The sequence below is a fragment of the Lepisma saccharinum genome, chromosome 11 (genome assembly GCF_977018435.1).
Source record: "Lepisma saccharinum chromosome 11, izLepSacc3.1, whole genome shotgun sequence".
Taxonomy (NCBI): domain Eukaryota; kingdom Metazoa; phylum Arthropoda; class Insecta; order Zygentoma; family Lepismatidae; genus Lepisma; species Lepisma saccharinum.
This window is the reverse complement of record NC_139239.1, coordinates 76662814-76806992: the sequence shown is the minus strand read 5'-3', so window position 1 is coordinate 76806992 and position 144179 is coordinate 76662814. Positions and strand designations below refer to the sequence as shown.

At 37.7% G+C, this 144179-nt stretch overlaps 3 protein-coding genes across 6 annotated transcripts in view; 2 read left to right on the top strand and 1 right to left on the bottom strand.

The window, feature by feature from the left end:
• The window catches only part of Cad86C (Cadherin 86C), a 201122-nt gene extending 197097 nt beyond the window's left edge, over positions 1-4025 (top strand). For both annotated transcript variants that reach the window (XM_083131444.1, XM_083131443.1), the window contains exon 20: positions 1-4025. This exon is cut by the window's left edge and continues 3085 nt beyond it. In XM_083131444.1, the coding sequence (XP_082987570.1) occupies positions 1-304 (304 nt within the window). In that variant the 3' untranslated portion in view covers positions 305-4025.
• An 8006-nt stretch (positions 4026-12031) lies between these two features.
• Positions 12032-44097, bottom strand: LOC145994935 (uncharacterized). The gene is made up of 2 exons (XM_083131445.1): positions 43931-44097; positions 12032-14754 (listed from the first exon to the last, which is right to left on the bottom strand). The coding sequence occupies exon 2, from the start codon at positions 14493-14495 to the stop codon at positions 12153-12155; it is 2343 nt and encodes a 780-aa protein (XP_082987571.1). The 5' UTR covers positions 14496-14754; positions 43931-44097; the 3' UTR covers positions 12032-12152.
• An 18203-nt stretch (positions 44098-62300) lies between these two features.
• LOC145994933 (polycystin-2-like) lies at positions 62301-136198 on the top strand. Of its 3 annotated transcripts, none has more exons than XM_083131441.1 (15): positions 62301-62969; positions 70825-70938; positions 82951-83078; positions 85861-85989; positions 91680-91810; positions 103759-103983; positions 104943-105171; positions 113999-114229; positions 116157-116246; positions 120624-120776; positions 122032-122267; positions 123198-123328; positions 125875-125950; positions 128869-128984; positions 135655-136198. In XM_083131441.1, exons 1-15 carry the CDS (start codon positions 62744-62746, stop codon positions 135669-135671), a joined length of 2232 nt encoding a protein of 743 aa, XP_082987567.1. In that variant the 5' UTR covers positions 62301-62743; the 3' UTR covers positions 135672-136198. The 3 variants fall into 3 exon arrangements, with proteins under 3 accessions (XP_082987567.1, XP_082987566.1, XP_082987568.1); XM_083131440.1 differs by lacking the exon at positions 104943-105171 and adding an exon at positions 108870-109098 and having other exon boundaries at positions 62304-62969; positions 135655-136196; XM_083131442.1 differs by lacking the exons at positions 91680-91810; positions 104943-105171 and adding exons at positions 90871-90995; positions 108870-109098 and having other exon boundaries at positions 62304-62969; positions 135655-136196.
• The last annotated feature ends 7981 nt before the right edge of the window (positions 136199-144179 follow it).

The following is a 144179-nucleotide window of genomic DNA, read 5'->3' as shown; positions in this document are numbered from 1 at the left end:
TGAACACAGAAAACGGTCAAACTCAGTGGCATCATCTGATAAAAAAAACTCCGATTTAAGGACGGAGATTAATAATCGGACAACCACAGAGGTAGATCACCTCTCACGAGCTGGTGTTTCTGGTGTTGTAGGTACTAGGGTGTTTGATGATGACTTGGATTCAGGAATTGCAATGTCGCAGGTAGCAGCTGGAGGGAAGAAGAGGAAGAATCAACTTTTGGAGAAGAAGAGCATTTTTACAATAGCCTATGATGACATGCAGACGAAACAGTTACGTTCCGATAGCACAACGCCACCATACTGACATAGTCCCCATAGGTTGTGCTGGTTGGAAACTTAAATTTCACTCAAAAGGTGACAAATTTTCACTAATGGCATGTAGAAATGCTCCAGGTTTCTTCAAACGAATGGCTTGTAAAATAATAGGAATGCATGGGAAGCAGAGAAAATCTTGCATTTTTTGACCATACATGCAGAGCAAGTCGGTACTTGGAACCTCCTCTTTCCTTGGTAAAGGTGAAAATTACCAAAATCTATTGTGACTCTGTACAGGTTACAACTTCTGTCCAACATTATACTATCATTGATTGAAGGATCATTATCATTGAACTAAAGAGTAGGCAAGGCTTAGCATTAAGAGGCCAGGGGCAAAAAGGGGCAAAAAGTGGAGCAACTGACCCCCATTCCCCCATAATCGTTGCCACTGGAGAATATTATTTGGTAACTATTCTACTGGGTAATTACATCAGACTTCATAACCCTCTAATAAGCCACATTTATATTTATTTTTTTGTTCGATTTTTTTATATGTTGAAGGGTATATTTTTATTTGAATTGTAGGTTCACCTTACAGGTCAAGTTCATGGGCATACTCAGGATTGCTTTCAGGGAGATAAAAACAAAGTATTTTTCAGAGGGAGGATAAAGGAGGCATATTTTCCCCCATAATAGTATTGCCTCCTCAAACATTCCTTCAGCTTGAATAGTTAAGTTCAATTTATGCACAGATAGGCTAGTCGGGACTGGACCTACGGTTAAAAGTGGTGGTCTGAACCTCTGTGCAATGTGCCTCCACTGTGTATCGAACCCGGGACCACTTGATTACAACATTACCACCACCCCCTCCTTCAGTTTGAAGTTAGCATGTTCTTGCAATTAATTAACAGATATTACTGTAACTGAAATGAAATTATATGTGTGGAATATGTTAGATTGACATTTATTTTCTATGGGGAGCCGTGGCTCTCCTTGTTCTCTCTTCCATGTCTATAATGTTATGAAAACAAACATGTAAATGATTTGTTAAGAATAGGATTAAGTGCCTGCATGGTTAGCAGAGCAAATCATTGTTGAGTTCAAATACACATATTGGCATGGATGTTTCAGTGTATTCTATAATTTATTTCATTAATTCATCAGACAAAAACGTAAGCAAATGCTGACAAAGTTAGAAGCTGAAATTAGCATTGTAAATTTTAGTCTATTGATAGCATTCTAAACAGGCATTTGCGAAGATATCATTTTAAGTATTCCATAAACCAAATATCCCTTACTTTATAATGGTTTCTTAGATCGATGTAAAAGTAATTATGAACTAACCTTTTGCATCCATAGCAAGAATATTACTTTCTGATTAATGTACAAAGTACCTTTAGTGCATTATTTATAACAAATGTGTGCTTCCGTTTTCCATTCAGAAACATTTGCTTGATTGATGTCATAAATTCTTGTGCGAATTATGAGGATAAAAGGGCTTTTTAATCTAAGATGAGGATTGCCATTAATTAAGCATAAATAGGCAAGTTATATATAGTACATAACATCAGTGCCGCCAACTTTAAATAATACAGGAAGTATTAAGGATTTTATGGAAAGAAAATCCTCGACCATCTTGTAATTGCCATCACTAATGATAATGTAAGTGGATTTCTCATAGTCCATTATCATGTGTATAACATGTAAGTCCATCAGTTCAGGTGCAATGACTGACAATGCTAGTTATTCTGCAATGTACATATGATTTGATAATTTTGATTTTTTGAAAGCCGAAATGTATTACTACGAAATGCTAAGCACAAATTATTTCTTTATTACTGGCAACATTTCAGCATTTTTTTTTTTAGGTATAGAGTGGACATGAGTAGTGTGTTGGTTGTCTATTTCTATTTGAATGTGCCATTGTTACAGTTGTTGTTATACAGAGAGTATTGTTTTAATGTTATATACTGTAACCATTATTTATTACACTTATCGCCGTGAAAGACCTTTGGTAAGAGCTGAGGCGTTGCCAGCAATATAGAATTAAATTGTGCTTGAAATTTCATTTCAAAGTATGTGTGTCAGTGTTTTCAAGAACTACAGACATTGAGAATTCATTATACATGTGCACTTGATTTTCATTTACATACATTGTTTAATCAAATACATATGTGTGTGGGTGTGTGTCTGTTTGTATGTATTTATATGTGTGTGCACACACACATACATACACACACAAACACACACACACACATAGTCAACTCCGATTGTAATGAACTCTTACGGATTCAAGTGATTGGCACACCACACCCAAGATTCACTAACTATTACTAGTGTCGATCAATATGACCTTATCCAAAAAGAACACTTTAGGTTGAACTTCTTCATGTTCACTTTTCAAAACTTTAAGGTAACTGACAAGCACAGCCCAAACAGTTGTCTCTTGCCTTGAACACATGTTTCATCATCGCCATGCACCCCCCCCCCCAAAAAAAATAAAGAAAAATCGGACACAATACCTATTCTTCACGTCTTTAAGTTAATATGAGAAGGTTTGTTTGAAGTACCGTGTACTTATGATGCTAACAAAAATAATTTTTCATGGATATTTCAATTTTAGATTCACACGAAATTTATAATGCATGTATATTTGGGTTGAGACTAGTTACTTATGTTGACTACAGCCGAATGTTCACTACATCCAGAGTTTACTGTGTATATGAATTTGTGTGTGTTGTTTTTCAAACATTGAGGTTATTTTTGAAACATGTTTTTACCTTTTATTTTTCCAAAATGAATGGAATGTAGTATTGTTGTACCATAGATATTTCTTTATTGCTGTCTGATATTGTACATTTTGAAGAATTTGAATGTGGCAAAACTATCTGGATATATCGATATTTCTACGTGAAAAAATAGCATTAACGTTGAAGATAAAATGTCTTAATCCGTCCCTACACATTTTTGTGTGTTTTGATTGAATATGGAAGAAAAAGACGGTGTAGAAAGATTAGATTAAGCACAGTTACAAAATAAGTGTAAGAGTGTTCCTATTTGAAGACTCAACTGTAATATATTGTGAATATGTAATATGTAGAGACTGTAGTGCGTATGAATGATTTTGTCATCGTTTCATAAATTTGTATAAATAGGTCAACAGTTTTTACACGAGGGGTCAAGATATCAATGAATAGCATCTGTAGGTTACAAATTATTCCATACCTAAAAATCTGTCTTAAGTGTAAATAATGCAGAAGAATTTTTTTATAACTTTGAAGAAAGCAGGACTAAAATGTTCAGTTGTTGTTAATTTCATTTGGTGGGATTCAATATTATGTTATCTCTTGGGAGGATAAGAAAAATGTGAACCATAGACTCACAACGGAGATACCTGAGTACTATTGACAATTGATATATATGGGTGTTAATTGCCTTGAATGATTTGTGTTCTACCTTAAGAACACCCTCTTTTATTCAATCTTATCCTTTCTGCCGAATGTCTATATTTTAATTTCTAATATGTAATTAAAATTGCTGTCATGTGAGTTGTTATACTAATCTTGGAATTGTTTCAAAGACACTCATATCTCCTTCATATTGAGATGTGCTGTATCATTGTAATTGATTCATGACGTTTATGTATATTATATGAATTTTTGTAATACATTTTGTGTACAACATATTTGTATTGAGAAGTTGTTTTCTTTTTTAAAACTTTCATGTTGATAAGAAGCATGATGATTGACAAAATTGCATTACATATGTATCCCTAGTACAAGTCTCCTTTTTCTCTTAAGATGCTAATTGTTTTAATTTACAAGTTACATTGTAGTCAATGTTATAACTAGACCTCAGATATTAGGTTTTTAATCTATTTTTTTCCTTTGCAGGTAAATAAGAAATAACAAATTATGTCAGCGTTTCATTAAAAAATGCAACAACTGATGAAGGAAGTTTTATAATTCCTAAAATAACCTATTTTACTTGTCAGAACCTATTGTAGGTTTCTGCACCTAAATGAAACCTTCTTTTTTAGGTCTTTCTATATCTTTAAGGTTTTAGAGGATTTTTATGTCACACAGAGGTATTTGTTCAGCTTGGTGACGAAAAAATTCAATGACTAACTTGTGTGAAACATACTCTGTCATTTTTCCATCCACCAAGTTGATGTTTTTCAAAGCTCAAAACAAAGCAAAATGTCTGGTGCCTAAGTGCCTACACACAGTGGCGTGCCGAGGATTTTCGAAGAGTGGAGGGTTAGTACGTACACATTTTTTTGTAGTCAGTCCCAATTTTGCCATCTTTTTCTGCCTTTGATGTTTATATTTTTAATGGATAATTGGTCAAAGGGGAAGGATATGATCTCCTCCAACTCTCCGTTGGGCATGCCACTGCAGCTTGCAAAGTAACGTTTCAGCATTGAAATTTGCACCACTGACTATGTTTCTGTTGATAGATCACGTTCAGCACATTGAATGATCCTCACAGATAAAAGGAGGAGTTTGTGTGTGGATAATGTGAAGAAGATTGTAATATACAGCGTGTCCCGCTTATACGTATAATAAAAGAAAAAATCGCAACTTTTTTACTTACCAATATGTTTTGTCCAATCTTTGTACAAAAATGTAACAACTCAGTTTTTTTTTGTTTTTTTTTATTTTTACAAATTAAGAAAACTAGCGCACTTCCACATGTGTACCGTTAGTGGCATGGCAAATATCAAACCGGTTGTCAGCCTCAAACCACACATTTTGAACCATGTGCGGGGGGTAATGTTGGTTATGGCAACCACAATTCTTTCCCACAAGTCTTGCAAATCTCTAACCGGTGTACAGTAAACTTTGCCTTAACATACCCCCACAAAAAAAAAAATCACACATAGTGAGGTCTGGTGACCGTGGAGATCATTCAATAAAATTCGAACCTCTTCCTATCCATTTTTCATTGAAATGCTCGTCCAGGAAGTCTCTAACGAGATTTGAGAAATGACATGGTGCTCCATCTTGTTGCAGGATGGCCCCAGGTGGAAATTGGGGTACGACGAAAAGCTGTAACATTTCCAGGTAATTGTTGTAATTCACTGTTCCCTCAGCGAAGAAGGGGGGGACTGATGATTTTGGTCTTCATCACACCTCACCACACGTTCAATTTCGGAGAACCTTGTTCTCTCACATGAACCTCGTGAGGATTTTCGGAACCCCATATCCTACAATTGTGTCGGTTAACATGACTGCTAACATGGAAGGTGGCCTCATCCGAAAAGCAAACACTGTCCAAGAATAAATCGTCCTGATCAATTTTCCTAAGCATTTCGTTAGCAAATTGAACCCTGACAGGCTTGTTGTTTTATGCATTGATGAAGTTGAATTTTGTATGCATGAAGGCACAGTCTCTTGTGGAGTACCCTGTATATCATAGATTTAGGATTTTGCACTTGCCTGCTAGCTTGGCGTATGGATTTCCTCGGACTCTGGCTTCATGAGGCATGAACACGCTCCACGTTCTCAGCAGACACTTTCCTTCTTGAATGCTTGCCTCTTATCGGCAACCAAGAACCGGTTTCGCGTAACTGAAATGTACGATGGAACTTCCTCTTTAGTACCCAAACCATAATGTGCACGAAATCGTCTCTGCACAAGTGTCACAGGCTTCACTTCAGACAATATTAAAACACAAAACCCCTTTTCTTGTGGCGACCACATGACGAATGGCTACTGAGAAACTGATAATATCAGTTTTCAAGACATTCTTGCTACTGCGCATGCGCAACTACCACTGAATGTGTTGCTAAAAAGAAATTCTGAGTTTATTCTTTAAAATAAAATAACAATCACATCATTCTGACAGTTTGTTTGGAAGTTATGAATTTTTCTTTTATTATACGTATAAGCAGGACACACTGTATTTTGGAGGACATAATAATTAATATTTCGTATCAACAAGTAACTTTTGCTAACAGCACAAGTATTAGTATCACAATAGTTTGTGGATAATTTTGAAAATGATGAATAGAAATGAGAATTTGGTTACAAAACAAATATTTGGTGGTTATATATATACCTATGATAATTTCTTATGGTTCCTTTGAAACTTTGTTTTTAACAATTGTACCTAATCAGTATTTTTTTAATAATGTTGAAATCCAGGAATTTTAAGTTTTTTGAACCTACTTCAGAATTTTTGAGTTTAATATTTTAGGACCTATTTTAGGATATTTAGGACTTATTTTAGGATTTTTAAAGCCCATTTTAGGAACCTAAAAGCACACTTTTTAGATTCTAAAAATCAGAGGTCTAGTTATAACAACAGATCCCATAAACCAACATTGATAGACACTCGATTGATTTCACTTCAGCCACACTTAAAAGTGTACAGAAATTATGGAACATCCAGTACATTATAATCAAAAATGTAATAACATGCTCAAATACATGGGTTAACCTCAAAGTTTGGGTAGGCTTCTCCTCTATCAACAATTACAATTCATTTGTATCAGTGGCGAAGCATGACATTTTTACGTAGTCATCGCAAGACTTGTCAAACGTCAGGGTTAATCTTTCCAACCTGGATGGGGGGCAAAATATTTCTCATCAGTAAACGAAAAAAATATTCTAAGCTTTCGATAGCTGACGTCACTCTCACTTCTACCCTGAAGATGAGAGTGACATTAGCTCTCGAAAGCTTGGAATCTTCTCCACAACTCACCTGGTCGATAACCCGAGAGAGACCTTTCATCAAAGGAGAAAATGTCTTCAGTAAAAATATTGTTTGAAAGCATTGCCAAAAGTGCACAAATCCATACGCTGTGCAGACCTGCCCGGTACATTTCAGTTGTCATCAAATATTAGAAAGAAAGTCAATTATTGGCTCCCTGTACTGTTTAACTGTGATAACTAAGCATGATTTATAACACTACCTGGGTTGTGAAAAGGATGGGATGGTTTTCTTTAAACATTATTGTGTGGCAAAGTATGAATACATGGTATTTCATTCATTCACTGGGACAGCACTAAATCTATACTTTTTCTACTTATTGACAATTTTTACATGAACAAATAACCCGTCAGATATACAAGCGGTACTCACATCAGTAAAACCAATAAACCCTCCTCCTTATGCAAATCTCAAAACAGTTGACAATTCAGACCTACTGTTAACATTAGATGGTTCGTCTAACATAATTGATAGTCTGATTTTTCAGTTTATTAAAAAAGAAATCACTCGCATCACTAATTGCATGTATTAGATCATTGCGTTGCTTGCTTTACAATTATGGAAATAGCACTCTGAAAAATGTTAATCCTGATGACATCAGAGAAACCCTGCCGTAAACATGGGAGCTGAAAAAAAAAAAGGCCTTTTATAACCAGACCTTCAAGCGGTTGTTGGGTGTCTTCCGAGCAGGTAGAGATTCGCACATTTTCTGCGATGATCTGGGCCAGCAAACACAGTTGTCCTCAATAGGAAACGTAGCGCGAGTGTTGGCCACAGGGAATGGTACTGGGTTCTTATTCCGATGCGTGAAACTTAGCGAATCCCTTGCATATTTTTAGCCGTTTCATCTTGTCGCTTGACTTATTTCGCACAAATATGAGAATATTCTGACATATTTTTTACTACTTCTCTAAAATATTTAAAATGCAGTATTTTTATTATTTTGCTAAGTCATCGCCGTATCTGCCGATGACCGGATGTCTCGCCTCTGATTTGTATCTACCTGAATCGCTATCTAATATGTTATAGCGAAAATACAAAGAATTAATCTAAAATGTTGATTATAATGAATGGAAATAGTATTAGCATAGTTTGTTTGATGATTTCTGCATTAACCCCCCTGACAAATACTATCACTAGAGAGAACCTAACTGCCAGAATTTGGAGCCTGTATCCTTGTACTGCAGGTCCTTGAGTTGCTGTGTGTTCCCGTGCAACCGAGTAATCTCTAGTACAAATTTACAGTATCCATGTGGAAATCGGAAGTGTGGGCATCGCTAACAGTAACAGAAAGTAGCATGGCATGTCTTAAATGGTCCATCTGCTTCCTTCATACATGTAACACATTCCAAAATGCAGAGCGCCCACTGGAGCAGAAATGTCATTGAGAAAAATACATGAAATCACGTGTAAGCTTGCCCAATGAGGGTGGAGCAAAGGAGTGGGTGGGCTTTCACATTGCAAGTACTATTCTTAATGATGCCTTTGTCGCGTCTATCTCTTCAGCCCCAGCGAACCCCTCAGCAGAAGATAGTGTTCGCAGCATAGTCCAGTAATGTTTCTCGTGCATACCCATTTCACCATTGATGAACCTTGCTTTGGAGGAATTGATTGATTGAGTTGGTGTTTTAAGTCTACTTTATGCACAGTAAGGTTAATCGGAACTGGACCTATAGCTTAAAGTGGGATCCGAACCACTATGTGCCTCCACCAGGTATCGAACCCAGGACCCCTTGATTACAAGGTGATGATGCTTGCACCATTTGGAGGAAGGAATCCTGGTCACTGCATTATGATATTTTCCAAAGCAGTTATTAATTTTTGTTTGGTTAGGCCTAGTTAGGTTTTCTGCTATTAGTAATATTTACATTTTTGTTAGATTAGGCATATTCCGGGGCAGTAGCATATGCAGGATTTTATCAACGGGGGGGGGGGGGGGGTTATTTCTGAAATTTTCTCTAAATTCACACTACCATTGTTTTATTATACTTTAATTAAATAATAATACTCATAATTAATTAATAATACTTATAATTGATTAATTAGTTGAATTACTTCTAATAATACTACTAATACCACTACTACTATTAAGTAGTAGAGATCTACATACATGAAGTATTTATGAAAGCAATAGAACGAAATTACTTTCTAGTCATTCGATTTTTATCAAATTCTGGGAGCATTTTTTTTGTTTCTTTGTTACGAAATAATTTTCTGGTCAATGAGGTGAGACATTTTAAGTGTGAAGAAAATCCATAAAAACAAGAAAATATATTAAAATAAATTTAAATAATTAAAGTATGCAACTCATCCAAGGAGCTGCGGTGCTCTGGTCGGTAGAGCGTCTGACAACCATGCGGGAGATCTGGGTTCGATTCCGGGAATTGGTTGGAATTTTTCCGGCTTCTTCCCCGCATAAATGTCCCCGATAATTCACATTTAGATTGTCTCGCTGTTCTTACCAACAAAACATTTTGCAATAGTTAAGCTTATTGTAGAATGCATAATTTTCTAGTCTACAAGGTGACACATTTTAAAGAGAGACATTCAAACGTGCCGCGGTAAGCAATGGGGAGGTAGACTGGTGACTGTATTATTGTCTGCCTAGCCTTTGTCTATACATTAGCCGCTTACAATGAACTAAGAACTTTCTTTAGTTAATTCTCATTATTCACACAAAACAAATAGGTCTACATGTTCATTGAACACTGGCATACGAGGGGTGGCAGTCCCTACCGAAATTTTGAGAAAATCAGAATTTTCAAATAAAAATCTGTTAAGAACTTTAAACAATCAAAATATGTAAATGTAAAACCTCTTTTAAAGTGAGTCCCGATTACCATTTTTGTCTTTGAATACAATTTTAATAGACTGGATGGAAAGCTCCAAAAATACGAAATATTTTATTATGCATCCTGCCCTCCAAAACAAAAGTCATGTACTATCCACATTTACTATTCCAGCTCCTCCCGAAAAAAAAATCCTGCATACGCCAGTGTATTGAACATTGTTGCAACTGAGATACAAAACAACTCTTTTCTCTTTTAAATCATATTTGCCCTCATGTTTTATTTTCAAGAATTCGTGTTTATTTTCAAGGCATTCACTCTGAAAGACGCGTGTTTTTGGAATGTTGTGCTTTTTTTTCGTGCTGCATGGAAATAATAATTCAAATTATTATTATTATTAGTAGTAGTAGTAGTAGTAGTAATAGTAATAGTATTGTCGCAGATCCTTGACTGTGATAAATTGGCTATTTTGAATTTTTTCCACAGCATTTTTCATAATATTTCACAAGCTCAAGGGGGGGTTTAAACCCCGTAACCCCCTCTTGCATACGCCACTGTCCGGGGTGTCCCAAAAGTCTCCATACATAGGGAAATATGTAATTCATGTTTCTTTTGTTACAGGTGAACCAGGGAAATGCCATTATCGATTATTGGAATAGAGAAAGGTATTAAAATTTAATTGAAATATATATATTGATTGTAGGTCAGACAAAAACGATTATTTATGTTTCCCTTTAAAAGGTAACAATCCATGGCTCAATAGCCCCAGTAGACTCGAATCAACATCCCATAGCCCAAGCCCATAGACGGCTCAGCCATGATGCGGGAGGGGCACTTAAGTTCAATCCATTTAAATCTGTTGAATGTACGAGAGTTAAATGAAAGGCCAAAAGTCAATGTACCCGAAAGTATTAATTTTGTTATGTATTGAGAAATTTGTCCCACTGACTAATGAGTCTGGTGAAAGAATACTCATAGAAAGAAGTCCCTTGACTGATACAAACCTGTTGACAGGGACGTTTGAGCTACAGTTTCTCATGATTTCTCTACATAATCACATAATCTCTATAATCACCCCCCAGATCAATGCACTTATGCATCCTGTGCTAGGGCCTCCCCGATGGCGCAGTGGTAGCGTCGTCGCCTTGTAATCAAGGGGTCCCGGGTTCGATACCCGGTGGAGACACAAGTGGTTCGGATCCCACTTTAAACTGTAGGTCCAGTCCCGATTAGCCTCACTGTGCATAAAGTGGACTTAAAACACGAAATCACTCAAATCACGCATCCTGTGCTGCAATTTTTTTACAGTCATCTTGTAGAATGATTTGTCCCGAGTCTCGCACCACTGAATGACTGCCTTCATCCATCAAAGTATATTGAGAACTAAAAGTGGTAAATGTTGTAAGGGCCAAAAGTAAAAGTGTTGGGAAATCGCATCGTTCAGCACATCAGCCCGTACAAATGTTCACACTGGTGCCGTTTTACATGCCCTTTGAACTACTTAGAGGGCTACCAGTCACTTTTCACATTTACCGCATTATCAAGCATGGCACATTTCACATTTTAACGTGAAAAATGGTGTTTGAATCCTTGTTGCACTTAGTGTGTCTACCAATTTTAGTCTTCAATTTTTCATAGCAAGGTAAAGATGAAAATCTGATGGGGGCAGGTCGGGGGAATAAGGTGGATGGGGAAGTGTGGTAAATCCACACTCGACCAAAGTAGTCTGTGCAGTGAGGCCTTGCCAACAGAGGTACCGAATCACTGCCCTGTCGGCCACTCTCTTCCCTGACATTTCATTCATTTTCAACCTGACAAAAAAATAGAAGAAAACAAGTGAATTTCAGTGTGTCCTAAAACATAAACCTTACATCCTCCAAAATGTTAACTACCTAGCATCACTCCTTCATGTGATGCTCAAAACTTTTCACTCTCCCCTCGTAGTTTGAAGAATGTTTCTAAAAGCAGGTCTGCTTGAGTGCAAGAATTATTAATAATCATGGTCTTAAATTGGAAATGATTACATCCTTATCAGTCGTGCATAAATTTGTATGTTTACATGTAATACACAACTCAGCAAATGTTAATGGAAAAATGACTGTAACCATTGTGGCGGAACAGTCGTAGGCTGGACCTCACCCCTTAATAAATAAAAAAATTAAATCAATTGAATTGAAAAGGTATATCTTATGAAATTTTTATATTATCTCTCACATTTATTAAGTGCATATCTATCTTTGGCTACAATCGAATAAAAAGATATAGGCTTAATAAAATTTTATTGTTTTAGCAGTAACTGCGTACACATGTAAATAAGTTTACAGGATTCTTGTCAAAAACATTTGTATATACTTACTGCAGTGAAACTATTAAAGATAACTGATTTATTTTTTACAGTTTGCACAATCCTAAAAGTGCAATTAATTCTGGTGACCAGCTTTCAATGTCTTCTACAATTTCCTGTGATAACGCAGGAGGACTCGCACAAGCAAGCCTTCCTGCTCTCATGAGTCCCACGTTAAGATTATCATGCTGTATGGTAATGTCACGTTCTTGAAACCTGAAGAAGTTGAAAATGGCACAGTTGCAATTAATTGGGTTATCATTCAAGTCAAGAACAACTTGCGACTTTGATTCTTCAACCACAGTTATTTCCTTATCTTTCAAGATAACAGAACTCACTCGGTTGTGTCTGAGATCGACAGATATGTTGTATGGCTCGTACAGAAGGTCGAAGGAAGTTAGAACCTGAATTTGGTTATGGGCTAGCCCAAGGTAGGAGAGACTTCTGAACAACATCCTCCAACTTGGAAATATCTGTGTGAGGGAATTGTTAGATATATCTAAATGTTGCAGAAATCTGCAGCTTTCTATAGCAGTGTAGTATAAGGGTTCTGGAGGTTGTTTTGGAGTAGTGCTGAGGCGTGAATTAAAGGAAAGAAAATTGTTCGCGAGGTTCAGAGTTGTTAGGGCAGTGAGGGACTGAAATGCCTCTCGATTTATTTCAACAATAAAGTTATTGTCGAGATACAGATGCTTCAGCGATGGAAGTTTCTCCTTCGAGAATTTTTTTATCTTGGACAGTTTGTTGAAAGACAAGTCCAGTGTTTCCAGATAGAGCGTATTTGAGAAGGGTACATTTTCAACTGATTGTATTTCATTGAAACTCAAGTTGAAATTTTCAACTCTCCTCAGAGATGAGAAAATTGTTGGAATATCATGTAATTTATTGTGACTCAAGTCAAGATTCTCTAGGGTGCTTACCCCATTAAATGTAGCAGCATCTAGGAACTCTATTTCATTGTGGCTCAAGTCGAGCAGAACAAGGTATGACAGGTTTTGAAAGGTTTGAGGATGTATTTGTTTGAGCCTATTATAACTTGCACTGAGTTTTCTAAGGTTCTTGTGTTCACATAAATTTGCAGGTAAGCTTGAAAGTCTGTTGTGGTCCAAGTAAAGATACGTCAATCTCTTTGAATCTTCTAAGAAGATATCAGGAAGCTCCTGAATTTCATTCTGACTTAAATCAAAACTCCACAGGTTTTGAGCTCCTGTGAGAAAATCGTATGTTACACGCTCTATTCCACAATCTTTCATTCCAAGAACACCAATTTTAGAAACGTTTTTAAAAATAATATTACCTGCAATCTTCAACACTTTGTTGTAGGATATATCAAAGTTCGTAATGCGGGAGGGCAAAATGCCATCAGGAATAGAACGCAGTGAATTTTTCGACACATATATACTTTCTATTTGCTCGAGATCATCGAACATGTCATTTTCTAATGCCTGTAGATTGGTAGATGATAAGAGCAAATTACGTAAACTCTTTAGCGGCTGAAGTAGTTCCTTAGTAATATTTGTGAGGGTGTTGTTGCTCAACGCCAATGATGTAAGATTTGCTAGTGAACGAAAAACATTATTTGGTAGAGTCTGGAGTTGGTTTCTGTCAAGAGCTAATGTAGTAAGGCTCCCGAGTCCATAAAACAGGTCTGGATGAAGAGAAGTAATGCGATTCTGATATAGGTTGAGAGTTTTTAGTTTGGTCAATCTATGAAATATGGAGGCAGGTAAGTGAGTAAGTTGATTAAAAACTATATAGAGATTTTCTAAGGTCGTCGTATTGAAGAATAGATCTTCTCGAAGTTCTGTGATGTTAGAATCTGACAGATATAAGGTGTTCAAGGAGTTTGGGAAAATTCCGCTTGGCACATCTTGAATGTGTGTGTAATATATTCTCATGTCGCGCAAGTTATGTAAATTAGTAAAGGTTGTATCATTGAGATTTAACACAGCATTCTCATCTCCAGTAACATGCAAATATGTCAGGTTCATTGCTCCACCTGCAACCTCAAGAAAACCGTCTATAAAAGGTTTCACTTTTTGACATCCGTTTATATTAATATATGTAACTCTAGAAAGGTCTGCATCTGAATAGAATGCTTCAGGCAAACTATCATAAGAGCTGTTGTGACACACAATACTTAACCCAAAAGCAAAGCCATTACTACATACATTGATTGTCAAATCGCCAGGGCAATGAATTTTGAACAACTGAACACTTTTGAATACTGAGCAGTCTTGTGAACGGTCGTTGTTCAGTGACAGTTCAATAAGCGATGAATTGTGAGACAAGGATCCCTGAATGTGAATCAATTTCAAGATAGTAAGAATGACTGACCACTTCCATGCACACATGATGTAATAATGCATTCCAGTAATTGTCATGAACATTGTATGCGTGCCACAATAGTAACAATTATTCTTCAAGGGTCAAAATGATTTGTTCAATGAGTAAATATTATTTTCAATCTCAAACGAGTGGTATTTTTTGGTAGAAATTCATTTCTAGTCGGGAACTAATGAAAATATTTCCTCTGCACCTTTTGAAGTTGTGAAACATGGATACCATTTTGAGACTTCTCACATCAAGAAACCACACTAGTATTTCCTTCTTCCTCCCATGTTCTCCCTTGGAAGTGGAAGAGTAGCTCTGAAAGAAGACAGAAAATATAGGTATTCTTGCACATATTGCATTACTAGTAAACAAATAATGCATTGAGTCTCCCTGGTGACAAGAACATAAATTGTGATCAAGAGCTAGGCCATTGATGTAGAGTGGACTGAGGGATGGTTACATTTATGTGCCTCCTTGGCGTGGGCTGGAACTTTACTTCCGGTTTTCAATAGAATAACATTGATTTCAAATGTGTAAAAGCAGTGTCTTAAGAAAAGGCGACAATCATTGTGTGGCTTTTAGTTACAACATGAAGTTGTGAACAAATATTTTTTCTCGCATATCTATGCATAGTTTTCAGACAGATCTGCTACAGAAAAATCGGTGAATTCAGGCAGTAAAGCGAAAAGACTGGACACAAACACGAGGGACTCGATAGTCGACACTACACCACCAGAGTAATTCAAATACAAATATTTTACGTGTTTCGAAAATCATAATTGTCTAACGCACATGTGTTGACTATCTGTAAAAATTGAAACTGTTTATAATCATCCAGAATTCCAAAAATTATAGTTTTATATGATATGATTTATTTGCATCCAAGGACTACAATTTTGTACAAGTAGGTACATCTGTAGTATAGGACATGTCAAATAGAAATACATGATAATAAAGTTTGGTAATTTTAACATAAAAATACATTGAAATAAAGTTTGGTAATTTTAACATAGAAATACATAATAATAAATTCTGAAGCCAGAATCGCCACAATAAACTCCTTAATATCTTGGTTCATATTTGTGTGCTTATTAAAATAAATAGTGTGCTTTTGTGTGCTAACGATGTGCAAACGTTTGAGATATAATTTCATAATTTATTAATATGTGGCGATTCCCACTTGACGCACGTCAGAATGATACGAGAAACGGAAAGACTGAAACTGGAGCTATCCTCTAAAGACGAAATCAAAAACTTCTTGAAACAGACAAACTTGAACTGCTAAAAACGAAAAAAGGACAAAAAGGGGAAAATGTGTGGACAGAAGTAGTCAAGGGTAATGTTACCAAAAAAAAAACACTAATGAATTTGTGTACCAGCACAAACGGACAAAACTACAAGGTATCAAACCAATTTATACATCGAAATCCATATGAGGTACTATACAATGCAGAAGCTAACCCCTCAACAACAAAATCTGTCAACTTAACCGGGCCAAGCAAAAAAGAAAATGGTAAAGAAACTGGTAAACTCAAAAAGCAAAACAAATTTAACCCAAATAAACAGTTAAAAGGCAAGGTCTTAATTTTAGGCGATAGCCATAGTCGTGATATTGCATCAAAAATGTCAGAAAAATGCAATAATTACGAAATAACTGGATACACTAAACCAGGGGCTCCACTGAATGAAGTAGTGAAATCAGCGGCTTCCATGTGCAAAAACTACGGAAGCAAAGACTGTGTAATCATAATGGGTGGATCAAACGATGTCGCCAAAAACGAGGCAAAAAATGTGATACCAGTGCTAAAAAAGTGCCTCGAAAGTGTACAAAACACCAATGTCATTGTTACAGAAGTCCCACATAAGAATGATCTCATTCCAACCTCTTGTGTAAACATGGAAATTAAAAGGGTAAACTCAAAAATCTCGAAAGTGTGCAAATTCTTCCCCACAGTAAAAATGTTGAGTGTCAACGGCATTGGTAGAGAAGGGCATACTACGCATGGTCAGCATCTGAACAGAAGAGGCAAAGACGTTCTGTGTAATAAACTCTGCTTACTGCTGAACAATTCATCCCCACAAAACAGCAATGTTACCATAGTCCTCCCTGCACCTCGATCTATTGGAAAGGAGAAGGAAACAATCCTAGTGCAAGTGCTGAATAGTGAAAATCATCTCGAGAAGATAACTGAAAAGATGCAGTTGAAAGGGAAAAGGTAACAAACAATACTACCAAAAAGGTGAGTAAAGAATCTTTGTGTAATGTGCTCCACCGTGAAGATGAAGTGAGTGACAACCTACCAGAAAAAAATGAAACATATGAAATTGCGAATACAAGAGACGGAGCTCTAAGACTGTCAAGAAGGGAAAAACGTGTACCACAAAAATTTCATGAAGATTTTTTATTGTAGAACGAAGTGAGAAGAGTGATGAAAAAAAAAAGAAGGGAAAGGTACTCATGATAGAAAAGTAAATGCAAAAGAAAACACATTAAATATATTTCATCAAAACGTACAAGGCCTTACCAGAGCAAAAAAGCTTAATTTAGAAATATTTATGCAAAATGAATTATGTCACATTGATGTAATTTGTCTGACAGAACACTGACTGCGAAAAGATGATCTTAACTACATAAACTTTCCAAATTTTACCCTAGCAACCAGTTTCTGCAGAGAAAATAAAATCAGGGGTGGGTCATGCATATTCATAAAAGATAACATTAAGGCAAAAGGGAGCAAACAATTCAACTACCTGAATGAGGAAAAAGAATTTGAAAGTTCCATAGTTGAATTTCCACCACTTAGGCTAGTATTAATTTGTGTATACAGAACACCCGACAGTAATATCAACAACTTTACTAGGAAACTAGATGTAATATTAGATGCTTATTCCAAAAGAAAAATCAAATCCATACTAATAGGAGATTTTAACATTGATTTCCTGAGTCAAAAAATAGAATATGAGGTAGAAATATTCATGAAAGCTCACAATCTGACAGCAGTTGTGAGAGTACCCACACGAATCACATCAACTTCAAAAACAGCAATTGATCAGATTTTCTTAAACACCAACTTATTTGAATACAGTGTCAATACAATTAGTACTGGCTTTTCAGACCATGAGGCACAATGCATAAAAATTACTGCAGCACAAAACACAAACCAAACACACACACACCTTATAGACACATAAATACCACAAAAAGAGAATTTAATGAAGCTCTACACAATCTGCTCTACACACATTCACAGAAGCAATTAGAGAAATTTTGGATAAAAAAGAACACTGTGTAGGGCTCTTTCTAGATCTAACAAAAGCATTTGACACTGTCAACCACAAACTCTTGGTAAAAAAAAAAATGGACCAGTATGGGATCAGGGGAGTAGCAAAAGAATGGTTTAAATCATATTTAACGGACAGGAATCAGATAGTAGAAATAACTCACATCGATGAGGATAATAACAAGGAAAATTATCGATCAAAGAAACAACGTATTACATATGGTGTACCCCAAGGATCCATTTTAGGACCCTTACTTTTTTTAATTTACATCAATGACCTTCCACAAAACTGTAAAAATGCAAACACAACTCTCTTTGCTGAAGATACAACTGTTCTTATAGCAGGAACAAACACAGAACGGTTAAAACACAACGTAAAGAATACAATCACACACATCTCGGAGTGGATAGAAAAAATGGTCTTGTGGTAAACACTAAAAAACAAATGCAATTAGATTTCAAATCAACAGCTGTAGCACTGAAACTCCAGAAATTAACTTTCAAGATCAGGGCATAGAATATGTATCTAACATATTTCTTGGCGTACAACTGTCTGAAAATTTAAAGTGGGATCTACATATTGAAGCTACAGCAAACAAGGTTAGTGGGTTTTGTTATGCGATAAGAACAGTAAGAAATGTAGTAAATCTAGAAGCAGCAAAAACACTATACTGTGGCATCATTCACTCTGTATTACTGTACGGCACATTTTCTGGGGGAACATGAACAAAAGCATTACATTTTTCAGACTACAAAAAAGAGCTGTTAGAATTCTGGCCAATGCTCCAACAGATGCACCATGCAAACCATTATTTCAAGATTACAGATATTGCCAGTTCCATGCATATACCTATATGAAATCCTAACAGGCATGAAAATTTGTCAAAATACACACACAGCAAATAAGAACTACCACAACTACAACACCAGGGGAAAGAATGACTTAAATATGGAATTACACAATACCACATTCTACCAAAAAGGGGTAACATATAATGGTATACGCTTATTTAACATGCTACCAAATGCATTGAAAAACATAAAGTCATTGCCAGTATACAAGTTACATCTAAAAAGATTCCTAAAGGAACATTCTTTTTACAAAGTGCAAGAGTACATTGACACCGTAAGTGACAGGAATAACAACAATAATGTAACAAAGTAGAACTGCCCTATCATTATTTTTTTATTTTTCCTTTGCTGTTCGATTTAATTTATCTAGATGTAAGTATAGGTGACTATTTTAAGCTCAATTTATGTTTGTGTGTATATATATGTGTGTGTGTACATAATGTCATAGCAAATGAAGCGAACATTGAATATAGAAAACATATTTTTAGCCAATTTGTCTCAAGAAAATAACATTGAGCATGCATTTATTCTCTTTATATGATATCTTGTATCTCATACTATCTATTGTATTTTATATTATATTATGCCTATAATTTTATAGATGTATTCTAAATGTACATGTACAATGTGACAATTCCAAACTTTTGTAAAGTTGAATGGATGCTAATAAATCAATCAATCAATTTTTCAAAATGGATTTTCCCAGTGGCAAAAGGCAATTGAACGTTTCAGGGTTCACGAAAAATGTACACTTCATCGTTCGTCCATGACTGCTCTGGCAACTACGAAACAAGGAACCAATATGTCATCTCTTATCTCAACACATAAATTAGGAGATATGAAAAATGCACGCAAGGCGATTTTAAAGATGACAACATCCCTCCAATTTTTAAGTCAGCAAGGAATAGCAATTCGGGGTCACACCGATGAAGCATCAAATATTCATCAGTTGCTGCTGCTTAGAGCAGAAGATTCTCCTGAGTTGAAATCTTGGCTGCAGCGAACTACATATAAGTGGGTTTCTCACGATATATTGAATGCAATTGTCTCTATTATCCAGCGATGTAGATGAGGCTTCCGACATATCAGTGAGGAACAAATATCCATATGCTTCAGATTTGTCGATGAAAATCTGCAAGTTGAAGAAGTGTTTATGGGCTTCTATGAAGTAACTTCAACAAGTTCTAGGACATTGTTTGAAGTCGTCCAGGATGTCATAAGACGTTTATCTCTTGACATTAAATACTGTCGTGGTCAATGTTATGATGGCGTGAGTAATGTCAGTGAACATTTAACAGAATTACAAAGTAGGATTATTCAGTTGGAGCCGAGAGCTATATTTGTTCATTGTTCGGTGCATAATTTGAATTTGGTAGTGCAAGATGCGATGCAAAGTATCAGTTATGTGCGAGACTTTGTGGTGATTCTTCGTGAATTAATATAATTTGTAAGACATTCGCCAAAGAGGCTAGCAGTGTTTCAATCGCTACAAGAAGACAACGAAGATGGTGTTGTAAAAAACATTCCCAGACTGACTTTGCGACCATTCTGTCCCACAAGGTGGTGTGTGAGGGTAAAATCACTACAATCGTTGGAAAGTGATTATGACGTTCTCTTCAAATTTTTGGAAGATCTGTCAGAAGAAAAAAGTGAAGTCGGTGGGAAGGCTAGTGGATATTTTTCAAACTTACATCAATTCAGATTTCTTATTTTCCTGAAAATGTTAATTTCAGTTTTCGGCAGGATTAAACAACTTCATTCTTCTTTTCAGAAGAAATCATTGTCATACCGAGAAATCAAAACTTTGGTGGAAACTTTGTCTGCAAGTTTAGCTTCACAAACGGATATATTTTTTTGAGTTGTGGAATGAAACCATGAGAAAAGCGGAGGAATTGAACATTGATGAACCAGTTTTGCCTAGAAAATGGAAGATGCCAAAATGCTACGACGAAGGTAGTGATCCTCGTATGCATCGAACGCCGCAGGAAATGTACAGACAAATATTTTTTGAAATAATTGATGTGGCTGTGGATTCGCTAAATCGTAGATTTCAAACAAAGGTTTTGGAACTTATTTCACAACTTGCAGCTTTTGCTATCGCTCAAATTGGTGCTGATCGAATTCTGCAGTTCTATGGGATACTTTGATAAAGACAAGCTAACATTGCAAAGTGACATGTTTCTAGATGTGTGCCGAACGAACAAAGAAAAAGTGGCCAACTTGTCAGACATTACAAATATTTTAAGTAGAGAAAACAGTGGTCCCATGCGTGAAATGCTCACAGAATTTGTGAAGTTTGTACGAGTGATTTTAACTATACCTGTTACTTCTTGTACCTCTGAGCGGTCATTTTCAGCACTTAGACGATTGGAAACGTTTTTCCGGTCAACAATGACCCAAAAAAGATTGAATGATTTGGCAATTTTGCATGTTCATAAAGAAATGACTAAAAATATTGAATTACCAAAATTGCAAACAAATTCATAAGTGCAAATGACGTAAGAAGGAATGTGTTTTATATTGAAAGTTAACATGTCATGATCATTATTATTATTATTTGGTACATAAAGTTAGTCATTTTGTAGTTTCTGTTCACAACAAAATGCTTGCATAGTTCTTCTGCAATACAATTAAAATTATTTGTATTTATGAAGATTTTTTCATTTTAATTTGTATGAATGTGGTATTTTCTTTTAGTAACGTGTTGATAATATCATTGCCTGTTGCAATCATTGTACATTTAAGTTGTTTAAAGTATACAATACTTGATAATTACAGATCTAACCACCATTGATATGCAGCCACAGAAATTTTGGAAATGTCACACTTCGGATTATATCCCACATGGCTTTGCATTTGTTATCCGATGTTTGTATCCTTATGTCATTATGTCTGATTTTTGTGTCTCTTAATACTAATTGATATGTTTTCTTATACCTTTTGCAGTACGCTATAAAATTAGGGCCATTACTTACTTTACTTTCTGCATGAAGTAATTTTATTTTTCTGCTAGATATTTCTATTCCATTTGTTATTCAGGATTTTTCTTTATTTCTTATATTTACTTGTTTTACAGGAAAGCATTCATTGTGGAATAGGCAAATTTTTTTTAGGACGACATTGAATTTCTTATTTGTGCAGGGAAGTTGATAAATGGCACCTTACCTTTCTTCCCCTAGCTTCTGCATGAGTACATCAATTGTCTCCTTTGTGTATAGTCTTTTTTGTATTTTCTTTGTTGCTTTTAACTGTTATTTTTTTGTTTCTACACTCTAGTAAAAGAAATTGTGCTTCATGATCAGAATAATGTACACTTATATTTTTATGCTGGAACATTTTTGCTTCTCTGTGGATGATCATGTGGTCTATCAAAGAAACTGAGTTTGGTGTTATTCGTGTAGGTGAGCTGATAACTTGTTCGAGGCCATGTGTGTTTAGTGTTGTCACAAAGTGTACCTTACGCCCTGTGTCTTTTAGGAAGTTAATGTTCAGATCCCCACATATTATAATTTCTGATTCTAGTGTTTTTAGTTCATCCAAAAGCATTGTTAGTTTTTGTATAAAAGTTGCACAATCTCCATCCAACCAAGACTTTGAGGTCAAGGAGATATATTATGCTGAATTCAAACTGTTTTTCAATTGCTTCTACTCTTTTTGGGATAATTTTTTCACTCTTACACCTTGTTTAACAAATATGCTGGTACCTCCGTGCCTAATCATTGATCTACTGGAGAAGCTTATTAATTGATAATTGTAAATTTGTGCAAATTTGATTTCATCTTTTGAGAGGCAGTGCTCCGTAATGCATAGAACGTGTACCATTTCGGTTTCTTCTTTTATGAGAAGATCCAAATTTAGTGTTTTACCTGATATACCCTGAACATTTAAATGATATACATTTACACAGTTTCTATAATTATTGTCCTTTACATAGTAACTATCTCTTATTGGTGGATTTTTGTTCTCATTTACGTCACTTATATTATTTACCATAAAAAATCATCACTGTACTTTTTCGGCATACATTTCTTTCTGATTGCTACTCGGGGAGTTTTTTCCATCGGATTTTCACTGCACACTGCACATACAGGCCCGTAGCTAGAGGGGGGCAGGGGGGCAACTGCCCCCCCTGAGAGTCTGCTTTACCCCCCCCCCCTGTGAAAAATACAGAACACATTTCTACCTGGAATTCTCACTAATCTTTACAATTATATCCTGTATTACTCTAGCAACATAACAAAGACATTTATTGATTTTGTGATTTATGAAGGTGTGTGGGATTCCATATAATGTCGTATCAGGATTGGGGGGAAAATTCCCTTCCAGATTCAGACTTCGTGAAATGATTTTGCAATTTTCAAAGTCCAATTTTCTAGAACTGTTGTGACATTTTGAGTAGTCTTGTATTAAAGGTGCCTAATGTATTTGGATATTTTTCTTGGATGTGTTGCTATGAAGTTTGAACAGCATCTTTTTTTTTTTGTTTCGCCAGTCTACCTTTTGGTAATAGCGATTCATGTGATAGAGAGAAGGAGTGGACATTTGATTTTTGTTACTTAGCGTTGCTTTTCTGCCACATCTAGTTAATCGTGACAATGAGTGTTGACGTGAAATTATTTATGATGAGGCACTCACAAACAGTGCTGCAACCACAGGGGAGCAGGGGCATTGTCCCCCCAATCTTGGAAGGAAGTCCAATCTAGGGGGGGGGCAAACATTGAAGTAAAGAAACCTGACTAGCAGACTCTAAGAATAGCAGGACAAATGGATACTCAAGATGGAATTAGTTTTCAAGTGTTTCTTGCATTTTTCTTCCAGATGGATAAGGGCACTTGCAGGGGGTACAGAGGGGCAATTGCCCCCTCGAATTCAAATTTTATAAAAGTACATTTCGTAAAATGTTCTTGCTCACTTCGCTCGCATATGCAAATAAGATAAGCAACATAAGTGTGTGTTATGATATTCATTTCATAAAGGAAAAGTTAAGTCTTAACTCTGACTGTTTCCATGATATAGTTTCCATAGCATCTTATATATTGCTCTCAGAATTTTAAACGGCAGTAAAAATAAATGACATTTGCAACTGCAAAGCTATCAATGGGATTGCATACATTAAGGACAGAAGATGCCATATTTCGATTGCTTGTAACATCGAAAGAAGAATTAGACAAGCAAATAGTGACTGAGAAAACTTGCTTGTCTTGATGTCCTGTACAGGCTGTGAAAGTTGTCGGTGCTATCAGGCAGCACCCTATGAATATGGGTTCAAGAAAATGACAATTGATTGTGCCTGTAGCAGACGTTGTCTGTTAAAGTACCTCAGGCACAACCTAATTTTTTGACAAATAATTATGTCAACTCTTCTTCTATGGAGTGGACTGTCCTAATTTTATTCATATATCTTAAGCCATTCTGTGACTGGCAGAAATCAGTATCAGCATAGAAAAAAAAACCTGATATTTGGGGTTTGTAAGCTTCTGCACAAAAAGTGATGGCGATAAGCGGCCCAGAGACCTTGTGCCGCGGTAATAGGGGTACGGTGAAAGAGGCCCCTTATATCGTTCGGTTTCGTACCATAGTCATTAATTTTTTCATAATGTAAAGAGGATACATTTCCTTCTATAAAATTTATATAAAATATTAATGATGACACTGTAATCCAAGAAGTCATAGATCAATCAAGGGATTGCTATTTGCTTTTCGGGTGTCAAACACATGTATTTCACCTATAATTCACACAATATTTTGCAAAATGGTTAACGTAACCAGTAGGCAAACATTGTCTGTAATGATGCAAGAGTCTTTCATTTGAAGCAAATAGAATCCATGGTGGAGTAAGGGACCCATGTTTTAATGTATTAGCAAGTAGGCCTACAAAAAATGTATTACAAATTTTTACACAATTCATCAAAGTGTAGATAATATGTAACCATTATTATTTAATTAATTTGATTTTTCTTGCATAACACAACACAATGGTGTTGTTGGATTCTCGTTAGATTCCTTTGTGCATAAAAATCTTGCATAGAGGGAATCATTATGAAGCATGATTTATAAAGGGCTCCCTTAACCAGTTGTGCAGAGAGGCCCAAAGCTGTTGGTACATATTAATCGTTTATTAACATTATCGACCTGTAAATATCAAGTAGATACAGTCCCTATTAGCCTATTTGTGTTAAACTTTATATTCTTTGGCAATCTGGAAAGGTCATTATCGAAATATTGCTTTTTGATGTTGCTCGAAGTTTTTTTTTGTTCATTGGAGTTTCAAGATATCATTCCTTTTCTCTTACTTATCTCTTTTGGGGGAGGGACAAGTGCGTCTGTGTAACCTGCTATATCTGCCAATGCAACACAATATATTAAAAATGTGCCCCATCTAGGATTGACTTCCCCCCCCTACAAAGAATTCCTGGCTATGGGCCTGTGCAGGCACGTATCCAGGGGGCTCGAGCCCCCCCCGAAAGTTTTAGGTTTACACTAGATAAAATGAGTTTTTTTTTGTTTCTTGTGGTGTGAAATAAAATAATGTGACAATAATTTAAGGAAAGAAATAATTATGGAGGCAAGACGGAGAATGTTCCGTAACCCTGTTATTAATAATAGCACGTATCCAAGATGGGGCACAGGGGGCTCGACCCTATCCCCAGGAAATTTTTCACTTTACGTTAGATAAAATTAGGTTTTTGGCTTCTTAAATAATGTTAAAATAATGTAAGGAGAGAGATAATTATCGAGGCAAGACGGTGCATGTTTTATACCCCTGTTATTATTAATAGCACGTAGCCAAGGTGGGTATGAGGTGGCTCGAGCCCCCCCCTCAGGAAAGTTTTAAATTTGCACTAGATAAAATTAGATTTTTGGCGTCTTGAATAATGTGAAGATAATAAATTTATAAATCTGAGAGAAATAATTATCGAGACAAGACGGAGAGTGTTCTATAACCCTATTATTGTCAATAGCACGTATCCAAGGTGGGAATCAGGAGGCTTGAGCCCCCCTTCAGGATTTTTTTTCTGTTTACACTAGATAAAATTAGGATTTTGGCTTCTTGAATAATTTCATGATAATTTGGGAGAAATAATTATCGAGACAAGATGGAGAATGTTCTATAACCCTGTTATTGTTAATAGCACGTATCCAAGGTGGGGTTGATGTGGCTCGAGCCCCCCCCCCCCATGATTTTTTTTATTTTACACTAGATAAAATTAGGTTTTTGGCTTTTTGAATAATGTAACGATGATTTAACGAGATAGACAAGTATCGAGGCAAGACTGAGAATGTTCTATAACCCTGTTGTTGGTAATATTGCACGTACACTTTTCTTGCGCTTTCGGTGTTGACTCAGCGCACTTGAGGACTTGTAGAGACTTGTCAGCATTTGGATGCTGCACAACAAAGGTAGAGCCACACGTAGGGCGATTCGTTGTAATTTCTAATCTCTGGAAGGCGGGAGAGGGTACGTTCTTGAATGAGAGAAGGAGTCAATTACTGGCGATATTAACGATCGTTTTATCTGCGGAACGTTCTACAATATAATGAGTATATAAATACGCCGATTCAATTTTTTGATTGATCTGTACAAAGAATCGGTTAATGAGATTTCAGAGGTAAGTGTGACAATTCATACAGTCGATTGGTGATCAGATCAGTCAGCGTCCTCTGGTTGCTTTATAAGATATAGTGATTCGAAAATGAAGACATTGACGACAGCAGAACTTCCGGGGCCTCAGAGTAGTGCTAGCTCGGTTCGAGGGCCGAAGAGATCAAGGACTCTCTCTCTTTCACTCTCTCTCTCTCTCTCTCTCTCTCTCTCTCTCTCTCTCTCTAAAGTGAATATTTCATCAGTACCGGATATTAAAACAGAAATAAGCTGCATAGATCAACTGAAAATCAAAGTTTTGAGTGATGATTTAGTTTTGCCAGAACTAAATTTCGTATATGCAGTCTGAGAATTTCATGATATAAAAAAATACTTTTGTTTAAGCCTATTGGGTTCGAAACACATTCAAACACTTAACTACCATAAAGAGACAGCCGAAAATTTTATGAATGTCGAGAAGAGAAAGCAAGAAGATGTTGCATATGTAGACATTTTAGGCGGAAATTGCAGGCTCTACCAGGACCCACATCAGGGCTCTACCAACTGAGCCACCTAGTCATCCTTGACTTCAACCGATTTTTCGTTAAAATGTCTACATAGTACATGTCCTGTGTATATCAAATCATAAGGTGTTGCCTGCATAGTGAACAAGCACAAAAAATATAGGAGAGAGAAGAAAACTGAGGAGCATTATCACCGGTTGCGGATAATTTTTTTCTGTGGTCAACAAGAGCTACTACTTCAAGGTGACAATGACAGTGGCCTAATAAGGGAGATTTCAGACCGTGTCGCCTGAAGATTAGGTTTGTGCGGCCTTTTGTGTCGCTACGGTGTGAAACGTTGCTGTTGATTGGCCCATTCCAATCGACATGTATCGCGTGTCCCTTCGGTCTGAAACCTTCCTAAGTCTTGAAAATCCAAGTCACAAGGATGGAAAATTAGGGCCTTGTTAAGGTTAGGTGTGAAGGCAGGTAGACCACAGCACCCTAAAGGATCATATTCAAACCTGCAGGAAGAACGCATCTTACTTCAATCTCCAATACGATGATAAAAACTTCTGGTGAGTTCATTTTAAAAAATGTGTCCGAGATAAAGAGAGGCGTGCCCAGGATTTTCGGAAGGGAGAGGGGTTACGCATACTATTTTTGGTAGTCAGTCCTGATTTTGCCATTTTTTCCCTGTCTTTGACGTTCCTCTTCTTTTTTTTCTTTTTTTTAAAAAAAAAGGAATACTGGGTCAAATGGGGTTATTACCTCACCAACCCTCCCTTGGGCACGTCACTGGAGATAAATGAGTAAGCATTTGATCATACTGGGAGACGAAACATTAGATGTGCTGGGAACGGAAGGGTTTTCATTATGCATTAATTGTTTCGTGATCCACCTGTATTCGAGAAGACTTCCTTTGTTTCGTGCCGATATATAACAAGACAGCGAAAGCTGTGACAGGCATTTTTGAATACTTGTGAGTGCTAAGGCCTGAATCGGAACAATTTGGTGGGTTTCGGCTTTTATAAGAGCTGAAAAAATGGGAGGACAAGACACGTTAGTGGTGTTCAGGCTCGAATTAGAGAGAAATATTCGAGAGCTGTCTGCGTCCAGTTCGCAACCCACAATTTGAATCTCGCGTTGTCGAGTGGATTGTCCATCCCGTGCATGTGTAACAGCTTCGTAAAAACACTCAAAGATACCATAGATGTTTTTATACCTGATGAGAAGAAATGGACAAACACACATACTGAGATGGTTCCGGCACACATTATTAATGCATGGAAACAGAAGAGTCGAGTGGTAAAAAATGTTCCGATTTCACGTTCTGATTAAAATGATAGCCTTACAGTGGCAACGATTTAAGGGATAGTTGCTCCCCATTTTTTATTTTTCTGCTTCAAAATTATGGCCTCTTAATGTTAAGCTTTGGCTACCAAGAGAAAGTAAACTTTCCTTGCAACGCCCTCCGCACCACCCCCCCCCCTCGTTTTGGAACCCAATTGCCACCACTGGTCTTAAACATACAATTGTGAGGTTCTTACTATACCCCTTAAAAAATGGTGTTGAGCCCCCCCCGAAAGGAATTCCTGGATACGTGCCTGGGCCTGTGCACATCACAAATTTCAATACCCGTTTTTGCATTATGTTTATTCTTCTGGGCAGCATGTAATCAATGTAAACTTTATTAGTAAAACTTTTTACTAACTTCTAATGTCTTTTCTTGAACAACACTTGCAAATGTTAATAATAAAATACAATAACTGTGCATTTCAGTATTGTAACTGTTGTGCTGGATATGCACTCGAAGAGCATTAATAAATAAATAATAATAAATTTAGAATACAATTTATTTCATTAGTTTATTAATTATTTATTGTATAACATTTATAACAGTTGTAATTATTATTATTTCTGCTATTCTACTTTTATTACTGGTCTTTATCTCTCGCTGCGGGATGGCGTAGGTTCGAATCCGGCTCTGGTCGGAATTTATTCGGCCTACGTATAGGGCCGGTGGCAACCCACCATCGTGAGGAAATTGGGGAGCTCCGAGTGAGTGAGCGTAATCCGGTCGAGACGACCTATTATAACGGCTGGGGATACGTCGGGCCGACCCCCCGACTATTCCAATACTGGTTGAAGATCTCCACGCTTAGAGGTGACGAAGGAAAGTGTGGGAGGGAGACCGGCAGTCGGTAGGTAAGCCAAGGCCCTTCATGGGCTGTCGCGCTAAGGATTATTATATTATTATTATCCCCTACCAAAATTTCTGACGACGCTCTCTCTAAGCCAAATGATAAAATTAAAGGGGCTGTGTTTGACTACACAGTGTCGAAAATTATACATTTTACTGTTGTAAAATTGAAGTATTTCAATGTTTATAATTTATGTAACCTTCATTTCAACTGCAGAAGCCTTAACACGAACTGTTGGTAGAAGATCAACATTGTCTTGGAAAATACTGCTATTTTTCGTAAATCTTCATCCAAAGGATCCGGGAGATTGCCAATCATTTCTAGGTACCCTTGTTTCTCTATATATCACTCAAAAATTTCAAGTGATCCATTTTGTATCCGATCTTTTATAAGAAAATAAGCTCGGTGACGATCTGTATTCCGCTTGTTTCTATTGGAAAATGGACATTTCCACTATGACATGAAAAACGTTTTGAATCTATTCATTTTACTAATAATGACACCAAACTGAAATGTGCAAAATATCTCGGCGATATTTGTTTTGGTTCTCGAGATACACGCCTTCAAACACTGCTGAAATTCATCTCCTACGTCACAGATTTGAAAACGTCCTCTGCACAGGCTAGACAGGCCTGACGTCATCCTTTAGAAATGCGGGCGCAGTCTTACCTCCCGAAGCTGAAAAAACAGGGTCGTTGGCGGTCCCAACCGTGACGCTTCCGCTTATTACAGGATCTGAATTTGTGCGAGGGAAGTGAAAGTACCTTGTATTTCCTTTTTCTGTAGCTTGTGTGATAGTGGAGGTTTTTTCAACAACAGTAACACTTCAGGAAGATGCCGCGCAATTGTGCTGTTGCTTTGTGTCCGAACAACGCAAGAAATCAGTGGCGTACGCAAGGGGGGGGGGGTTACCGGGTTTAAACCCTTTGAGCTTTTGAAATATTATGGAAAATGCTGTAGAAAAAAATTAAAAATGGCTAATTTATCACAGTCAAAGATCTGCGACAGTAATAATAATAATAATAATAATAATAATAATAATAATAATAATAATGATAATAATAATAATTTGAATTATTATTCCCATGCAGCATGAAGAAAAACACAACATTCCAAACACAATCTAAGGGGCCGCAAAGTTCAATTTTGCAATTTTTTTTGCAAAAAGTTGCGCAGTGACTCTCGCGAGAATTATGAAAATTCCTTGCTTCGTCGCAGTGTGCCGACCTTATTGCAAACGTTCTTCCCGGTACTGATTTCGCATCCCCTTGTGAACTCTCAAGTGATGCTGAGTCTACATCCACATCATTAAATAATGTTGAAGAAGTGCTTTGTGAATCACCTAGAAGTGATAAATGTGTTGGAATGTCTATAAACTTACTTTTCAACGAAAACATAGACTCAGTGGAATTTAGCAACATGTATTCTCGCGCTTCATCATCATCCTGGGCGAGTTCCATAGGTAAAGGTAATGTAAATTCCCCCGTGCCATGAAGGCACACGTAGTGGTGTGGTGAGCCCCAAACATTCTCGATCTCGAACTATTTTGCATAAGGAAGGGGGGTGATGTGATCAGCACCATGCTCCGGCAGCCTTCATCCCCCAGGGTTGCTCTCAGGTACCTATTGCTATGAGGCTGGGTGCGGAGACAAGGCTGGATAAATTCCAACAAATTCCGGGAATCGAACCCGGATATCCCACGAAGTTGTCAGACTAGACCAGCGCGGCTCCTTCAATGAGTTTCATATTTCAATTATTTCAATAAATTTAATATATTTGCTTTTTTTATGGATTTTCTTCACACTTAAAATGTCTCACTTATCATATACAAATAACCGTTGACTAGACAATTATTTTGTAACAAAGAAACAGAAGAAATGTAATTTTGTTCTATTTCTTCCATAAATAGCAGCTGCATTAGTAGTAATTATTAGTAGTAATTAAACTAATTAATTATAAGAATGATTAATTAATTTATTATTATTATTATTAACTTAAGTATAATAAAACAATGGTAATGTGAATTTGTAGAAAGTTTTCGAAATAACACCCCCCCTTGATGAAATCCTGCGTACGCTACTGCAAGAAATACAGTAGGTTGATTGATTGATTGATCTGCATGATTTTACTTCGCTTTTTGTGTCACTTTTGGCTAATTTGCGAAGATGGGGATGAGTGATGACATGATGAAATTGATGAATGAACACTCACAAACATCCATGCCCAGGTCGGGATTCGAACCCGGCGTCGTAGAGCGATGTGCTAACCACTCCGCCACGGGAGCCGGCAAAAATACAATAGGTGTAAGCTATTTTTCGTTTCCAAAGGGTCCGATTACGTGCAAGATGTGGCTTTCAAAGTGTAAGAGATTAGATCCTGTTAACACCATAACAGCTGGATGCCGATTACGAACGAAACTTATAAAAGCAGAACTGCTGAGAATTACCTGTAGAGTAGACCGCAGCTTAATAAAAACGCTGTACCAAGTTTAAATTTGCCTGGTTGTGTGGTGAATTGTAGTGTGCAACAGCCAAATTACATAATTGATCGAAGTGGACGTGCCAATAAACGTCAGATTCGAAAGCGAGCAGTGGAAATACTTGAAGAGTTATCTTCTCGCAAAATAATTTGCATTGCACATAATTCAGAGACTTTGAGTACTGGAAATATACTCAATACACCCAATCTCGAACAAGATGGTGAGTTGGAAACTCTGAAAAAGAAATGAAAATGTGCTGAAGAACAAATAAAGAAACTGCAGACACTACAGGATGAAAGTGCTAAAAAAGTAAATAAAGTAAAGAAATAATGCAATCGTTTATTACATAAAGTGAAGAATTTACAAATTAGCAATAAAAGTTTGAGGCAACAGTTAGTAAGACTTCTCAAATCAAAGCAATCTGCTTTCAACGTGACTAAGAAAGTAAGAGAAATTCTTCGACGAGTTTTTTTAAAACCAAATCGAATGTCTTCTTAGTCACAAAAGCAGACCGAAACTGTTGTCGAGAAGTGATATTGTAAGTGCATTAGCACAAGAAAAGCTTACACCTACATGTATAAACCTATTGAAGATTTTTCAAATCGTTGAGCAAATGCAAAATGCATTTTGTTTATACAATCCTCCTGACGATTTAAGCAGAAAATGTTGAGTAATGGAAACAATGAGATCAATATTACTTTCCAGGTTTCCTATGATAAAGAAGGAAATTATACGTAGATCTCTTTGTCAAAACTCGGACATACATTCGTATCAGGCATTTAAATTCGAATATTAAACAAAATCGAAGTCAGGTCAAGAAAGGTACAAAAGGGTTGTTGTCTAATTAATGCCAACCTGTAGTCAGGCAGGACTGTCTTTGGAGGGGAAAGCTTGTGATCTAGTTTACATTTACATTAATGTATATTTGACTTTGAGAACACAAATGAGAAACATGTACTCAATATTTTACGTGTGTTGACGCTTCACGGGATATAAAAAATCATCTATCCAGGCTCTCAAATGAAGCGTGTACAGAGTGTGAAGTGAAATAACAATAATGTTTGGATTATTTATGTCTGCTACATGTGCGCAGTGTGTGTCCTTTTTGTCTATTTCCTGGCGTCTTGTTAATGCTTCTTTCATGGGGTAAGTATTTTAACTTTCCCGCTTTTCATTACATGTTAATTCTGTTAATTCTATTGATAGTTAACCTTCAGCGATACAGTTTACTAGATATAGTCTGCTCTATACATTTACACACCAGAACATTCATTCGATTTTTAAAACAAATTTCTTTTCAAAAACACGGAAGAAGTGTGAATTCCTATACTGGTGCTAGTCTGAGAGATGTCCAGTGGCTTACGTCATCCGTGGAGGTTCACGAATGGTTCCGAACTTTTCCGAACGCCAGACCACCTCCCTGCTTCTGCTCGTCCCGTAAACTAAAAAAAAAAAACAAGGAAAAAACCTTAGGACGAGAAGTCCCCGCGCAGCTTTCCCTTCTTCCCTCCACCTCGAGCCATAAGGAAGCATTGTTCACTCTCCCCCTCCCCTACCCGCGGGGGTACGGTGCACAGGAGCCGCGGGTCTGCGCAAGTTGTTTGCTCGTGGTTCCACCATAGGCCGTGCAAGCGACAGTCATTTCTTACTGTGTAAAACAAGTATCTTGTTATAACTTCCAGTGCAAAAATAATGTGTGCTCCATTTCTTGGGATCTGAATTATACCCTAACAGTATATAGCTCGACCACAAGGAAAAAAACATTCCGTCCAAAGCGCAACTTCCCTGCCGTTATCGGTGTTCGGGGCAGTGTTGCCAGGTCAGATTTGAAAAATTCGGGAGATTGTTCCTTGGGAAACCAGAAGGTCTGCTAGAAAATCCGATGATCTAATAGTAGCGGATGAACGACGTTCTTGGGGGCGGAGGGGTGGCATAGTCGTGCGCACTGGGGGGGGCAAGGGGAGTGGCGCGCATTGTTTACGGTGTAAACGTCACAGATACTTTTGTAACAATGGTGCTGAACCCAGCACCCTGTGTTTGGCGAAAATATACCTAAGATCTCCATTTCGGGAGTGAACATGTTTCAAACAAAAGAAAGTAAACCGCCCGAGGGAACCGACCAACATCTTTCATCTCTTCCGCATTTTCCGGTTAGAGGGTGCGTGGAAAACACCCTCAAATTTGCCCTTTCTCAGCACCGACACAAGGGGTTTGCGATGCCTCTATTATCGCGAGGAATTTTTATGACAGGAAATGGTAGAAAGTTGTGTTCACAGATGAAGCTAACGTGCCGCCTTTCGTTGTCGGCGATTTTCCACAATCTTTCAAGTCGAATGCTAACAATAACAAATCAATTTGCCTTCTGCTGGTGTTTGGTGTACAGCTATCGATAGGGGTGGGCACGCGTCCTGCACCATGAGAAAATGCATTACGTATGTGAAATATATTTGGTGAATTAGACAGCATGTCTTCCTCAATAATTCAAGATAGCAACGCTTATGCTAGGGTGCCACCCATCCTCCCCATCTGCTAGAAATACACTCACACACCCACAAACACATACATGTATAACATAATTTGCCCACGCTACGAAGTCAGTGTTTCTACCTCGTAAGGCAAGGACGTTTCACTGTGTTTGTGTCACATCATCCATTTCATCAATTTTTCATTCATCCATATTGTCGTACTTACGCGTAGAGACACAAAAGCGACGTAAAATAACTAAAATAGAAATAGAGTTTAGGGTGGGATAAAATTCAGCCATCTAAAAATAGTAATGTAGTAAAAGTAATAAAATAATGTCCTAGCACAATTCAGTAGCGTTTGACATAATTTCACAGTTCAAACAGCACTTTTCACGGCTGAGTGGAGTTCCACTCCACATCTCCCCTCCATGTTCAAGTAAGATGAGCAGGAAACGTGTTTTTAAGCTGGCCGTTGGAGGTTCCATAGCAATAGTTTATTAAGGAATTCTCCCGAGAAATCAATAGGCCAGGCAACGCTGACGTGAGCCAGCGCGAATGTTGCTTCCCCCTGCCCTTTCCCGCACCCACCGGCGAGATGTGCTTCTGCGCAGGTTTTTTTGCTTGTGGTTCCACTATAGCAGTATTTACCATAATTCAGCCACTCGGTAGAGCAGGGACGTTGTTAGGGAGGGGCACTGGCCCCCCGCAACGTTCACGTGGCCCCGGCAAACTGTTCTACATTTGCTGAAAATTTTACATTCATGACAAATATTGCGACTTTTTGTGATTTTTCTTCATTTAGCCTCCACCAGGGGTGTCAAAGGTTCAGGAACCAATAAATTCTAATGGGTTTTATTGGGTTCCGTTGGAGGACCGGAACCATTTTTCTCGCACAATTTACATTCAGTCCAAGGAGTGCATTGTTCCATTAAAAAAGGTTCCTGGACCGTATTAAATTCAGCCGCAATCAATCTTCCTGCACAGTATTTAAAATCAACCGGAAAAAGAATTCCTTCACAGGATTTAAATTCAGGAGGAAAAAAAAAGTTCCTGGACCGAATTGAGGCCTAGAACCCATTTACACCTATTTACACTGATCCGGAAAAAAATGTTCCTTGACCGTATTTAAATTCATCAGGAACTAAGGGTCCTGGACCGAATTTAAATTCATCTGGAAAAAATATTCCTGGACCGAATTGAAAACTTTACAGATGAAAAGGTTCTTTACGGTCCAGAACCCATTTACGCTTGCTGATTTTCTCTCCTGAACGGGAATTGAATTTATTTAAAATTCCTTGATCTTTAACAACCCTGGCCCAACAAATGCAGACGCTGTGGCTGCTGCTTAGGCGGGAAAGTTGACTACACATACAAATAGAATTAATCCGAAGTTACAAGGGTCATTCAAGGTTGACCAAGACTTTTATTTATAGACAGGAAATATACATACAAATGCATAGAAGCACCAAACTATGTCAGTTTTTCAAAAGTATTCCCCCTGAACATCCAGACACCGTTGCCGTCGTTATGGAAGTTCCTTGATGCCTTTGGCGTAGAAAGAAGTAGGTTGGTGTCGTAACCACTGCAGGACAGCGTTCTTGAGTTCCTCATCTGTCTGGAAGCGCGTCTCGCCCAAATGCTCTTTAACAGCACCAAACAAGTGGAAATCACTGGGGGCTACATCTGGGCTGTAAGGACTGCGGGGTAAAACCTCCCAGTGCAACTTGGCCAGTGTTGTTTGAGTCAAATGGGCCGTGTGTGCCCTGGCATTGTCATGGAGAAGAATGACATGTTTCGACAACATTCCAGGTCTTTTCTTCCGAACGGCCCCATGTACAGCACCGTGAAGCAGTGTTGAGTAATACTGGGCATTAATTGTGGCACCCTTCTCCAAAAAATCCACATGGATAACTTGCTCAACACCGATATTCACCGGAGTGACTGCAGTTAAGCGAACGTGTCCGTGCGGTTCATTTGCTACCAACTCCCGCCCTTCACTGAACTATTGACACCATTCGTAAACTCTTTCCCGTGACAGTGTTTGTTCACCATACTGTGCTTGCAGTCTACGTCAAATTTCAGCAGATTTCACCTTGTACTTCACGAGAAATTTCATTATACACCGCCGTTCCACAGCAACAGATACACTACATGCCGCCATCTTTGTTTACACTACTGCGCATGCGCCAAATGCATCACAAGGGATCATGGTTACTCGTAAGGAATCATGGTCTGTCCTGCTGAAGTAATGCAGCGCTACATTGATTAATTAATATTTTATGCACGAAAATCTTGGCCAACCTTGAACGACCTTTGTAGTATATAACGAATAATAGTTACTTACATAATAATATCATGAAATATGGAGAGCCAAATTACTTATCAAGCATTTTCTGTTATTTGCCTATCCTAGTGGGAGCGAAAATCTTTTGCCATTGGAGGTGAACTCTGTACCTGCAAATTCAATACGGCATTTTCTAATTTTCATTTCAATTTGGGCTGACAACTCGGTGATGGAGTGGTTAGCAGATTACGCTACGAAGCAGAGTGTCCGGGGTTCGAATTCCGGCCTGGGCTTGTGTCTTCTTTGTAATGGTCCTTTCATCAATTTAATCTTAACTGATTCTAATCTTCATGATTAGCCAAACAGTTTCAGAAAAGTGATGTAAAATGAACCAAGTCAATCAATCATTTCTATTTCGTTATTTTACGCCGTTTTTCTATCTCTTGGGTTAAATGCGACGATGAGATTGAATGATGAACCGAAGGAATAGCGATGCGAGAGACATGATGCAACCACACCTGTGAGAGGTCCGAACCTGGGACCTCTGGTTTCGTAGCGCGTTATGTTCATGCTTCGGGAGTGGAATCCTTTGAATGTATAACTATAAAAGTAGGGTGAAAGAAAGCAACATTGTACTATGCAAAAAAGCAATGTTTAGTTCCTCTAAAGAAAACTACAATTATTCAGTAACATTAATTTTGAATGACAAAGCCTGCGAAGCGTTTTTCCATTCGGTGACGCGAGGTCATCACATCGAGTCCCATCTGGTTTTGAGAGAGGCATTCGCTTACATATTGATTTCAAGTAGCTTCCCAATTGTCCTCACCATGTTGGGCCATCACAGAAATTTTGGAGTTCCTTCCAGGGATCAAACCTTGAACCTGTCTTACCAAAGACGAGACCGCAATAGTTTTAGCGCGCGGGATTTTTGTTATTTCTATTGCCATCATATAATCTGTTTCGCACGCACAAAGAAGATTACTTTTAAGAAATTAGATGTGTGCATAAAATTTCATATATATCGTCATCATTCTCCAATGTGTACAGTACGACGCCACAAAAGACTCGGGTATGTCCCATGGGATAGTGATTAACGGTGTCGCCTTGCACTAAAGGGAGCCGGATTCGATTCTGGTATAAACAATATACATGGGATGCCTATCTTGAACTCATTACACAAACATTTCATTTTCGCACCGTTGTCATACTTGTACACCTCATTTCAACACCCTTTTATATCTAAACCCACGGAAGAGGGTTTTCTCTACTTCTCAATTTTCTTCGAGCAAATTTACAAATCTAAGGAGTAACGACTAATGACATTGTTCTTGGTATCTCAAATCTGACATAAGATAAAATACATGGATTTTTAAAGACTGTCTAGATGCCATTAAGTTAATGTGTTCATTGTGCATTTAGATTCCCGAATAATGGCCGTGGATTTTGCGAGTCTATATTCGTAAATTTTAGGGAGCTACAGGAGAATATAATGCTCTCTTCCAACAAGATATATATATAAATCGCACAATTTTAAGTTTCCCCCCCCCTCCCGCCCAAACTGATCAACTTAGCTACGTCCCTGCGGTAGAGGGTTTTCATTAGGCTGACAAAGCAATACTGGTAACGTAACAGTCAATGGCTGAACACGTGAACAGCCTTGTTCATTGCCAATACATAGGTTCTGACTGGCAAACAATTATTGTTAGAAAAATGTCTGTTCTGGAATTACAATTATTTTTGTCATATTCTCTTCGCAATTTTTAAAATAACAATACATTTAGACAGGGCGAAATCACTGCAGATTGATGGGGGGAAGCAGCAGACAGTCACATACACTATATACCTAGGTATATATATATATATATATACACGCACACTCCCCCCACATACACATGTATATATAATGTCATTAAATATGTGTCAATTATTTAATAATGAAATTAAATTATAAAATATACAATATATTATATCGACAGTCCTTCATTCAAAATGTAATTGCAAATTGAAGATTTTAATGTAGTTACTACTGATGCTATGAACAATGATTTGCCTAAGGAGGGAGGGACAAAAATTAAGAGACATTAAGAGAAGATAATAGTTTCTTGTATAAAATCCACATATAAATGCTAATACGTGTTTTATTAATATATTTATATACTTCGCGGTTGCTAACGAAAGCCGATGAGAAATGGAGAAGAAATAGGGAACATGTCGGTCTTATTTCTGTGTTCTGGGGATAGCGGTGTTCAGTGTCCTTAGAGATGAGGCTCTTTGTTGTCAGTTCTTTTTGTACGTTTTCGATATTATTTCAGTCAAATATATTCGAATCCCAAATTAATTGTTTGTTTCTTGTTAAAACAAAAACTCTCCTCCCCGGAAGAAATTGGTGTGGGGAAATTTCAGGACAAAATCATTGGTGGGGGGAAATTCCCCGCCTCCCCTGGATTTCGCACCCTGCGTTTAGAACACTCGAGTTTACACTCCAATTTCTTAAATATAAGAGACGATAGGGTAATAAAAAATTTTTTTAAAAAAAAAGTACGCGGAGTTTTTAAATTTCCTGCAGTAAACTACAGTTTTCTTCAGTTCTCGTATATATATGACAAATTTATGTATTCATCCTACTTTTACGTCGCATTTGCGTCATATTGTTTAATGATTAGTATGTATCTTCTCTAATGTCACATTTCTTCCCACTTTTGGGTAATCGCGGCAATGACTACGAGCAGTATTCGAAGTCGGGGTGCAGGAGAAACTCCCCCCCCTACCACCAACACCAACCAGCACAATCTAAGTATCACCCAACCTGCCCACAAGATGAGACGAAACTTTGGTCTGTCCCGTCTCATTTCGAAACATTCGCTTTTCCCGTCTCCTTTTATGAGATGAGACGGGAAATGTCTCGTCTCGTGAGCAGCACTAACGTTAACAATAAAAGTATCCCCTAAGTCCTACTGTCCCCAAAAGCTCGAGCAACCCCCCCCCCTCCTCCACCAAACAACTTCCACTTCAATGAAAGGACATTCACGAAGGAACAGTCATGCCCAGCTCGAGAGTCAAACCTGGAACATGTGAGTTCCTCAGTTAAATCATGAATTTTGTGTATAATAATTACAACGCCAGTTCATTCCTGATAATTCTGAATCTGCAGTTTGGTTTGCATATACACGTATAAGCAAGATAATATCATGTTTTAGAAGGCTCGTAGCGTTGAAACGAGGAGTCAAACAAACAAACAAAAAAAATAATTAAGAAAAGTTGTTTCGTCTTTATAATCTCTATGCACTGTGAAAGTTTGTACGATAAGCCTTTGCATAAGTTGTCAATTCTATATTTTTCGAGACTTGAGACAATAACGAGAATTACCCTCCGAAACCGAGACGAGACTGTCAACGAGGCATTTACAAATAAACACGAGACAGATATTTACAACTCTCAACGAGAACAAAACCAAGACTGCCATGTCTCGTCTCGACAGAATCCCTAGTGATGAGGTTGTGAACCAATTAATTAATGCGTTCGGGGAGAGTTATGAGGCAGCTTTTTTTCGCAGTACAAAATATATATCAGTATATACATTATTTCCTTGTAATATTTACACATAAACTTAGCTTTGAAATGTACTGTGCAACTGATGTAATCTTCTCAGTGTATTTTCTCTTATCTGCACAAAAATATTTTATCATAATTTGCGTAACAGAATGAAACACAGACTGAAATTGCTTTATGGAAAATAAAGTAAAAATAGGCGTTAAAAGTAAAGTGAAGAATGTGAAAATTTTTATTTTGCACTACATGGTGTATGATAAATTTCGATAAATATAAGTTTAAAATATATTTTTGAAAATTTGGTCACTAACCAATTTTACAAGCAATAGTTTTCTCGTGACTTGATGAAAACACGCACGCAACAGAACTCTTTCGTTTATCTTTCACGTGAGCAGCAGGGATATTTAATAGAAGAATGACCATTATAAAGCATAGCTTTCCCTTTCATTATTTATCTCTACACAGATTTGCAAAACTGCTGTACACGTTGGCTCTCCGTGGACTACCTCCAGTAAACTGGTGGACGCTCGAAGCAGATGACAAACGAGCTCTCTCTGAATAGTGACGTATTAACATGGCAGGGCGTGTTTTTCAGCGCAACGTTAGGCTCGCAACTTTGGAAGTCTGGTTTTTACCTTAAACTGAATGCAGAGAAAAATTGCAGGGGTTATTTTCTTCAAGTGTAGTTTTTAAAATTGCTTTTAAAAAAATTGAGTGGAAATGTCCATTGCCCAAACCGGAAGTTCTTTCCCCGCCATCTATAATCGAATTTTCTGAGAGAGACCTTGGAGAGACCTTAGTTGTAATGTATAGTTGCGTATTTAGCTTCTTTCGTTTTTGGAATAAAAATTTCGATGCTTGTGAAATAGTATGAATTTCTACCACTTTTTAATTGTCAACTATCTGTGAAACTACGCGATGAATGAAAAAATGGTTTCTACAAAAGTTTCTTTTTAATATTTTTGTAAGAGGGATAATATATTAAACACAAAAAATACGTTTCTATTTAAAAAAAAATTGAGTGACCTTTAAAATATTCGCCTACTAAAATATACATAATTACATTCTCTTTCCCCCACAAAGTTTTTTATTTGAAACATTTCTTTCGACCCTGTATATAAATGTGTAAACTAAATACAGGATTTCTCAGTGAACGACTGAGAAAATTTGATACTACGTAGAGAACATCGTCCAGGTGATCAACTTTTCTTTTCAACTTTTTTGTTAGATGAGGCGTTGTTTTGGCGCTACAGGACCCGAACAGACATAGCCGTGAGCATGGGGGAAGGGGGGCGGGGGCAAGGAATGGCAATGGGGCTGTTCATTGGCAAACTTTCCGGTGGCGGCGCCACCCCTGTTGTGTCCCTAAATAATTTCGTTCGTCATTTGGTTGCCCTAAGCTTTACATTGGAGCACGATGGGATGGCTATTCAAACATTATTTTCAATGAAGGTAAGAATTTCTCGTGTAAATCGATAATAAAAATGGGTTTAGCAAAGCTTAAAGATTATGTAGCCAGTCGTAAGTTTCCGAAAATTACATTCCCCTGAACCTAAGAATTAATATATTAAAGCGCAACGGAATGGTTGCGAAAATGAGCTAAATATAGTACGTTTATGCACAAAGAACACTAAACTTGACGTCATTTGGGTCGTCTCTAGCTGCCATGAGTCGAAAATACAAAAATTTAATTTTTTACACTATGCTTTGCTTTTTTCTGGTTGCGAGCATGTGTATAATTCAACGGCGGGTAGGAATCGAAGAAACTCCCAAAATTATAAAGAAAAGATATATTAAGTGCGTAAACGCATGATATATATTATTATACACTATGACTGACGTTATGCCCTATCCGATAATTTAATATTAACGTATGTTTTCATTGTATTAAGCAGATCTTCTCCCCTTGTATTTTCGTCCATCTTTTTCTTGGTAACAACAATTTTAAAATTATAGTTCCTGTAAATTAATAAGATAGCCCTAGAGGTTGCGAGACATGAAACAGAAGAAAAAATATTTTTTTGTAATAAATATTCTTGACGATATATGTGTGCAAAATAGTCTTAGTGCTGACGCACCCACAATTTTAAATTCAAATTCAAAAATTCAAAAAAATTATATGTGTGAAATATATACTCTAAGGTTGACATTCATTTTCCAGGGGAGAGGTGGGGCCATTCTTGCCCCCCTTCCTCACGTCCATGCCCTTATAATTTCACATGGAAATTTAGTGTAGAGGAATCTTATAGCCGCTAATAAACGATATTATACTCTTAAAGTAAATTAAGTATTTTCAAGCCTACGAAAGTTCCAAGCAACTACGGGGGAGAAATGTGTAATATTTTCTACGTAATTGAACTAATACATCTAAAATTACCATTAGGGGATTTTCGGTGGGTCCGGGCACATGCTACAAACGCCCAAGTTTGTACCCACCAATACTGTAAAACAAACAGTGCGATGGAATGAGACTTTTATTTTTTCGACAGAAGTTTCATCAAGTTTCTTGCCAAGAACCGGCAACTTCATATAAATATCGGGGGTGGCAAGATTGCCAACAATTTTTACGTAATGTATGTACTTCTTGAGGAATTTGGGGAGGGGCAGAAAGTGCCTTGCCCCCCAAGTCGCCGCATATGTTTTACTCCCCGCTAACCAGAGGGTCTGTGCACACATGCGAACAGATATCATGTTTATATGCAGGCATGCACTACAGATTCATTGTTGACTGTGACATTACTTTTTTCTGCTACATAACATAACTTCAGCAGTCACTCTACTGAAACGGGATTATGCTAGCAGAGTAGCAGAAATTATTGTTTTGAACCCTTTCGAACAATTCATGCATTGTTGGACGGTATTTAAATGTATACCCTGTCCCACATATCTCTGGAGCAGGCGAACGGAAACAAGTCTCTGCGCAAGTAGTGACGCGAGACGGCTCCACCAACAGGTCCGTAGCCAGGATTTTTTTCGGAGGGTGCTCATCCTTTATCAGCACATGCGTCGCCAGAAATATTTGTAGAGGAGGCCGGCCACTGATAAAACTAGATTAGTATAATTATTAGCACGATTATAATTGTCATTTTACAATAATAACTATTATAGTTATTAAAAATATACCAATTTCAATCCCAATTTATTGAAGATATTATTTTTATTATAGTATAAATGGAGAGACATTGCTACTCGATCCACTGTATACTTTTACACATTCCGTTAAAAGAAGGATAAAAAAGTTAGGGCCAAATTTTACTCATGAAGTTTATATTCTGTGACCTCTCACAAAGAAAACTATACATTTTGAGAGCTGTGGATCCATTTATTCTTTGGGTTAAATGGTAGAATATAAAACTATAACCTGGTTCCTCTATTATACAATAAACTTTACTCGATTTAATGTTCAATCCTGCTAATTACCACTACACACTATTTAAATGAGATATTTGTAGAATTTCGAGAAGGCTTCATAGCTCTTCCCCTGGCTACGTGCCTGTCCACCAATGAACACGTGAGAGGGAATAGGATTGTGTGGAGGGGGGGGGGGGGCGACTGCTGTTACTGCCCTTCACAGCAGCGTGTAAAGCTAGAACTTCTCTTGTCTGCTGCCATTGAAATCAAATGGTGTACGGTCACTACAGGGAAACGTGCGGAACCGAAGCGCGGAATTTCCGTGCCAGAAGTCTGCAGGTTATCTTAAAAGTTATCGCCCACTGAGACGCCGGAAACGCCTTGCTCCAGATATATCTGAGACAGGGTATAATAAAAAACAAAATTATGAAAACTTTGTAAAAAAGAAACAAATTTTGTCCTGTTTCTTTAGCCTTTTAGAATCTTATTCAATATTTATGTTCCATATCGGAAGAGCAAGGTCTCGTGCGATGACACGTCGCACGCCCATACACTCAAATCATACCCCCCCCCCCCGCCCTTCCTTATGAAAAGCATGAGCATGCTACTGGTTTTAAGCTGGACCACAGCACGGTTCAAATGTTGTAATCAGTGGCGTGCCCAAGAGGGTTGGTGGAGGCCATAGCCCGCCTGGGTCATAACCCCGCCTTTGACTCAGTATTCTTAGAAAGAAAAGAACATCAAATGCAGAAAAGGATGGCAAAATAAGGGTCGATTACTATAAAGAAGTGCGTACCCCCTCCCCTCCCCGATTTTCGAAAATCCTGGGCACATCACAGACAAGCAACATTACAACTCATACAGGGAAATGCAGCAAAGGAACACCAATACAACTCTTACGTAACAACAAAAAGGTAAACATTGCAATGTAGCTACGTTACCTGCTTTGCATAATCCTGGTCAACGATGCAACGAAGCGTCCATTTACATCTACGTTACTGTAACTCTTCTAGTAAAAGGTTATTCACACAAGCCTTCTGCAGTAAACGACGCCTGGAACTATTATCAAAACAAGAAGACTAAAGGAAGTCGTGCTCGTTGCGGAAACTCGATCTTTTCAATAGGTCACGTGGTTGGAAAAGCCCGCAGGTGCCTCTGAACTGGACGATAACTTTCCAATGACCTTGACAACACTGTTGCTAACTTAGATATTTTGGAACCAGATATGGTCATTTTGAAATTTGCTTCTATAACGGTATGGCCCAAGGAGCTTTTAAGGAGCTCCATAAAAGAAGAGCTATCGCCTTTTCATTAGTCTCATCATATTTTCTATAGCTTTACTTTAGATAGTTTATGTTGTTGTTGTTTTTTGGTTATTTTTTGTTATTATGTTCCAAATTCCAATGTAAAATGGCTGGTGCTGTCTCTCGAATCTTGTTAAGAAAAATAGAATATTGACACACATGAGGGGAATTCATAACTTTATAGTTCAAGGTTAACATATAAAACATAAATTGTAGCCTATATATATTTAGTCCGAAACACAATAGCTCACAGTCTTACCATTATTATTTTTTTGGATTCGCAATTATTCCCTTTGGTTCTTATTCCAGTGTTGTAGTTTACAGTTATTTATTCCTTTTCGCGATTTTTTAGATATCCGGTTTGTGGCAACACTGCTCGATAGCTGCAGGAAATTGCTGCAAAAGCGGATACTTTTAAGAGTAATATACTCGAAAAGCTTTTTTTTGTTTGTTTGTTTGTTTGCGTGAAAGCAGATCATCCCTTCGTTCAGTTTCATCGGTGGTTAGCATACCGTGATATTCTCATTGTGGGGTGAAATATGACTTGTATTTAAAAGGCAAGTAGGCTACTGTGTTTATGTCTAGCGTTATATGAAATTTATGCTACTCTGATCCTGATACCTTGTAACGCCTAGACCCTATAGTTGCTGTACGATATCAAATAATGTTCACACAATAAAGTTGAAGTTAATGTTTATCAATTAGCGGATGCGTTCGCACTATGCATATATTCGTATGCAGCTTATCTCAATACACATGAAAAAAGTTATATGTTGCTGCATTTTTACAACAGTACAAAATTTTGCCTTTCGGAACATATTTCTGAGCCAGTAGCGGCGATTGGGTTCCGAAACTAGGGGGGCAAGGAGCATAAAGTGGGGGGCAAGGACAGTTCACTTCCCCTTGGTACATAAGGTTTAGCACAGTGGAGGGGGGGGGGCAAAAGTAACGAAAAGTGGGGGCCAACTGCCCCCTAATCGCCGCCACTGCTCTGAGAGATCAATTTCACGAGAAATTTGTTCTCAATTCACTATATGCTGAGATGAACTAATCGGTATTAGATCTAGAGTTTAAAATGTGCCCAGCCGGGAATCGAACTAGATCATTGAATTCTATGTTTGGTGGATGTATTATCATGTGTCAGTGATGGCAAGCAGGTACGTATCTAGAAACACATTTCGGGGGGGGGGGTCCGACCAAGGGTCTCAATAATAATAATAATAAAATATTAATTAAATATGCAAATAATTAGTATTGCATTGTCATTACTACATGAAAATGTAAAATAGGTGACATATAAAAAGAGATAGGTATAAGAGTATGTATTCATTATCTAGCTTATGTGTAGTTAAAATCGCTACATTAAAAAAAACGGCTCTGGCAAGAAAATTAATGTCAAATAGATAAAGAATTAAATACTTATTCAATAACAAAAAAAGGACTTAAATCCAATTGACGAAAAGTAAATTTCCTGATTAATATTGTGTACTTATTATCATGAGCTAAGTAGTAGTGTGCATAAATCTTTGGTAATGTCCCTCTCCCTATGTGTTTATGATTGTCCCTTCATCATCTCGCTTCATCACCATTCACGATTGCCCAAATGTGGCAGTAAAACGAAGTAAAATAAACTCAATCAATCAATCAAAACCTAGTCTTCGGGCACAAATTCCTAATTTGCTCATTAGTTTGCAACATATTTTTCATTTAGTCCCAAGGGAGTTCCAAATGTAGGTCATCTTACGTCATATCTCGTGCACTTTAGCCAGGTAATTGTCATCTTAGAAAAGAAAATGTGACTAATGGCTATAGTTGCAGTGAATACCATAAATAATAATAATATAAAACACGACATTTTTCAAATGCAACCATTTCCCATAATATGTTGAATTTTCAATGAAATCAATTAATTTTGCGAAAGCAGAACATACCAGAAGTCAAAGGTTCATAAGTAATGTTTCACGTTCCTTTTGCACAGTAGATCTAATTATCACAATTTTTATTTTTGAAAACAAAATCTATGTATAATTCTAAATTCAAGATTTACATATTTCTTTTTAATGCGAATTGTGAGCAACACCTGAGAGAATGTGATATTGGATTTAAATTTTCAACTTTCATATTTTTTCTCTACACTAGTGTACAACTCAGTTCCAGTCATTAGTACGAGGGTAGGTTGATAAGTTCTCAGCCTACCTAGGTTCGAACGCAGCAATATGTAAATCATAGCTACCCTCGTGAAGCTTAGAATGTGTGATCCCACTATGCAAATTTCTGTTCGGAGGAACGAATTTCAACTTTTTTTTTTTTTAAGGTACTAAGTGAGGATGTGAAGAAATGGGCAGAGAATTTCAAACGTTTGCAATTTGGGCTGGAGGATGACCCAAGGTCCGGCCGACCAATTTCTGTGACCACCCCCGAGATGATTGACGCCATTCACCGGGTGATCCTCTACAATCGCCGAATCACGCTCAGACGGATAGAGGAGGAACTGGGCATCAGTCATGAACGGTCGGTGAAGGTTTTTCATGAAGAGTTGAGAATGAGGAAGGTCGCGGCAAAATGGATTCCGAAACTTTAGAATGCCGACCAGAAGCGTGAGCAGGTGGAGGCAAGTAGGTCAGTTCTGGCCCAATTTCAAGCGAACAGTGCCACTGTTGTGCAACGACTGGTAACCGTGGATGAAACGTGGTTGTACTTCTACGATCCCATGGCAAAACAGCAATCGGCGGAATGGCGACACAGCGGTTCTTCACGTCCAAAGAAGGCCAGGGCACAGCGATCCTCTGCAAAGGTCCTAGCTACGGTCTTCTGGGATTGTGATGGAATCCTATTGGTCAATTACCTGAAATATGGCGAAACCAACAATGCAGCATATTATACATCCCTGCTGGACAAACTGTAGGCGGCATTGAAGGGAAAGCGACGTGGAAAGATTACGAAAGGGATAATCTTTATCCAAGACAATGCGCCCGCACACAGGGCACATCAGACAATGGCGAAACTGGAGGACCTACGGTTCCAGACACAGGAGCACCCACCTTATTCTCCGTATCTAGCACCGTCGGACTATCATCTGTTTCCCAGATTGAAAATGGTCCTAAAGGGAACGCATTTCGATGGTGCAAATTACGTCATTTCTCACACAGAGGCCTGGTTTGTAGAGGAATCTTCTGACTTCTATTTGTCTGGTCTGCAGGATTTGCAGTAGCGATGTGAAAAATGTGTTGCACTAAAGGGGCATTATGTTGAATAAAACCACCATGCATAGCTTGATATCTACCTGTTTTCTTGGTGAGGCTGAGAACTTATCAACCTAGCCTTGTATAGAGTTTCAACCTACCTGTGAAATTAACTCTAGAACACAAAACCTTCGTAACTCTTACGAAGCCACACAAACAATGTTGTCCAGAGTGATCCGCGCTAGTTCGCACTTCCCCTAGTGCCTTCCTAAAACAAGGTCCGTAAGAGTCAGACAATCGTCTACGCCAGTGGCGTACGCAAGAGGGGGTTACCGGGTTTAAGCCCCCCTTCAGCTTTTGAAATACATTTTTTAAAAAAGAAATGGCCAATTTTAAGTGATAATAATAATAATAATAAACATTTAATTATTAATGCCATGCAGTTCGGAGGAAAGTATTGCTTTCCAAACACGCACGTCTTTAAGAGTGAAGAATGCCTTGAAAACAAACATGAATTCTTTAAAATAAAATATGAGAGCCCCTATGATTTTCAAGAGAAAAAAAGTTGTTTTTGTATCAGCTGCAATAATTACCAGTAAGAAAATAAGGGAAATACTTGGTTCGTTGTACTGGCGGCTAATGGAGACAAAGGCTAAGCCGACAAAAATACTTAATCAACAGTCCACCTTCCCATTGTTTACCGCGGCACGTTTGATTTTCTGAATTCGAACAACAATAAGCGTTAATCTCTTTACAACTAACTCCTCAATTGTCCTCACGATGCTGGGTCAAAACAGAAATTTTGGGAGTTCTCGCCAAGACTGGGACCGCTCGCATCAAAGCTAGAGTTCTTACCACTACGCTACGCGTGACCCCTCTTCACAGTAATAGGTAACCTTATATTTAAGTTCCTTTTTTTTTTTAATCTAAAGGAACTTTCTTCTAATTTCATCTAACCACCATTCGTCATCACGATCAGCCCAAAGAATAGAAAATTGCAACTTTTTTTTCATTGTGTTGTCCATTTGGTTACTTGTTTTAGGAGGTTTTAGTGCCTACAATACAAATCCACACCCAAACGCATTACTTTCCTTCTAAACATGAGCGGTACGTGTTTTGCACCAAAGTCCATCGACCACTAGTTTCCCTCGCTCCGAAGCAGGCGGCAAACACGTCAACAAACCTTTCTTTCATTCCTTGGGTGGGGTATCAGACATTCGGAAGACAGTTTCATCTTGCCGTCAGAGAACCCCTGCTGAGGTTGTAAACACGGAGGCTTGAAAAGAACCCAGCGGACTTTCAAGTCCTTATTTTCATCTTTTCTCAATTTAGCAGCATCGTAAATTCCAAGAGCGCGGAGCGGCACACCCTCGAATTTGTTGTTCCTCGGCTTCAAGAGTAGACAAATGACCATTTTATGACGCCTGACTTCTGTCGAGCAATACTATACGACTGGAAATCAAGGAAAGCTGGATTCACAAATGCATCACTGTTCCTTGTCGGCGACCTTTGACTGGTGGTTTCACAAGAGTGAACACACAGTTGTCCGTTACGAGAAATTCAACTTTGTTATGGCGAAATTTTTCTTTTCACGGCAATTATGTTTGTCTTCCCTTTCTGCGGCCCTGGAATTTTTGTCACAATCCAGATGTGAATTACCGTGCACGTGCATTGTAGATTTTGAGAACGGTATTGACGCGTTTCTTATTTGAACTTAAACCCTTTACAGTGTCGTGTCGTTTGGGATCCGACAATACGTCTAAGCGATCGAAAAGTTCAATTTTGAATTTTTTTTGCAAAAAGTCGCGTAGTGACTCTCGCGAGAATTGTGAAAATTCCACGCCATCGGAGAGTGCTTCGTGTGGTGACGTTATTGCGAACGATTTCGCATCCCCATGTGAACTATCAAGTGATGCTGAACCTACATCTACATCGCTAAATAATGTCGAAGTGCTTCGTGAATCGCCTGGAAATGATAAATGTGTTGCTTTTGTTCAGGAATCATCTACATCTCCACGTTGTAATGAACCACACGCTTATGACATTGGACTTTACGTAGGAAGAAACTTGTCCAATGAAAAAAAATTGGACGTCTTGAACAATGTCTGGGAACCAGATCCAGGATTTGTGTTTCCACCAAAAGGAAAGCAAAATTTGCTATTTCAGTTTAAGTGGCTTTATCGCTGGAAGTGGCTTGCATATTCCGAATTTAAGGGAGGAAGTTTTTGTAAATTTTGCGCCCTCTTTGCTCCAAGTGATGGTGCTGGATCAGGTAAGCAGCCCTTAGGTCAACTGTGTAGTGTGAAGTTTGAAAATTGGAAGGACGCTGTCGAACGGTTTTCAGAACATCAAAGTGTCTCTATCACAAGGAAAGTTTGGAGGTTGCAAGTACTTTGGCCGATATCTCGTGTGGTAAGAAACCGTCTATCGATGTTTTAATAAATACTGCAGCTATGCATAAAAAACTTGAGAACAGGAAAACAGTTGTTCTTTTAATTGAAACTGTTATGTTCTACGGCAAACAGTGTCTCGCGCGAGGCCACAGGGATTCGGGGCGAATAGAAGTTGATCAAGAACCAGAAGAGAATGACGGCAACTTCAGGGCACTTCTTCGCTTTTGACGTAAGACTGATTCCGCATTAAAAAGTACATTGACTCGTAGTGCCGGAAATACTCAATATATAAGTCCTACAATACAGAACGAAATAATTGAAGCGTGCAACGACCTGATTGTTCGAGATCTTGTTAACGAACTTAATTCCTCCAACTTCTTCTCTATCCTTGCCGATGAGACGTCAGATATAGCAGGCATAGAACAATTATCACTGTGCGTTCGTTATGTTGACACAAAAAAATTCGTTGTGAGAGAAACCTTTTTACAATTCATACCATTGTGTGATGTGACCGGAAAGGGAATCGCAAAGGCTATGTTGGACAAGTTGCGTTCATTAAATATAGACTTAAATCAAATTCGTGGACAAGGATATGATGGAGCTGCGTCAATGTCAGGACAACTGAACTGAAACAACAATGAAGTTTCAGCGCAGTAACATCGCCGCCAAAATACATAGCGAGATGTTTACGTATTATGTAAGGGTTTAGAACGAAATTGAAACCATGCATATACTCTATCAGCAAACAGAACATATCAGAACAGTATTCAAAACGTCACTTGTAAACCAGTAGCTTTATTTCAGATAATTCAATTAAATTTATCTCCTTAGTAAATATTTTAATTAGCAGAAATGTATACAGCACTAATCAGGATAGTATTCACTAATAATAGTATTATTGTATATAGTATTATAAATATAAATGTAGTAACCGAATCGTTTGTGACATTATCTACTATAAGGAGGGTGTTTTGTAGAATGTGCAACAGGGCCAAAACGTCCCAATTTTCTTCATTCCACTTCGAAACGGTTTCTCGCGAATTGTAAGAGCCATCACAAATCACAAACGCAACACAGCAAGCGGTAATAAACACAACAAGCGAAATACCACAGGATAGTTTTGGGGAGTGCATCTCCCTGCTTCCCCTCTGGCGTTTGGAAACAGGTAGTTTCGTCTTCCTTGGCCGGACTGTACAACTTCACGACGTGAAAAATTAATTAAACTCTGTGCAACGCGTTGGTTGGATAGGTATGACTCGGTGGCCGCGGTGGTGGAATTGTATGACCCTATTATTACAACACTCCAAAACATATCAGAATGGAAAGACAAAGACTCGTCGACACAGGTAAATTCCATTTTATGTGCTCTGAGTGATTGTTAATTTGTGATATCTCTGTTTTGCATTCAAAGGCTGTTTTCTTTAAGTCTACCTTTGTGTAAATTCATGCAGAATTCGACCATTGATCTCTTGGAAGCCGTAAACCTCGCTGAAGATATTAACAATGAAATAAAATCCTTGCGCGAAAATGTCAATGAAGAATTTCTAAAAATCTTCACTTGTGCTTCCGAAGTCTTAGATAGGTTGGGGTCCTCCATTCAAATCCCCCGCATGGCAGCACGACAGAGAAACCGTGTGAACTTGAACTTACTATCTGCGACGCCAGAAATTTACTTTCGCGTCTCTACTTTTATCCCATTTCTGGATGCCTTTATGTCCCAATTGGATTCTCGTTTCTTGAAACATAAGGACATGTTAAAGAGTTTTCAGTGTCTTTTACCTAGCAACCCAGTTCCTCTACCTTCTCAAGTTGTTGCTTTCACTTCGCTCACGGAGTTCTATGCCAGCGACGTAAGAAGGGATTGCCAAGAAGACCTGAACAATGAATTAAAATTATGGTACAGAAATATTGCACGTCATGAGAAGGTAGATCAACCAAAAACGGCTATAGATGGATTAGTCATTTGCAATCCAAACATAATGCCAAATATATTTGCATTGCTAGAAATATTGGCTGTGCTGCCCGTGTCCACATGCACAAACGAACGATCTTTTTCAACATTGCGCCCCTTAAAAACATATTTGCGCAATTCTACAGGAAATACACGATTAAATGTATAGGCACTCCTGAACATACATAAGAAGCACACTCCCAACTGCTAAGATGTGTTGAATGAACTAATGAAAAAAAAAAAGTCGTCGTTTGGACATTGTGCTGTGATTTCCAATGTGTAGGGACAAATACGTACATATTATTTCATTTATTTACTAGTTTAAACTTACTTTTGAACGCAAAAATAGACTCAGTGAAATTGACCTACATGTATATAGTAAGTGCCTCTTCATCATCCTGCTGCATGAGTTCCATACTTTTATTATTAAATTTTGTTTTAATATATTTGCTTGTTCTCATGGATTTTCTTCAATTTTAAAATGTTTTACGTATCATATACAAATAACCGTTGACTAGACAATTATGTCATAATAAAGTTGACATGTTCCTGGAATTTGTTAAAAATCGAATGACTAGAAAATAATTTCGTTCTCTTGCTTTCATAAGTATATTTATGTAGATCTCTACTACTTAATAATAATAGTAGTAGTAGTAGTAAGAGCAGCAGCATTAGTAGTAATAGTAGTATTAAGTAAACTATAATAAAACGCTGGTAATTTGAATTTGGCTTAACAGATTTAGAAATAATCCACCTTGATGAAATCCTGCGTACGCTACTGGCCTACGCTGTTCGTGTGCGTAGTAATATTTACGAGAGTTTTGGGACAACGTAAGTTTCTTTCGTGATATGTGAACTTACGTTCATTTTGTATATTTTTGTTCTAAATAATTTTTTTAATGTTTTTGCTGAAAGGAAGATAACAGAAAATCATGGCAGATAAGGATGGGTTTGTTTTTTTAAGTTCACTTCTTGCACAGAAAAGCTAATCGGGACTGGACGAACAGTTTAAAGTGGGATCCTAACCACTATGTGTCTCCACCCGTTATCGATCCCGGGACAGATAAAGGAGAAGAACGACAAAATTCTATAGAAAATAACTAAGCGAATCATACTCATAATCATATTGAACATACATCCTAGTCCTCATGGACGTCAGCAGGATTTTTCCAGGGAGGAAAAAGCAAGCTATTTTTATTCCAGGCGGACAAACAAGGCACATTTTCCCCCACAATAGTGTTGTTCCCTCAAAGAGCATTGCTTTAATTTGAATTTATCGTGTTCATACAATAATTAACTCATATCATTGTGACTGAAATGAAATTATATGTGTGAAATATGTATTTTATGGTGTCTTTTCATTTTCCAGGGGGGCCGAGCCCCCTTGCCCCCCTTCCGGACGTCCATGCTAGCCCTGCAAAGGTTCCTTCTCCACCTAGAAGCTTGGCGTTTTCCAAATTTTACATTTTCAAACTGTAATATTCAAGTTTGCACCTAACTGATTTCTATTTCTAAAATTGGTTTTGGATTAGTACGTTTTATAACATTTCACTATCAAACAAATAAACTGTTCCTTGTTTATTTTTTAAAATAAATCAGAAAACTATTTTTAATTTTTTCCCAATACCCATATGAAAAATTAGCTTAAAATAACAACAAAAAAAAACACTAAGTTGCTGACCAAGGCACAAAAGAAGTAATGTGGGTGACGCAGCAAAACGTAATTTTATAAGAAACATAAAAAAGTAAAAAAAAAAGTAAAGTGCTCCCCTGTGCATAGCACCACGCCATGAAGGCGTATAGGGGGTGTGGGGGTAACGCCCCACACTTTCTTGATCCGGTCGTGAGTGGGGGTGATGTGATCAGCATCACGCCCCTGACAGCCTTTACACCCCAGGGTTTCCCCCAGGTACCCATGTTATTCGACGCTGGGTGGGCGCCGGGGCCGCTTCCATCGTTAGAAAAGTTCCCGGATTTGAACCGGCCGGGGATCGAACCCGGGACCTTTAGCATGGTAGTCAGACGCGTTACCGACTGAGCCACCGCGGCCACTTATAAGAAACATGGAAGACCGAATAAAGAAGATATGCACAGAGAAAGGGGAAGAAGAAAACAAGATTAATAGCCTGTGGAAACAACTGGAAGAGAATGGCTATGAAAAGAAAGACAGACACGACATCAACAGAAGAAGGAAAGAAATAAAAGAGAGACGACCGGAAGGGAAGGAAGAAAAAGAAAAAGAGAGATGGTTTGGTATAAGAAGTATGGGAGAGGCCACAGAAAAGATATGCAAAGTGCTGGAGGAAAGTGGGTGTAAGAACTTACAGGAAGGGAGGACGCACTGTTTTAAGTATAGCCAGCAAGAAGAAGGAAAAAAAGAGAGAGGAGGAAGAGGAAGGTTTATCTACGAGGTGAAGTGCAGAGGATGCGAAAGTGTATATATAGGGGAAACGAAGAAGAGACTGAAAGACAGGTTAAAGCAACACATGGATGATGTGAGATTGAAGAGAGACAGGAATGCCATATTCAAACACACTAGAGAGACGGGACATGAAGTAGAATGGGATTCGGCGAGGCATATAGGAAAAGAGAAGAGAGAACTAGTGAGAAAGTGTAAGGAGGCCAAAGAAATAGAAAAGAAAGGAGAAGACATCATGAATTGGAATGGAGGACTCAAGATAAACAAGGGATGGAAGAGTGTGTTAGAGAAAGTTGAAAGGATGAGAAAATGGAAGGAGGAAAGAAGAGGGAAGAAGGAAGGAAGAGAAGGGAAGAAAATCAGAGGAGGAGGTATTCATCCATATCCAAAAAGGCAGGAGGGGTAGGGGAATGATAAATAGGTAGTTCCAGACTCTTGCTAATCTTGACCTGTCAGTGTATTAGACCCATTAGTAATCTGTCAAGAGGTGAAATGTACTTAATTACTTTGGAGAAATCGTCCAAGATAAGGACTGTGAACATGATTTGTTTTCGTGTGGCTAGTCACCCTGCTATGTGTATATATCTTTCTCTGTGTGTATTTCTTCATTTTAGTTTAGTTCTTCGTCTGAGGAAGACCCTGATACAGGGTTGAAACATTACACGTTAAGTGTTTTAATATCTTAATAAACTGCCTTGGTCAGCAACTTAGTGTTTTTTTTATATATGGAAACAAGGCTTAATTATATTACCTAAAATAACTATCAAAATATATGTTTTTAGAATGATAAACTAGACAAACCAGACAAAAAATATAAGAAGTTAATAATTAAGTAAATTTAAAAAATATACAAAGGTGTCACGGACGCAACAAATGGACGACGTGACTTCCCTAGTCGGACGTAAAGTTGTATATCCAAATATACTGTGGACAAATGAGGCACAGGCGAAGAAAAACGTACAACCACTGATTGGTCGCACGGCAGCTGCTAAACTGGACGCGACGAACGTCTCGACGCTACTGTCAACTCAACCTCTTTCACAGCGAGCGCGGCTCTGCTCGTCTTACCTACCTGCGAGACTTACTATGGCCGTTACGCGCGCTTATTCACGCATGAGGGTTGACCTTAGCTTAATGTAAGACGCAATTCATCTGCGTAACATATATATATGTATGTTCATATAACTATAACTGTGTGTTATTTCACTCTCCACTATAGATAACCTTTCAGTAACACACACACAGAGAGCTGCAAGTTATGGTAATCCTAGCCTGCCTCAATCTTCCAAATACCTTATGTTCTAATTTCACCTCGGCTAAAACTCAGACGGCTAAATGGGATACTCTGACCCCTCTCAGGTACGGGCTTGGTGAATAAAGCATTGAGAACTTAAGGGTGTTGTTGGTGAATCATGAAATAAATGAACGACTATTCTCAAATTTTAAGATTGGCAACTGCATCTTCTGGGAGGTTACTTTGACCTTTCTTTTCATTCATTTTTATCCAGGAGATGGTTTATTTCCAATACATACGAAAGCTTACATTACACTCAAGTTACAATTTACAGTCCATGAATATCCTTAAATTTAAAAGAAATACAGAATCCCCTGTTCGTTAGTATTCGATTCGATGAATCCAGGATTCTAATTTGCTGCATGTCTCCATGGGGAAAATCCAAATATGTATATGTGCAAGGAATAGTTACGTGTGTATGTGCGTCGCTAGGAGGAAGCCGTACCAGGGAAGAGAACCCTGTCGTTTTTGCAACCGTAGACGAAGCTTACGGCCTACCATTCAGTAGCAGACAAAAACTTTCGTACGTGCCCCTTCCTACAGTATTGCGACCAAAATGTGTCACGAGTGTCGATGTTAATACGGGCAGGATTTTTAAACAGAATAGAATCTACGGGCTCCACTGAGTACTTGGGATCGAGAAACGTTAATAGGCAGAGCTTGCAACAAGATACACTCCAATGATGACATTTCCATTGAAAAACGAGACATATTGCATTACATGTCTAGTTTTGCTTCCTTGCCCAAATAAGTCTACGTTGAATAAATTTTTGAAGAAGGCCAAAATAAAGTTCGGAGATCTGAAATTCTATCATTTTTCCGTAAGAATGAAAATATATGGGTCAACAGTGACAAATACATGTCCAATAGGCAGGCGTCATTAACCTCAAAGGATTTCGGCCTATCCTAACCTGTCGTCCCATAACATTATAAATTTCGAAGTATAAATTGTGCTTGGCGAAATACAGGTATATTTATTCCCAAGTGTCATTAGATGTTTATATCGTAGAGCCGACGCTGATGGAATGCGTGCAAACTAAGCTCCGCATTTACTTATATACTTTTCCAATCGATGCTCACTTGTTAAGCATTACGTAATTTGCACAGCGCGACTTGCGACATTTCCAAAAACTAAAGACTCATCAATGTCTATATTCACAATCTCAATATCAAAGTTTAACTAATTTCCACGTTGCAGCAAAACCAAATAAAATTGTATAAGGGGAACGATTCTCCTCTGATAATAAAGACTAAACTCGAATTATTCCTCGTTGCAACTTGAACCTTATTGAATACATTAAACTTAAAAGAACAGATTCGATCTTCCCATTGTTGCTAAACGAAATCTATGTCAATCTAAATCATACACATTTTCTACCGTGAAAGAACACAGATTTACATATCCAATATTAAAGATTCGGTCAGAAAATTAACATATAGATTATTACATTAGGCTGCGTTTACACTTATTGTTACAATAAAGAAAATATTAGTGGATTATATAAGTCTAGTAATAATCTTTCTATTTATCAAAAAATATGAAATATAAAAGGTTACAAATACGGAATATTAACAATCAAGTAATAAGAACCAACTAATATAAAGTAACCAAGAATAATTAACGGCACATGGATATGAGCCGTGAGGTTCATATCAAAGGTGTATCAAAAAGTAAGGTGAATTTTCGATTTATTGAAAAACGTGAATAGAAAAAATATGAAACTGTAGTATGTTTGACACATGGTATCACACTAAAATTCGACATAGGAACCACTGCGGTTCAAACATTTATTCCAACGTGACACCAAATCATCCATGCCCATTTCAAAGAAATGTTGCTCCAGGTTCCCTAACCAGGTAACCATAGCCTGTTGTGCCTCTTCTAGTGTATAGAAACGCCGCCCACGTAGGTGTTTCTATAGGGGGCCAAACAAAGGGTAGTCGGAAGGGGCTAAATCCGGGCTTTAAGGAGGATGGTCCAGAATTTCCCAGTTGAAACCCATGATGTGTGTACGGGTCCTTTGGGCTGAATGTGGTCGTGCGTTATCGTGCAATAACAACACCCCCTCTCGTAGTGCCTCTCTTCGTTTCTGACGTATGGCTGCTTTCAGCCTGTCCATGGTTTGGCATGTCTTCACGAATCATCGAATCCACGTCACACACATTCCTGTCGGTGATGTTTGGTGATGGACGTTGCTGATCTGCCACTTCTGTCATCATCTGCCACACTATTCCTTCCACTTGCAAATGAGTTACACCACACATGCACTTGTTTCTGCGACATAACATTCTCTCCATAGACCTCCAACAATTCTCGATGAATTTCAGATGGTTTCTTTCCCTTGGCCCATAAAATCGAATACACCGCTCACCTCCTCCTTGGAGTAATGTTCATGTCGTTGTGCCATCTTTGAATCACTCTAGGTACCAGACGGGTTGACGTAGAAGGCTGTAATTGCCGTCAGACTTGCATCACCTTGGTATCTGACACATACAAAAAAAATAATTAGCTACACAAAAAACTCTGGGTTTTACAGACAAATTCACCTTACTTTTTGTATAATATTCAGTGGCGTAGCATGGACATTTCGGGTGGGAGCGCCAAGTCCGAAGGAAGGGTCGGCCCTTTCTTGCTTAATAACGTACTTATGGTATTAGTCACCACAGGTATTGTTTATTTGCCTGAAGTCAGCCGGGTTTTCAATAAAACATCATCCATGCATGTTTTAGCTAGACAATTAGATGCCTCACTATGCGACAAATGTTTTGAACTCTGGTGTTTTATACCTTTCTGCATGACGCAAGTCATTAGAAAACCTACCTGAATCACAAGCGCCTTTGAACAACAGCAGACGTCATTGTTGTGGTTGATCCAACTACTCATTGATTTGGTTTATTTTACTTCGCTTTTCTACCACTTTTGGTTAATCGCGAATATGAATATGAGTGATGATATTGATGAAGGGACACTGACAAAGAACACCCGTGCTCACGCTGGGATTCGAACCAGGGACCTCTGTCGTCTTGGCGCACTGTGCAAAGCAGAGTGGATGATCCAAATATAGTACACTCTACTGACGTAACAGTGCCGATTAGTAATTCAGACAACTGTTTATTACATCTTGAGAATGCTGATAAACATTTTAAAATAATTTTGTCCAGAGACCATTCGATGTTAAGAGTTTTCAAATGAATGCTAAACATTTCCATTCACACAATATTAAGCAGTTAGATATTAACGAAAAAATACAATAAAAAAATTAATAGTTTTGCGGGTTAAGTGGTAGAGCAGCAACAGGCTGAATTTCTACCACGAGGACTTCACCAACTTACTTCACAAAAACTGTGTTGATCTTTTAGTTTCTAATGCACATCGCTGTTCGTGCGATAAATCATACAATGCAGTGGCCATTAAGAAGCAGTATATTTGAGATTGGTAAAGTTACGTCAGTCAATATTGCGTATTGTAGCATCACATACCACGAGTTGCATGAGCGCGAAGAGCGAAGAACCGGGTAGGAATTCTGCCGCTGTCGTCTGCTTCAAAAGGCAGGAAGGGTCACATGAACCAATCACGGTAGACCTCTCGTACGCCGGCGTAAGAGAGCCCATTTACGCGCGTGCTGTAGAAATGGAAGCTTTCCCTCCATAAAGGCAGCAAGGAATATAGGAGTCCTGTACGCCGAACCTGCTCCGCGTCCGGCCGGGAAAGGCATTGAAAAGAGATGCTAGAACGAGTGTTGAGAGTGGAGCGTTGCAAGCGGATCGCGAAAAATAGCTATTATAATGCCATGAAGGTCAAACATATTTGAAATTAGTCACGTTTTAGTTTATAATCACAGCATTTTTGAAATTTTTAATCTGGGAACGCCGGGCGTACGGGCGTACTATAACGCTACGCCACTGATAATATTGAGTCTTAAAGTTTACGAGAGAACAAGGTTTTGTATTCTAGGGTTAAATTCATGTGCACTGCACAGCTCTATGATTTTTAGAGTACATCGTAATAAAGTAATCTTGCGATCTTACTAAAGTAGAAAATGTACTTGAACACTAAGGCCGTATTACAATGAAAAATAGTGGCGGCAATTAGGGGGCATTTGCCCCCCCCCCACTTTTGCCCCTGCACTATGATAAATCTTATCTACCAAGGGAGAGTAAACTGTCCTTTTTTAACCTAATCGCTGACACTGATGGAAAATATTAATGTATAGGAAAACTATTTTTAGTCTGTTTTTCGTCAAAATTGGAAATAATGATGGAGGATGTTCATTTCTTGTCTGTGGTGGGATGCACGCAGTGACGCGCCCAGGATATTTGAAAGGGAGAGGTTATGTATATATTTTTTAGTAATCAGCCCTTATTTTGCCTTCTTTTCCTGCTTTTGGTCGTTTTTTTTAGTAATACTTGGCTAAAGTTTTGTATATAACCCCCTTCAACCCCCCTTGGGCACGCCACTGGATGCATACATATTACTAGGAAAATTATCCTTCGCCATATTGTTAGAAATTCTAGAATCAATACGAGGATAATGAAACAAAAAGAGTACTAGCAAAGCAGTTGACCACATATGAATATAATCAGTTTATTTCCCATTAATAAGCTGCACCTTGACCTGAAATTGGTTTATTTTTTGGACAATGTTCAAAAATTTGTGGTTCAAATCATAGATTTATACCAATTGTTATTGAGACTACAACTCATAAATCCTTTATTAATTGATTAATAAAAATTATACAAGAATCATTAGATGACTGAAAAGTAAGTAAACTCAGGCTCTGTCCGAAAGGTAGAAAGTACATACTATTGCTGCCGCAAAATTAGTTTGGTATTGAGAGCTGAAGGAACACGCGTCACGGTGTTGCCATATCATGCGGTACGGTACGGTACGCAGGGCAGCCGTCTGACGCTGTGTCGAGGAAAACGTGTTATGAAAAGGAACAATGATGAAATGTGTTATTGTTTTTCGAGGAAAACGAAATAACAATGATGACAACAATGATGAATGTGTTATTGTTTTCTCTCTTCATTTCCATCTCCCTTACAACATGAACGAATTAACGAAACGAGCATTGTTTACAGGTTACCTTTTCAATCCATTCTGTATATACACTTTCAATAATCATTTCTTTCCGAAGTCCCCGTTAAAGTCTGCCCGTCTTTCAATTATACCGCTACTGAGTTGGTGGGGCGTCTGACTTTCACGTGTGAGACCCGCGGTGGTTTGTGGAACTTTTTCAAATATCCCGACCGGCTCCGGGGTCGACTCAGCCCAAGTGAGTACCTGGGGCAAACTTGCGGTAAAGGCGGTTGGTGAACCACATCACCTCCATAATATGGCCTAGGTCGAGGTCGAGAATGTGTGGAGCTTTACCTCCACATCCCCATATGCCTACATACTTTACTTTATTTTGCGTCCATTATTTTTTTTTTTTTTGTATGAGAATCCCAGATATTTTATGACTGTCCTTAAAGATGTTTCCCCACCTTGAAAAAATGCCGAATCTTTCAACGAAACTCGCAGTTTCCCAACAGTGGGATAATCTTTCCTCCTATAATAAGAGTTGCTGAAAGGTATCTAAATTTGTCACGCGTTTATTGATATTCCTCTTCTTTCCTGGGGTTTCCAATTTTGAAGCCTCGCATTTATTTATTTATTTATTTATTTATTTCTACCACATTATATTTTTCTTTCCCTATGGTAACAATAGTGTTCTTAGACAGGCCGAAAGCAGCAGCAGTCCTGTCCAGAACTTTATTTACAGAAATGATTGGACCCCCATTGTTTTTCTCTTGCTCAAATTATTTGCGCTCAGAACAAACCATCTCCCGCGTTTGTCCTTTGAGAAGAATTCCTTTTTCTTTTAGTGCATGGCCTCTTTGGTACATTGTCATCTCGAGTATTGCCTCCTGTGCTTGACGTTCTTCACACAAGCTCACGACACACTCAAGAACAGAAAATTATGTACAAAAAATAACAACTAAAACAACACTCTATATACAACAATGAATGCTCTAAATTCAATAAACACAAAACAACGGACCGGTTAAAATATCACAGCAACGCAACAAACAAACAACACGTCCTCTCCCAACAACATGAAATCTGATCGCAGGAAGAATCGCCCGACAAGCGGCAACACCGAGATAAACGTTTTCTGTTGCTAGGTAACCAGGGCTTGGGTGAAGCACTGGGAAGATTTTGATTGGCTCGCATGCCAGCAACCCACCCTCCAGCAGTGCCGTAGACCCGATTTCAACACGTGCTTCCCAAGCGTCAATACCAAACTAATTTTGCGGCAGGATAATAGAAGCATGCTTGAAGTATGGTCTTAACGGAAGTGACGTCACTTAGTACAGTTCGAAATCGTCAAGTTCACGAGGAATCGAGACCTCTGGGCAGGTCACACGAGGTTGGAGGCTCGGTCACGTGACAAGTGGACTTGTTGTTCATTTGTTTGAAATCGCGGAGGTAGAAAGCCAGTAAGTTGTTGGTTGCAGTTCTTCGAATGTTTGGAAATGTATGTATTAGAGCATTTACAAATGCTATGTGATTTCTGTGGTGAGAAACAAGTGTTTAAAACGTGGAAAACCAACGTCCTCGGTTATATCTATTGATCGTATTTGGCGCTGCAGTCGAAGTGCAGTTCGAAAGATCTTCACTTCCAGTCCACGACTTCAAGACCGCACTGCGAGACCATTCTCCAAGTATGCTCGCTTCAAGTACGGTCTTGCATCTTTCGGACACGGCCTCAAAAGCGCGTAGAATCACGGCCATAGGTGAATGAATATAGTGCTGGACAATTTGCCTAGTTATCAAAACCACTTGTTGCATGTGGGTGTCACTTATCGCACGTACGTCAAACAACTTTTCGGTGAAAGTGCTGTAGATGATGAAATGCTGTGCTTGGCCGAGAAGGTGTTCAATTTAAGTGCGATGAGTTATACCCATTTCATGCTTCGAACGTCAATGTCAAAGTTTATTGTGGTTACTTTGTGTTTTGGAAACCCGCATGACTGTCTTAGAAATACATTTTGCTGCTTGGAAACAATTAATAGGGGAGGGATATTCCCACAACTCCGAAATAAACAGCACTCGAGTGAAGAATATAGTGTCTTTCGTATGAGGAAAGTTTTCGAGTGAAGAATATAGTGTCTTTCGTCTGAGATTTTTTTTTTTTTAAGAACCATATCTCCGTGGTACACACAGCATGCAAAATAGACAACCGACTGCATCTCCACTTCGAAGTGAACATTCACGGGAAACAGGTGTAATTTCTTCAGCAGACGTTAATCAGAGCAGAAATGCTTCTTCAAGAACTCTTAATAACTTGACTGAGGAGGAGGGAAGTTCGGAAGCCATTCCTCCACCTCAAGCCAAACAAGGATTTGATTTTCATCGCCCAAAAGAAAGTTCAAAGAAAGGACGATGCCTAGGTAATTTACTTATTAATAGAAAATAATGAATAAACGTAATTGCATTGCAGATTTGGGGCTAGCGCCAATGGTTCGCAATTATTTCCAATTTCTAAATCCTGATACTAACACGACACCAAATTTTAACTATGTTTCCTAACCTAACAGAACTAACCTATCCATGCGCCAATGGTTTGTGGGGCTAGCGCCAATGGTTACAATTATTTCCAATTTCTAGATCCTGATACTAACACTACACCAAATTTGAACTATGTTTCCTAACCTAACAGAACTAACCTATCCACGCACCAATGGTTCGTGGGGCTAGCTATTCTCCGTCGGAGAATTAATTTTGGTAACACTTTACTATACCGGAGACGGATTTCTTCAAATTTACAGGAGGAAGTACTTATGCAAATCATTATCTGTAGCGTTGTTTATGTTCGGGAATGTAGTTTTGATCCATTTTAATCCGAATGCATGTGGTTTTCTACGAAAATCTATTTCCGATGCACTATTGCTGCTGCTGCCATTTGCTGTCTGCACGAGAGCACAATACACTCTCGTATTGTCCGTATATGCTAAATTGAACGAAAGGAGTGCTAATGGAACCTAACCTAACAGGCCTAACCTAACCTAGTAGGCATACCTCACCCCCGTGATGGTTTGTGGGGCTATTGTGATTTTTTTGGCTAACGTCAATGGTTTTTGGGGCTACCCGTGGATGGTTTGTTGGAAATAAGGAACAGCAGTAATTACTCGTTAATATAAGAAATATACATTATTTTCGTCAGAAATTCATCTAAAGTAATGTTCCGCAATGCAGAATAGTACATTAGCAATGTAAAAAATTGTGAAATAAATCATTGATAGGTGTCTCCGGTATAGTAAAGTAGTACCTTAATTTTCAACAAACAACATGAATTTCAGCTATGAAACATTCCCACATCACACAAAACACCTTCCCGATGTTCGACAATGCTACAGGAACTTATTACGGTAAGTAGTTTCTTCTGTAAAAATAAATAAATGTGTCCGAAGGATAGTAAACAAGTACCGTCAGGTCTGAAAATTTTACATTATCCACGTGAAGCTGACGGATAGCCCCATGAAGGTTAGGTCCGATAAGGTTAGGTTCGGTTAGGTTAGGCAAGCATAGTGAAAAAAAAAAGGGGTTGGAAACGGTGACGGGGGCTTACGTCATCAAACGTTCACAGCATGCAGTTCACGTAGCGACAGCAATGGCAGTTGTGTGTCTGTGAGATATTTCTCTTGAAAAATACGTGATTTCCTGGTCAAATATATTCCACGATGAAAGAAAATACCTCGACGAACGTTGGAAGGCTTGGAGAAACTCATTTCCGTAAGCAGTTTCTTCTGTAAAAATGAAGAAATGTGTCTCCGATATAACAAACTATTACCTTTATACATTGGTCTATGGTATTATGTTTGAAAGATTTGATAATGAGAAGGTCAGCAAACCAAAATATGCAAAGACAGCTTAATGGATCCGATTGTTTTATGATTATTTTTTTTTAAATTCTCCTAGCAGGAAGACTAATTACCGTAGAATTTTGGGGTAACGGTTCCGATTGTTCTTTGATTTCTCCTAGCACAAAGACTAATTATCATAGAATTTTGGAAATCATTGTCACACGAAAAAAAAACTTGAAAATTACCTTACTCACTTCTCATGGACAAGATATTCTCCGTCAACAAGTGACAGTAAATGTCATAGAAGCGTGGGAGTAAATGTAGAAGTAAATCGGAACCTTGGTAGAATGCATTTAGGGACTTTATGTTAATGCTAAGGGAACCAAACCTAACCTGCCTAACCTAACCACGAAAGCATATGTTGAACAAAATCTTAAGTAATCGCTAAAGTATGTGTTAACAGACGTACATCGAAATTGAACCATGTAAAAATTGCATTCTTAGCATGATGAAATCGCAATAAAACAAAAGGAACTTGGGCCAATTTTGGCAATCATTGTCACGAAATTTGAATCTTCCATAAAGTAATGAGCACTGTTTGGAATTTGAAAAAAGTTATTTATGTTGAAAAAAAACAACTGAGAAATTACCTTACGCAAGCATGCATGCTTCCCATGGACAGTTTATTTTCCGTTTACAAACGACTGTAAGTTTCGTAGACTAGTGTGAATGAATGTAGAAGGGTACCATCGACGGTCCGAACACCCGCGATAAGGTGATGATTTTTGTGTCATTTATGAAGATTATGTTCTATACGAACGATTTGTGTTGTTTTTAGCTTTAGGAGATGTATTATAGTTTAATGAGAGTTTTTTGATGAAACTATTTATGACGTCATTTTCATCGTTGCCATCTGCATGTGATAAGAAGGAACATGTTGTTACGTTATTTGTGTTTTGGGTAACTGTTCGATCTCAGGTCAACGGATTTCCGTAAAACTTCAGTATGGTCCCAACACCTCTCACTCGTTTCTTTCGTCATTTTTAACATTCATATCCTACTTATGTATTCTGCATTACGATAGGTTCTTCAAGGCGGTATTTTGCTTTTTACACGAAAATAATTTCAATTTGTGACATGAGGAGTTGTTGTTCCTTATTTCGCTTCCGTAAGACACAATATGGCAAGACAGCTTGACTAGCGTGGTACAGCATCATTGGGTATGCAGTGTTTCCAACCTTGTCAACCGAAAAATCTCCACGAACATTTTTGAGGGTTGAGTTTTAAGTTCCATAATTCACACCACTTTATTAGAGAATCAAATTCTTTTGCAGAAGTGTCATGTCACTGAAATTGGAGATTTTACTATATATTTCGCAATCGTCAGCGAACAAGAAAAGTTTTTTGCATGAATTGGAAAGATATTCTGGAAGATCATCAAGATACAGGATGAAGAGAAGAGGTCCAAGAACACTGCCTTGAGGTACACCAGAAGATACAGCTTGATAAGAAGAAGACATTCCGGAAAGAACAACTTTTTGGAGTCAGTAGCTTTCGAAAAATCCAGATATATTACATCCAGTTGAGAGTTTTCAGATATAGAGTTGATAGGGTCAGATAATAAAATGCTTAAGTTGGTTAAGCAGGAGCTACCTGGTAAGAAGCCGTGCTGTGCTGTATTCATATATGGAGAGGTAAATTTGTAGAGTCGGTCCTTTATTGGTGAAAGAAGGGAAATAGGCCTATAAGAAGAAACAGCACACTTGTCTCCAGATTTATATAGTGGTACTACAGTAGCATTTTTCCATGAATCAGGAAATGTACCCCTCATTGAAGCATCTGTTTAATAAAATAGAGAAGGGAATAGCGAGAGAAGAAGCAGCGTTTTTTAGGAAAATAGAAGGGATTTCATCAGGACCATTGGCGCGATTTTGAGGCATTGAAGATAGGATGTGTTGCACTTCTTCTGGAGACGTGGAGAGTGACAGCAAACTGGATGGAGGTTGGGAAGGGATGAAGCCGGTGTATTCGAGGTTGTATTTATGGAGAAAAAATAGTTAAAAAGATTAGCTTTGTCAGGGCTGTCTGCGCATACTGAGTCATGTTTTACTTTCAAAGGTATTCGGGAATTTTGCCTCCTTGAGTTGATTAGTGACCAAAAACGTTTGGGATTTGATTTGATATTGTTTGTGATAGCACCGATGTATTCCTTGTATTTGGTCTTCTGCAGTTGTTTAGAGTGACGTCGTAAGTCTGTGAAAGTTTTCCGTGTGTATTCAGTGGGAAAATGTTTCCAGAGATCCCAGGCCTTTTTTCGGTTTCCAAGGGCAAGTAAGAGCTCAGAGTCGAACCAGGAAGGGTATTTGCTTGATTTCGTTTTTTTGAGTGGCACGTAATCCTACATCACTGCATGAATCACATCAGTCAGCACATCCCACGCTCGTCGACACTTCCACTCTCCAGGATTGTCCAGGGAATGGAATCCAGCGCCAAACGGATGTCACCCCATTGTCCTTTGCACCAAACAAGGTATTGGCGTGGAGGGGGTGGGAGGTCGTTGACTCTTCAGGTGGTCCGGGAGCCAGAATACAGCATCCAGCGATTCATGGTCCGAAGTGATGAGGTTTCTCGAAGGGAGTGATGAAAGAATGTAGTCCAGGTTATTGTCTTTTTGTGTATTGAACATATTGTGCTGTTGAAGTCTGAGGCCATGTATGAAGTGATCCATGAAGTTCTTGTCTTTTGTAAAGCCATGCGTGGAGTCTGTCCATGTAATTGAGAGATTGAAGTCTCCGAAAAGTATTACGTCGCCCATAGAGGATGCCGACAGCACAGAATCGTAGCAAGCCTCCAGAACTGCTACGGGGCAAGTTTTGTGTGGCCTGTAAAAACAACCAATGAAAAGTTTGTTGTTTTTGCCAAGAAGAACCTCAACCCACAGAATTTCACAGTCGCGATCCAGGTCACTTCGCACCACACTTTTCCATTTGTTATTTATGCAAAGCATCACTCCCCTGCCCCTTGAGCCTCGGTCTTTCCTGTACATAGTGAAATGTTTTGAAAAAGGCAGTTCGGAATCCAGTACATTGTCGTTGAGCCACGTTTCGGTTATTGCAATACAGTCCTGCTCCATAAATTCTCCTAATTCCAAAGTGCAGTCAGAAAGTTTATTTTTTATGCTCTGGGCATTATGATAGTATGCACTGAATTTGTTTTCCATTGGCCTGGGGCCTGGGTTTAACTTAATGTCTCCACACAGCAGCACAAGAAAAAGAAAGTTCAAGAGCCAGTGAGGCGGGGGCTTACCTTGGCCACTGTCCATTGCACGTGTCTCCCTCGGCGAAGCAGAGAAAAGCGTCGGGAGGATGCCTGCCGCTGGAACAATGAAACACCTCTCACTGCATTTACACTCACTCGGGCTAATATTTTTACCATCGGCACTGTTCAATAGCAATAGCTTAACATCCGTGCAAAGTACCACAATAAAGAAATAAACTGAGAACAAAGAAAATCCAATCTTATGCGGAGCGCGATCTGACAGCTTTCTACAGCTGGCGGCCATCTTGTATCAGGGCGTAATTCTTGGAAGTGAAGAGCAACCCTTGGAGGTTGTACTTTATGCATCATCTGGAGTTTTTGTGAATGGGTGGGGGTCAGTTTGTTGGTGTAATATGTGTGTGTGTTATGATATAGGGACATTAAATGAAAAATGATCCTACTCCATGTAAATAATGAAATGAATTAATATGGAAATTATTATTGTTTTTAATGCCATTAAAGTTTAGGTCTTTATGAATACATATAATTTGCACATTTCACCAATAAAAGTTACTAACGTCTGCAGCCTATATGCTTCACAGACAAATGAAGTCATAATTTGCTACATTTTTGAAGCGTCACACATGCAATGCACTTTCTTTAATGCTTTTCATGCATTCAACCTATGCCATTATACTCAAGTTTATTTCATTGTTAGCAGACACTACAAAGTGCTTCATAATTCTGTGATATCAGTTCATTATGATTATATTAATCCAAAAATAGGAATTTTAGCTTTCCTGGTGACATGATTCGAACAAGCGTTCTTGAGTTACCAGCCAGGTTAAGTCGATGTTGGCTTCCAACATTTCGAGCGCATACATTGCTCTCATCATCAGGGAATATACAGATGGGGGACAAAATAATACGAACACCTGTGAAAAAGTGTGCCACATCTGGCACCGGCAGTACAGCAGTACCAGCTGGCACCAAATTCTGCCACCTAGTGGCCATGAAGGGGAAGGTATTAGTCTGTAAACAGCAGTCATTGGTGGTGCATTCGTCTATCGTACACTATCAATAGATGCTGCAATGTCAGACCTGACAGAGTTCCAAAGAGGCATGATTGTTGGAGCACGTTCAGCAGGAGTCATGGTGACGGAAACCGCAAACCTTGTGGGGTGTGCAAGGAGCACAGTATCAGCCGTTATGACAGTGTACACAACACAAGGTAAGATGGCATCTTCAAAGCACAACAGTGGACGAAAGCAAAGCTTGCTGTTCGGGATAGGAGGGTGTTGAAGCGCATAGTGGCCAGAAAGCACAAGCAATCGTTATCCGAGATAACATCTGAAATGAACAGGCATCTCCAGAACCCCATTTCAAACAAAACTGTCAAAAGGGAACTCCATGCTACAAACATTAATGGCAGAGTGGCAATTCGTAAACCGTTGTTGACATCACGTAATGCTGTCAAGCGACGCCAATGGTGCAGAGCTCACAGAAGTTGGTCCCCACAGCAGTGGCAACAAGTCATCTGGTGTGATGAATCAACATTCACGTTATTTCAGACTACCGAACACGTTTATGTTTGGAGAACGCCCCGAGATGCTTTACATCCTTACTGCCTCTTGCCGACTGTGAAGCATGGAGGTGGGTCCATTATGGTGTGGGGTGCGATATCTTGTCACGGTATGAGACCACCTGTTTTTCTGCATGGGAAGATCAATGCCAATCACTATCGGAGCATTCTGGGGGATCATCTCCATCCTTTTGTCCAGACTTTATTTCCTGGGGAGCGGCCGCTTTTTCAAGACGACAACGCTCCTATCCACAGTGCTGGGTCTGTCCAAACATGGTTTGAAGAACATGACGATGCAGTAGGACATCTTGAATGGCCCCCACAGTCTCCTGACTTGAACATTATAGAACATTTGTGGGGATATTTGGAGTCCAAACTGCGTGCTCGAAGTCTGCCTCCAGCCAAACTTTCGGAATTGGAGACTGCTCTGGAGGAAGAATGGCTCCATATTCCCTTAACCTTTTTTCATGAACTCTATGCATCCATCCCACGTCTCATACAAAGTGTACTTCAGTCACAGGGTGGACCAACCACATGTTAATAAAGATTTTCTCTAATTTCACAGGTGTTCATATTATTTTGTCCCCCATCTGTATATTCATATAGAACAATCTATGTACTCGAAACGTTGGAAACCAACATCGACTTAACCTGGCTGGTAACCCAAGAACACTTGTTTGTATTTTAATCCAATCTCAAACCTTACATCTTGTGTGCAAAATGTCACATACAAAATGCTGGAATGCCCCTATGTCATAAACGTACAGTAATGTAGTATTACTATCATTGTATCCTTGTTGAGGAACTTTAATACATCATACTTATTTTTATTTACTTTATTTCTTTCAAGTTTCAAACCATTACTACACAACATGAAGAATCTTTGAAAGTTAGGTGTTAAATTTTTAAGTCGCAAAGTTCATACTGTGCAACTTCTTGTATTTGCAATTTCATAAACTGTCATGTTACCATTTATTCTTTGAAATAAATGTTGGAATATGAAACTAAGTTCTGACCTGATTTCTAGCTCAACTAATGTTTTTCTTTGGATGGTTATTCTGCTGAAATAATAATGACTAACATTTTTTGACTATCAACTACTTTGATGGCCAAGTGAATTGACCAGTCGACTCAAAGGTTTTGCCATAGAAACTCCCTGGTTCAAGTCTTAACACTTTGAAGGGTGTTTATTTGTGCATGTCAGCTTGCACATCATTTGTCCTCATCTTGGCAATTGTAACAGAAAAGTGACAGTAAAATTAGATTTATTTGGCTCTTCTACCTAGGTATAATCAAGGGGATTGGCTGACCCATTCCATGTACACTTTATGACCAAATGTTTTGCACAAGAATGACAAAATCATAAGTTTGTACTGCAATTTTAATTCCAAACACAAATTTCACTTAACACAGTCAATATTTACTATCTGTTGTAGCCCATGTGTGGTAACAGTATTCATAAGATACACCACAGTACATCTGTCCACCTGATTTTTTGACAGTTTACAATTTTTCTAGAAATTTTAATAATTTCAGTTATTCATTATGTAATTTTAATTATTGATAATTATGCAAGTAAATTTGATTCTTTCTTCCTTGTAGGAATATTTATGACATCGGCAATTGGACAGAAACTGGGAGATAAAGAACTTGTAATACAAGGTCTTTTCAAGGAATTGATACTGTATGTCTTTTTCCTTATTCTTCTCTGTATAGGTAAGTGTGCATTCTTTTATGTGGATCTACAAGGAATACTCATTAGTATTTATAGTCAGTTACAAAGTAAAAGTTCATGTAAAACATATTAAACTATTGTATTATTTGCATTTATATTAGGTTGACTATTACTGTAGGAAAAGTAAGAAAACAAGTAACGTAAATTAAGTAATGGCATTTTGTATTCACATGGAACTGCAGTGGGAAAGTTTTTATTTAGTTTTTGCTTTGTATTAATATTAATATAAATCATCCTGCACCATAGTCATGTGGTCTAAAGCGCAAACTTTGGGATCCGGCTATGGGATGCATGCAGGTTCGAGTCTCCTGGGGAAGTGTAAGAACTTTACCTGAGATTTCAGCCTGTGTATGGGATGGGTGGCCACCCACCATCGTGAGGAAATTGAAGAGGTATGAATGAGTAGCACAACCCGGTCATGGAAACCTACAACGAGGATCATGGTGCTGACCACACATCACCTCATAACTAGTTGGTGACCTAGCAGGTGGTAGTGAGGCCAGCAGTCAGTACGTAGGCCCAGGCCCTCACAGGATGTTTTGCCTTGGGTTATTTTATATATTACTTATGTCTTGCATTCGTGTTTCACTTTTATTGTGCAGATATTGTTGTTGGTGTAGAAAGAGAGTGACAGTGACACAGAGAAAGACATTGCACTTTTTGATTCTATCCTCAGTAAAGTAATTCTGAAGTCAAAAACTAATCAATTATCTTTGTTGTTGTTGTTGTTATAGCAACTCCCCTCCTGTGAGAAACGTTTGTTGGGGAGGGGATTTTTTAGGAGAAGATTTTTGGTGGGGAAATAGATTTACAGATTTTTTAAAAAAGGTAGAAAACTACTGAGAATTGCTTAGAGGCAGAAGTCAGAGAAATGAACCTGTGAAAAACGGTAATGGTATATTAAATATTGTTGTTGTGCTTGGAAGTGAATATGGATCTTGCACATATCTTTAAACTAATTTGTTACAACAGGTAAAGAGGAAAACTTGTAATTCCTTTCATATTTCCTTTTTAAAAAAGAGAATTAAAATAACATAAAAACACTACAGAGTGATCTGGAAATGTATTTGAAACTGCCTGAAAAACATCGTGGAATTTACTTTGGTGAATTCACATAGTGAAATGAATGCAAACCCTAAATTCAGAACAGCTAAAACTAGTGGAATGTACATTCAATGGAGTTACTGCCATTTACTGTGTATTTTGATGTTCAAGTAATCAAACACACGGAGGAAGGAAATCTTAAATCCATTCTTGGCATTGGCAACACCACCTTAGATATTTAAAATAGTATGCTGTTCAAACATTTAATATGTTATTATTTTGATTTTATTAGTTTTCAGTTTTTTACTTTTGTTTATTACATTGATTATTATGTTTTTATGATGATAGTGCCAACATTTTTGGAATTATGAAGGTTTCATGAACATTGTGTATTTAATTAAAAGTGTTCTTGTGAATCATTATGAATTGAATGAGCCCCTCATTAAATGTCAGTAATACACAGTTGAATAATACTGATTTCTAAACACAGATATGTGTATTATGTTGCTACATGATTAGAGACCAGATTTTAAAGGGAAAAATTTTCCTATAAAAAGGACTAGAAGAGAAAAAATTATTGCCAAAGAAAGGGGGAAAAGACTATAGTATTTTTGCACTCCACTAAAACTACTATTTTAAATGACAGCGCAATATATACCATTCATATATAAAAAGGGATACATTAAATTTTATTAATGTATCCCTTTTTATACATGAATGGTATATATTGTGCTTTCATTGAAAGTAATATTTCTAGTGGAGTGCAAAGATAAACTATAGTCCTATTTCATTTCCTTTTTTTGACGGTAAAGTACAGTGAATAATCTTACGATCCATTTCGATGAAATCATCCTTGCAAGAGCTTACCACATTCCATAACTTGCTGCCACTTGTACCTGACTTCGCCATTTCACTGACACTCAATACTGTCGTCACTGTCACACAGTTAAGTTAAAACTATTCTAAACAACTTTACAATAAAAGTCTAAATCTAGCAAATAAGTACACTTTCAAACCAGCAGGTGTGCTGCTTACAATGTGTTTGTTGCTGCGTAAGCTCAGATCATATTGCTCCAACAATCACTGCAACGTACTCCAACACTCATGGAGGGAAGAGAATGTAGAAGGTGCTTGTTCTTTCTTTCCCCTAAGCTACACCAAGTAGACAATTGTTGAATGTTTTGTTCAGGGAAAAGAACAATCGTACAAAATATTTCATAGCTTGTCAATAAAGGGACCAAGAAAGATGTTTTTTCAAAAGGTGGGAAAAAAGGAATGTAGGCTGAAAAACCAGTCAATAAAGGGACCAGAAAGGAGAATGTTTTAAAAAAGGGGAATGTGGACTGAAAAAGGGAAGTCAAAACTTGTAATCTTGTTTGTTGAAGATAATTATCAACACTGTTGTTGTTTATTCCATGATCCATGTTGAAAAATAAGAAAGTACTTACTTCCCTTTGAAATTCAGTCTCTACTCATGATGTAAGTTGTTACTTATCAAAATGACCAGTAATGTTGGCATTTTTGGATCGTCCCGATGGCATAATCAGGGTGGCGACAGACCTGGAAAACCAGGATAAGTCATGGAATTTAAGAGGTCAATGTCAGGGAATTTTGTCTTGATTGACTTTTTTTATGTGATGGAATGAATGTGCCAGGCGTTTGCTTTGAAAGATTTCGTTATGAAGCACTACGGAACAGGAAATCTTGTTGCTAAGTCTGAGTATCAACTTCTATCTCTTTTATGCACAGCAGAATTACAGTGCCAGAAACTAGTGATGGGAGAGAGAGAGAGATTTCCGGAGGGGCAGAAAAAATTATAAGCCTCTAAACATTAAGTGGAAAATGCATTGAATTATCATTTTTTTCTTGTCTGTATGGGAGTAGTAAGGGGACAGGACTGTCAACAAATATATGGGGTTGGAGGGGGGGAGTGGCATACCACTGTGGTACCATCTGATAGTTGCCGGACATCGTAGTACGGCATTTTGTCGGACATTCTGAAGGAATATGGAAACAAATAAGGGCTCTATGCAACCCTGTAATTTGTCGAATCTCGTGGTACAGCATTTGCCATATAATAATAATAATAATAATAAATTTTCTTTATTCAGTGGGCGAGGTTCAGCCAAGAGCTGCTCTGCCACCTAACCCTGCCAGATGAATATTTTAGGCTCAATTGATGCATGGATGAAACTCTTATGGAATTGATTGTTTTTGGATGTCTTCGGACTGCAACATCTGACGAAAATGGCATGCATAAACAGAGCCTTGTACATCCAAGTTCATCTGATGTGGTACCACATCATTTCATTGAACAAACTTTTTGGCTGTTTATGCATGCGATTTTTGTCGAACGTACAGTAGCAGTTCCATATTTGTCATTCTGCAACATCTGACAAAAATTGCAAGCATTGCGCTCTTATGAATCCGATGTTTCAGTATGACATTTGTTGTCATTTATGACGTTTGTCAGATGGAACATCCAACAAAAATCACATGCATAAACCAGGGTTGGCCCAGTTTTTCCCAACTGTTTTTTTTTTCTTTCAGAAAACCCCACCTCGAAAAAAATCCAGTCAAAAAGTGGGTTATTTCAGAAAATGTAAATTATTGCCTCAAATGCTTGTGAGGTTCTACGAGTATCATTTTTTTTTTGGAAAACCTGAAAAGGAAAGGCTCAGCAGAGCTTATAATACTAAAGGCAATAAATGTAGTACAAGTCATAGTTTTTTTTTCAGACTATTTTCCTCAAATCATGCTATAAACGGAATTTTTACAGAAATATGAAGAATATGTATCCAAGAAACAAAAAGGAAAATGTATCAGACATTTTTAGATAAAACATTCGCATTGATTGATGCAGCATAGTTGTACAAGGCTTATAATTTTGAAATGTGGTTGCACTTTGGTTATCAGGCACTTTCTTATGTCGGGGAAACCTTAGTGGCATGATGAAGCATTACAAGGGAGAATTAAGCACATTTTATTGAAATGTCGTTAATTGTGGCATAATTAAATGGGAACATTCTTTAAATAATTTTTGTCAATTTTCATCATATTGGGTTGTTTGCTTATGCAAGATAAATGTTAATTATGTCTGGTTAGGAGCTCTATACCCATGTAAGTCAGTTTTAGTTTTTTTTCTTACTATTTTTTCAGGGTGTAGAGTACTCAAGTAAATACAATGTATGTGTATACTTACATTTTGATCATTTTTGACATTTTCAAACCTTTTAATCAGCTATAGTTTTGACCTTTGCACATGAAAATTACAGGAGCATTATGTACTTGCACTATAATTTGACAATAAAATTATCAAAATATGGTGAATGAGTTAGGGTGGATGTCAGAGAGGGATAAGTCATCCATTTAGTGGCCATGATAATTGTTGCAAATCCGGGAACTTTTCTAACGATGGAAGCGGCCCCGGCGCCCACCCAGCGTCGAATAACATGGGTACCTGGGGGAAACCCTGGGGGGTAAAGGCGGTCAGGGGCGTGATGCTGATCACATCACCCCCACTCACGACCGGATCAAGAAAGTGTGGGGCGTTACCCCCACACCCCCTATACGCCTTCATGGCATGGTGCTATGCACAGGGGAGCACTTTACCTTTTATCTTTTTAGAATCATTTAGGTAAAATTATTTATACAGCTAGAAAACTTGTGAGCAAAGTAGGACAATGTGTTTCAAGATGGTGGATGAAAAACTGATTTCCCCCATGTTACAGGCTCTGTGCTATGCCCTACACTTTCGGAGAAAAGGAATTAAACAGTCATTTTAGAGATTTCATTGGGAAGCAGTTTTGCAGTAAAACTTTTAAAATAATATTTCATAGCTTAGGAGAGGAGTGGTGATAAAATCACAAACCTTGAATTTATGATAAAGCTTTAGAGTTGCAATTTTTATAGTTGCAAGATAACTTGAAGGATTGGTCTCACTTGTATTTGAGAAAAATTAGTCATCATGCTTAAGGATAGTAGACGACAGACTGGTTTAACATGTCTTTTGAGATCTTTAAATTATGCTCATATTTGTCTAGGTTACATTTTCGAAGATTAAGAAACACAAGTCTCAGCAATCTTACGGCACCATATGGGTTTTGAGTTTTTAATAAAAAGTCTGTAATATAATGTGTGTTTTAAGAAGGGTGGGGTAAGTCACCAGTTTTGGAACCACAATAACTGCAGCAAATTTAGATGTTTTAGCTAAAATTAATCAACACCTTGGGAATGATTTTGTTTTGCATTTGCATTTGTTCAAATCATTTCAAGATTGTAGATGAAAAATGGATTTTTCATGTGCTGAGGTAGATTCCAAATTCTGGTGACACTTTCAAATGTCTACACTACATTTTTGAGATTAAGAAAAGAAACTCTCAAGAATTTTAGGGCAACACTTATAGTTTGACAGTAAATGTTTTGAAATATAATGCATGTTTGGGGAGTGTTGAGGGGCACTAATGTTTTGATCATGAAAAATGCTATTTTCATAATAGCTAGATATTTTGGAGGATGTATAAGGTATTCCATTTGGACGAAATCAGCCAGACAATTAAATATGGCAAACTTATAATTTGGCATGGTTAATACGTGGAGGAGTTATTTATGCTTGAAACATCCAGAGAAATAATGGAGAAACCAACTGTGATAATCTGTGAACAAACTGTATTGAAGTAGATTTAAAACATTGTGTTGCATAGTATTTTTGGATTATTTAATGGTCTATGTCACCTTGTAAGGAAATGAAATAAATGAGATAAGAAATGTGTTTGTAGCTCTAGCATAATTAATTCCAACATTGGCACAACACTGCATTCACAAAATAATCTGTTTCATAAACTAAAGTTCAGAATGGACTATTCACTAATACTAAAAATATGCTGCATCTTGAAAAACATATACTTTAACATGCTTAAATTTTAGTATCTTTGCAGAGGAAAGAAAGTAACAAACCTAATTGATAAAATTAGAAGTCTCACTGTAAAAAAGTTAGTTATTGCTTTTTTTCTGGGAAAAATGGTTCCGGGACTATTCAAGTTGATTTGTTATGTTATTGTATTACCTGTTAATGTACACATTCACACTGTTATCTGCCATCCTGAATATTAGTCTCTGGACTGGCGTGTGAGCACCACATACCAGTAACAGGACACAGTTGCCAGTTCCTACTGCATGCATTACCTCCACCCTGGGATTTGTTTTTAAAATTGTAAACAAAAACAGTCCCAGGTTGACTTGAATGCCCCTCGTACACACACACACATATACATTTCTCTTATTTGTTTGATTGATTTGGTGTATTTTACTTCTCTTTTCTGCCACATTTGGCTAATCCCGAAGATGAGTATAAGTGATGATATTATGAAATTGATGAAGGGACAAAGAATATCCTCTGACATCGTAGGCATTTCTCTTGCTAAAATAAAATATTATTAGTCCTCACCTATAATGAAGTGCCAGTATAGAGTACGGTTATAGACTGCCAGAAATAAAAAGCACTGGTTATAACATATTTTGTACTCCCCCCACCCTTGTGGTAGTCTGATTGTTGGATACACCAAAGTATGTGTCTCCTTAGGGAATGCAACCCTGAAACTAAACTCAAAGCAACCGCATTAACTATTACACCATCCAGGAAGAGTAGAATCAAGCTGTTGGACAAATATTTTAGAACAGAATATGTTAACAGAAATGTTAAATAGTTTTAGTTTTTGATTTAGTCAACTATACCCTGTACCAATTATTTCTGGAGCAAAGCTGCACATAATGTTAGAGAAGGGGAGGAAATAGAGTGGACAGAAGGAAGCAGTACACACTCCTACGAAGGCTGGTAACTAGTTGCTTACCCCCCCCCCCCACCCAGTTTCCTCTCACGTGTTCATTGGTGGAGCTGTCTTGCATCACTACTTGCACAGAGACTTGTTTTCGTTCGCTTGCTCCAGATATATCTGGGACAGGGTATAAAGCAATTCAAATTGAATGTTAACAATACATTACTACCAGAGGAAAATGTATTTAATTTTTAAACCTTGAAACAACTGCAAAAACCCACCCAGGTTGGGTTTTTTTAAAAATCTGGGCAAAATGCCAACCCTGGCATAAACGGAGCCTTAGTCTGCTGCACCACTGCAAATATGCTGCTGGAATTTTATTACTCTTTTCGCTCACTTAATCTTATTTAATATAGCAATCCCTACAAAGGTTTTCTTTCTTCCACTTGGCGTAATACAGGTTTTGCCCAAGTTACAATTCGTTTACGACGACATTGAACTATTCTTCGATATCAAGAACAATCCAACAAATCAAGATATTTATATATGTTGAATAGTATCACAAAAAGGTGAAACAGAAATCTGCATTGGTAAACGTTATAAAAATTTGACAAGCGCATGCTCCTGACCTCAAGTTTTCTGCAACATTCGTATTGCAATTAACACCCCCCCCCCCCTTTCTGTTGTGTCTGTTTAAACTCGTGAGGGATGGATATTAATCTGTCACTGAGTCAAGTTAATGTGCAATGTTATGAATAAAATACTAATAATAAATATGTAAATATTTTGATGTTATAATTGCACAAATCATTCAGTCCTAAAAGCATATCACTTTCTTCAGTAATTGACATTTCCCTGCTAAATTTTCACATTTCATCTACTGATTTATACGAGGGGCATCCAGAAAGTAAGTTCCAATTAGCAAGGACTTTGATTTTTTGCAAACGTTATAACAGTGTAAAATGTTAATTGCTGCGAAGTAGTGTTTATGAATGTGCAGAGATGTCTGGACACATTTTTCACTCGTTCAAAATAGTGAAATAACCCGAATATGGCATAAAATGTTAATTGTTGGCAGTTTTTGCCAATTTTAAAAACTGTACTTAAACAACGAAGAAATACCTTGAAATCTAACATTCTTGTATTTTTTTAGGCTTATAGAAACAAAATGTGCCATATTTGTGTATATAGAACGTGCAAGTTTTCCAACATTTTTATCCAATAGAAAACAATAATGCATGTTATACATGGAAAAATTCCGATATACACATTAAATCACACATTTCCCACGATTTTTTAACTTCTATCAGAATAATTTGCACTACAGAGCAAAGTGGCGGGTTTCTGACAGGAGATCGAGTGTGTATCTACCGTCACACAGGAGCCGCATCATCAGTATTTGTGGCACGAGAAGTATCTTAAATTACCGAGCTAAGTGGTGTGATTTTGATAGGGATTGAGTGCTCACCTACCGCCACAGGGGAGTCGTAACATCGGCATTTGTAGAGCGAGAAATCATTGAAAGTAACTTCCTTAAAAATTGGTTCGAACAAATCAAACTGTCACGAAAATACGTAGACAATGTGACCTACAATTGAAAATTATAATTTAAAAGCACAATGGAAGTACACGTTTTGGTATATTTGGCAGGAAAATGTTCTAAAATAAAAACACGAATTTTGGAAAATATAACACTAAAAAGTCAAAATAGAAAGATAATGCCAATTTTTGGTGCCGTAATATATCGGTTTCTGTCATGTGAGATTCATTGATTGATTTAGAATTAGTAGGGCCTCCCCAATGGTGCAGTGGTAGCGTCGTGGCCTTGTAATCAAGGTGTCCCATGTTGGATACCCGGTGAAGGCACATAGTGGGTCAGATCCCACTTTAAACTGTAGGTCCAGTCCCGATTAGCCTTACTGTACATAAAGTTGATTTAAAACACCAAATCAATCAAAAATCAATCAATTTAGAATTAGTGGTGCACCGCCAAGTATGGCCATTATTCACCCTTCAGTATATATCGGGAAAAATCCCCTTACCTTAAAATTAAAAAGGGGTATGGAAAATAACTTTCCCAAAATAACTTCCAAGGTATCAAATTCTCACCAAGAGGCATAGCCCATGAGACCTAAAATTTGAAACAGTACTTTAGAAACACCATGAAAGTATAAATTTAGGTATATTCCCCAGAAATGCACTAAAATCAGAATGTGAATTTTGTGTGTGTGTGTGTGGGGGGGGGGGGGGCACGAATTTTGGAATAAAATAACTAAAACTCAAGATCCATACCGATTGGGCATAAATAAAACAAGAATATCAGTAGTAATTTATTTTACTTAGTTTATAATTGGCAGGGAAAAATGTAAATTTTGTCCTGGAAACCTTGGAAAATTCAGGGAATTTCATTTCTCCTTGTTTGTAGACACCCTGATAATGGTGACACTGGTAACTTGTAATCAAGGGTTCCCAGGTTCATTTCCTGATGGAGGTACATTGCACAATGGTTCGAATCAGGCAACCCTGGGAGTAAGGTGGTCAGATCCTGGTGCTGATCACATCACCTCTAAAGTGGCTGAGATTGTGGCCTTCATGGCACATTGCTATATGCATGGAGAACTTTACCTAAACAAACAACAAACAGCTGTCATTGCCTTGTAATCAAGGGGCCCAGGTTCGATACCCGGTGGAGGCACATAGTGGTTCGGATCCCACTTTAAACTGTAGGTCCTGTCCCAATTAGCCTTACTGTGCTTAAAGTGGACTTAAAACACCAACTCAGTCAATCAATCAATAAACAAACAACTTTGATATACATTGTGCCATTGTCAGCATTTGCAGAAATACTTTGAAAAATGTTAACCTAAATTGCCTTTGGTCACAAGGTGCTTCAAGGTGATCAAATGCTGTTGATCCACTTTTCTTGTTACTTAGTTACATATCAACAAGTTTGTGTTGACTGGTAGAGTCAAGCTTGTTGGTATAGTAACTCAATTAAGAGATATCAATAAGTGTGATTCATGGTCTTTACGGCATGGTTTCTATACAATAAAGTCAAGTCAGACATAAATTATCTTTAATTTATGTCTTTTACATTTCGATGAAAGTAGAACATTTAGTAGGCTCTTGTGTGACCAAATGGTTGTCACTCTTCTGTTTGTACAGTACCGGGTTCAATATCAAATTTGAGCCCCCAAATTTTTGGTGTTGATCCAGAATCGTGAGGACGATTAGACAATTATATGGTTGGAAAAAAACAAAAAACGGTTCCAGTCTCAATGTACAGAAAACAGTGTCAACATGCTGATCATCTTTCACCCAATGAAAAAAGTGGTTTGGCAGTTCAGGATCACCTTTTATCACTTAACACTTTGACGATTTTCATATCGATGTTTCTTCTAAAATCTAATTGCAGTGTTTGTTTTTGTTTTTGTTTTTCTTTGGATAATCTCAAGCGATTGAAAACCTGATTCTACATTTGGTTCAGTTTGGTTAATTTTAGGGATGTGCCAATACCGATAAGGTAGTGATATAAAATTTACCAATATTCTACAAATGGTTCATTGACCTCGTTAATAAATCTGTTACCAGATGAACTAAACTTTTGCAATGGAAGGGAAGCTGTATATTTAAACATTTACTTTAAAAAAATGTGTAGGATAGAGATTATATATTTATATCCATGAAAATTATAACAAAAATGGCACATATTGAATCAAATTTTAAGATATTTATGGTTCGATAAAATAATCGGTAATTTTGCCGATACACCGGTATGCCTATATCGGCTTATACCAATAGAGTAACGATTAATCTATCCTATCCGTAGTTAATTTACATGTTTTTTTCTATCTAGGATAATTGTGACTGAGGATGATGATGCACCGGGTACATGAAATAATACTAAGAATGGAACAGTACTCTATTGATATTGTCTGCTAAAGCCATATCAATGTTTCAGTTTGATAACAATTACACTGATTCTATATATTGTGCTGAAAACAAAAATACGTTAAAAGTATTAAATTTCGTCTACTTACGTAAGTGAGTATATATTCGTTGTATACTACGTTTCAGAAGCTTTACTGCTTCCTTCTTCAGGTGGTCGTGTTTTAGGCTCGGAACATCAAGCCACGTCGGAGAAGTGTCATACGAGGATACTAGGTAAAAGGTTGGGGTTAAAAACACTTCATGGCGTTCGACACATACAAATTTAAAACTACCTTTGTAGTGCTACAGTAGCAGCACGGCAGCCTGCACAAGCCTGTGTTCGATTGGTTTTATCATCAAGTGATATGTGTCACTTGTTGCTTCGATGTGAATTTTCCCTAAATGAGCAAGTTGGAAAAGAGAAAACCACGTGGCACCATGTGAAAGTATTGGAATCCTATTAAATTAATATTATTGCCATTTTACAAAGAACAACTTTAAATTACGAAATAAGGAAGTACCGTGTCTGCGATTCATTCTGCAACTTACCCAAATTGTTGATTTCTTTCACGTGTTTCTTGGAGTGTGGACATTATTTGCAGCAATACACTTGTGACTTCATTTCAAAGATGGCTGCAAGTTTTGCACTGCCAATTGGTATGTTCTCAATTCCACACTCAACCCAAGTACGTTTTAAGTGTGTGATTTTGTTTTGGAGAGGCATATTTCAATTGTGAAAAAGCACTTGAAACACTTCTGCAACCAATGAAAATCCAAGAGAGGCCAATCACAGGCTTCTTCTGAATCTGCACAGTAATAACGCGTGGCATAGTAGCTCGTAAGGGCAGGTTCCTACCTTCCGACTGCAGGGCTCACTTCCACCTACCGAGGTGGGAGATCATCCAAGCAGTTACAGGGTCACGTGTGGTCAGCACGACGAATCCCCAGTCATTGTTGTAGGTTTCCATGACCAGTTACACTACTCATTCGTAGCTCCCCAATATCCTCACGATGGTGGGTGGCCACCGGTCCCATACACAGGTCGAAATCTCAGGAGAAAAGTTGTTACGTTTCCCCCGGGAGATTCAAACCTGCGAGCATTCCATAGCCAGATCGCATGGCCACGGAGTGGGATGAATCAGCACAGTAGTCACAAGAAATGAGTGATAGCTTAGGTATCTTAGAAATGTAGTTGGTTGGTTACATCTACTTGATGTAACACCTGTACATTATATTTTATTACAGTGGCATTCGGCATGACAAGCTCGTCTACGTTCTACTTTACCAGTGTCATGAAAGGGCTCTTTGTTGACACGCAGTTTGAGCCAGGAAGAGCTTTCAAGGATGTATTTAGAATAGAAGACTTCTGGAAGGTAATACATGGCTGTAGTTATTTGATCATGTCCACTCATGGACACTTCTGTGTTGTAATGATCTCATTGAAATATAATGGCATTGTAACAGTGCAGAAGTGTCCATGATATAGCCCTCTGCCCACAAAAGAATATAAGGTGTCAGATTGATCTGAACATATATATAATACAGAGTTATTTAAAAAGGTTGGTGCAAAAGCAAAGCTGATTTATTCATACCTGAACTGACATGCCATATGACGTGAATTGACATGCACATTACAAGTATTCGGTCTGGGTGCTGTTGGTCAAACATGCAAGAAGCTCATTTCATCGTCACTCTTACTGCATCATTGTCATCAATGGGAACGGGACACATGTGTACAATTTTTACCCATGTTCATGAGCTCCTAGTTTGCTAGCAGGTTATGAGACTTAGGGCCTCCTTGCTGAAGAGACATATCCATCGACCCTTATAACATATCTGGGGTTAGTACATTATGAGGAGTGATACAGAGAAGTAACTCTTCAGCCAAAGTCTGCACCAAATAGAATCTGGCACACTATACTCTGTCCCACTTATCTCTGGAGCAAGGGAATTAAAACAAGTGTCTGTGCAGGTAGTGACGCGAGAGGGCACCAGCAATAAACACGTGAGAGGTAACAGGATTGCATGGAGGGGGGGAGGACTGCAGTTACCAGCCTTCACAGCAGCATGTACTGCTTCCCTCTGTCCACTCAACCCCCCCCCCCTTTCTAGTGGTAAAGTTGTCACCTTGTAGTCAAGGAGTCCCAGGTTTGATACACATGTGTATCGAACTTGGTAGAGGCACATAGTGATTTGGCTTCCACTTTAAACTGTAGGTCCAGTTCCAATTAGCCTATCTGTGCATAAAGTGGACTTAAAACAAAAACAGAGTTTGCATCTGTCAACTGCAAAGTGTGATGTGCTCACCTCCCCACCCCTTCCTACCCCCAGAACAGCCCCCATTTAAATTTCATCATGAATGCAAAACACCCTTTTCCTGCTTCATTGCACTATCGTGCACAAGAACTTGAGGCCTCCTTCCATTTTGTTCCATGAATACCGGAGTCAGTTACTGTTTTATCAATCTTGCTACAGTCCTTTCTTTTTGTACCATCATGTGTACATGATTTAATCTGTATATAGTGTGCAATGTCCATAATTCATTCTGATCGATTGGCCATGGGAGGACTTTGTACAAGTTATGAGCAGGTCTTACCTTGATATACCGTTTTTATACAACACTTTCATAGTGAATGCATACATTATAATGTATTCACTGTACACATCACACCTTCACCTACCGACATTTCCATACAATTAGGGGCTTAAATTAACTCTTTACATCTTTTCGTTTCAAAATCCCAGCACCTCTGTAAACAATTGTTGCTTAATTGTAAACAGTAAAGTATGCCACCACGCCATGAAGGCATATAGAGGGTGTGGGGTTAGAGCCCCACACTTTCTTGATCTTGGCCAAGCCGGGGGTGATGTGATGACGACCATGCCCCTTACCACCTTTACCCCCCAGAGTTTCCTCCAGGTACCCACTTTATATAATGCTGGGTGGGCGCCGGAGCCGCTTCAACAGATTGAAAAAGTTCCTGTTCTACCCCGCCGGGGATCGAACCTGGGTCTCTCGCATGGTAGTCAGTTGCCCTAACGACTGAGCTACCACAGCTTCAATTGTAAACAGAGTAATGGATAATTGGTTAACCCAATAATTGCATAACTTAGATCTCTTGTATTTATTTAGATATTCACCTAACTATTTCTCCATAGATTAATTGACCATGAACTTCCTTCTCTACTCCATTCCTTCATTTATTATTAATACAGTAAAACCTCATTAATCCGGAGTAATGGGGGCGGGGGAGATAAGTTGACCGGTTTAACAAAAGTCTGGATTAACTGAAATAACCTAAAAGAACAGTAGAAAGTGCATTAAAACTCCGTTTTGTAGCAACAAAACACGTTTATTATGGTGTATTTAAAGGGCATAGGCCTAACTACACTACATAACATATTGTGATGTGCATATTACTCACTGCTAAATAAAGAGAAATCATTAAAAAGATCAATTACTTACGTGTGTGAGTACGAAATGTCGATCAAAACACACAAAGTACGACATTTCGTACTCACACACACAAGTAATTGATCTTTGATGTTTTTAACGATTTCTCTTTACCTAAATACACTATACAGTACAGTACAAAGTCTGCAGGAAATACAATTTCATCAGTGGTTGACTGCCTTTTCTTTGGGAAGTTCTCTTGTTGGCTAGAACCACATTTAAAACCTTGCATTCTGCTCTTTTTTTTTTTTTTTTTTGGCCTGTCCGGATTAAGCGGTCCAGCTTATCGGGGTCCGGATTAATGAGGTTTTACTGTACTTATCAATTTATATTTTACTGTGAATGAAAAGTAGTTCAAGGAAGAAGGTGAAATATCTGAATTTTATACCTGATTTGTATTGAAAAACACAGTTAAGTTGTGGTGTCTGTACTTGTAAAATGTCATTATAAGAAGTTATAGAGGTAGGTTGCATGCAGGAGGAGGTGAAATCAGATTGTGTTGTGTGGAAGCTAGGACCCTGCCATTGTAGCCATTGCGTCAACCAGTGGATGTACCAAACGGTAATATTGTTAGTTGAAACGGTCTGACAATATTGTATTAAAATTCTAATCTTTGAATGGCTGGAAAAATGTTTAACTTAAAATAATGTCAGGATGACTAGAAAGGTTACTTAAAATTTTATTTTTTTATTTGTTTGCAGTATTTAGATGAGGTGTTCCTTCCAAATTTATACAGCATGTTTCAGCATAATATGGCTACATCAGATATTGAAGGATCAAAGGCAACTGTTTTTGCAAACAGGGTGATAGGCCCTCCTCGGATGAGACAGGTAAAGATTTCTCCAAATTACATTTGTTGATTTCTTGTTATGCATGATTCGTTGGAAAAAATTGCATTTGTTTTGTCTTATCCCTGAAACAATAGTAGGGTAATATGTATTTTCTTCCTCTTCCTGCATCTGTTGAAAATGTGTCTGTCTGTGTTGTTTTATAAGTTCCTATGACAATTGCAATCTTTGTTGATGGAAAGATCAGGTGATGGAACACAGTTGAAAGAGTAATGTAGAACAACAGGGTAAGATGGATAGACAGACATAACTGCTATGCTGACAGAACCGGAGACTGAAAGAATGACAACAAATTGAATGAGGGTGTTTTTGCTTCATTACAATACCTGTTGATCATATTTTCCTGTAGTGTTTCAAATTCTGTGATGAATATGTGATGTGTGATGAGATATATTTTTTTTACATGGATGTCATCATTGCCATAAACTTAGAGTTACCAGACGTCCGGTTTTTCCTGGACATGTCCTACATTTTAGCCTCATGTCCGGCATCCGGGAGGAATTTGAAAAATGTCATAAATGTCCTACATTTTGAGCATCACATAATATTAATTAGGAAAATAGGTAACAGAAACAAATCACGCAAGTTACAAGTGTATGGACTGCGCTTCCAAACTCAATAGTGAAATTTATTTTGATTCAGTCATTGCCCAAAAAGAAAATGAAGTTTGTCCTGCTATTAAACAAACGGGAAAACTGAAGCACTTAATGAACAAAGTTTTGGGACCACTTTCTGATAACAATGTCACTGTTCAATGCCTGAGCAGAATTTCTTGCCTTAGGGTTTATACTGATGGAACAAGGTGTTGCCCATTCTTATTCAATATTCAATATAATTTGATTGTAAAGCAGGGGTATAGAGAACAAAGTTATTCAGGGTGTCTGCCAGTCAAGAAAGTCATGGTAGTCAAGAAAAAGTAAAGAAAGTCAATAAAAAGGCAAAAAAATATTCTTGTGTTCAAGAATTTTTGCTATCATAATGACTGATTGGTTGATTTAGTTTATTTTACTTCACTTTTTTCTGTCCCTTTGGCTAAACGCGAAGATGAGGATGAATGGTGGTAAGATAAGAAGGATGAAGGAACAGTCACAAACATATAGGGACAACCGACACAAGCCCCACATAAGATTATACTGGCTGCGAGTCCAGACGTCAAAGCCTCACTTGTCTGCCAAACACAGTTCAGGATGCATTAATACGAGAAAGCAGATCTAATTCTCTTCTTAAATTCACCTTCACTTTTCATCTTAACTGGCCCTTTGATAGGGGTTTTCATTAAATAAATATTTATTTTCTTAATTACTAATTTCCAACTTTACCTACGTAGGGTTCGAATAAGTAAACGTTAAGAAAAACGAAAAAAAAAAAAAGGTCTAGAAAAGTCCAGATAAAGTCAATAATTCTGGATGTGTTATTTTGGTAGACACCCTGTTATTGAACTAAAAACTACCCAAGATGAAACTTCTCGAACCATTTTAAATTACGGTAATTGCTGAATATTTCTTTGCCATTGCAGGTCATAATTTAAATGTAGAGAGAGTACTTTCATTACCATCAGCAGCACAACAGACTCACGAGAGAAATTACCTTTTCATAAAGTCTGTAAAATGTTTGTTTGGTACTGGTCCCTATAATTTCAAAGCGTTTGACTGTCCACTCTAACATAAATATAGTTTGACTAAACCCAAAATTTTGATAAAAATTGTCTCCTCTCAGAAGTTCCACTCAAATCATGTAGTAAGAGGTGCATTGATTAGCATGATTGCAAGTTTTGAAATTTTGCATTTAAAAATTCAATAAGAATTCATTTTTTAAAAACTGAAAAGTGTCATTTTTCAACTACTTTCTAATGTGATCCATAGAAATATGTATTACACTGTACAACACGAAATTTGTCCTTTGCTTAAAAATATGTTTTTCTAATGTATTTTTGCATGCAAAATACGAATCTGCAATTAACTTCTTCGTATCACGTACAGTTTTTTGAAAAACGCCATCTTTATACATTATGTGTATTAATTACGTTTAAACAATTACCTTTAACTGTTTTTTTTCAGCGCTTGATAAAAATGATATCGCTATCAGTTCGCATTGTAACATAAAGAAACGTTCTGCTGGATCCTCTAGTGATAAATTTGTTACATAACAATAACCGTTCTGGCACCACTGACGAACAAGGGCTGCCATCTGTTTTGTCCTATCCAACGTGAAGGTTGTGATTTGCAAATGCAGGTGTTTGTGTAAAGTTTTAACGTTTGTGGCAGGTTTCTGTTAGTGAGATGTGTATGAAAAGGAGGCTTCATTCAGTGGATCATAATGTCCCGTCAGTGTAAGAATAACCTTGATTCATTTTGTTATATATGTGGTGAACTGACGTTGAAAAGTCAAAGAAGTAGCCTTACCCCTGTTGTCAAAAAAGCATATGAACTGTATTTTGGATGTCGAGTAGGCGATCAAGATAAGCGATGGTCACCACATATCTGCTACAATTGTGTAACAAAATGTCATGTGACTGTACAATAAAAATGGTACGTGTTAGGAGAAAACGGATTTTACATATCGATTCAGCACCTCCAATTTAGTCATAGTCACCTGTTTTCAACTAAAGGCCAGAACATGACCTCAAATTTGTTGTACAGTGTTATTTATTGAGAATGTGTTGTGTCCTACATTTTGACATAATGTCCTACATTTTGGGACAGCATGTCCTACATTTGATAGGGGTTTTCATTAAATAAATATTTATTTTCTTAATTACTAATTTCCAATTACCTACGTAGGGTTTGAATAAATAAACGTTAAGAAAAATGAAAAAAAAAAAAGGTCTAGAAAAGTCCAGATAAAGTCAATAATTCTGGATGTGTTATTTTGGTAGACACCCTGTTATTGAACTAAAAACTACCCAAGATGAAACTTCTCGAACCATTTTAAATTACGGTAATTGCTGAATATTTCTTTGCCATTGCAGGTCATAATTTAAATGTTGAGAGAGTACTTTCACTACCATCAGCAGCACAACAGACTCACGAGAGAAATTACCTTTTCATAAAGTCTGTAAAATGTTTGTTTGGTACTGGTCCCTATAATTTCAAAGCATTTGACTGTCCACTCTAACATAAATATAGTTTGACTAAACCCGAAATTTTGATAAAAATTATCTCCTCTCAGAAGTTCCACTCAAATCATGTAGTAAGAGGTGCATTGATTAGCATGATTGCAAGTTTTGAAATTTTGCATTTAAAAATTCAATAAGAATTCATTTTTTAAAAACTGAAAAGTGTCATTTTTCAACTACTTTCTAATGTGTTCTATAGAAATATGTATTATTTATTGAGAATGTGTTGTGTCCTACATTTTGACTTAATGTCCTACATTTTGGGACAGCATGTCCTACATTTCCCTTACAGCGATCTGGTAACCCTACATAAACTGACTTATCTTTTTGCTGGGTCATGTACTCATTTTCAAGGGTGCTCAAAGGAGCAAGCATCATTTATTTTTTTATTTTTTAACAATTAATGTAATTGTGAAGAAAACAAGTTGGTATTTTGTGCCATGTGTCACCAGCTTATTAAAAACGATATAAGATCACAACTTTTTTTTTCTCTTCTGAATTTTCGGACCAACCTCAGTCCTTCAGGGAAAGAAAGTGCAATGGAAGGGTTAAAACGTGATTGAAACTGATGTCATAGCAAGGTAGCTGGAAGAAACACCCGATTGCTGCAGGATCACATTCAGGACATGAAGATTTTTATACTTTTAATATGTTTTATCTATTTAAAACCCTCCCACAACTCTTTCTTTCTTTACATCGTTGAAGAAGGATCGAGGTTTGAAGACAAAAGAAGGTATACATAAATATCACGTGGCTTAACAGCCAGTGAGGCTCAGGGCCTACCTACTGACTGCCAGCCCTACTTTAACTTTGCCAAGGTGCGCAATCGTCTGACCAGTTATAGGGTGGGGTGTGGTCAGCACAACGAACCCCCAGTTGTTGTAGGTTTCATTCGTAGCTCCCCAATTTCCTCACCGGTTCCAATCTCATGTGAAATTGTCAATATATTAAAGCCAAAAAAGTAGTTGATAGATATGATATGGTTCCAATTAGAAACTGTAATTTTTAAAAATTATAAATATTTTGAACTACTTAAAATTGTTTCAATTTCCAAACACAGTGGAACCCCAATTTTACGTTCTCAGATTTTAAACTTTCCCACATTATACATTTAATCGTGATGGTCCCAACATAGGGAAATGTCATAAAACTCTCCTCGATTTTACATTTCCCTACATTCTAAGTTTCATCAGCCTGGTTTTCTGAACAATATAAAATTGAGGGTCCACTGTATCAGCATCTGTATCGTTTGTGTCGATGTTGGTATCACTTTCTATTGAGAGTGGAATCAGCTCAACCCTATTAAAAACATAATAGAACATCATAAAAGAGTATGTAATAGTTAATAGGTGCAGATAAATTTGATTAAATGAATTGTCAGAAGGATGCAGCACTAAAAATGTGTACTAAATTATGAGATGCAAAGCACGATAATTTAATTTACCACATATAATTATTTTTTTATGTAAAGTAATTTGCATCTACCTTGAAAATCCAGTGATAATTAAAGATTGACATTTATTTCAGATATATGGGTTAGTTCTTTCACTGTGTAACTGAAACTGTTGGTTATGTTGGGTTGCTGTAAAACATTGTCTACATTATCTTCTTCTTCTATCCTTGTCTTAATATTATAGACTGTATGTTGGTGATTCTATGTCTGGGAATTTCTGCTACACTATTTTCCCATGTAGTGTCTTCGTAGATCTTGTGGGTTAAATGTATACTCCTTTTGGTGTCGTTTGTAGCTCAGGGTAAGAGGTGACAGTTGTGTTGTCCCTGAAGATTTTTCAAATGCAATTAGGAAGTGTTACAACATGTACGCAGCAATCTATGAGGATAGAACAGCTTTTGGTCCAGGGAATAACACTGCGTAAGTGCAATAAATAATTATTGCATGCCAAAGAAAATTATATAAAATTTCAAACATCTAATTTTGACTTCAATGATTGGTTGTCAGTTTCAATGTTGTGAATGTTAAGAATTATTGTACAGCATGGTGAATAATCACAACGCAGTAATTATTGATTTTTGGAAAGTTATAGTTTTAAGATTCAGTTTTTCCTAATGATACACTAAGTTTTGTATGTTGCACACTGCTTGCACTCTTTCCTTAAAACACTATAAGTGTCACTATACGTGACAATGTATGTGCGTGCACTCATGATAATGTACATTTGTTAGCAAGGACATTATTAAAAATATATTTATTTTATTCCTTCATTTGTTACCTGATTATTCACTACAAACTAACTTTGCATATCTCCATTGAACTAAGGTGCATCCACTTCTTTTTAAATAAGTTATGTAACTGGATGTTTTGCATCTACCAAACATTATTTTATGCAATTTATTCTGATATTGTGTTTCATTTCTTTCATGTTTTCCTGACTTGTTTACATGCTGGCTGTAATTTGGACCACTAACAAACATAAATGTGTGATGCTTCAATCTCTGCATGCTTGGCTTTTGGATACCGTGTGGATGCTCTGTTATGCTTGTGTTCCCTTCCTTTCCTTATGTTCTTATGTGTATTTTGCATGACTTTCGTGTGCAGTTAAGAATGAAAAATATGTCGTGTGAAATTGCTAAAAGTTTTGAAGGAAAAATTTATTCCTGTTTTGATTACTATGATGAAACCAGGGAAGATAAATCGACCATGGAAGGAGTAGGGAGAGTAGGCGAACAGTAAGTATTGATATTGTTTCCCAGCATGTAACGTATAGTTAGCATGTATGAGTTAATCTAACTGCAGAACAGTTCTACTGTATGTTCATGCAGCTTATATGTGTTGTACACATTATATTATTTCAATTTCCAGAAATAATGTTAATTTTGTAGTACATTATTTTCAAGACCTATGTTCATAAATGAGTCACTTTGGACCAGTTGGCAGAGCATCTCACTGCCAGGTGGAAACCTAGGTTTGATTCCCAAGGTGGGAATTTGGTATTCACGTGGGAATACGTGGGTCCCTGCGTGGAGCAGCTCTGGGGTTCACCAAGCCTCTAAAAGATGGGTACCTGTGAGGTAAAGGTGGCTGAAGCATGGTGCTGATCACATCACATCCACAAGTATCTTGAGTTTTGTGAATGTTTGGAACCCTGCCTTCATATCCTCCCTTGTGTTCTACTCAGAGATTTATTTATTTATTTAATTGTAGTTGTCTCCAACAGAGAAAGCTTCTCCAATTATGGGAGACTTGCATACAGTTTAAATATACATACATAATTAATAATATATAAAAACACACATACACACAAATAAAGAGATACTTCACACAAATAGATATTTACAAGACAAAACAATACAAAGCCATACCTACACTCATAGTAAATGGTAACAATATACCTCACCCATGATATATATACATGTTTAGACAGGGTTGCTACGCGACTGGAAAACCTGGAAAACAGGGAAAAGTCAGGGAATTTGGTTGGTCAGGGAAAAGTCAGGGAATAGTCAGGGAATTTTGCATATTTTCTGGAATTTACGCACATTTTGGAGTTGCAGGAGAACCAGTTACAAAATGAACGAACGGTTCATTTCCACTTCCGAATTCGGTTCTTGTGATTCCAGTCCCCCCAAAAGATTCAGTTCAGAAACTTGTTCCTCTTGTCATTATGACTTCTAGTCTGTTACGTACAAAATGTTGGTTCCTTCGCATTTCAATTCTCTATTTATTCACTCTCGGATCTAGATTCTTGGATCCGTTCATTTTGACACTCTTTCTTGTGAACCTGTTCAAGACCGGAATTTGGAGAGGCGTGAGATTTTTCCTTAGAGAACAAGGTACTCAAGACGAAACCTATGCACCAGCCATCCTCAGAATTTCTTGCGGAAAAAAATGTTGCTTTAGCTTTGTGTGTGGTGCGGAAATTTTCTTTCTTCAAGAACACACCCATTCGGAACCCGTTCTCTTTTGATACGTGAAGCGGAGCAGGTTGGTGTTCGGACAGTTCATTGGTTTTGGATCTGCAATAAAGCTTGAAGAGCAGAATTTCACAAAACTGGCTGTGGTTGACGTCTCACTGGACGGGTGCAGATGCCGAGTAAAAACAAAGGGACTCACTACTTCGTTCCCACCTTGAACCCGTTCTGTGAATTTGAGTCCTTCGTTTGCGAGCTGTTCAGAAGCAACCTGTTCATTTGCTCGTTGTCATAGTTTTTACATTGCAGAGATGTGTTACACCCGAGAAATTAGTGATTTTATGCAGTATCAGTGACGTCATTATTCGAATATGCACGTGTTTTGTGCATGTAGAATGAATTTATTTTTTAAAAACTGGTCCGAAATAGAGGAATTAAACGTAAGCTGGTCACACATCGTTGTTAGGTTAGGAATGTTGGTTTCGGTTTCATGCCAATAGTAATTTTACGTATTGTTTGCATGTAGATTGAAATTATGCTAAAAGTGGTGAAAATAAGCCCAAGTTCCTTTTGTTTTATTACGATTTCATCATGCTACAAATGCAACTTTTACATGGTTCGATTTCGATTTATGTCTGTTAACACATACTGCAGAGTTTTAGCGATTACTTAAGATTTTGTGAATATATGCTTTTGTGGTTAGGTTAGGAATGTCAGGTTTGGTTGTCTTAGAATGAAAATAAAGACCCTGAATGCACTCTACTAAGGTTCCGATTTATTTCTACATTCATTCCCACTAGTTTACGATACTTACTGTCGCTTGTCAACCGGATAATACCTTGTCTGTGGGAAGCGTGTATGATTGAGTAAGGTCATTTTGAAGGTTTGTTTTTTCAACATAAATAACTTTTTTCGAATCCAAATAGTGCTCATTTTAAGGAAAGTTCAAATTTCGTGTCACAATGATTGCCAAAATTCTATGATAATTAATGTTCCTGCTAGGAAAATTCGAAAAAAAATCATAAAACATTCGGAACTGTTACCTTTTAAGAGACAGATTTCAATGTTTTCCGTAATATAAAATTGGTTCCAGCATGTGGAAAACTCAAATAATGGAGATATTTGATTCCAAAGTATGGCCCGCGTATATATTTTTTTTAGGTGTATGGTTGGTCACTGGGCCTATTCAAGTTCTGAATTTCCGTAATATGTACTATTTTCAATAAATTAAAAAATATAATCATTAAACTTATTGCATATTTTCTAAAGGTACTTGACCTAATTTTCTGTTCTTTCTCATTTGTATTGATATAGGCTAATTGAGGTTGTATACAGGTTACATTGTAAAGCTTTGATATATGCCACATTTTTTTATTGATTTTTTTACACCACCTTTATTGTAATGACTTAGTGAAAACGAGGAAGTACAATAGTTATTTATTTTTTCATTGAATAGCATTATATTGATCACTTGGTAACTTTTCAGCTAATAACTGTGTATATTCATATTCATAATTATTAACGTGCCTGCATATTTAATTGAAAAACATGAGGTTCAAAAGCAAAAATCATGACGACAAACATGTCTGGAAAAATTTTATTTGTGGTCTGGAAAACCTGGAAAAGTCAGGGAATTTCATAATCAAAAAATCGTAGCTACCCTGTTAGAAATCCCTAAATGTCTGCACTTACAAGACAATAATTTCTATAATTTCTTGCGCAAACCATAATGATTGAAATTTTGTCTTGCAAACATTCAGGGAATACAAAACAATACAAAGTCCTACATACACTCATAGTAAATGATAACAAATAAATACCTCACCTATAACATATATTTATATTCAGAAATCCCAAATATTTGCACTTATAAGACAATAATTTCTATAATTTCTTGTGTAAAACATAATGATTGCAACTTTGTTCTATAAATATTCAGGGAATACGAAAAGTCTAACTCATTATCTATCATTGATAACTTATTGTACAAATCTAACATTTGCTGTAACGGAGAGTTTTGATACTTCTTAGTTTTAGCCATTTGACAATTCAGCAAGTTTCTATTTCGAAGATGACAACATGTAGTATTAAAAGATATTTTGCTTAAAATTTGAGCATTATCAATAAGGCCATTAATTATTTTATACAAAAATAGCTGTTGCATAAAAATTCTCCTTGACCTTAATGATGGCATGTCGATTTCTCGTTGAAGTGTATTGGTAGATAACATTTTAACATTACAATTCTTACCGTGTTTTTTGGAATACAAATAACGTTGAAAGCATTTTTGTATTTGTTCTATTTTTTCTATATATATTTTAGCTATTGGTGACCAGATTATAGATGCATATTCCAAGGTACTCCTAACCATTGCATTATATAATAACGTGATTGCGTCCAAATTCTTTAAATATTTTGACATTCTAATTACAAAACCTAATTTTTTGTATGCAATATTTACCATTTGTATTATATGAGTTGAGTACGAGAGATCCTTGTCAATTATTATACCAAGATCCTTCATAGTGTTGACTCTTTCCAATTTTTGGTTGTTTATAAAGTATTCACATTGCACGTTCGATTTATTTGCAGATAATAACATGTAATAACATTTTTTTATATTGAGATCAAGTTTATTTTGAATACTCCATTGATAAACACGCTTTAAATCTTCCTGCAATTGACAAGTATCTTGCAACTTTGTAATTTCTTTATATATTTTGATGTCATCTGCATACATTAGACAACTAGATTTATTAATACTTAATTGTAGGTCATTCACATACAATACAAAAAAAAAGAGGCCCTAAGTTTGATCCTTGCGGTACTCCAGAGTTTACATCATATTTAAAAGATTTTGTCAACCTAAAATCTACATATTGTCTTCTATCTTTCAAATATAATTCAATCAGTGATATCCAGTCATCTGATAATCCATACCATGTTAGTTTATGAAGAAGCACTTTATGATTGATTTTATCAAATGCTTTAGTAAAATCTAAGTAAATAGTATGTACTGTGGATCTATTATGTAACATTAAATGAACTTCTTGTGTATAATTTAATAGATTCGTGATGGTCGATCTTTTTGCTGTAAAACCATGTTGACAATCTGTTATCCAACATTTGACATGATTATATATTCTAGTGTAAAGAATTTGCTCAAGTACCTTCACAGGGGAGCATAAAATTGAGATTGGTCTGTAATTTTCTATTTCGGATATTTTATTCGTTTTTGGTATAGGACACACCTTGGTTAGTTTCCAAATACTAGGAAATGTTTGCGTCTTCAATATTAAATTGTAAATTGTGCATAAAGGATATTCTAATATTTCCGAACACGCCTTAACGATATACGGCGGAATCCCATCTGCTCCACATGACTTCTTTGCTTTAAGATTCTTTACTGCATTATAATATTCGTCTTTATGAATTTTATTCAATGATAATGTTAGAAGTGTATTAGCTTTTGTATTTACAACTACACTAGAATTATCTTCATTTTGTTCATTTTGTCTATATACAGTGATAAAAAAATTCGCAAATTCATCTGCGATACTTTTATTTGAATTTAATATATTCTTACCTGATTTCATTTTCTGATTATTAATTTTTTTAGTGTTCCTCTTACTTTTTGCAAATCGCCAAAAACCTTTCATATCAATCTTAATATCTTCCTCTAATTTTTTAATATAATTATTATAAGCATTTGTAATTAAAGTTTTCGATCGCTTCCGTAATTCTTTATACCTATGTTCACTATTGCTATCATGTTTCTTGCGTTTCCTATAGTATTCTTTCTCCTTTATAATATTAATAATTTCTGCATTAAACCAGTAAGGATATTTACTATTGAAGGTACGTTCCTTTCTTGGTATGGTACTATTCAATACTATATTAAACTTATCGTAAAACCATTTTACTGCATCATCTACATTATTGTAATTCTTTAATTCTGTCCAATCTATTAATTTGATATAGTTTTAAAAAGTCAGCTTTTTGAAAATTATAAACATTCACTTTCTCCTTTGAAACTCTATCATGAATAGAACCCAGATGAAGTGTGATGTTTAAAGCTGGGTGATGTAAATCTTCCTTTACAAAGGGATATTCTTCTCTATGTATTAATATGTTATTATTGCTGTTAGTAAGTACCAAGTCAAGGGTTTTATTATTCTGATTTTTATTATTATTAATGGAACATAAGTCATAGAGATTTATAAAGTTAGCTAGATTGATGCATGTGTTATCCCCATTTAATAGGTTATATGACGCATCACTTATTAAAGATAAATTGAAATCTCCTATAATGAGAATATTACTATCTTGAAGATATGTATATTGTTCGAATATTTTGTAAAAAGACCGATATGTTTCCAAATTTGCTTGGGGAGTAAAATATACTGAAAAATATAATATATATTGATACCCAGTGTCACCTTTACACATATAAACTCTACCTGGCTACATATGTCTATAATACAGGAATCTATGTTGTGATGAACAGCTATTATTACTCCTCCCCCTCTTTTATTATTATCCCTATCTTTTCTATATACCACATAATTGTCATTAAACAATTCTTGATTATACACTCCATTCTGTAGCCAAGTTTCTGTCAATACCACTATATCATATTCGCATTGAATACTATTAGTATAGAATTCATGAGTTTTAGTATTCAAACCACGTACATTTTGGTAATAAATAGATAGTGTTTTTAATCTCTCCATGAAAAATCATAACCAACAAGAATTTCCAGTTTTACTGGATAGCTATTACATCATCCATGGATTTTAAATGTATTACTGTACTATCCTTACTTTTCCTCAGTAGAATTCTACCCGAATTGTCTATCCACAAAAATGCATATCTTTTTTCAGTTTTTATCTTACGTGCTTCATTAAATATCTTTCTCCTACTGTATGTTATACTATGATTTACATAAATTGTACCATTATGAGTAAAACCTATTTGATTTATATTTATATTTCTTTTAACTTTTCTTTTCTCTACAAATTTATCCTTTACACTTCTCCTAACAAATTTCACAATGATGCCACTATCATGTTGATGAGGAGATTTTTTTAGTCTATGACATATATCAATATCTTCATTCTTAATTTCAACATCCAAGGCTCTACCAATATCTTTTACAATATCATACACATTTTCATTCTGTGTTTCAGGAATACCATATATTTCTACCATATTCCTCCTACTGTACTGTTCTAGTTCTTCAATTTGAGTTTGCGTTTCTTTAAGCTGCTTCTTTAATCACAAATTATCATCATTAAGTTTTTCGATTTGCACTTTACATTCTCTTATTACTTCATTTTGTTTTTTTAACATGTCATTATTTTCATCTAACTTTTCATGTACAAGATCTAGAGATTTACCAAGTTCTTTTTCAATATTTCGATTACTTCTTTTCAAATCCTTGAAGTCTTTCTGTAAGTTTATCAACATCTTATAAACATCTTGCATAGAAATACTTCCCTCACTGCTACCAGCTGGTAAATTGTCTTCATAAAGACTGTTTCTTCTTTCCCTTTCACAAGTAGTACAATGCCATTTCTTGTTTTGTTTATTCATATATTCAATATCAGGTTCTGTCAGATTTACACATTGTGTGTGATAGTATTTTAAGCATTGGACACATTGTATTTTTGATTCTACGTCTTGTCTGGCAACCGAATTCTTACACATGGGCACTGACTCATTATTGCTCATTAAGAGTAAACCACTCACTTTAGACACTCACTTTAAACACTTCGATTTGAATCGTCCCGGTGCTCCGCAGATTGATCTGGCAATACTGGTGCTTCAACTGTTGACAATTGATGGTTTGTTTATGTTCTTGAAAGTCGATTTACCATTAATATATTTCATTATTTATAATGTTCACACAATTTTAGAGTTCACATTATATACTATTCTAAGCACTAAGTACTTACGTTCTATTTCACCATCACACTTTACATATCCACTTAAAAACACCAATAAAAAACCTTAATTCTGCGGAGCACCTCGTTGATCAGTTCTCACCCATCGGCCACCATACCTCACATAACAATAATCCTTGGTGCAACAGCCTGAGAGGGGCAGTTCCTACCTACAGACCTCTGGTGGGAGATCATCCAACCGGTTACGTAGTGACATATGGTTCCCCCCAGTTGTTGTTGTAGTTTCCATGACCAGGTTATGCTACTCAGTCGTAGCTCTCCAATGGTGAGTGGCCACTGGTCCCATGCACTGGCCAAAATCTTGTAGGAGAGACTAAGCAGAGCATGTCCATAGCCTGATGCCTTAAACTGCACAGCCACGGTGAGGAATGATACCCCATGTAACCAAACCTTTTACAAGTTCATTGTTCCCTCCCTCCCGCAGTCGTAGACACTAGGGTTTCTACAGAGCCCCGTTACAAGTGAACCCCCATGAGAGTATGGAAAATTGTTGTAGAAGGATCTTGGCCCATTATACAGGGTGGCTCAATAAGTCACTTAACACCCCCAGTACAACGCCACTGCGGCATGGAACATGAAAATGGCGATGACCAATCGTTATCAGGCCAAGGGGGAACCACATTGACGTCACCCGCATGGTCGGCAGCCATCTTGAATTCAACTTCAGAAATTTAAATGGGAAGGGGGTCGTGCGACATATCAAAATGGGCTAGAATTTCACCAGGAAAACAACTGTGACATTTGTTTTCACCTAACTTTAAATTTAATGGCGATTTCCGCATGGGAGAGTGACACGTCCTTTCCTTTGTGCTTAAATGTTTATTGTTCAAATAACCGTTAGTATGTGATTATGTGGTATTTATTGTTAGACCAATCACTGAAAATGTCCGGATATTGACTTACTGGTATGTACATATCTTGTAGTATTGGTTGGCATGGGAATTACGATTGTGTTTTGTCTTTACATAAAAGTTTAAAAGAGTGATGATGTGAATTGATCGTGTCAAGAGTAGCATATTTCCTTTTTCACTGATCTGAACGAAAATGCCACTAACGTGTGAGGAACGGATTGCCATCATATTGATGTCAGGGGAGAGAAGTACGCGTGACATTGCCGCAGACTTCAATAACCGCAATCCTGCAAGACAACTGGTGTCACATGTGGCCGTCAGCCAGTTGCTGGCAAAGTTCCAAGATACTGGATCTGTGGATGACAAGCCGCGACATGGACGTCCAAAAACAGCCAAGGATGAGGGTACTGCTGTAGCGGTGTTGGCATCATTTGCAAAGTCCCCAACCCGTAGCACACGGAGACTGGCGCTGGAAAGCGGTGGCAGCAGGGGTTCAATTCAAAGGATTGTACGTGACCACCACTGGCATCCGTATAAGATACAGCTGCAGCAGCACCTTAGTGAGAACGATCCAGACAGGCGTTTGCAGTTTTGTGAGTGGGCTATAGCACAACTGCAACGTGACCCTGCCGTCGGTAGTAAGATTCTGTTCAGTGATGAGGCTAATTTTTATGTGTCGGGGGAGGTGAATAAGCAATATCTGCGGTACTGGTCACCCGAAAATCCACATTGGACAGATCCCAGCAAGGTGACGGGAGGCGGGAAGCTAATGGTGTGGTGTGGTACTTGGGGTTCCCGACTTGTTGGTCCATTTTTCATTGAGGGCAACTTAAATGCAGAGGGCTACTTGCTTCTGGTACGGGAGCAGATCTTACCATCCTTACTGTCCGAGGATGGGAGCTATCCTGAATGGTTCCAGCAAGATGGTGCTCCACCGCACTATGGGATGATAGTCCGTCAGTACCTGGATCATCAATTCCCTCACCACTGGATTGGTCGCCGAGGGACTGTGGAATGGCCTGCATGCTCACCTGACCTGACACCATTGGACTTTTACCTCTGGGGACACCTGAAAGCCATGGTGTATGCTACGAAAATCAGGGATCTGGCCCACTTGCGCACACGCATTGTGGATTCCTGTATGGCAATAACTCCTGAGGTTCTTCAGAATGTGGTAAGGTCATGGGAGAGACGATTACACGTGTGTGTTGCGCAAGAGGGACGTCATATTGAGCATGTGTTATAGCTTTGTGGTATTGTTAACTCTGCAACAATTAAAGTTAGGTGAAAACAAATGTCACAGTTGTTTTCCTGGTGAAATCTAGCCCATTTTGATATGTCGCACAACCCCCTTCCCATTTAAATTTCTGAAGTTGAATTCAAGATGGCTGCCGACCATGCGGGTGACGTCAATGTGGTTCCCCCTTGGCCTGATATCGATTGGTCATCGCCATTTTCACGTCCCATGCCGCAGTGGCCTTGTACTGGGGGTGTTAAGTGACTTATTGAGCCACCCTGTACATCGTTTCATTTATTTATTTATTGAAATTTCCAGCACAGCAGAAGTCATTTTAAACCGGAAAGAAACGACAGTTAAACAGTCCACTAGTGTTAAAAAAAAAACACACAAAACAAGATAAAATAAAATAAACAAAATATAAATATAAACAAACCATGACAGTACCAAGGTAAACATATTATTTTCACAATGCATTACTTATGTACAATTTATTTTCAAGTTGGATATAAAAGACTAATATGAACTGAATATATCTACTTGGTTTGAGATGATGTTGAATTGTTTCGGTAGCCTATGGAATAATGAACGTTGTATGATTGAGAGTCTGGGAGTTGCAGTGTGGAAAGTTTCCTTGCTCCATGTTTTATGACTGGGCATGCTGAGGGAGAGTTCGTGGAGTGGGATGCTACATCTTAGGTTTCCATTAATGATCTTATGTAATAATTTCATATCTGCAAAGTATCTACGTGATTCTGGAGTATTTATGTTAAAGTTTACAAGCAGATCTCTCTTAGGTAGGTGTCTCAGGGCCGGCGCTCTATATCGAACGATGGAGAGGAAAAAGCTGAGAACATTGTCGATCTTGGAGGTATGAGAAGGGGCAGCCATGTTCCAGATAGGTTAACAGTATTCTAGAATGGGGGACACAAATGTTTTGAAGTAAATGGAAAGTGCTTTTGGGTTATGGATTTCGGTGAATCTGTAAAGTAAACCTAGCATACGCATTGCTTTTTTTGTGATGGTTGATATGTGATTTTCGAAAGTTAGTTTAGAATCTATGAGGATACCTAGATCTCGGTGTTGTGCTTCTTTTGCTAGAGGGATGTCGGTGAGTGTATAATTACCTTCAAGAATGTCTTGTTTCAATGAAATTATTATGTAAAAGCATTTTGAAGGGTTTATGGACAGTTTCCATCGCTTACACAATCTGTTTATGTCATTTTCGAGAAGTTGCATGTCTGATGGCTGTTTTATTTCTCTCATAATTTTGCAATCATCGACGAACATTAGAATTGTGCTTGAGATTGGGGAATTAAAGAGCTCTGTGAGATCATCCAGATATAATAGAGGGTCAAGAACGCTTCCTTGCGGCACACCAGATATAACGGGAAGCCAGTTAGAATGAGTTCAGGAAGTATAACATGTTGTTGTCTATTTCTTAGATAGTCTTTCACTATTTTTAACATGTTTCCAGTTATGTTAAATCTGTTAGCTAATTTATGCAGTAAATAATGGTGATCCACTGAATCAAAAGCTTTGGACAGATCAAAGTACACAACATCCAACTGATTACGATTAGTAATTGCGTTTATGGCATAGGATTGCATAGAAGACAGATTTGTAAGGCATGAAGAATTTGGAAGAAATCTGTGTTGTGCTGGGTTAATGTAAGGGGATGTGAATTTCAGAAGTCTATTTTTTAGAATCTTTTCACAGACAATAGCAAGTGTGGAAAGGAGAGAAATGGGCCTGTAACATGTAGTCGTTTCCATTGCCAGATTTAAAAATAGGAATGATATTTGCTTTCTTCCATTGAGTGGGAAAGCAGCCTTCAGAGAAGCACCTATTGTATAACATTGCAAGAGGAGTAGCTAGCGAGTGAGCTGTTTTTTGAAGGAAAATAGTAGGAATATTGTCTAGTCCAGTTGCTCGGTGAGAAGAAAGGGAGGTAAGGAAGTGCAATACTTCACCTGGTTCTGTAAAGATGGTAGAAAGAGAGTGAGAGCAGATATATTTGATAGGTGGGTGATCTAAAACATCATTTGAAACAAAATTATTTTGAAATGTTTGATTGAATAGTTCTCTGCTCTATCATTACCAACAGCTGAAATGCCATTGTGTGTTGCTTCCAAAGGGATGCGTTTGGTTTGTCTCCGTGAATTTATCAATGTCCAGAATCTTTTCGGATTAGTAAGGAGTTCATTTGTGACTGTGTTTACATATTCTGTGTATTTCTGTTTCGTAAGGTCTTTACTATGCTTACGAAGTGCTTTGAAAGTGTTGTGTGTGTGGGGATTGGGGAAACGTTTCCACAGCTGCCATGCTCTCTTTTTGTTGTGCAACAGATGCTGCAGCTCCGTATCGAACCACAGGGGACACTTTTTTACATTTCATTGTTTTATGTGCCACATAGTCTCCTGAATTAGGGCATGTATCACATCCGTAAACAGTTCGACAGCCTTGGTCACGATCCCTTCGGAAAGCAGGTTCCAGTTGAAAAGGTTCTGCAAACACAGCCAGAAGCAATGCTTGACAGCATTGTGTCAGGGGAGCTGATGTTCCTAGAATATTCACATTGCAACTGAAATTGACACCCACTTAAGACGATTGATAGATAGAAATAGTACCCACCAATAAATCTAGATTTCGTAGCAGTAGATATTACTTGTTAGAATTATATGTTCTGTAGATTCTCTTTATTATCCACAGGTGGGTTTACACGTCACAAGATGTGACAGGTGAGAATTCCTACAGGGGCACCTTCAGCACATACAGTGGAGGAGGATACTTTGTTCAGTTGGACTCAGACTTGGAATTGTCAAAGCAGCTGATAGGCACCTTGAAGGAACTACTGTGGCTTGACAGAGGAACGAGAGCTGTTTTTATTGATTTTCTTGTGTACAATCCCAACATTAATCTCTTCTGCCTTGTTCAGTAAGTATTCCCATATCTGATTTGTAGATTTAGAAGTCTATTATGAATAAAATATTATTGGTGAACCTGTTACTTAACTATTGCAATAAGAATACAGGGTTGTTACAATAGAACTCCCTGATTTCATTTCCATATTGCATCATGAAACAATGAAACATCATTGTGAATGTACTATAGCATATTCCATGTAAAAAATACTAACTTACTAAGTTTCATGGAAAATTCCTGTGGGAGCAGGAAACCAGATTTACACATGTATAATGTGTGCACTTTGGTTTTGATAAGGAAAAGTAGTTAAAGTGTATACCTCGTATATAAAGGGCATGACAGTTTAGGTCCAAAAAAGGATTTTCTTAGTCTTTGGTCATAAAGATGTTATATGGATAAGACCGAATTTTATTGTGCATTCACTTTCATGAAAAGTGGTCCTACTCCATGTAAATAACAACAAAATCATTCAATCAGGCAATTATTGTTGTTTTTAATTGCATTAAGCTTTGTATGTTTGTGACTGCATAAAATTTATATATTTCACCAACAAAAGTTAACCTTACAACAGTTTTAAAGCATCATACAAGTTACACATTTTCATTAATGCTTTTTCAGAGGCTGAGAAAAATAAAATCGAGGAAATATATAACATTTTGCTTCAATGTATAAAGTGGGAAAATGTAAAATCTGGGAATGTAGAATCGGCATTCCACTGTGTAGGATTTAAGATATGTTTCCAGCTGTAACTTAACAACAGTTTATGTAATATTATTTCATTTATATAATGTTGGAAAATTTTGCTTAGTACCAGTAATTTTATTGACATGCTGTAATCAATGTCATCCTCCCTTCTGATCAACAATCAGTAAAATTGCACTGATGCTGTTTGTTAGGAGACAGGTATTAAGTAATTTGTTGATTTTTTAGGTATGTGAATTTTGCATATTCTTCTGATTTTTATCTTTCAGACTTGTGTTAGAGTTTCCAGCAACAGGTGGCATCGTTCCATCATATTCGTTTTATTTGATGAAGCTGTTACGCCACCTAACGGCTTTTGACTATTTTGTTCTAGCTTGCGAAATAGTTTGTGCAGTTTTTGTTATTTACTTTACACTGCAACAAGGCCTTGAATTAGCCAAGTGCAAAAGTTCCTATTTTCAAAATGGCTGGAATATTCTGGACATTCTCTTCCTATGTGTAAGTGGTAACACGTTTGAGTGAAACTGTTTTTCATAAATAGTGGTGCATGCTGCACTTGGTTTGGGATTGTTACGTTTGCACTGGAAAGAAATTCATAATGCACATGTTTGTTTGCAGTCAGACTAGAACAGTGATTAATCATAAAAAAGAGTACAATCAAATGTCATGTGTTTTTAACATTGTAGAAATGTACAAGGACTATTTGTCTAAACACTTTGCAACCAGATTTAGGTGTAAGCAAATGTAATATTCAACAAAACAAAAATGGCGGAAATACACTAGGACACACATGAAGAGAAAAGACACCAATGTCACAAGAAATAACAGCCTACGGTACAGAAGATTAATGTATTCTTGCAGTAAACAAAGTTAGAAGTATCAGTGAACTTACAGAGCATGTTACACATGAAGAAATAACTATTTACGAATGAAGTCCACGACACAAAACATTTCACACAACCGTCTCTTCTCCGGTTTCGATTGGCACACACTAGTGTTGGAGTGTGCAATATTTCTAACGCTAAGGAGTAATATAACCTTTCTGTTTATAACTTAACCTTTGAATATATCCAAATTTTTGAACCCACTTCATTAAAGAGGCAAGGATTGAGTGTGCACGGGTCAAATCATGGTTAAAATTTTAAATATAAGAATAAAAAAATTAAAAATCCTGGATGACCGGATGAAATGAAATGACATTCCTACCAATGTCTCCAATCATTCAGTTGTTAACAATGATTGATAGCATGAGCTTTGCTTTAGTTAAAGAAATTACATTAGAAATTTATTAAGAAAAGTACTGTAGAAGAATATTATGTCTAAGATATCAGTTTGGCTGGTGAATGGAAGTAGATAATTTACTCTGAGTACAGTGGAACCTCGATTTTATGTTTTTCAGGGGACCAAGTTAAAGGAACTTAAAATGCGGGAAAATGTAAAATGTGGGAAAATTTTATAGCATTTTGCTCTATTGGGACCAGGAACATTGAATGTACAATGCGGGAAAATGTAAAATGGGGGTTCCACTGTATCTTACTAATTGTTGAACATTTGAAGTATGATCGATTTTGCCATGCATGTACGAGGGGGTACCCAAAAGAAACCAGAAAGCATATCTGGCAGGGAAGCCCGACGTACTTCCGACTTCCGCTACTAGATGTAGTCAGGAGACACTATGACATGCCAGTGTGCTGAGTGCTGTTGCCCTGTGTAGACGTGGAACTGTGCTGTGCTGCACGTTCTTTGTGTTGACAAACGTTTGCTGCGAATTTTGCTATGGCGGATCAGAAGGAACAGAGAGTGTGTGTGAAATTTTGTTTCCTATAAGGGAAAACTGCAGCTGAGACTGTAGTGATGCTGAAAGAAGCATTTAAAGAAGACACCCTAGGTAAAACGCAAGTGTACGAGTGGTTTGCAAGTTTCAAAAAGGGGGAAATGTCAGAGGAAGACCAACCGAAATCTGGACGACCTGCCACAGCAAGAAATGACGAAAACATTGAAAAAGTGTGAAACTGTTAATCAGGATTTCTACATGGGTGTGTTGAGGCGATTGCATGAAAATGTGCAGCGAAAACGTCCAGAAATGTTGATGTGTGGCGACTGGTTGTGCAACCACGACAGTGCCCCAGCCGGCACTGCTGTGCGTGTCCAACAGTTTTTGGCGAAAAACCAAATGCCCGTTGTTCCTCACCCTCCGTATTCACCGGACCTTGCACCTTGTGATTTTTTTTTTTTTGTATTCCCCTGCATGAAGAACGAGCTGAAAGGCAAACACTTTGCCGATGTGGCTGAAGTTCAGGAACATGCATGCCAGGCCTTCAACAATATCCCAGTTGAGGACTTCCAAAAATGTTTGAAGCAATTGGAGGGCCGTTTGGATAAGTGCATCGCGTCAAATGGACAATACTTTGAAGGAGACTAAGGTATTTGTAACTCAAAGTTAATAAAACTCATCTTTTTTGGCATATTCCGGCAAATTTTTTAGGCAAATTCTGGTTTCTTTTGGGTACACCCTGATATGAGAAAGGTGACAAAATGATCAGTGTAAATCAGTTTTCTTTAATGTTCACAAGAATTGATACTTCAGATACTTCTACCACTTTCTGCAGATTACAGTACTTTAACATTGTAGCAATTAAAGTTGTTTTACATAGTAGGGAGGACCAATGTGAAATTATGGCTGATAGCAGTAAGTATCAATATAAATTTTACTGATACCAATATTCTACCAATCTGATACATCCAAATGATCCTTGAAGAAAATGAATGGTTCATTGACCTCCTTAATAAATGTATGTTACTAGATGACTGCAATGCAAAAGAAGTTGTATATTTAGGCATTGACTTTAAAAAATGTACTGAATGGATATTATATGTTTATATCCATTAACATTATAACAAAATAGCAGAATATTGCACTAAATTATAAGATATTTTTAGAAAGCAGATACACCAATGTGCCTATATCAACCAATACCGATGGAGTTTCGATTGATCTGTCCCATCCCTACTATATAGTATAAAAAAACAATGTCTAGAGAAGTATTTTAAAGGAGGATGCAAATTTTTCAACACACACTTGGGTTTGGATTTGCTCAAATAATGCATGCTGCTTATGTTGCTAAATGGTTAGTTTAATATTGTTGGAGGCCAGGTTAAATTCCTACGATGTATCATTTTTGACCTATTAATGATGGGTTCATCATTCATTCTTATTGTTGTGATTAACCCAAGAAGTAGGAAAAACAATAATATCCAAAGTAGTTTGCAGAAAAGTGATGCCAATAGGTACAACATAATATAATACAGTTTTTTTTAGAGGATTTTCTTTTTCCTGATACGTTTCGTCCTGGTTTCCCAGAACTTTTTCAAGCTTACACCAAGATATACACACAACCTTACATGGCTACTCACTCTACATTTCTAAGGAATGTCCTTGTTTTCTCCTAGGAAAACTGTTTTTTCAACCTTCCTGTACCTTCCCAGGTGTCATAACTGGCTGTTTCTCCCCCTCCCCTCCATCCTGTGACTTACTCTTCTTGCCTTCCCACCCCTCCTCCTGATGGCACAAACTTTCCCTCTCTCCTTCAACTGGCCTGGCAAGTTAAGATCTTCCACTTTTGCATCAAAATTGAAGATGGCTCTAAAAAAAACCAGGACAATGCATTGAAGGAAAAATAGAAACCACTAAAAATAACTCCATTATATTATTTTATATCTACAAAAAGTGGTTATGCGAACCTTTAAGAAGAACATATGTAAGTGATGCTAAATAGCAAAATAATGGATAATGAATTTTGCATGCTGTTAATAAATTATTAATGGAAATGCAGAGAGAGAATGGATCTCTTGTTTCTGATTACTTTGAATGTTTTTTTTTTATTTTAAAATAATTTTCCACTTTTTGTTGTGAGTGTACCAAGAATACTGAGTTCTTCAAATCATGGAAGAGGTATGGATATTTGTGATCACCCTTTCCTAATGTCTGTTATTTCCATCATCCACTCCACCACCACTTACAAAGAAATACAAATTTAATAATTTATTAATTTTTATCTCTGTTCTGGTATTTGTTGCTTTATACACTGCTGTGTAGTTGTAGAAAACAGTGCATGTTTACATTTTTAATTTCAATTTTGTTGTGTTTTGCTATGTTGCTTTATAAGTTTTTTTATTTATTTTTTGGTTTGTTTTAGGTTGCTATTTGAAATACCTCCTACAGGTGGGATCTTTCCATCACATGACTTCACGGCTTTAAAACTTGAACGCTATGCCACGTCTTATGATTATTTTGTGTTAGGATGTTCAATGGTGCTAATATTTGCTGTTATTTTCTACACTTTAGAAATGATTGTGGAAATATTTTTTGTTCGTTTGGGATATTTTGCGAAACCATCATGCGTAATCAGCATGCTTGTTGTTTTGGTAAGTGTGTATACGTAGAATATTCGATCCTGCACTAGTTTATTGTTTTTAGTAGAATTAATTAATCTTAAGATGACAAAAACCTTGTTTTTTTCTGAAGAACTATTCACATTCAGGGCAAATGAGTTAAATGTTAAGGTGTAATTTTATTGAAAGAATGGATCTGCAAAATAAAATCTGTTCAAGCAGATGTGCCTTAAAGTATAGGCTAAAACAGCTTAATTGGCTCTTGGTCCATATCTGCTATTAGGGACCTCTCTGATTGCATAGTGGTAAGATCATCACCTTGTAATTAAGGGGTCACAGGTTTGATACCTGGTGAAGGTACATATTCGATTTAAACTGTAGATCCAGTCCAGATTAGCCCTTTTTGTGCATAAAATGGGTTTAAAAATAAATTCCCAAAAACAAACAAACATATCTGCCATTACCCTGATCGTGGGTGTTCTTTGTGAGTGTCCCTCCATCAATTTCATCACTCATCATGCATCATCACCTTCGCAATTAGCCAAAAGTGCCAGAAAAGCAAAGTCAAATAAACCAAATCAGTCAATCAATATCTGCAATTGTAGGCATTTCAATGTATCAGTGTATTGGTAATTCTGAATTGAAAATACTTTGTACCATTCTGACTTGTCCTTATTTTTTTGGGAGATATACGAGTTAATTCATAAACACCACTGGTTTCATTCTGAAAAAAATAAAATGCAGTTTCTTTTTGTAAGGCAAAACCTACATCTTTGACTAAAAAGGATAGATTGTGATGAAACTGGCTTTTCTCCACCATTCCAAAAATATATATATATAAATCAAAGAAGGTAAAAGGAAACACTCACCGGACAGTAGAAAAAAATCAAAATTTTCGCTAATTTCATAGCATCATCCATGTGAGGAGAAAGAGACGGAACCGGGAGTTGGGGCCCTGCAGAGTTGCCAGGTCCCCATCGAAGAAGAAGCGGTGCGTAGAACAAAAAAAACATTGTTTCGTCACCAGGTTCGTCGTAAACTGTGAGTGTGTGGGATGAGGACGGTGGGTGAGGGATGGGCATTACTGGGTGGCCTTGTTCAAGCCAGGTGGAGTGGTTGCACTCATGGCCGATATATAGGCCCTCTCCCATCTTTTGCGAGCAGAGGTGTTGGCTGGTTGGGGTAGGAGATGGATAATCGCTACCCGGAAGCAGTTGTTGAAACTGATGTTGTGGTGGTTGGTGTGGATGGCGACAGTGAAGTCCAGGTTGTGGGTGGAGGAGCGGTGGTTATTGATGCGGAGGTTGAGGGCCGTTGATGTTTCTCCCAGGTAAAAATCACCACAGATGTTGCAGGTGAGGATGTAGATAAGGTTTGAGGCATGGCAGGTCCCTTTTGGATGGAGGGTAAATTTGCCAGTGGCCGTGTGCACCTGGAGGGTGTGAGAAGTGATGAGGATGGGGCAGGTCTTGCACCTGGGCGGTTGCATTTATGGGCAGGGGGTGTTGGATGTGTGGTGAATGAGTGTTGTGGACCAGGATGTTTTTGAGGTTGGGGGGTGGGGGGCGTTTGAAAACCACTCTAGGTTTGTTGGGAAATACGTTTTTCGTTTCAGGATCACTGTGGAGAATTGGGAGAAGAGAGTGCAGTGTGTGCCTGATTTTGTTGAGGTGGGGATGATATTGGGTGATGAGTGCAGGTGGGTTGGTGCCAGCAGGTTTCTTGGTGGTAGTGGTATGTGAGGCAGCTCGCGATATTTGCTTGGTGACCAGGATGGAGGGATATCCACTGTTAACCAGGGAACGGAAGTGGTTAAGTTGGTCCAGGAAAGCTGACAAGAATGGTTCTCCATGTGTCCAGAGCATGAAGATGTCGTCGATGATGCGGAGCCAGAGGAGGGGTTGGGTAGCCAAAAACTCTTGGTCAAGTTTGCCCATGAAGAGGTTTGCATAGGATGGGGCCATTCTGGTACCCATGGCTGTACCTCGGATCTGTAGGAAATTTTGGTTTTCAAAAGTGAAGTTGTTACAAGTGAGGACAAGGTGCGCTAGGTGGGTCAGGAAGTTGGTGCTGGGGTTGTGAGGTTTGGGTCTGCTATTGAGATATAATTCTATGGAGCGGAGGCCATGGGAGTGAGGTATGTTGGTGTAGAGGGAAGTGACATCGATGGTGGCAAGGATGGTACTTGGGGGCAATGGTGCTGATTTTCTGGAGGAAGTGGTTGGTGTCACGGAGGTAGGAGGGCAGAGCTTTCACAAGAGGCTGGAGATGGGAGTCAACAAAGACTGAGATTCTTTGTGTGGGTGAGTTATAGCTGGACACAATGGGTCTACCAGGGTTGCCAGGTTTGTGGATTTTGGGCAATAGATAGAAGGTGGTGGTGCGGGGATTGTCGGGTATTAACATGGCGGTGGTACGATCTGTCAGGCCTTCAGGTGGGCCGTGGGTGTGGATGAAGTCCTGGATTTTGTTGAGGTGTTCGGCGGATAGGTCAACTGTGGTGGGTTTGTAGGTGGAGGGGTCAGCCAGTTGGCGGTTGGCTTCCACCAGGTAGTCTTGAGAGTTCCAGACCACCGTGGTGGACCCCTTGTCAGCTGGGAGGGTTTTGGTGTTGTGGTTGTTGCGGAGGTATCTGAGAGCTTTCTGTTGGGGGGGGGGGGGGTTGTGGTTAGGTTGGTTGTGAAAGTTATTTAAGAATGAGCTGTCAGAGGTGGTGGAAATGATGGCAGTGATGTATCTTTCCAAGGGGTGGTTGGTGGGTAGGGGGGGTGGATCTTGGGAGGAGGAGGGGCTAAATTGAAGGCGGCTCCGGTGGGTTTCACTGGTAGTAGTTTGAACTGAGGGATTTTTGGCCCAGATATGTTGCCTGGTGACGAAACAGTGTTTTTTCGTTCTACGCACCGCTTCTTCGATGGGGACCTGGCAACTCTGCAGTGCCCCAACTTCCGGTTCCGTCTCTTTCTCCTCACACGGATGATGCTATGAAATTAGCGAAAATTTTGAATTTTTCTACTGTCCGGTGAGTGTTTCCTTTTACCTTCTTTGATTTTTACTTAGCCCTTTTGGCCCCTCCTTGCTTTATATATATATAAGGGATAGAATGAGAATGAGTGCCAGAAGGGCAGATAAACAAAAACGGGGTAGGAGACACTTATCACAATTGAAGAAATGTCTTATATTCTGAGGCTATTACCTCATTGTCACGTGAAGCCTCTACATTCTTTGTTTACTTTGTTCTTTCTACCTAACGTGACAATGAGGTAATAGCCTTGAAATATAAGACTTTTTTTCAATTGTGGTAAGTGTTTACTGTCTCCTACGTCATTTTTACATATATATCTGTTTGTGTATATTGTAAAATCCTTGAAAATGTTACACTACTACAGAAACATTTACTCATGTATATGAGGATTTTCTAACTGCAAAAGTGTTGGTCATGGATTTCTGTCATAAAATATGTCAACTTCACTAAAGTATTGACTAGCGTCAGTGATTTAAGACCTTTATTGATACAGTTGGATACATCGGCATTGCCTTGTCCAATTGTACGAGGTTTGGCTAGAAAAAAACCGGATTGATGTTGCTATTGGCAAACAACGAATGCGCGAAGGTTGAGCAATGCATGATTCTATACTACCATACCCTGCCTACAGAATGACTAATTGCCCTGGGTGCAGGCCTCTCAGTTTCGCTGTGGCACTTGGACAAAGCGGAACGTGCGTCTGTGCTCAGTCGGAAAAATGCTGAGTATTAACATGGAACAGCGTGTCAATATGAAGTTCCTTTACAAACTGGTGAAATCCGCAACAGAAGCGTACGACATGTTAAAATCTGTGTACGGGGATGAGTGTTTATCACGCACACAAGTGTTTGAGTGGTTTAAACGGTTTAAAGAAGGACAGAAAATGATCCAAGACAACCCACGTTCAGGACGACCATGCACGTCGAAAACGGAAACAAACATTCAAAAAGTGAGTGATGTGATTCGAAAAGATCGTCGATTGAGCATTAGAGCAGTTGCTGAAATCACAGGAATAGACAAAGAAAGTGTTCGACAAATTTTACACGAGAATTTGAACATGAGTAAAGTGTGTTCAAAACTCGTGCCAAGGAACCTGACATTGGAACAGAAGGAAGCTCGAGTGAACATTTGTACGGACACTTTGAAGAACATTGAAACAGACCCTACATTCTTAGAGAGAGTGATAACCTGTGATGAATCGTGGTTTTTCACGTACAACCCTGCCACAAAGCACCAATCAGTGCATTGGAAGACCCAGAGTTCGCCACGTCAGAAGAAAGCTCGCATGAGCAAGTCCAAATTCAAAGCCATGATGATTGTCTTTTTCGACATTCGAGGCATTGTGTACGTTCATTGGGTACCCGAGGGTCAAACTGTAAACCAACATCATTACATTAATGTGCTAAAAACCCTTCGTGAGCGAGTAAGAAGACGACGACCTGATTTCTGGCAACGGAAGTCATGGATTTTGCACCAAGACAATGCTCCTGTCCATACGGCCCTGTCAGTGAAGACATTTTTGGCTAAATATGGCATCCCAGTGTTAGAACATCCGCCGTATTTGCCGGACCTTGCTCCCTGTGACTTCTTTTTATTCCCCAGAGTGAAGTCCGCCCTAAAAGGAACCAGATTTGAGACAGTAGAAGCTGTGCAAAGAAATGCGACGGATGTAATGAACATGATCTCCGAAAATGACTGGCAGCACTGCTTCCAGCAATGGAAAATTCGTATGGAGCGGTGTACAGATCGTGCAGGGGAGTACTTTGAAGGAGATAAAGTTCCTGTTGTACAAAATGCCGAATAAAAGATTTCATAGCATCAGTCCGGTTTTTTTCTAGCCAAACCTCGTATGATATACCACCGTAATTAGCAATTTGCCTATTAATGTCTAATGTTTTGCTTGTTTTTCAGTTATGCTGGACAGTGATAATAATAGAAATAATGCGAGCTGTCCTTCTGCCAACTGTGCTGGATGATATTATAGCAGAAGTGGACAACTATTCAAATGTTTCGAGGTTCATTGTTTACCATACTGTTAGTAACCATGTGTTGGCAATATTGGTGTTCTTTGCCTGGATTAAGCTGTTCAAATACATGCGTTTCAACAGGACCATGTTTCAGCTGAGCACTACATTGGAAAGGGTGAGTAGAAAGTGTTTTCATAGCATTCACGTTATCGCCAAGGCCTGGATTTTTATGTAGCAGGATGTTTACCAGTCAAGTCAAGAAAACTAGTAAAGAAATCAACAACAAGTAGATCAAGCAGTAAAAAAACAAGCCAAGAAATTATACTTGTGGTCAAGAATTTTTGCATCACAATGATTGATTGGTTGATTTAGTTTATTTTACTTGACTTTTCTGTCCCTTTTGCTAATCGCAAAGGTGCGGATGAATGGTGGTAAGATAAGATAGATTGGACAATCACAAATATACAGGGACAACAACACGAGTACCACATAAGATTTTACTGGCTGTGAGTCCAGATGCCACAGCCTCGCTAGTGCGCCAAATGCAGTCAGGATGCATTAATAGATAAAGCAAGTCTGATTTTCTTGTTAAATACAGCTTCCGTTTTCATCTTAACTAACCTTTTGGTAGAGGTTTTTCATTAAATAAATATTTATTTTCTTAATTGCTAATTTCCAAATTTACCTAAGCACGGGTCACACAAATAAAGGTTAAGAAAAACTAAAATAGGTCATGAAAAAGTCAAGAATTTTTGATTTGTTATTTTGGTAGACACCCTGTGTAGCCAAAAGATTCCAAATCTGTACATAAATATGTTGAAGAGATCGCTGAAATGCATAGAAATATTTTTTACAGACATCTATTTTTTCCTTTATTCCTGTGTTATTTGTTAGGTTGAAATGTATTTCTCAGACATTCATCAAGGTTCACTACCCCATCTGCTGATCTGCAGTCTCTATTTCCAGAATCAGTAGAATTTATTTGTGAAATATGGCAGAAGTGAAAAACAAAATGTACACAGAGACTTGATTTCTCCTGTTATTTTCATGGCTTAAAACAAATTCAAGTGAAAGTAAGGTGATGGGTCTGTTACAATCACATAAAAATTATTATTTGAAAACAAAGGCACTAGGCAGGCTGGCAACCTAATTCCTTGCAGCATTGACTTGGGAGATTTGTCACAACCCCCTCCCCACTCTCATCTCAAGTGTATACATTTTTGGTTTGTGTATGTTGCCAATGGCCTCTTTATGTGAAAACTTGAACTCTTTTTCCATGTGGTGATATATGGTAGAGATTCATGTATTTTTAAACACCTAAAAGAGACTTAATAAATAATTTGCACTAATTACTCAGATTTTAGTATTGCTGCACTCACCCACACATACAAATATAAACATTACTCAATTAATTAGTGTTACACTGTTGAGAAATTTTAATTTTATTTATTTACTTCTGTTAATTGGTGCAGGCTCCTTTGTTCATCTTTAACTTCAGCAATATTAGGTTCTTGGACTAAATGTGTACAGTGGAACCTCAATTTTATGTTCGAAGATTTTACATTTTACAATTTTGATGGTTCCAACATAGGAAATGTCATAAAATTTTCCTCGATATTACATTTTTCCGTATTTTAAGTTTTTCAGCTCAGCCCCGTGAAAAACATAAAATAGAGGTTCCATTGTATTTCTGTACAGAAATTGTAAACATATCGTAACACACAGTGAAAAAATGTACAGTAAGATTAATTTGTGAAATTAGGTTGCAATATCAATTAAGAAGGTATGTATTTAAGAGTTTGTTTTGAGTTCATTTTATGCTCTGATAAGCTAATCAGGAGTGGGCCTACAGTTAAAAATGGAATCCTAGCCTCTGTGCAACATACCTCCACGAGGGACCATACTTGGAACCCCTGATTACAAGATGGCATCATTTCCACTATGTTATCTGGGAAGCCCCAAAGTATTACAGTACTGTTGTAAATTTATTTATGGTAGACTATTTTCACTGTTTTAATGTGGGTAGTGAGATCATAATTATGTACTAATAAGTTTTCACGTTTTGAAATTCTCAGTGAAATGTTTTTCATCTTTCTTTGCAGTGTGCTAAAGATGTGCTTGGATTTTCGGTGATGTTCTTCATTGTATTTGTTGCCTTTGCACAGATGGGCTACCTGATATTTGGTAAAGAGGTAAGTCGACATCAACCGGGCTGCGTTGCCTAGTTTAAGCATCAGACTGACCTCTCTCCGGGGCACTTGTATGTCATCCCCAACCTTTCAAGCAAATACTGCCAGTTTGTATCACATGGATTACAAAGACCAACTCTACAATGAGATCTTTCATTCTCTTAAATCTCCATTCTCACGAGGTTGTGCTCCGACGTGGCAACAGCACCAAATTCTGCCACCCACCTAATTTCATGGGCGTCCATTTAGTAAATATACAAAAACTGACTAGGTGTTTGTTTCTTTGTTGATAAGACTACTTGCAGTCAGTAGCATTTTTGTCAATAACAGCACTATGCACATTGGAATTCCAACTATGCACAATGTGCAAATAGCTGCAGTGCTGATGCATCCACAAATTTATTTTATCATCATGAACATTGGAAAACTGTTGGTTTGAATTCAGGTATGGCCAATATGTTTTAGTTTTAATTAAAATAAATTATTACCGTATTTACGCATGTATAATGTGCACTTTTTTCCAAAATTTTTGCCCCCCAAAACTGTGGTGTGTATTAAGCACGGAATAATTCGGACAGCCAAAATGAAATCACACATTTTTTTTCACTATGTCACTGCGTATAACATTGTCTTTCTTTAGCAATAATAATTTTAGAAAATAACTTTTAAAAGGAAAAATGGCTGTTTTCCATGAGTTTTCACTAAGTATGAGAAAGTTTTGTGACATCGTGAAATGCAGAACCGTTCTGGCGGCATTCAAGTACGTGCCTCCCGTCACACGGGAGGTGTATCAAGCGGTATTTTTTGCGGGAGAAATAACTTCCACAAAAATTGTTTTTTGCACTTATTTCATTCGCACTCATTCCCTTCACAAGCACTCTACCACTCGCAAATGGGTTTGATCTAAAAATAAACACCAGACCATGCTTCAGTGATATCCAATAGCACTTGACCTCTGCCCTTCCCTCCCCCAAGCACACCGCAGCCGACAGTCCACTACCCAACATGCCAGGCTTGTTTTACCATTGTGATTTAGTTTGCTCTTGAATACGCGAGAAGAGATCGAATATGCTTGGATGTTATTTTAAATCAACCTTGTAGCGGACAACTTCTGGTAACAGCTTTCATTCAAAACGTGTTCTTTGTTCCATGTAACACTTCATAAAGAAGCGAAAATGTTAGAGATAATCAAAGCCACATAGGCCAACTAAAGATCGTCAAACCTCTTAATGCATTTTCATCCAGGTTTCCGCAAAAGTTCACTTCAATCTTGCGTGCATCATAACTCCCGTTTACCACTTTATACATTTTCATAACTGTGCCGATGTCCTAATATTTGCCAAAAGTGCTCCGTTGGCCGAGTGACTTCTCCCTCTTTTCTTCTCAGGGGGGGGGGGGGGGGGCAATGCCGATTGTTTTCTTGCTCGTGTGTGCACACAGGCTGATTACAGGCAAGGGTGGAAGTGAATCGCTCTTCCTTTCCTTTGACTTCTAAAAATGGGCAACCAGTTCTGGATGCATTCTTGAAAACTAATAAAAACCATTGGACAAGTAAAAAAAAAAAAGTCCCCCCCTTCCCAGCTCATTCTCCGCCACTGGTCTGCAGGGCAATGTAATAATTGCAGAATTCAGGTCCTATTTTTTTCTCTCTTTTTTTTAATGCTATTGGAATATTGCCCGTATTATTGTCTGTTGCAAGGTAAAACGTAAAGAAAGGGTCATTTCTTTCTTCTTCACACAGATGATAAAAGTTCCACCTTCGACAGTTGCGTTATCTTTGAAATACCGAGGATTTTTCCTTCCAGCACCTGTTGCTCGAACTTCCAGCGGGTCGCCTTGTTTTATGCTGCAGCTGGCGCCAGTGTTTTGTCTAACATCTGCAAAGTTGTTGCTTGATGATAACAGCAATGACTCATCCAGCGTGAAGGCAAAAGTCATTGTTTTGAATCTCGCAAAGCTGTTTTGATTTGACGATAATGAAATTTGATCTTCAGAAAGAAAAACAAGAGTTAAAACAACTTCATATTCTGCACCTTCTGATAAACAAAACTGCAAATTTTATTTTGCGTCTGACACAAGGATAAACTTCCTGAACACTCAGAGCAAGGAAATGCACACAATATAATCGCCGTTTATCTTCAGAACCATTCATGGGGAGGTGGGGTGCTCAATGTGTAAGCTGACAATGATTTTAAAAAAGTATTCAATGTGTAAGCTGACACCGATTATCGTTGGATTAACGTGAGAGTAAATAACGATCTCCCATTTTGATATCTGAAAATGCGCAGGTTTCATAAAGCTTGTTTTGTGTTCATTTTATGCTTTTGGGCTAATCGGGACTAAATATACAGTTTCACTTGAGTGAAATCCAATTCCAAACCAACATGATTATCGAGTGCGACACTGTTCAATGTGTCTTAGAATACGCATTGGGTGCAAACAGATCGCAAGTTGCATGTTTCCTTTTTCAGGCTGGCTTACAATGCAAGTCGAGGAAGAGTGTGGACTGCTCCCTGGAATGGGGAGGGGGTGAATTAGAACTTGGTCGAAGGAAGGAAAACGACATTTTTACGATGTATTTTACACAGCCGAACCAAAACGAAATTTACAGCCCCATTTTTTTTTTTTGGGTGTATGTGTGTGTGTGTGTGCCTAGAAAGGTAAGATTTTCCAAGAGATCTTATCTTACCAGTTCATCTTGTAACAGACAATGCTCTAGTAGACCCGTATTAAATCCAACATTCATTCTGCCTGCCCGATTATCTCCCGATAATCGTTATTGGTGCAAATTGCAATAACGACCCCTTCGAAATAACTACCTTTTTCCCGGGAACTGTGAAAGGTCGTTGTATCGAGAGTTGACTGTAACAAATATGAAGGTAAAATAATTACGTCAACACTTAACAAATAGAAATAACTACTGTGTATTTACTGCACTATTGCAGCTTGACTCACGTAAATAACGTTTACACTTAATTTCGTCATTCACTCCCAGTTACTAATACAAGCTGTCTGAAATGTCCTCACTTCCATCCATCTTGTTCGATATTCCCGTTACCTTAAAACTTTTGATCACCATTTCCAGGGTGATGGACTTACATGCCTCACGAACCCATTCACAAACAATTGGTAGCGACGCATGTTTCACCCTCCCGCTTGGTGAGAGTTCATGCTGCATTGATGTCATCCATCTATTGTAAGCATCACGCACTGCGACCTTGAAGGGGCAGTTGATAACTTTGCTCCCTCCTCTCCTATGAAAAGCCTAACATCTGGAAGTTCAAGGTCGCATGGTGAATTCAGCAGCTACGAAAGCAAGGAAAATCTCGTTTTTATGATCTACTGATGAATTTGAAATGAAATATGTAAATGTTAGTCCGACACTAAGAAAGCCATTTCTGGGACCTGAATTGTACTGCGCATTATATAAGAGATATTTTTTTTTGTTGCTTTTCCCCATCAAAAATGAGGGTGTGTATTATACACACACGCACATTATACACGCGTAAATATGGTATGTATGCAATTGTTGGCAAGTTAATTAAATCTATAACAAAATTATGCATCAAAACTAGAGGAATATCAATTGGCAACTGGCATACCTAGGATGCCATCTGTTGAGTAACCTTTGTACTTAGAACTGATTTTCAAATTTAATTTTGGACAATATGAGTAAGTTTAGAATTAATTCATTTTGGAAAATTAAGAACTGTAGTCTGTATCCTAGGATGCCATTTGTTGAGTAATCTTTGTACTTAGAACTGATTTTCAAATTTAATTTGGGACAATATGAGTAAGTTTAGAATTAATTCATTTTGGAAAATTAAGAACTGTAGTCTATAAAACTAATAAAATTGTGAGGGGTGTTTTAACAGTTTAAACTTGTTTATTTTAAGTCAGAGGTGACTGACTACCCAATGGGAGAATATCTCACTACAATGGGTGGCCTATAAATAATGTGTTACACCTTGTGTTGGGTTATTATTCCTAAACAAACAGCAGTTTCTGAAAACAAATCAAGAGAGGTAATTTTTGCAAACTGTTCATACTTTCAGATCCAATGAAGTTGTAAGAAGCAGGTAAGCACAGGCATATGCAGTGAGATGTACACAGGATTTATTAGACTTACTGGGTGCTTCTTTTAATCCCATCAAATCTGAAAAAATAAACTAGAAGTTTGCCATTTCCATCTGCTTTCAGATTTTTTATTTTGCTTGCCAATGGAAAATGTTCTGTCCTGCTTGTCCCTACTGTTAATTCTTATGAATAAGGAACAAAAATAGAAAATATCTAACAGTTGTATTTGCTGTGCTTTCTACTCATACAATTTTATTAGTTGATAAATTTTAATTCAATTGAACTTTCTCCCTTTTTCTTCAGGTGGATGATTTTGTTACATTTGGAAATGCTGTGTTCACTCTTCTGAGAATAATTTTGGGAGATTTTGATTTTGATGCACTGGAAAGGGCAGACAGAGTATTTGGACCGATTTTCTTCCTGTCATACGTCTTTTGTGTATTCTTTATGTTATTGGTAAGTCCACATCAGATTTATTCAAATGACAGTTCATTGATGTTCATGTTGTTGGACTCAAAATTATTTGAAGATTAATCTCTAAACTCTGAAGTGTAGGTCTCAATAAACTTACTGTTTCAGAACTTGTCTTAGGGAGCAGCAAGCAAGAAGCGACACAAGCCTGTTCAGTCTAATGTGAAACATTCCCCACGTATGCACAAACAACAGCATGAGATGACATGATGCATGGTAGTGAGAATGCAACACATACAGTTTGCCATGTCTCTTCGCCAAGTCCCACATGTCACTTGTCTCCTATCACATGTTGCTTGTCGCTTCGGTTTGAAATCTCCCTAAGTATGTCAAGTTCATGCAGCAGCACAAATATTTCGGAGTCAATTTTACAGTAAACGGGCTTTTGGTCACGATATAGATTATATCACATCTCAAGCCATGAAAACTCTTGGATTAATTTTCATATATCACTCACATTTCTACCCTCAAATCCTACTTCATAAGATGCATTTTATCCAGTATTGAGTTTTGTATTTGGTCTATGGCTTATGAAAGCAATGTAAAAAGAACAGAAAAGATAGTAAATTCTTTCATCAGAATAGTTAAACATAGATGCCTATCTAATATCACTTTTTCATCGGCTACAAACCCTTTATACATTTCATTACATGTTGCCATCTCCCCCAAACTAACTTTCAAAACCGCATGCATGAGGCAGCTGTTTACTGTTATCGTCGTCGTCGCCAGGGGATGAGTGTATGGGGGCCACATCTTACGTATTTTTTTTTATTTTTTGCTGTTGATATCCTGGTATAAAATGGATTTATTTTGATTCAGATTTTTCCAAATAAATACATTTCTTTAATGAGAAAAGCATTTACTTGAAAGATTTCATTCAGCATTGATTTGAAATACGTCTACCTGAATCAGAATCACAAGAATAGCCCAAGCATTAAATATAGCATTCCCATTCTGCTCTTGAGATAATTTTATAAATTTTGATTAGTATTAAAAACAGTGTCACCATAAAGCCGGATGTCTCAAGTGCAAACCCTGGGAAGGCATGGATATATCATTGTCTGTCCCATTATCCATTTCATCAGTTCATGATTCACCTTATTTTCACAGTTAACCCAAGTGGCAGAAAACTGACATAAAATTACAATAAGATAATATGAATATTTCCACACATCTGTATTTATTTTGGTATTGTAGACACATGTATACTGTCACGTTTTGTTCATTATTTTTTTTTTAGAACATGTTCCTGGCCATCATCAATGACACTTATACTGAAGTTAAGGCTGAACTGTCATCAGAAACCTCACAAGATATCAGTCTTTCTGATTACTTCAGGAGAGGAATGGCTAATATACAAAAGAAATTGGGCAGGGGTCATCACCCACCTGACATAGATGACACATTAAGAGTTGGTGCTTTCAACAAGGGAGATGGGAAGATCTTCTGTGGGGAAATCAGGGATCATCTGAAAAGGTATGTTTCAGAGGTATTTGAATTTAATGCAGTGGAACCTTTATTGTACCTTTTTAATGGAACCAAGGTGGAAAAACTTAAAATGTGGGAATATGTAAAATCCAGAAAGAATATTTTAGAGTTTGCCTTATCATTAAGATTGAATGTGTAAGGCAGAAAAATGTAAAATCTAGTTTCCATTGTATGTCATTATAATAATTGTGTTAGCACAAATGTATGCATTATTGAAAGCAATCTTACTTATTGATGCTTTATTGGTTGATAAGGAACACAAAAATACAGTAGCATTAATATTTCAGTCGTCATTACATGGACATTGCCAAGGAAATATATATATATTATGTTTAAACATGCACAAATGCTTCAGAATGCTTCAGTTATATTTTTTTTCACATTCAATTACGAGTACATTTCTTTCACATATTATTCACATCATATTTTTTTAATAATTTAAGCATGTTCTAACGCAAAGTGTTAATTAATTATTTATTACCATGAAAATTATTTTCTCTTGACTGGAAATTTTTTTGTTCACAATGCTTTCTTCTGGTCAAACCACAAACAGTAGATATATGCATCATTCAACATAGAACATTTTTGCATAGGACAAAATTCAAACATTTTAAAATCAAGTGATAGTGCTTTTTTGTTTCATAATTTGGTTATCTGTATGTACCAATCACATTTTTTTTTTGCATTTGCTTTTTTTGATTTTTAAATCGTACTTTGAGTGTTATACTTGAAAATTTATAACATTCACAGATAAAAGAAATTGAGTATTCTCTCATTTGTAGTGCTTATGCCCTTTTGCCAGACATCAAGAAGTGTGAAAAGTTTTGAAATAATGTTTACATGCCTAGTGAGTAGTATAGCAATATGGACGGTTTTTGTGCTTTTCAAAACGTCACATTGAGATTTTCTTGTTCACAGGAGCAACTTTTCGGACCTTGAGATAGAGATGTTCTTTTCCAAATACGACCTCGATGTTTCCAAACCATTTCAGATGAAGGATGCGAAGAGAATGCTGGCTGATTTGGAAGGATTTAAGGCTGAGGGAGATGGTAAGCAATGTGCAATTCAACGTTCTTCCTTCATTATCTTGTCTACAAGGTCCATGTTCTCTACATAACTTGCCAGTGACCTTATTGGTTGGTAGGCAAGACTCCTGAGAATTTGTGTGAACCTTGCATGGAGCATTCTTTTTCATTAAAGAAAGGTGCTAAGAAGTACCATTTTAATTTTGATTGACCTTGCTTGATAGAAATGTGTCCAGGAGATTTCATAATGACCTAGTACAGAAAAATGGAGGAAGGTGAAAAGATCTTCTGACCCTTACATTTACCCGTTTTTACCTTCATCCATTTTTCTTTAGAATACCTGTGAAAATCTGGCAAACTATATATTCTCCATGATATGGTTTGATGGCCCTGATCCACCCTACCGTAGGGAAAACCAGTCATAAATCTTGGAGTTTACAAATCATCAACATGCTTAGCCTCTTTACCTACACTGACTGGACAGGAAAAGGGTAGGGTGGAATATCTTCCCATTGTTCCCACCAGCACATTAAAGGGAGTAATATTGTTGCTTTGGAGAAATGACTTGTTAATTGTTACTTGATGCTGGTACATACATGGAGCAGCCATCTGTAGGTGCTCTTGTATGTAACCAGATGATTGCAACAATTTTTTGCACTAAGAAAAGTAAGTGTGTGGACATGAGTTTCCAACTTTCTGTACATAAAAACTAACAAAATAAGAGTATTTCACAAAATTATAGGCTATTTATGAAAATATTGGATAGATAAAATTATAACAAATTACACCAGTATGCACATATTAAACTATACCAATAGAGTACCAATTGATCCAGTCATTAATATACATACATGCATGCAGATTGAATTTTTTTGATGCAAAACTAAACAGGACAAAATTGCACACTAAACTTGCCAGTGGCCTTATTTTCTTTGTTGTAACTTGTGAAATTTGCACAAATAATGTATAAAATACAGTACGACCTTGTTTATATATTTTGTAGGGAACTGCCCCCTAAAAAAAATAATACGTGTGTGAAATGAAAATATCAGATTTATTAGTATTTTATATTTTTATTGTTGCTTTTCTACCAATTTTGGCTAATTGCAATGATGAGGATGATTTGATGAAATTGAAGATGGGACACTCACAAAAAAAACTGTGCTCAGGCTGGGGTTTTAACCCAGAAACTTTAGTTGTGAGATTGTAAGTCAACCACTTAGCATGCATGCCTAAGTATGACCAGGAATGTTTGAAAGCATAATGTTGGAAAATTCAATGAGCACATTACACATACTACTAAAAGAACCGTGTGTCTTGTTGGTCTTCTGTACAGGTTTACTGAAATTCAAAACCAATCATCCATTAGCATATTTTTTCAAATCCTTTATCTCCCCCATTCCTGAATACCGTTCCCCCATCTGAACTATGGCTTCTAAAACTAATCTTTCCAGGCTTGATTCTGTCCTCAGCTTTCTCCTCGCCAGAGAATACCTTCTCTCAGACACCTCCATAAAACAGATATTATGTGTTTTTGAATACCCAGTCACCACACACTTGTCACGAACTAGCAGACATGAAATTTTTACATAAAAAATCATGAACGGCAAACTTAGAAACCAAATTTCTGGTCAACCAATTTCATCTACATGTACCCACACGGCCAACTCGCAACATAAAGCTCTTTCACATTCCCGCTACAAGGCTCTCTCTTCTAGCGGTCTCTTTACTATACTCTCCCCGACTTATATAATAACCTGCCTGTAAATATTGATATTTTCTTGTCAGAACTCAGTTTCTGACAATCGCTAAGAATGTACGTGTAACATTTTCCTTCTCTGCCATCGTGTATTGTTTTGTTGTTTTTGTTTTCGTGTTGCACAGTTTCAGGATAAAATGGTCTTTTAGCACTGCATCTGAAACTTTAAGGAAATAAATACATTGTGGTTTCACTGTATATAGGAAACATGTATATGCAGGGTCGACATCAGTCAGTTTACCGCTGTACCCTACAACGTTAGGGGTGGAGTTCAATGCACCTTCAAGATCCCCTCCATTCTATGATGCCCCTCCGCTAGCAATGTCCTGTTCCTTGCTAAGTTGGGTGTCAGACGTTGTCCCTAGAAACATTAGTGGTGCATGTGCAAGTGTGTTGTGATTGATTGCACAGACTGACCAGGGAAGAAGGGGTACCATGGAATGGCCCGCAAGATCTCCGGACTTAACCCCATGTGATTTCTCCATGTACGGAATGCTGAAAGACCAAAGACTAAGTTTTTGCCATGAAGCTGTGAGATTTGGAACATGTGAAAGAACTTGTAGAATTTAAATTTTCACAAATATTCATCTGTAAATCAGTAACAAAAGGTGTAATAAGTACATCGAAAACAATGGTGGCCATTTTGAGCAGTTATTGTAACAGGTATTTTATATTTCTATGTAAATACAAACGGTAACATAGTTTGTATTCAGTAAACTGTCGTATGCTGACCCCTGTATAATAGATAATAAAGAATTTGTATTGTCATCATAGTACTATATTGATATTTATATTGCATTTCTACTTTCAGCAAGCAGGCATTCTGATTTGGATCATGCATCATCCAAGAAAGTAGGGCAAGAAGTGACTGTTGAACAGTTTAACATGTAAGCTTTTATTTATCATTCAAAACTGTTTGCTTTCTGTTGAATAGTAGTGGATGTTTAAAAAATCATACAGTCATAACTTTAATCATAACAACCATAAACTGGATTTATGATTTGCAACTGACTTGGCTCATGTGAAGAACTTGATGGGTTGGACTATAACGATTTTTAGAGGTGAATTGAATAACTGACATTTTAGGAATGGATAATCTTAGTTATCTCTGCAGATGCTGTAACATATGACAGTAATGACTATAAATCATAATTTTACCCATAAAACCAAGTTTATGATTTTACAGTTATAAAGTTAGTTTGGATTTTATGACTTTTGATACGCACTGTGTGAGCTGGGGTAGAAAAAATACAGGTGCCTGGTCACCATGACACCTGAGAATTTTCACCTGGAATTTTCAAATCCTATTCTTTTTTTTTTTTTTAAAGATTCAAAGTAAGTTATGGAAATTTCCATTGCCTTTTTAAAATAACAAGTACAATAACCCTTTTTTTGTAATTAAATCTTAATTATAAACACGCCATTATAAATGTTTGCACTCTTCCTACCCCAATTTTAAAATCTGCAACGATATGGTAGAGTCAGCCATATATTAGAATGTATGCATTGTTATTTATGCTGTTACCAGTAGAGTCTTCTTTAGAAAGACCACTCCCATGCAAGAATGAATCACTTTTAACTCAATCTTATATTAATGAATTAATGAAATGCTTTAAGGTCGCATTTCAAAATGTGTAACTGTATCTTAGTTGGATTCAGAGCTTCCTCAGCTCTCCCCACACCCTCCCTTCTTCTCACATTGCCCTCCCCCAACATACCCTACCATGCACAGTTTTCAACAAGCCTGATGAGAAAACCATGTATTTTCTGTTCCAACTACATCTTTGACCTGCCAACCTTGCAGGTTGAACTCTCACTTCTGTTTCCACCATCTTTCTTTCCTCTATCTCTGAAAATGTGGCCTGTGGATGCAAAAATTTAATTTTTCCAGTCTCTAGTGAGCATTTTGTATTCCATTGTTATTTGTTTAAACACACACCAGTGGCATATTCTCCATGTTGCTGCATTTATCGCTGGTAAGTCAACTTTTCTCTTATTTTTTATACATTAAGCTTCAATACAAGGTGACATTGAGAAACGGGAAATTTTGAATCTAGAATTAGCAACAATGTAGCACTGGCTTTTGTTCGGGACCGATGTGACATCATTGAGAAGGCTTTGCATTTAGTATTGATGGCACATTGGAGTGGTGCGGAACGTGTGGTCTCTGTGAAAGCATTTTATAAGAACAGTGATAGTGTGAGTGCAGCGCAAAGGGTATTTCGGCAACATTACCAGCTAGGATGTCTCGGTCGTGTCCCATCGGCTCACGCGATTACAACCTGAGTGCGTAATTTCAAAGAAAATGTTTCAGCCTTGAAGAAGAAGCCCCCAGGTGGCATTCGAATGGTACGTACCCCAGAGAATATGGAATCAGTTCGAGTTGAGAGGAGCCCTCGCCACTCCGTTTGACAACATGCATCAGCTCTTCAGTTGAGTCGAAGAAGCGTACAAAGAATAATGCATGAATTACAGTTCCACCCCTATAAGTTACAGATTGTGCAGCAATTAGTACATCCTTATGACCCTGTGTTGCATAAGGGTTTTTGCGAACTGGTGTTGGCTAAGGTTAACGAGGACGCCAATTTCCTTAACAATGTGGATGTCAGAGGAAGCCCATTTCCACCTTATTGGCTACGTTAACAAGCAGAATTTCAGTTGCTGGACAAAGGAAAATCCTTGTCAACTTCGCAAGCATCCATTACATAGCACCAAGGTTACAGTATGGTATGCAGTGTCATGCCGTGGTGTCATCAGTCCTTATTTTTTTGAAAGTGAGGAGGGCATTGCAATGACAGTGGCATTGGGTCGGTATGTTACTATGCTTGAAACATTCTTTGCACCGAAGTTGCATGACGCACATCTTGACATGGAAAACATGTGGTTTCAGCAGGATGGAGCCACGTCACATACTGCTCAACAGTTGATGGAGGCCTTTCGCAAATTGTTTGCAAGGTGGGTCATTTCACGTAACTGTGATATTCCATGGCCTCCGAAATCCCCTGGTCTCAGTGTTTGCAATTTCTTTCTGTGGGAACATCTCAGAAGCAAAGTGTACAGCACACGTCCTGGAACCATCGCTGAACTGAAACAAAAGATTGAAGAAGAAATCACTGGCATTCCTCGAGACATGATAGACCGAGCATTCCAGAGTTTCCACAGCAGACTATCAGAATGTGTACGCTGAGGTGGAACACATCTTTCCGATGTCATCTTCAAGAAGTAAAGTACCATTTCACTCATGCATACTCTGTACATGCATTTCCATGCATTAAATGTATTTTTTTCCTGTGTTGATTCGTGCATTTACGTCAATTGAAATTTTCCCATTTCCCTGCACCACCCTGTATATGGGAAATCGCTCATTTTGTATTATGCAGACTATTAAAACAAGCTTTTATACCCGAAATTAAGTAAATCATTTAAAGAACTTAACAACCGAAGGGAAATCAAGTCCAGCTTTTGGTGAAGAAGGAAATTTTATGAAAAATAATTCCAGAAAATTTGAAGTTGTCTGACTCCTGTTTTACTTGCGCTTGCATGGGTTCGTGTTTTATTTCTATTATATCTAATTTATATAGGTATGGGATAAATATATTTATTATTTATTTTTTTATTTAAGAATTGTTGCTGAATATGCCACTGACACACGCACACATACACAAAGGTAATTCTAAGAATAATTTGGTTATGAAATTCCAAGCCATGATATTAATGTGTAATTTCCTGTAGCCGTAGTTCATATTAATATCATGAACACGGGTGTTGCCAGTTTAGAATCAGCTTCTTTCTTTTCCTTTTTCAGACTTCAAAGCAGAGTGGACAGAATAGAGCAGTCGCTTGTTTCCATTGTAGGCAAGATTGATGTGATGTTGACTAAAGTCAATGAATCCGAGAGGCCAAGGTCAAGAAGGGAAGAAGGTGAGTTTTATTCTAATAATTCCATTTAAACTTAAAACAACGTCAGTGTCATTGTATTTAGGTTATTTTGCTTTCTCAACAGATGCCACAAATAAATTGTTGCTCTTGAATCTAGGTTGGGAAGAACAGTAGAGTAAAAAAGAGAGCGGGAGATAGGTATAAAACATACTTTGTTATGATGACCAAATTATTTTTCCGATGGCACAGAAGGCTGTAATGGAAAAAAATATATAATATGACTTCATTGGGTAATTTTTCATAGCTGGAGCCTAAAATACTACGGAGAGTCAAAAATTATCTGCACTTTGACCATAACTTTCTTTAGGTTGGCCACACTGCCTTCAGCACTCGTGTGCTGAAAGGTCGTACTCTTATGCTTACGTGGCCAAGGTTTCATATTAATCGCTCCATTTTTATTTCATTTGGAACAGAATAAACATGGCCGTGCTGCTGGCGGTGTGTACCAAGGTAGAACACAGATCAACAATCTGTTTGCTCTGACCATGTGTCAGGGGCTGCATTTCCCCACAGGCTTTCAGTACAATGCGGGGACAGTGTTGTAGAGTGGATCGAAAGGTTTAATCCAGGGTTGTTAAAAGTCCATGAATTTTAAATAAATTCATTCTTGGTCCAGGAGAGAATATCAGCAAGGGTAAATGGGTTCTGGACCGTAAAGAATCTTTTTTATCTGTAAAGTATTTCAATTCGGTCCAGGAACCTTCTTACCAGATCAATTTAAATATGGTCCAGGAACCCTGTTTCCGGATAAGTTTGAATAGGGTCGAAGTTCCGTATTGAAATGAAACAATGCACAACTTGGACCAAATGGTAAAGAAACTTCTTTTTCATGAGTAAACTCAGTTTAAGTATTACCTATGCGAAGTTTCATGTTTCCACGTTGCACAATTGGATAGCTTTCTACGATTAATTAATATTATTTTTATGTACTGAATTTTAACCTAAAATGTAATGAGTTTTTGTAGAGAATAGTCACATACTGAAAATTTCAGTATGGATTACATTTTGTTTCTTTTTATGTCCAGTGTAATGTAATTAACCATGAGCTATTTATATTGAAATTTGTTTTTACATAATGCTTAATATATGTCATGCACTAGACATTTAGATATTGTTTAAACTAGAGGTAGAACAGATTAACTGGTGTTCTATCAGTTAACTGGTCAGTTGGTAAAATTGGTAAATTTCCAACAATTTTACCCAACTTTAATTTCTCTAAATAGTCTGTAATTGCAGATTTGCAATTGAGTGCACATTTGTGCCATTTTGTTGTTGTTATAAAAATATGAATTTCTATTTGCTACCCATCCCCCTTGCACATTGCATTGCAACATGCTGTGAAGGCATATGCATATGGTGGGGGGTTATGTGGTTAAATTTACATCTGAAATGATCAAGGTTTTAAAAAAACCAAACCTGCAATGGCCCATAATAGTATTTGGAGTACAGAAAAAAATGTTAAGAATAATGCAAACCACATGCTACTAACTGTGACTATGTTAACTTCCATGAGGAAAAGTGAAACAAAGTGCCAAATCTGGGTTTTCTTTTCAAAAAATGAATGACATAAAACTCTGCTAGACTTTTATCCTTCATAAGTAGCTTGTTTTCTAAAGATGTTCCTTGTTTTTGGAAATAATATGCCTACTAGGAGTTTCAAAAAGAATGATTTTCCCTGGTGGTTACGCGGAGATAGATAATTCATTCTAATGAGTTCACGATTAATTTTTCCCTGCACTTTTTATTCGCAGTCGATTTAACCATGTCCGGTCACTTCGTCAGGCATGTATTGTGTGAAATCGATCGCAAATAAAAAAAAAGTGCACGGAGAAATGAATTGTAAACTCATTAGAATGAATGATTTTCTGTCAAATCTTTGTACATCATCCACAAGAATATTTGTGTGTATTGCATGGGTTGTTTGCAGGATTTATAATACCTGAGAGGCATGTACCAGAGACCAACTCTTTATTCTATCAACAAAAATCCATGGGGGGAAGATGCTTGTATGGTTCAACATTGAGACAGTGAAGCAAATTAAGGGGGTGGCATACCTAGAGTTGAAAGTGGTCGGGGAAAAAACACATTTTTTTCTGTGGCTTTTTTCACAAAAGTGTCTCAAATCAATGAAAATACAGGAGTTGGCAGTATTTTTCATGTTCCATGGTTTTCGTGTATCTCCCTACTATAAAATAGACACTCATTTCTAAATATGCAATACAATTTACAATATGAAATTCGTAGCTAGACATAAACAGTGTTTTCAAAAAAGCTGGCTTTTTTTAATGGTCGGTTCTTTCCGAGTGTTATCTTCATATTTCGGTAGGTTTATTAAATATATCTATGTAGTATAAACATATTCACAGAACTAGAATAATTTTGTATGTTGTTTTCATAGATCCTAATAGTATATGATTTTCAATGTTTGAATTTGTTATACAAATATGTCCATGAAGCAAAAAATAAAATACTGCTGTACCTTTTGAAAATCTAGTATCAAATCTCTTTACATTCAATTTTGTGTTTAGTAAAATATATTTGTATTCTGGCTTCCAGTACGTCATGTATCATTTGGTTAAATGTCTGCTAAACCTGGTCACTGAGAAACTAGTGATGTATTTTGGCTACTTGTTGCAGTGGTTCTCAACCTTTGTGAGACCACAGACCAGTAAATTTATTACAAGTCGATGCCCTGATCCCAACAATTTCACTCATAAATAAATTTCTGATCTTTAAAGTTTATATGGAAATTAATATGCAGCCTTAATTAATATTGATATATCAACTATGGCATAATCATAGTTCAATTATGTATAGGGCGATTCTCTATGTGATGCACGGGACATTCGCACATGGTTAAATGAGTCTGGTCTGCTGGTTAATTGATATTGCACTAATCTTTCATATCCATTGTTTTTAATACTGGGTGGTTGCTTACCATATGCCAAGAAATAAAATCCTTTCTCAAATTAACAATGCAAAATTAAATAAAAAAGCTGTGTGATGCAGGGGACTCAGAAAAACATGTGAGAAACACAAACAAATTTTTAATATTTTCTCTCCCTTATGTTGTCACTCCACTGCAGGTGATGTCTGTCTCCATAAACTCTCTCAAAAGGTGGCAACACTATTTTTAAAGTATCTCAAGGACAAAAGATTTGGTATTTTAAGCCTTTAAGAAAAATTACCTCAAATATATTCAACTATATGTTATTTAATTCTGCATAATGGTATTGCAGATTTGCACATAACAGTGTAGGACTAAACTAATGTATCCTAAGGGCCTTCCCGATGGTGCAGTGGTAGCATTGTCGCCGTGTAATCAAGAGGCTCCAGGTTTGATACCCGGTGGAGGTACATGGTTCGGATCCCATTTTAAACTGTAGGTCCAGTCCCGATTAGCCTTACTGTGCATAAAGTGAACTTAAAGCACCAACTCAATCAATCAATCCTATATTCTGTACATTGTTTACAGCTGCTTCAACATTCCATGGTGAATGTCAGATATATCTTGTGTGCTAAGATACATGCTTTAAGGTAAAAATACTGTTACTTGCTTTGTTGGTACTCTGTATGAAGCAACTGATCCTAAATCAGAGACCATCGCCAATATTGATGAAGGTATATGATCAAATAAATTAACATCTTCAGAATTCAAAAGTAAAGAGCCTTATTTTTGCAAGAACTTGGTTGCAAATACAGAAAAACATTAATGCGGAAGTATTTTGCAACTTGACATGGGAAGGGAGTAGTAGATGGAATCAGCGGACAAACAAAATCACTTATTCGTACTCATGTAATGAGCAAAAGTAAATCTGCACCTATGGAACAGACTACTTCAGATTTTTCAGAAGTAATTAGAAATCTCATGCCCAAAACTAAAGTTATTTTGATAAATGAAGAAGCATTTCATGAGAGAGAAGTTGGGATGATGCTCAGCCAATTGTAGGCACCAAATGTATACATACCATCAAAGCTGTTCAAGGTTGATATTTATATACCCCTGAGAACGCTCCACCTCATGAATTAGAAATTCATGTGAATGCGAGTACAGGCTACAGCACTGGGACATAGTAAGATATGACGACGAACACTATCGCGGTGCAGTAGCGAGAAAGATTGCTGATGATTATGAGATATCTGTAATGGTAAAGGCTGGTGATACCAACTACTTGGCTGGCCCCTGTGGCGAAGTGGTTAGTACATCGTGCTACGATGCCAGGGGTTCCGGGTTCCAATCCCGTCTTCGGCATGGGTGTTTGTGAGTGTCCATTCATAAATTTCATGATATCATCACCCCATCTTCGCAATTAGCCAAAAGTGGCAGAAGATCGAAATAAAATAAACCAAGCCAAATCAAATTAAATCAAACCAATTACTGGAAGTGGCCTTTGAAGACTAATATGTTACTGTACCCAACCAGGCAAAAAAAAGGCCTCCTCTCATAGTTAATTCCTGAGGACAGTTCAAGTTTCAAGATGTTATGCTCTGAAGTGTGATGCACGGGACACTAAAACCATTTGCACTGGTGTCTCATTGGCTTGAATGAAATTGTAATAATTGGATTTCCAGTACTTCATGCTGTGTATTGAAAGTATATTTTAGTTTCGAAATGTTTTTCTACAAAAAATTATTTCTCCAAGGAAATTTTAATATTTTGCATGATGCACGGGACAAGGCTGCGGAGTACTTTAAAAATGTCAGTTTTGCAGTGTATTAAAAGACCAATTTCTTTTATTGCCATATTCAATATGCAGCTAAGTAATCCTTTATTTGATAAATAAAAATATATCCGTACCTGAGGTAAAGTTTTAGTTTTTTTCACTTGTAAATTGACCTTCAACTTTACAGATGTTAATTTTTAATATTTTCTAATTATTTACCTGTTTTTCATGATGGTTTGGATTGTACTCTACCTAAATACCATGAATATAACATTTATTGCAACTTCGTTATTTGATATTCTGCTTTCACTTTTCAGAGAATTGCCCTATAGACTTGCTGTCAAATACATATAAAATTAGATTTAAATTAGTCGTCAACCCCTAGGTGCAACGGACCTTTTGCGGTCTGACGGTTGAAAAACACTGGCACTAAAACTGAAGCAGAAGCAAGTAAGATTGGTCGCAAATGGCAAAAAAAAACTATTTTGGAAATCTGGACTGGACCTACAGTTTGAAATGAGATCCGAAGCACTCTGCCTCCACCTCAGACCCCTTGTTATCACAAGGCAACAGCATTACTGTATTCCACTCCAGAGGCCCATTCATGACTATGAAAGGAACCTTCTATAAAAAAGCCTACCTTTTTCCAACAGCAGTACTTGCAATTTGTTCTCTGTGATTTACAGGCAGAAATAAATCTTAATCTCTGATGAAGTAGCAAAAAGTATAGAGAACACTCAGACTGAAGTAACACATGACAGTGTGGGGGGTGTTACATTGAATGAAGTGACATGTGACTTGGGCGCTTTCAGTCTGTAAGCAAGCATCCAACATGCATGTGCAAACAAGACCGAGGCGACATGATGCGCGCTGCTGAAGGAGCTTTCAGACTGAAGTCACAGATGACAAGCAGCACGATGCACACCATTGAGAAAACATTATAGTCAGAGCAAAATGCAAATGACATGTTTAGCTTGTTGTCTGCCACCAAATGACTCATGTCACTTGTTTAATTTTAACCCTAGATTATTCGTGCCATACAAGAAACTTACATACTGGCTCACAGTCCCACACCTTTTTTTTTTTTATCACTAAAATTCAAGAAACAATTTTATTATTGAATCAATGCTTCCTTTGCTGATTATATATGTGCAGTTATTTATTAATTATAATAATTACAAAAATTACCATCATTAATAAAAAATAATACCCAATTATTGCACGAGTGTGTCACATATATTTTATCATTCACTAAAACTCACAAAATCCATACTAATTTTTATTAATGCTCTTTTGTTTGTAGAAGTGCAGTTTATTAAATACAATAGTTAGAAATATAACTATCATTACCAACCAATTGCACACTGTTACTGGTATGAGTGTCTCGAATGCGACACATTCAAGGATGGCACCTGATATCCCCACCAAGTACATTTTGTCTCCTCATTACATTACATTTATGTTATTATGAACAAAAGTAATACAGAAATATTGGGAACATCCTAGGAAACAATGTAATCTATTCTCAAACAGGAAAAATCTAAAAAATAGAGGCGGTGAACCTGCAAGCCCCCCACCCTCAGTAAAGTAGGGTTAAAATTGTATTTGAACCACTATGCAATATGTGTTCACTGGGATTGGCCAATATCTGCCTCTTGGCTGCTACATCATGTAAATATTTTTAGCTAGTTGTGCAATATGTCACTACAAACCTGTAAACATAAAATGGTCTCTTCAAGCAAAATAAGTTAACTGTAATTGGTAAAAAGCCAAAATTTCAGTTTTTTAAAAAAACTGCTTTTTATCGGGAAAAAACAGACCATTCAAAAAAAGCCAGCTTTTTTGCAACTCTAGATACGCCTTACACTTTGAACACTGATTTAGATGTATTTTCCAATGTAAATGTCTAATTATTTTGTAGAAGAGAGTGGTTATCCAAATACTTAATTAATCCTCCCTTTATTTTCATTTCCTCTTTTTGGATCCAGAACGTGAAGGAAGATGAGAAGTGGGTGCAAGAATCTTTCCAGGATGTTCTTTTGAGTTGAGGCATCATTCTGTAAGAATATATAAGGCTTATCTTAAAAAAAAAAAAAAAAAAAAAAAAAAAGAAGAAGTAGTTGTGCAGTCAGTAGCTTTAGTCACTAAAGTGACTTTTGATCTATTAGATTGTGGTAGTAATTTATGTTTATTCCATGTAGGAGAGATTTGTGTATGTTCCTCGTGAATATAAATACTATTCAGAACATAAACAACATTCTAGATGAATGACTTGTATTCAAAGCTTTATGTTGGCTTATTAGCATTCAGTTTTCCATGTATTGGAAAATATATTTTAGTACTTTGAAAATTCATACTTTTATGAAGAAAAAAAATACAAATTGGGTTGATCTAAATATGTTCTAAGGAAGCAGCAGATGTACTTAATAGCAAAAATTATTTTATTTTTATTATGCATTCTGAAATTGGATTTGTGTAATTTATATTGTTGGTTAATATATGATATTTGCACTAAAGCTTGTATAATTTGCAAATAAAAAAATGTTTTCAGCAATTAAAAAAATTGAAATGTGTGTTTGCTTTCATTTTTCATTGCTCACTACTTTCCTCGCAATTGTGCAGGAGCTGTAGCTGTACAAGCTGTGGTTAGATACCTGTTCCGTTGAGTGGTTATCATAGGTTACGATGCCAGGGGTCCAGGTGTGCAGACATTTCATGTAACCTGGGAGCAGTGTTCAACCACAGCACTTCTTTTCTCTGACTGTGCCGGATGAGTTCTGCAGGTCTCAAGCTTCTCAACTGGGCTTGTGGCAGACATCAAGGCACTGTTTTCGAATTCCCTCCCCCCTTTTGAAAAACTGGCATGATATTCCGAAATCTGAAAAATTACATATGCTTGGAATTCCTTCCAGAGCATTCATGTAAAGCTTTGTGTGGTTTGCTGTCACTGTGGGCTAGATATTATCATTAGTTTAGTAGACTTACGTAGCCACGAAATTGTTGATAATATCTAGGCAACAGTGAAAGCAAGCCACACAAAGATTAAAATGAATGCTCTGGAAGGAATTCCAAGCATATGTAATTTTTCAGATTTCAGAATATAATGCCTTTTTTTCAAAAGGAGGGAAAATTCAAAAAAGGTTGCAGTGGAGCCTGCCAAAAGTCTGTGACTATTATCCTACGTCTTAAAATTTGCTACATGCATCTGTGTAGCTATCGAGGAAAGAAACATCAATTAGTCACGTAACACTCACTCTACAGACATGAGATAGTAACTACATCACGTCATCGACTTGCACCATGCCTCGTCAGATGGCATAGTGAGACAAATGGGAACTTTACCTAAGCAACTTTTCACTCTCATTGATGTCTACCGGGACTTCACTGGACATTGGAAGACTTTGCTCGTACCACTATAGTTCTTGTTCAGTCTTACGGCATGCACCTATGTTTGCAAGGGAAGTTGGAAACCGGGGAAGCGATCAATCCAGCGTGATAAGAAACACGGCAGCCTGTAAAACGGTGTCGTCCTAGTTGCGAACACTTGCTGCCTGAACAGGAATATACTCGAAGAAGAGCTATGTCCTAATCGCGAACACATTTTTCTGCCTTGGGACCTACAACTTTCATACTTCCATAGTCTCTAACATTTTTTTTTAAAAAAAAAGGGATTCAGTTGTAGACTTGAGACTGGTCAGTGTTTTGTTGGATCTTAGAAAATTCGACATGATTAAATTAGTCGCCAAAGTATATATAATTTAATAATTAACGTGTGTCTTATTTTTTGTAGGAATATATACTGCACACTTCATTTACAAAGCAGAAGAGCATGTATGATAAGTCAATCAGGTTGGCTATTGTGTTAGTCAAACCAGCTGTCTCTCTGCGTCACTACCTGATTTGTTTCTGAAACCAGGTTTTTCAGTTTCATGTGTTCGCAATTAGGACATGGAATTATTTCTCACTTTTGTGTGTTCGCAATTAGGATGATTTAGGCATTGTTCGCAATTAGGACAACCCTGTAGAACTAGCTGAGCACAGCACCACCTCCTGTGATGATTTAACTCTCGGTGCCACCTTTGTTGTCTGGTTGGTGTACAGCATATTACCCACTCCCCAGTTACCCTGCCAGCATGTAGGTCACTCGCCTTAAGACGAGACAATAGCTATAGCTGTGTTTTGTGTTCATCACAAAGATTTCAACAAAGAAATTCTCAGTCTGTTTGTTTTGTGTCGACTGAGGTTAGACGCAAGATCATCTTTGCCAGAAGAATACGCTAGAGTGATTCGACTGCTTGTCCTCGTATCCAGAGGTCAGGTTGTGGTTTTTATGTGTCAAAAGAACCACGATACGTAACTTCGACCACGACAAATTCCTTCCATTCCGAAAGCTGTCGATGGGGGACCAAATATAAAGACCTTTATATTTGAAAAGTCAGGTATGTGCATTTTCGCAAGTCTCAAAAGTTTTTGTCTGCCCAATTACGCTGACGTTTCACAGTAAAATTACATTCCGCGTGATAAGTGATACTACCACATGTTAAAAAATCTGTGTGTGTGCGTGCGTGCGAGAGAGAGAGAGAAAATATAAAACTGTGAATTAATTGCAATGTAAAATTAAAACAACTGCCTATACTAGTGCATTAGTTAATATTTTGTTCCTACCTTGCATGCATGAGTTTGCCGCTTTTGAGCGTTGATTATCACGAATTGCAATAGATCTAATAATCATCGTCTACGTATTAAATTATAAATATACACCTATCGATGGGATAAACTGAAAGTTATTCCCATATACTGTCATTTCAAATGAGTCGTAGATATCCAAAGTAATAAAATTGACAACAGGTGTTTCAAAAAATGGTACACTTCTGTTCAGAGAAACTGGCACACACCGATCGAGTGTGGCAGTACATCTGAAGTAAAGGTTTAGGAAAACAGCACTCGAAAGTGTTGCTGACCGCTAAAGTTTTTCATGAAATGCAGGGAATGTTCTGATTTGCCGAGTGAAAAGAAACTGTTACAGAAAAGCCTTGCATTTTAATTATTAATACAATGCAGTGTCTAATTTGAAAAGAGAATGTCTGATAAAAAATTGGGAACATATGTTTGAGATACTCGGTATCCCATAACTAATCTTAAAAAAACAAACCTACCTCAATCCCTTCACCTTGGGGAAAATCTCATTAATTTGAAAGTAGAGGGGAGTGGATAGTGGTTCCATTACCTCTTTCCCTAACTTAACGTAACAGCAACGTCGACATTCACCAGGGTTCGAATTCCGACCTGATGGTGGGTGTTCTTTGCGAGTGTCCCTTCATCAATTTTCCCATATCATCATTTATCTTCTTTGTCACAATTAACTAAAAGTGGAAGAAAAGCGAAGCTAACAAAAAATAAATCAAATTGACATACAAGATGCGGACGGGAGAAAATATACAATCCAAGGCAATATCATGGCCCAAATGACATGACTTCAGGATCACTTTAGTTACTTTCTATTACGTATGCAAACTGCTTTTCTAGTTTGTAATTTGAACACAAAAGTAGGATAGTAAAACTCCCAATATCATGCCAGTACAGGCTGGATGAATGTCTTCATATTTTCCTGAAAAATCACTCTTCTTCGTCAAATAGTTAGTTTAAAAATATAATAATGTATGTGCCATTGACTAATAAGATATCAGAATCTGCTATGTTGACAGAAGCTAGAGCACGAAGATTATTAATATTTCAAATCGTTTGTTCCAACACAAAGACGAGGATAATAACGTCTTTGATACTACTACTACCGTGCGTTCATTTCGATCTTCAGCCGAGAGATCGGGAGAAGCGTGGCGGGCGGCGCTGACGGAGATGCCGACATTTGCGGCCTGTAATACCCGCTTATTTTTATCGACATATGCAGACATTTATATAAATATTGCAAAACGAGCACTATTCCTGTGTTATAAGAGTACGGTTTTAATTTTAGTAGCTTAGTGGCTGTATGTGCTCATGATTTTGACACGCCCATCTCCTGTGAAACACGGCGTAGAGGTTTGTTTGGAGAACGTTCTAACGCTGCACCAATTTCATCGAGTTTTGCTTCGGTTAGAATCCGTCGTTTTTGCTTAGGTGTTTTAAAATTTAACGATCCAGTTTCTCGTAATTTAAGGACAAGATGTTTAACCGTATCTCTATGTGGAGGTGAAACACCTGGGAATTTCTGCACATATTACCTACACACGTCTCGACATGAGTTTGTTTTCACGTAAGCGTCATACATAAAATTTTTTTGTTCTAACGTGAACCTTGCGGCTGGCATTCCAATCGTCTAACTGACACAACACACATACACACTGCAATAACACAAACAAGTAACGGTAAGTAACACTCTTGCGCACAGTACGAAATTAACACGCTCTTGGTTTACATCTGCTCGCCACTATATTCACAGCTCTTCTTCATCTAGTTGCGAAGGGACAAAAAACTCGAGCTCGGAGATTTCGGATTGCAAGGAAGCTCACGAAAACCATTTACTTTTAACGGTTTCGTCTGTAGCGTAATCTTGATACAGTGTTGCACATTCGAAACCTCCAAACGATCTCCATCGACACAAAACTCTTTCAAGGATATAAACTTAAGCACGACGTTACTGGTCAAAACTATGATTAAAATGTTTTATTATCTGTGGCTCTTAACATCGTTTCTAAAGCATATTTATTTCTATATATAAGGGCAGAACTTGGATGAATTACAGAAGAACTTTTGCGTGTTATAACACAGGTTAGTGCTCGTTTTGCAATATTTATATAAATGTCTGCATATGTCCATAAAAATAAGCGGGCATTACAGGCAGCAAATGTCGGTATCTCCGTCAGCGCCGCCCGCCATGCTTCTCCCGATCTCTCAGCTGAAGATCGAAATGAACGCACGGTACTACTACTACTACTACTACTAATAATAATATTGGCCCCCTGCAGACAAAAAATCATGGTTGCGGCTCTGATTCTTCTGGCAAAGTAGATGTTGCGTCTAACCTCCAATACAGCATGTCGACACAAAACTGACGGTCTACGAAGTTCCCTGTTGAAGCCTCCTTGCGACGAACACAAAACATATACTCTGTCCCGATATCTCTGGAGCTAGGTCGCGCATAGCGGCAGAGAAGGGGGAAAATCGAGTGGGTAAAGTGAACCAGTACATGCTGCTACGAAGGCTGGTAACCGCAGTCTCTTTCCTCCTCCATGCAATCCCGTTCCCTCTAACGTGTTCATTGGTGGAGCACTACTTGCACAGAGATTTGTTTTTGTTCTCTTGCTCCAGAGGAAGCCGGGGCAGAGTAGAGCTGCAGCTCTTGTCTAGTCTTACCTCCAGCGAACTATAGCTGACAAGGGAAGTGGGGAATACGCAGCATACAAACCAGACAACAGGGGTGACCAGGCACGTATCCAGGAATTCCTTTCGGGGGGGGGGGGGGGCTCAACACCATTTTTTAAGGGGTATAGTAAGAACCTCACAATTGTATGTTTAAGACCAGTGGTGGCAATTGGGTTCCAAAACGGGGGGGGGGGGGGGGGGCAGAGGGTAGTGCAAGGAAAGTTTACTCTCTCTTGGTAGACAAGGCTTAACATTAAGAGGCCATAATGTTGAGGTAATAAAATGGGGAGCAAGTATCTCTTAAATCGTCGCCACTGTAAGGCTGTCATTTTAATCAGAACGTGAAATCGGAACATTTTTTACCACTCGACTCGTCTGTTTCCATGCATTAACATTGTGTGCCGGAACCTTCTCAGTATGTGTGTTTGTCCATTTCTTCTCATCAGGCATAAAAACATCTATGGTGTCTTTGAGTGTTTTTACGAAGCTGTTACACATGCACGGGATGGACAATCCAGTCGACAACGCGAGATTCAAATTGTGGGCTGCGAACTGGATGCAGACAGCTCTCGAATATGTATCTCTGATTCGAGCCTGAACACCACTAACGTGTCTTGTACTCCCATGTTTGCAGCTCTTATAAAAACCGATACCTACCAAATTGTTTAGATTCAGGCCTTAGCACTCACAAATGTTCAAAATTGTCTGTCACAGCTTCCGCTGTCTTGTCATATGTTGGCACAAAACAAAGGAAGTCTTCTCGAATACAGCTGGATCACGAAACAATTAATGCACAATGAAAACCCTTCCGTTCCCAACACATCTAATGTTTCCTTTCCCAGTATGATCAAATGCTTATTTATTTATCTCCAGTGACGTGCCCAAGGGAGGGTTGGTGAGGTCATAACCCCATTTTACCCATTATTCCTTTTTTTAAAAAAAAAAGAAAAGAAGAAGAAGGTCAAAGACAGGAAAAAAATGAAAATCAGAACTGACCACCAAAAATAGTATGCGTAACCCCTCTCCCTTCCGAAAATCCTGGTCAAGCCACTATTTATCTCTGACACATTTTTTAAAATCAACTCACCAGAAGTTTTATCATTCCGTATTGGAGATTGAAGTACGAGGGGCGATCAGGTTGGTCTAACCCTAACATAGAAAGAGCGGCAATAGGGTTTCAATTTTTTTAATATTTTCAACATACTCCCCTGCAACTGCAATGCACTTTTCCCATCGGTGCTCCAACGCCTGGATACCTTGCAAAAAAATCTTCCAACTGGTCCTCCAACCATGAGACCACAGCCCATACCACCTCAGAATCATCAAGAAATTTTTGCCCACGAATGTCATTCTTCAAATGTTTGAACAAATAGAAATCACTGGGGGCCAAATCTGGGGAATAGGGTGATTGGGGCAACAATTCGAGCGATGGATCTGCGATAGCGCCCCTCGCAATGCGTGAGGTGTGGGCAGGTGCATTGTCCTGGTGAAGGAGCACACCACTTGTCAACATCCCACGCCTCTCTTTCTTGATGGAATCACGTAATTTCTTGATTAGGTCACTGTAGTATGTGCCAGTGATGGTTTGGCCTCTTTGTAGATAGTCCACAAGAAAGATACCCTTGCAGTCCCAGAAAATTGAGGCCATCACCTTCTTGGCTGACGTTTGCACCTTGAACTTCTTCGTTGGTGGAGAATGTGGGTGTTTCCACTCCATGCTTTGTGATTTTGCTTCTGGGTCGAAGTGATGGACCCATGTTTCATCCATAGTTACAAATCGGGCAAGGAAATTGTCTATATCAGCATGAAACTTGTCAAGAAGTTCTTGACTGATGAGCACTCGGGTGCGCTTCTGATCTGGGGTGAGGTTTCGAGAGACCCATCTTGCAGCAATTTTTTCATTTGCAATTCCTGGGTAATTTTGTTTTGAACAGTGCCATATGACAGGCCACACATCTCAGCAACATAACGGACAGGTACTCGACGATCCTTCAGCACGATATCATGGACTTGGTTAATGTTTTCGGTCGTCATGACAGTTTTTGGTGCACAACCTGCATGTTCATCCTCACACGACTCTCTCCCACAATTAAACTCACGACACCATCTCTTCACCATACTGTATGAAGGAGCAGTGTCCCCTATTGTCGGGACGCGCTAGCAAGCGGCGTGGAACCACCCACTCTGGTAGCGACGTGCTGTTGCCGGATTGACCTACTTCAGGATTTTCGCGAGCCCACAGAAACACGTGTAGGATTACTTCCATTGTTCTCATTCCGACTCTGTTCGTATTTGAAGGAACAACGTTAACTTTTGTGCGTGAGCGGGTGTTCGTGTGTGTGTTTGTAAGTAAGAGTTGTTTGGATAAATTGTACTGCAATGTCGGAAAGAAGAAAGAAAGTAATTGGTACACAGGGAAGAGAAATGATTTTGAACGTACGGGAGTATTATTGTGTGTCATGCTGGCTCGGTTCACGGGTTTGTGGAAGGAGCTTTGTGGGCGTTTCAATCCAGGAAACGCGGTGACTACCACGAAGAAATGGACGGTGAGGGTTACATTTCTTGGTTTGTAGACAAACTGCTGCCAAATATTCCTCCTGGTCAGACAATAATCATTGACAATGCGCCATACCATTCAACACAAGCCGCCCACGATGTCATCCCGCAAACCTGATATCATAACCTGGCTGGAACGCCATAACGTAGCATGTGATATGAGCATGAGGAAGGCTGAACTACTGCAGCTCCTTATGTTACACAAACCCCAGTTCCCCATATATCGAATAGACAAGCTTGCGGAAGAAGCGGGACGTACGGTGGTCCGTCTCCCGCCTTAACATTGTATGTACAATGCAATCGAACTTATTTGGGCACTGGTCAAAGGGCTGGTAGCACAGAGGAACACTTTGCCACCTTTTACACCGTCTAAAATTTTGCAATTGACAGAACAGACTATCGGGGATGTGACAGCAGATAGGTGGCGTTCGGCTATAGAACACACAAGGAAGATTATTTCCGAAGCATGGGAAAAGGAGGGAGTTGAAGAGCAGCAAATGGAGGATTTTGTAATTTCACTTGGGCGGGAAGACAGAAATAACAGTAGTAGCTCAGATGAAGATGTTCATTTACCAACCAACAATGAAGATGATCT

Bases quoted from the DNA above. Each gene is read 5' to 3' on its own strand.
- LOC145994935 (XM_083131445.1), bottom strand. From the start codon at position 14,495: ATGTTCATGACAATTACTGGAATGCATTATTACATCATGTGTGCATGG.
- LOC145994933 (XM_083131441.1), top strand. From the start codon at position 62,744: ATGCAAAATAGACAACCGACTGCATCTCCACTTCGAAGTGAACATTCA. The intron at 62,970-70,824 runs GTAATTTACTTA...TCTTCCTTGTAG, and splicing joins AAAGAAAGGACGATGCCTAG to GAATATTTATGACATCGGCA. The intron at 105,172-113,998 runs GTAAGTGGTAAC...CTTGTTTTTCAG, and splicing joins TGGACATTCTCTTCCTATGT to TTATGCTGGACAGTGATAAT.